This window comes from Saccopteryx bilineata, chromosome 1 (genome assembly GCF_036850765.1).
Source record: "Saccopteryx bilineata isolate mSacBil1 chromosome 1, mSacBil1_pri_phased_curated, whole genome shotgun sequence".
Taxonomy (NCBI): domain Eukaryota; kingdom Metazoa; phylum Chordata; class Mammalia; order Chiroptera; family Emballonuridae; genus Saccopteryx; species Saccopteryx bilineata.
In genome coordinates, this window is record NC_089490.1 from 326,702,876 (window position 1) to 326,847,054 (window position 144,179).

A 144,179-nucleotide genomic window follows, 5' to 3' on the forward strand; every position below is an offset into this window, starting at 1 on the left:
GCAGCCCTGGGCCCCAACTTCTGAAGAGCCCTGCAAACCCCCAACTTTACACTTTTTTCTAATGACACCAAGTTTAGTTTCATATGTGCAATTTTAACATTAATAGTACATAATATTTTTTATTTATTTAAAAATATGGTTAACATGTATTTTTATTTTTCTTCTCTCTCTCTCTCTCTCTTTTTCTTGTGGCAGAGACAGAGGGAGTCAGAGAGAGGAACAGATAGGGACAGACAGATAGGAAGGGAGAGAGATGAGAAACATCAATTCTTTGTTGCGGCTCCTTAGTTGTTCATTGATTGATTTCTCATATGTGCCTTGACCAGGGGACTACAGCATACCTAGTAACCCCTTGCTCGAGCCAGTGACCTTGGGCTCAAGCTGGTGAGCCTTACTCAAATCAGATGAGCCCGCGCTCAAGCTGGCAACCTCAGGGTCTCGAACCTGGGTCCTCCACATCCCAGTCAGATGCTCTATCCACTGCGCCACCGCCTGGTCAGGCTCTCTCTTTTTTTTTAAGGGGTCCAATATTATCTTCTGGGTTCAGGGCCTCAACCGACCTTAATCCGCCTCTGTGTCCAATGGACTCATGTTAAGGTGGGAAAAATATCAAAAATATCAAAAGCTTTGGAGTAAAGTTTCTACTACATTTAAATTTTATTGATAAGGAATATTTCATTTGTGGCAAAGCCAGAAAAACACTGTTTTCTTTTTCTTTATTATTTCCCCTCAATCATTTACTTGTTCATTACTTTTACACATCCAACAAAATCTGATGTAGCTAAAGGGTTATGATATTAAGATAATAAGGAAATACTATAGTGTCAGGTGGCCTGATTTACAATTAACCTGAAATCACTTATACAGGTCTAGAAAAACTCAAGATCCAAATACAATGTGAGGAAATGTTTCTCTGATGAAAGAGAAATGATTAATTTTGAAGTGTTAAAGAGAACCAAACTACAACCTAAGGCAGTGGTTTTGAGAAGTCTGTAAGTGAATGAAGGCTTCTTGTCATTAGTGTACATCTTGTGTATATAAATAGAGAAAAATCTTCGAGGCAAAGTTATATAGTCAAAAGAATGAAAGGAAAAAGAAACGGGAGACACAAAGAAGAGAAAATGGAAGAAAATACTAAAACAGGAGATGAGGCCACCACTCAAAAGCAATGCAAGTACTTATCGAGCTACTTGTAAGCTCAGGATAAAATGAACTCTTCAACTGTGTCAAAATAATGCGCCAGCCTAAAGAAGTGCAGAAGACCAGCTTGAACTATGTTGTAGGGAAAGTTTAATTTTGCTTGAACACTCTTTTTTAAAGTTCAGTTCTACTATGCATTCAGTTTTGTTCAGCTAATTTATCAGACATTTATTGAGCCTTACAATATGGCAGACCACTTAGTCTATACAGCCCATTAAAACTGTACCTTAATAATTAGTTCCAAAAACCCTTGGAAGCACACACTCATACACACACACATGCACACATTTTTTTTTTTTTGTATTTTTCTGAAGCTGGAAACGGGGAGAGACAGTCAGACAGACTCCCGCATGCGCCCGACCAGGATCCACCCAACACGCCCACCAGGGGGCGACACTCTGCGTCGCTTTGCTGCGACCAGAGCTACTCTAGCGCCTGGGGTAGAGGCCAAGGAGCCATCCCCAGCGCCTGGGCCATCTTTGCTCCAATGGAGCCTCGCTGCTGGAGGGGAAGAGAGAGACAGAGAGGAAGGAGAGGGGGAGGGGTGGAGAAGCAGATGGGCGCTTCTCCTGTGTGCCCTGGCTGGGAATCGAACCCGGGACCTCTGCACACCAGGCCGACGCTCTACCACTGAGCCAACCGGCCAGGGCCCATGCACACACTTTAATTACTCTTTCTTTTCCTAAATACTGAAAGCCAGAGAAGGCAAGAGCAATGATAATAAAACTGGTTCAACAAAATCATGAAATTGGCTAACCTGTTCTTCTTTGCCTTTATGAAGTACCCTTCCTGTAACACCATTTAATATCCACATTTATTGAGCACTTATTATATGTTGGACTCTTGGAAACGTGTTTTCAGACATTTTTGATATCAGTTATTCATTTATGAATGAAAATATACATTGATTTAAGTGCCAGACTGGATGCTGGTATTTTATTAAATAAACAAGATAGATATATTTACAGTTCAAGGGTATAGTTTTTCAGTGATTTTTTAAATTTATTCATTTCAGAGAGGAGAGAGAGTGAGAGAGAGAGAGAGAAAGGAAGAGGGAAGGAGCAGGAAGCATCAACTCCCATATGTGTCTTGACCGGACAAGTGCAGTGTTTTGAACGGGCGACCTCAGCGTTCCAGGTCCATGCTTTATCCACTGCACCACCACAGGTCAGGCCCAAGGGTATATAGTCTTTAAGTCAAATGTATTGCTTTTTGCAGGAGATTTGCTTTTAAATTTTCTTGAATTGCACAACAAAATGCTTTGAACTATTTCTCTATTCTCTTCTGTTATGTAACTAGGGAATTAAACTGACAAAAGATAAATTAACAAGGAATATACATATTTGATTGATTGATTGAGAGAGAAAGAGAGAAAGACAGGAAGGGAGAGAGAGAGAATGAGAAGCATCAACTCATAGTTGCTTTCACTGTTAGTTGTGCATTGAGTTTCTCATACATGCCTTAATTGGGGCCATGCCTTTGTCCCCTTGCTTAAGTCAGCGACTTGGGCTTTTCATGCCAGCAACTTTGGGGTTTAAGCTGATGACTTTTGGGATCATGAAGACAATTCCCCAGTTTAAGCAAGTGACCCCACACTTACCAGTCCATACTCAGAGCCAGCGATCTTGAGCTTTCCAACTGGTGACCTCAGCATTCTTGGTCTATGCTTTATCCATTGTGCCACCACCGGTCAGACCACATTTTATTTGATATTAATATATAAATTTTTACATGCACAGAAACATTCATAGAAAATAAATTAAGGCCCAAAGAGGCAGTTAGATCTGGGGGCTTATACCATTTTAACAAAGGATAATAAATTTAAAGAGAAGTGATAAGACAACAGAAAAGAGTTTGGGGCTTCCATAGCAGTAAATTGAGGGAAGGTCAATATATGAAGAAAACTAATAGAAGATAAGGGTTATACTAGTGAGTTTTGTTTGTGCTGACCCATCTTGGTGGTGACTTCCTGTCTCCAGTGATATGGCTGTTCTCTTATTGGTACAGTAGAAAAGAGAGGAACACCTTCACAAAGGGAAAATTTTAACCTGCTTATAGGCCAAAGGGGTAGAGGGGGAGAAAACTCTTTCTGTGTTTGCTACTTCTTAATTGCCTTCAAAATAATCCTTATGCTAAAGTAGCATATTTGGGGTGATTCTTTTTTTTTTATTTAAGTGAGAGGAAGGGAGATAGAGAGACAGACTCCTGCATGCACCCTGACTGGGATCCATCCAGTAACCCCCATCTGCGGCCCTGCTCACAACTGAGCTATTTTTAGCACCTGAGGCTGAGGCTCCACATAGCCATCCTCAATGCAGGGGTCAATGTGCTCAAATCAATTGAGCCATGCCTGCGGGAGGGGAAGAGAGGTGGTAGGTGGAGAGGCAAATGGTTGCTTCTCCTGTGTGCCCTGACTGGGAATAGAACCCGGGACACCCATATGCTGGGTCAATGCTCTACCACTGAGCCAAACAGCCAGGGCCATTTGGGGGCAATTCCGATCCCCCATATTAAGTACTCTTGGACAGCAAGTACTATAGTTGGGGTCAGGATACTTGGGGCATGGAGACTGGATAGATGTAAACTACTTCCTCATCTGGATGATGAAGGAGTTAGGGAGGTAGAGGCTTGGAGGGATTTCCTCCTGGAACAAATTACTGGTCATCTGCACAGCACCCTTCAGGTTTGCTGCTGGTTTCACCTAGGCCAATGAACATGTCTTCTTATTTTAATCAGGTTTTAATTTGAGCTTCTATTCACTGAACTCTCTGCTTCCATTCAGTGTTACACTCTTTCTTTTTGTCTCCCCTGTCTTCTCCATAACCAGCCCCCAGGCCTGATGGAATGGATTTCCCTGGGCTGTGGGCTGACCTGATGACTGGTGGAGGTGAAAAGTGGACCTTGGAGACATCGAACCTGTACTCCTTGGTCTTATAATTCGGTGACCCTGGGCAAGTTACCTAGTTTCCTAAACTTCCATTTCTTCAGCTATAAAGTGGCTCTAGTAACATCTCTAAATGTCTCTGGAAGAATTACATGTATGTGCAACTTTCAAATAATAACTAATATTTATTGAGCACTTGTGGAATGCCAGGAACTTTTCTAAATACATGACATATATTTATCTTAGTAAATCTTAAAAAAACACCCACAAATGTATAGAACAGAAACCATTCTTATCATCTATTTTTATAGAGATGGAAGATGAGAGCAGGGGAGGCAGAGATGCTTGAGGTCAATGGTTACTTAGGTGTTAGAGCTGGGTTTGGCATCCAGTCTGTTAGTTCCCAGAGTGCTGGTGTCTAACCACTATCTCTTTGGCAGCCAGCACAGATGAATTTCTCTTTTTTTCTTTGAGAGTTCTCTAATGCTTGCCTCCTGGCTTCTGTCCCCCTCACAGTCAACAGTCCTTTCTGCCGGCCCTAACTGAACACTTAATTAAAGCTTGTGGCTGTGGCAGATGAAACCTGCCAAAAATCACCTCCTCAGGGTTGCCTCCTCTCTCTGCTCTATTGCACCACAGTAAAACTCCCAAGTGTTTAGAAAGCAAAAGCTAAAGTGCACAGTGGCCTGATAGTCAGACCCTCTGTCCCAGTTCTGACCCAACCCACACGCAACGAAACTGGTTTGATGGGTTTCCAGGCTCTGGGTTTGTTATCTCCAGATAGCTGTTCTGAAGTGTTTGAAGGCCTGTGGAGGGCAAGCCCAAGTTATTTTCTCTGGTAGCAAAGTGCAAAGAAACCACAAGAGGCAAATTTTGGTTCAATATAAAGAAGACTTTTTAAAAGCAATTAAGATTGTTTCTATCTATGGAATGGTTGACTCTCTTAGAGGGATGTGTTCGGGAAGGGGGACTTCTATTCAAGGGCACTGAGTGTCATGGTAAGAGCAGCATGGACTTTGACATTGAACAGAGTCTGAAGCCCCACAACACTGTACTGATGGTGTGCATCAGGTGAGTTCCTTAATCTTGCTGCATTTCCTCACATATGAAATGGAGAAGGGCTGGGGAGAGGGTTAAATGATATGACATGTGTATAGCATTTTGATTGGTGCCCACACAGGGCATTTGACAAATAGTGTTTATTTATTCAACTCACACTAATAAAGACCCTCTCATGTATCAGACACTACTCCAAGTGCTTTGCAAATATTAACCCATTAATTCTCGTGGCAATCTTTTGAGGCAGTACTGTTACTGTAGCTGGGTAGAATACTGGATGCAGTGATTTCTAGAGCCCTTTCCAACTCCGTAATTCTATGACCCAGCTCCTGTGATGGCAATGCTAATAACAGATCCAGACAGCAGCCCTTGGTGAAAAGAACAGATGCTTGATGGGCTGTTTGATTACATTAGCTACCAGCTTTCCTGATCCCAAGGGCTAAGCATTTAGATGAATGCATTCTCAAGTTTCATACAGCTCAGGGCCCATCAAAACACCCCCTAATCAAGCGTTTTTCTCCCTTACAGACATGTCCATTAACAAATTCTTCCATTATCCTTGAAAGCATGCTCTGGCTGCCTGGAAAATGCTCTTCTCTTCCTCTTCCTCCTTCTCTGCCTCCTCCTCCTCCTCCTCCTCCTCCACCTTCTCCTTCTTCTCACAGTTAATTGCTACCATGTATCTAATACTTATTTATGCCAAGATCCATGTTAAATTACACATGTATATGTGTATATACACGTAAAGATAGATGCATACACGCATACATATATACACACAGATTTGAGCAGCAGAGTGACAGGATCCAGTTATGTTTTGGTAAATTATTAAATATAGGTCTGGCATGGTCTCCTTTAGGCCCTTGCTGATTTACAGAGCTTCTTTACTGTGCCTGCGGTCTATGTCTGAGAGCTCCTGCCACAGCTAAGGAAGTAGCAGACTGAGCTTTTCCATGACAACAACGTCTCATTATTGAAAAGTAAAAAATGCTTCAAAATGAAAGGTGAAAAAAACAAGATTGAGGTAAAAGACAAGGCAGTCGGAGCATAGACAATGAACATGGCATCTAAAGGCCCAAAGAAGCCACGAGAGACCAGGTCAGTGCAGGCAGGTAATTGTGTTTTAGGACAAATGGACAGAGCTACACTTCTCCTAAGCTAACATTTTGGTTGGTGGATTTGCTGTGAGTAAACACGTAAGTTTTTTTCTGTTTTGTTTTGTTGTTGTTCTTATAGGTATATTTTAAAAACCACAGTGTTGGTGGTGGCGAGAATGAAAATGGTACCAGGTGTTAGACTGGGGCAGGGTCAGGCTGGATCTTTGTTCAGCAACCTCCATACCTGAGAAAAGAATTCAGAGCCAAGACTCAAAACACAAGAGAAAGTTTATTTAGAAAGTCACAGAGGTAGAAGAAATAGGCTTTAGGAAACAAGTTACAGAGGCAAAAGAAGGGGGGTCTTAGGGAGAAAGAGAAACACACCTGGGAGGGTAGGCGAAGGGAAAGGCACAGGTGTGCTCCTAGAAGAGAGAATGCCACTGGGCCCTCCATCCTCAGGGCTTGTAAGGCTAGAGACTTTAGGGGAGGTCCTACGGGAAGATCTCATTAGAATACTCATCAGCTCTCTAAGTATGTCCTTTCGGGGTTGTGGTCTCCACTAATTGGTTGGTTCCAGGGCAGGGGGTCCTTAATCAGTGCAGCTGGTCCTGAGGTCAGCTGTAGGGCCCCTTGTCTTGTTTTGCTGCTTTTCTGTTCCTGGAGCTGAAACACGACTGAGGTCTTGTCCTTGCGTCAGCGGCCTTGTATACCTGCCCACTGACCTTGCTTTGCTCATGTCTGTCTAACTCCTGCCGCAACAGGGACTCACAGCCCAGAAGGAACGAAGGAATGCAAAGAGAATCATTCCTTCTTTTATTCATATAATTATTCAATAATTATGCATTAATTTTTATTATGCTAGTTTGGGGTCCTATAATATAAGAGATTTGGAAAACTATAAAAACAAACAACTTGACAAAAGGATAAAGAAATGGACTTTGCTAAAGGCTAAAGAAGGTTGTTTGCTTAAGAAGAGAACTGGAAATTCATTAGCCAATACCTTTAATTATATGAGGGGTTATTATAAATAATAGTGGTCAATTATTTCTTTTCTCTTTTATTTGTGGCCAGGCAGAAAAAAAATAAGAAAAAATTGGTTTCACCAACAGCAAGAATAGTTTAGAGGCTATACTAGAACCTCATTATAGAATTAGGAGTCCACATGACTGGGCTGTGTTAGCAAAAGGCCTGGCCTAGTCATGGCTATGAGATAAGACACTCCTCAGCTTATTTTCCGTTGATCTCCATTACCTACCACATCACATACCCTCAATCTGAGTTCCAGCAAGACAGGTTAATGGAGCTACCATTGCCAACTGCCTAATCAGCATTGCTGGACACACTGCTGAGTCTAGATCTGACTCTTAACAGCCTACTTCCCAGGCTTCTGGGGGCCTGGATAGAGCAGCAAGCTCGAAGTGAGGAGACCTGGCTGGCAGGTCCTGCTGCACATGTTGCTTTCCTTCTCTGGACCCCAGTCTTTTTATCTGTAGTATGAGCACGTTGGTCTTAATGCTAGTGGCTCTCAATCTTCAGTGTTGATGACAGTCTTTACAGTGAATGGTTTTTTAGGGGAGAGGGTGCACATTTAAAATGAAGATTTTTACCCTCTTCCCCACATAATTTTTATTTAGTCTGGAGTGGGGTACAGGATCCAAGATTCTGTTTATTATTAAGTATCTGATATAAGTGATCCTGGGATAGTGCTCTAATCTGCTATGGCTGCCATAACAAAATAACCCAGACCGGGTGGCTTAAACAATAGACATTTATTTTCCCACAGTTCTGCAGGGAGAAGTCCAAGACTAAGGTGTTGGCAGGTTTGGTTTCTCCTGAGACCTCTTTCCCTGGCTTGCAGATGACCGCCTTCTTGCCATGTCCTCACAAGGCCTTTTTCCTGGGTTCATCTCTGGTGTCTCTGTGTGTCCTAGTCCCCTCTTCTTGGAAGGACACCAGCCAGATTGGAGTAGGGCCCAGTGTATGAACCTCATTTTAATTTAATCACATCTTTAAAGGCCCTAGCTCTAAATACAGTAACATTCTGATGTACTAAGGGTTAGGACTTCAACATGTACATTTTGGGGGCACAATTCAGTCCCTAACAACCAGGCAATCTTTAAAATTTTACAACCAATCAGAGCTAGATCATATCTGTTCCCAGGCTCAGCCTCCTTTTTGAGTCTTTTAATAAAACTGTTGTGGGAATGCTAAATTCTTATTTTTCTAGTCTATTCACTTCGCTAGCCACAGTTCCCAACCCTGGTCTGGTGACATCTGGCTTTCATCTCCTGGCTCTGATTTGTATTACCACCTTAGCTACGGCACCTGCCACCTGCCACCCCACCTCCAACACTGATTTCTGATTTTTATTTCCTTATTTATTTATCTGTTTCCTTATTTCCCATCTTACAGCCTTGCTAGACTGTAAATTTCATAGATTAGTCAGCCTACAGAGTATATTTTGTTCCCAGCAGCATAGTGCCTGGCACAGTATAGGTACCCACCAAATATTGATGCACGAATAAATGACTAAGCAAGTGAGATGAATTGAAATGACCTTTAATGTCCTTTCCAATTGTAGAATTCAATCACCTTTTCCCTCCTTATTCTTCCAGTGGGAAAGTGTTTAAGAAACTTCTTCCCAGCCAGAGAAGAATAAATAAAACATGTGGAATACCTAACCATAATGATATCTCCCTAGAGACCTGACAGAGGTGAAAATTATGCTCACTTATCATCCTACTAATGTCTTAATACTGCTCTGGACCTAAAATACCTGGACTGTACTTTTCAGATATAGGTCAGAAATAGAGTTACTCAATCAAGAATAAATGTCACACTTCACCCATGATGACTTAAGTCCTGCAGATGAATATGCGTGGCCCCACTACCGAGTCTGAGGATGAACATCAGGTTTCTTGATCTTCAAGATAAGAAGGACAAAAATCTCTTATTCATAAACTTAGAGTCTGAGACTTGCTAGGATGACATAAGCAGTTAAGCTTTTTAACTTATGTAATTCTTTTAGGTTGGTGGGAAAATGTTGGCATATGTCAATAAAAGCAGCAATAATAATGCAGAACACTAATAATACTAAGTGAAAATTAAAATATCAATAATAGTTTAAACAGAGAGAAATTGAAGTACCCAGGTGAATGATAATCTCTGATTGGATTGGCTTGGGTCGACACACAAGAAAGCTAGGTTGTATCTTAAGGCTACAGAGGCAATATTCTGAGATAGCTCTCATGTATGTCTTCATTGAAGTACTGACCCCAGCCTCAGATGACTACTTTTTCCTTTTATCTATTAAATTTGAGAGTAAATATTTGTTTCTATGTTGTTCCCTCTACTACATCGATGGTTCTTTGAGAACAATGGTCGCATCTTGTTTATTTCTGCATCTTCTGCACCTGCTACACAGTCCTCAAAAATCCTTTACTGAATGATTAACTAACAGGGATATTTAAATACTATTAACTAGATATAACCAAAATGTTTTATGGCAGATTAGACTGAGACTCACAAATTCTCCCATGATCATTCAAACATATCCTGAGCTCAATGTCTTTATTTATAGAATTCTCAAAATTTTGCTTTTAGTCTAAGGCCAAAATTTCTTTGACTACAGAAGGCCAAGCATGTTTGGGAGCAAAAAGAAGCCCAGAGTAGGACATATTCCTGACCCACCTATGAGAATGCAAAATGGTTTTCAAATTATCCCAAGTCAGATATAATCAGGAAAGTAAACATATCGAAGGGAAGTAAAATACCTGTAACACAATGTAAAGCATTTAAAAAAAATCAAATCCTAATCCAAATTATACACATTGTTGCCCCACTCAATAGTGTACATAATAGTAAATTGACTCTAGTTATTAATTCCAATAGTCCCATTCACTGAGAAATTGGTTTATAATAAAGAGTTATTCAGCTTCCAAGCTCCTGGGGCTATAGCCAAGAACCTGCCAGAGAGGCAGTCATGGGGAATCATTATTAACTATTCGTCCAATTATTCCTCTCTCCCTTAGGCACCGCAATAATATATGCTCCAAAATTAATGAGGGCAAGAAGGATTTACTCATGTCTACCTCACTACTTCAGGTCCTTCTAACAGAGAGATTGTCCTGGCTTGGTAGCACAGCTCTTTAAGACACCTTTAGAGCTGCACAGAAATGTGTGCCAGAGCAGGAAACTGACACAAGTTTTCTACACAGGAGAAATGTCCTCTTTTTCCTAAGTCTCTTTTTCTTCTTCTGGCTCTCCTCTTCCCAACTACCCAGAAAAACCTTCCCTCAGCACTACCAAGATCTTGGTCTAATCTTCCTTATTGTGGCTTTCAACCAAATAGATTTTCTTTTTCTTTGAACCAGCTTGGTGGAGATGGTAAAAGGACTATGAAGGATCCTTGAGTCGATCAAGGCTTTTATTTATTATTTATTTTAATTTTTATTTATTTACTTATTTATTTTTGTGTGTGTGACAGAGACAGAGAGAGGGACAGATAGGGACAGACAGATAGGAAGGGAGAGATATGAGAAGCATCTATTCTTTGTTGCAGCTCCTTAGTTGTTCATTGATTGCTTTCTCATGTATGCCTTGACTAGGGAGCTATAGCAGACCGTTGACCCCTTGCTCAAGCCAGCAACATTGGCCTCAAGCTGGTTCAAACCAGATGAGCCTGCACTCAAGTTGGCGACATTGGGGTTTTGAACCTAGGTCCTCTGTGTCTCAGTCTGATGCTGTATCCACTGCGCCACCGCTTGGTCAGGCTCTGTTATTTATTTTTAAAGTGAGACAATGGCACCTGCCCTAACAAGAATAGCAACCAATAGTGACAAGAGCCAGTGGTTATGGAGGCTTGCCCTGTCCCAGGAACTGGGCACATGGTCTACAAGCATAACCCTATCTAGTCCTCCTGGGGCAAAGACTTGGGAAGGTTGGTTTAACAGCAGGCAGCCCAGTGAAGGGCCCTGAGGCTGGACACACCCCAGACTCCACTGGCTGTGTCTGTCCTGAGAGAGAGGCACTAGGTTCCAGTGTGCACAAGCACAACCCTGTCACCAGCACTTGGAGGTAAATGTTATCATTGTCCCAATCTATACTTAAGGGTGGTGAGAAGTAGAATCGTAATTTATTCAAGAGTATATATCTAGCAAAGAGGAAGAGACCAGGGCTTGAACCAAGATCCAACTGAATCCATATCCTCAACCACTACCCTCCCCTGTCCTAGGATAGCACTGGAAAATACATCGTGGCTTCCTTTCTTCTTTCAAGATTATTTTTACACCATAATGTAAAGGATACATTTTACACTGTGACCCAGAACATAGTGCACATCTATAACAAGTTTCATGAAACCACCTTTAACCTTAGTACCTGCAATATACTTTTTCCTTCTATTTCATTTTTTAGGAAACACTGGTAAAGCTCCACAAAATTGATTTCTAACTGGTTATCACCCACAGTTTGAAAACCATGGCTGACATCCATTTTTTTTTCAGCCTTTATGTTACTTAACCTTTTTGGGACATTTGACACACTGCTGGATGGCTCTTTACTTCTTGAAACTCAATGTGTTTTCAGATCAGTTTCTCTTAGGCTCCAGAACACTGTTTCTGGCTTTCTTCCTGCGTCTCAGCCTAAATGTCTTACACATGCTTCAAACGTCCAGGGGCTCAAAGCTGAACTCACTGTTCCAACCTTCCTCTTCACTCTTTCAAAGCTTCTCTTTCTCTACTTCTCCCTGTCTCAGGTAATGCCCTCTCTACCTCTCTAATCTCTCAAGATATGTAAAAAATTTTACCACCAAAAGATAAAAAGGACATATGTAAATGGACAAGCACCTGAAAAGATGCTCAACACCATGTATCACCAAGTAAACAAAAATTAAAAGTACAATAAAATATTATTATATACCCATAAGAATGTCTAAAATAAAAAAGACTGACAGGCTGTGGCTGGTTAGCTCAGTTGATTAAGAGCATCAGCCCGAAACAACAAGGTTGTGGGTTTGATCCGCAGTCAAGACACACGCAGGAAGCAACCAATGAATGCAGAACTGAGTGGAACAACAAATGAATGCTTCCCTTCTCCCTCTCCTCTCTCTAACTTACTATTTCCATCTCTCTAAAAAAAAAAAAAAAAAAAAAAAATTAAGCCCTGGCTGGATAGCTCAGTTGGTTGGAACTTTGTCCCAGAGCACAGACATTATGCTGAGTGAAAGAAGCCAGACACAGAGAGTGTATATTGTATGAGTGTATTTATATAAAAATCTAGAAAATGGAAAACCAATTCATAGAAATCTGATCTGTGTTGGGGACCACAGGGGAGTTGTTTACTGACTGTAGGAGGTATAAGAGAACTGTTTGAAAAATGGTAATGTTCTAGATTTTGGTTGTGCTTACATGGTATAGATGTTTGTCAAAACTTATCAAACCGAATACTAATAGATACACTTTTATTTTATGTAAAGTTTATATTTGTAAAGTTAATTTAGCTTATTAGAATTTCTAAAAAGTATTTATCTAATTCCTTTCTTTCTTTCTGTTATTTCCTACAACTAATCAACTGTTCAATTCTCTTGACCCAACTTCAAACATGTCTCTAATGACACTTTCCTATCTCGGTCTCTATTGCCCAATTTTAGTTCAGGTCCTCAGTATCTCTTCCCTGCACCAAGGTGAGAGCCTCCTGTTTCCCCCACTGCACTCCCCTTAACTGCAGCCAGTGTTTTCCTTCTCACCGGCTCCTAATCATATCCTGTCATTCCATGGGTGAGTAATCCCACTGGCTGCTCTCTGTCTATAGGTTGAGGTACAGATTCATTCTTCTCTCCCTCACTCACTCAAATCCTCCTTCCCTCCCTCCTTCTCTCCCTCCCTCCCTCCCTGCCTCCTTCCCTCCCTCTCTCCCTCCCTCCCTGCCTCCTTCCCTCCCTCCCTCTCTCCTTGCCTCCTTCCCTTTCTCCTTTCCTACCTTCCTTCTTTCCTTCCACAAATATTTATTGGGAAGAGGCAGGCATTTAGCACACATGCAGAGCTATTCACAAACTGATCTCTCTCAAGGCTCATCATTAGTCACTTTAAACTTTCACAAACTCTACACCATTATATATTTTTTACCTGAACCTGTTTTGTCCTTCATGCTCTCTCTTCCTGTTTATTTCTGTTTCTTAAAGATTGTCTCCTCTCTGAAGCTTTTCCCCACTTATCCAGGCAGACATAGGTGTCCAAAACCTTTTACTTAACCCTTACAAGTTATCACTTCATTGTGTCTGTGAAGTCTGTTCCCCTTTCTAGACCGTGTATGATTTGATGGTATTGACTCTGCCAGTCATACTTGTGTCTCGAACAGCCAATGTCATGGGGCTTGATAAATGTTTATTGAATTAAAAGAAACAGACACATATATTGGCCATGTTTCTGTTGATGATAAAGTTAACATAAATTTTCCTATTAGAATTAAGTTTTTCCTCTCCCATCCTCCCGTAATCTTTTATCAATGTTTTTTTTTTTGTTTTTTTTTTGTTTTTTAGACAGTCAGATAGACTCCCGCATGCGCCCGACTGGGATCCACCCGGCACGCCCACTAGGGACGAGCTCTGACCACCAGGGGGCGATGCTCTGCCCCTCCGGGGCGTCGCTCTGCCGCGACCAGAGCCACTCTAGCGCCTGGGGCAGAGGCCAAGGAGCCATCCCCAGCGCCCGGGCCATCTTTGCTCCAATGGAGCCTTGGCTGCGGGAGGGGAAGAGAGAGACAGAGAGGAAGGGGGGGGGGTGGAGAAGCAGATGGGTGCTTCTCCTATGTGCCCTGGCCGGGAATCGAACCTGGGTCCCCGGCACGCCAGGCCGACGCTCTACCGCTGAGCCAACCGGCCAGGGCCTATCAATGTTTCTTTTGTAATCACTTATTCTGCAACTAGATTGTGAACATTAAAACTTTTTTGAAATATTTAAAGCACCTAGAAAAGTATAGAGAATAATAAAATAAATCCCCAGGTACCCATATCTTGGTCAAATCTTAGCATTTTTGCTCTATTAACTTCAAATATTTTTAAAGTTAAATATAGCATTTATAGATACAGCTGAAAGCTCCTGAATGCCGCTCCCCAATGCCATTCTATTTCCTCCCTTTCCAAGGCAGTAGTAACTCTCTCAAATTTCATGTTTATTTGTGTATGTGTGAATTCATAAATGAATTCCAACCAATTTATGGTATTGTTTTACACATATTTAAACTTTATACAAACTACATAATACAGCAGATATTCTTATTCAAGTTGTCTTTTGTTTTGCTCAACATATTTTTAGCTTTCTCTGTGTTGACACACTACTCTAAATGAGCAAGTTAAAGAATAGATGCCTACATAAATCTCCACTGGGTGTGGGCCAACTCTGTGTGAATGGAGATGTTATATTGTGCAATCATGGTTCTTATAACTTCCCTGCCAAAATACATGACATCCCATGATTTGCTTTCTTTTTTTTGTCTAATTACAGGATCCCGTACCATAACACAGGACAGATATCTCTAAAGGGACAGTGCATTATGAAATCAGGACCAGACATCTTTCATAAGTTACAGAGATGGACTAAGTCTACAAATATGACACTTAACAAGGACAAATACAAATTGCTGCATTGGGGTAAAAAATAAAATCCAGTGGCATGAATATAGGATATGGAGACATGGCCTAGAAGCAGAACACAAATAGAAAATAGGGTGGTTTAGTTGACAAGTAAGCGAAACTGTGGAAGGAAATGCCGGGGAGAGCTACCACGACGGAGTCTGGGATGAGGAAGTTTGGTGATGGAGTGTGCTTCCCGCGCTGCTTGGACTCTGCCTGGAGCACAGTCTTCAGTTTCTGAATGTGGAGCTTTTCAAAAGAGAGTAGTGAGAACAGTTGAATGAAAAGGTACAGTTTTCACTTCAAGAAAAGAAGTACCATCAGGTCTTGGCTGGACCACCACAATAGTCTCCTACACACTATCCAACAATCTCCTCAACCCCTTCTCTTTTCTACGCAGGTATTAGGTTATCTTTGCCAAAGGCATATCTGATCACACCAGATAGAAACCTTATCTTAGAAGCCCTGAAGGCCCCTATTATTCTTGGGATAAGGATAAATCCCTCACGAGGCCTTGAAAGCCCTGCCTGGTCTGGTCTTGTCCAGAGAGCTTCCCTCTCGTGGCGGGAGCAGTGTCTGCTCTGCAGTCCCTCCTGCATGCCAGCCTGTGCCTGGCATCTCCTCCTGCCCTCCTCACTCCTGCATGCCAGCCTGTGCCTGGCATCTCCTCCTGCCCTCCTCACTCCTGCATGCCAGCCTCTGCCTGGCATCTCTTCCTGCCCTCCTCACTCCTGCATGCCAGCCTGTGCCTGGGCATCTCCTCCTGCCCTCCTCACTCCTGCATGCCAGCCTGTGCCTGGCATCTCCTCCTGCCCTCCTCACTCCTGCATGCCAGCCTGTGCCTGGCATCTCCTCCTGCCCTCCTCACTCCTGCATGCCAGCCTGTGCCTGGCATCTCTTCCTGCCCTCCTCACTCCTCAGTCTGCTCTGCAGTCCCTCCTGCATGCCAGCCTCTGCCTGGGCATCTCTTCCTGCCCTCCTCACTCCTCAGTCTGCTCTGCAGTCCCTCCTGCATGCCAGCCTCTGCCTGGGCATCTCTTCCTGCCCTCCTCACTCCTCAGTCTGCTCTGCAGTCCCTCCCGCATGCTAGCCTGTGCCTGGCATCTCTTCCTGCCCCTCCTCACTCCTCAGTCTGTGTCAGGTGTCCTTACTATTCATTCTTTTTTTTTTTTAGATTTTATTTATTCATTTTTAGAGAAGGGGAGGAGCAGGAAGCATCAACTCCCATATGTGCCTTGACCAGGCAAGCCCTGGGGTTCGAACCAGTGACTTCAGCATTCCAGGTCAACACTTTATCCACTGCACCACCACAGATCAAAGATATTCACTCTTAAAGAACCTTATTTTCCTCTGAGTCTATTGATCCCCATTCCATATTAGACATTCATTCGTGTGATTGATTTGACTGATTTATTTATGGCTGTCAGCTGGACACTAACTTCATGCAGGCATGGAGCATGTGAGTCTGTATTTGCTTTTCCACATATATGCACCTTGCTCATAGCCATTCCTTCAAAAATTATGTGTTAAAGCATAAATGGACCCCTGGAAAATGGGTTAAAAAAATAGATCTAAAGGATGATGCCAGCCTAGCCTCTAAGTCTTCAGTGAGAGAATCATTTTCTTTGAATGAACAGGACTCAAGAACATTACATTGTAGAGGCATGCGCCTGGTTAGGCCAGGAAGCATATTACTCCCCAAAGGTTAGGACTTGGCACTTTCCGAACGCTATGCAAGAAGCCAGGTGTCTGCCCACACTTTTGAAAACATGGTAATACATTAACTCTCAAAGGCAAAGTCCAAGGACACGACCTCACTGTCAGGGCTGTCTGCCTGACTGCGGCTTTAATAGCCTCTTCTCTAAATGTGCACTGACGTCAGTGGGAGTTCCTGGTGCTCAGCATGTCTGACTCAGCCTCCACAGTGCAATCTGGAGAGGATTCAGCCTGAGGCCATTGCACCTGCTACCTGCTTGGGGCTTTAACGTGACATTTAGCCTTTATACTTTCTTTCTTTTTTTTGCTCTGATGTAATTTAACCTTCATTTACTATTGTATTTGTATGTTCTTCTATTTTATTATTTACAAACTATTAAATAAAAATCTGAATGTGCGGCTGGGGCTGGGGGAGGGGAACCGAATCAAGTTCTTCTTAGTCTTTTGACAAAGTTCCAAACGAGCACAGTTTAAAGGTACGAAGAGAAATGTTTTATCACTTTAGAATATAAAAGAGGCTGCAGTATTTAAAGTTTTTAATGCTTTTTTTATTATTAAAAATTTTCTCAACCTTAATAGTAAAATGTGTGACCTTATAAGATCCCAGAGAATTCTTACCAAATGATTACTCAGCTCATTGTATTTTAATATGCTGTTTACAGAAAAGATGTCCTACCAGGTGTTCACAAAAAGTAGTCACATGAAACCCCAACCTTCCTATAGAGTTCTTTAAAGTACAGCATAGCAAGATATTACAGTGTTGTCTGCAGTGTTTGCAAGGCCTCAGGATGGAGTTCTCCCACCTTAGTGCTCTCAGTGTATGCACACCTCAGTGTAGTGCTTACCAGGGCATCGTGATACATTGTTTGAGCATCTCTTTGCTGAGATTGTGAGCCTTGAGGCTGGACCGCATCTCTTATCTATTTTTGACACATCTGGCTCCTGTCAGGGTGTCTGGCAAATGGTTGGTGCAGAGAGAACAGAAATTGGAATCAGAGAACTCTGTGCACCAATCTTACTCTCCTGTTTTCAGACTCTAGGATTTAGATAATCCCATCATCCTGCAAGATGGGAGTCACACATCCACACAGAACAACTGTGAGATGAAAATGAGATGTGTGGCCTCCATGGTAATAACTTCTTATAAAGGATTTAAGAGCTCGGAAGCTGGGCTCTGCCTTGTGCTAGCTGTGTGACCTTGGGGAAGTCGTATAACCTCTTTGAGCCTTTCTCTCCCCCCCCTTCTTTTCCAAGTGAGAGGAAGGGAGATAAAGAGACAGACTCCTGCATGTGACCTGACTGGGGTACACCCAGCAACCCCCATCTTGGGCCGATGCTCTGATACCATCTAGGGCCATGCTTGCAACCGAGCTATTTTTAGTGCTTGAGGCAGAGACTCCACTGAGCCATCCTCAGTGCCTGGGGCTGATAAGCTTGAACCAATCAAGCCATAGCTGTGGGAAGGGAAAGGAAGAGAGAGAGAGAGAGAGCAAGGAGAGGGGGAAGGGTGAAGAATCAGATGGTCGCTTCTCCTGTGTGCCCTGACCAGTAATTGAACCCAGGACATCCATACACCGGGCTGATGCTACACTGAGCCAACCAGCCAGAACCAGCTTCTCATTTGTAAAACGGAAATTATAATATCACACCATCAGAGTGTGGTGAGGAACAGATTTTAGACTGTTGGAGTTAATGGATCAAAACCTAAACAAAGTCTAGTGGCTCATACAGAATTGCCAATCTTTTATTTTTCCAAATAAGAATGCTCCAAAAAAGAAACTATCATCTACTGTCACTACCGAAAGTGTACTTCAACACACCCAAAGTAAGAAGAATTAATTTATTTAAATGAACATATCTTTTTAAAAAAATGCTTTCTAATGTTTTTATTTTATACTGATAGAAAGTTTATTTTGCTCCAGCACTAGTCCATGTCTAGCCTCTGGAAACTGTTAATTATGAGGATTAAAAGAGATGATGTGTGTAAACAATGGAGCATAGAGCTTGGCACACAGGAAACTCCAAATAAATATTAACTGCTGCCTCTTTAACATTATTTTTATCACTGTCATAAATTAAAATACTTAACTTTCATTGAAAGGTTTGATGAATGAACTCAGTGACCATTATGTTTGTAATTGGTGAAGCTGAAGAAGGAAAAGTGGTCATCATATGAGTAACTGACTAGCGGCTTTGGACTAAGAATACGATTGGCCAACATTCACGGAGGGCTTCCTACGTTTCAGTTGCTCCTCTAAGTATTTTACATGGGTGATCTCATTTGTGTTCCATGAAAGACATTTTTATAGATAAGGCAAGTGGCTCACAGAGAGGTAATGAAACTTCCTCCAGGTCACCTGTTAGTATGTAGTGAGGCTGGGATTCCATCATCATGATCACCTGCCTTTCCATAATCAAGATAAAACATAATGAATTCCAATGTAAGTGAAGATACTGTGTAAATAGAAGTACAAGACAATGGAAAGAAAGGACAACAGACTGTGTTGTTGAACTAGAGATGAGACAGTGAAGAGCCTCAGAGTCTCATAATCATATCTGGCTTTATGTAAAGATGTCATGTTCTAGAAATGTGTCAGATATCATTTCAAGTGCAGCTGATGAATTTGATGTGTCAAAGGCTCGGCACATCCCCTTTATTTTCTGCTGGGCTTCTCCGGTTGGGTTTTCTGAAGTATGACTTACGTTTCATGGTGATGGCTGGAAGGAGTGAGGGGGAAGAATGATTCTGAGTCTTGTTGCCAATCCATGGCATTGCCAGGGCAGCAAGGGGAAAGTGCTGGGAGGGCACCACGTTCCAGCTGGGCTAGAGGGGAGACACCAGGCAGATGGGATAGCCTGCCTGCCACTGAATCACCTGCATGGAACCCAGCTTAATGATTCAGTCTCCCCACGAAGCTGCCGCCGCTTTATTGCTTGGCATCAGCTCCATGACAGGGGCCAAAAGCCAGCTTGGACATGGGCCTGTGCAGAACATAATGAAACAAGAGGTCACATTTTCCCAGAGCTTCACTGCCAACACCTGGCCAGCAACCAGCTGAAGTTGGCAGGAGTGGCCACCCAAACTTCCCTCCAGCCAAAAGCAGAGTAGCTGGCTTCTTGGAGGTGATTCGGCATCAGCCATGCTTGGATTGTTCCTAAGCTGATACTCCACAACAGGGACCCGCGGAGGGTGCAGCCAAGGTCCCAGTGTTGTGGAAGGGGCTGCCAAATCAAGTTGTTCTTTTGAAGACCGGAGACCTCTCTGCTGGGTTGAGGTTAAGCCTCCAAGGTTCACCAGATGCCAACTCACACAGGCTTTCCATCATCTCATTATTAATCTTGTTTCTTATTAACCCAAATGAACACTTTGCCTTGACTCCAGTGCCACTTGGCACAAAACTACATGCTATCAATTTGGGATTCAAATTGATAGCATTTTCTGTGTTTCGGGCATTACTCTAAGCGCTTTCTGTGGATTATCTACTTCTCACAACCACCCTTTTGCAGCAATGACAGGCAGACAGAGGGAGGTGGAGTAACTCGTTAAGAGGCCACACAGGGAGTGTGTTGATAGCCCAGGTTAAATCCAAGGGCTAAGACTTCTAACCACACATATCAATACCTCTTTCCCACGAGAGTGCTAAAAATAATTATTATTTAAGTGATAATGTCTCTGTTTTCTTCCCAAATGGATTACAAGCTCCTGGAGGGAAAGGACCATTCCTTACTAAGGTGTTCCCACAGTGTCTCAGTCAGCTCGGGCTGCTACAACAAACACCACAGATTTGGGAGTTTAAAGAACGAGCCTTTATTTCTCCTGGTTCTGGAGGCTGAAGTCCCAGATCAGGATGCCACATGGTCAGGTTCTTGATGAGGGTCCTCATGTACTCACATGGCCTTCTGTAGTGGGTACATAGAGCGAGGAATGTCATCCTCTTCTTTAAGGGCACTCTTTAATCCCACCCATGAGGGCTCCATCTTCAGGACCGAAGACCCCACCTCTTAATAACTGCTACCACATTGGGGGTTCAGATTCCTACATAGGAATTGGGGAGGGGACACAAACATTCAGTCTATAACACATAGTATTCCTTCATACATTTGGGAAACATTTATTGAGCACTTATTATGTGCCAGGGACTCTGCAAAGCATCTGCTAATACAAAGACAAAGAATCATCAGGCCTGTTCTTTGGGAGGTAATAGTCTTATGAGGATAATACCCAGGGAAGTACATGAGTTATTACCAAATAATTAAGTCTGCTTGGCATGACATATGCCATTCTAGCAGGGCTTAGCAGTTATGTATAGACTATTAACATTTTATTTTAGATGTAACAAATGAGAATGTTATTCTCAGATAAAATACTTTACTGAGTCCAATGAGTGTGGCATAATCAGAAATATCTATTTGGTCTTTGTCCCCGGTTCCTGACACAGAGCTCCAGCATCCTTTGGAATTTCCTGAGTGATAGGAATGCTTGGAATGTTTTTGTCTCTATGAGATACTCTGGGTGGGCCCCCAGATAGCTCCAGGATGGGGCGTATTGCCAGCAAGACCAAATCTTGATTAGAAGTCTGGAACTTTAAGCCCCTCCATCTCCTCTCCCAACCTCTGTGGGGAGGGGCTGGAAATTCAGTTAATAACTAATCATGCTTACATGAGGAAACCTCCATAAAACCCCCCCAAGCAACAGGGTTTGGAGAACTTCTGGTTTGGCACACACATCGAAGCACCCAGAGGGTGGCATGCCCACACAGGGCATGGGCACTCCACGCATCCTCCCTGACCCCACCACTCTCTTGTTCTAGGCATCTTTTCCATGTGGCTGTTCCTGAGTTCTATCCTTTATAATAAACCGATGAAAGTATGTAAATGTCTTCTTGAGTTCTGTGAGTCATTCTAGCAACTTATTAAACCTGAGGAGGAGGTTGTGGGAACTCCCAATTACTAGCAGTCAGTCAGACGTACAGGGGCATTGGGACTTGCATATGAAGTGGGGCAGTCTTCTGGAACTGAGCCCTTTAACTCCTGGGGTCTGACTCTCCAGGTAGTCAGTGTCCGAATTGAATTGAACTGGAGGACATCCAGTTGGTGCCTAGGGAATCAGAGAACTTGTCAGTAGTTTTGGAAAACACCCCTGTTGCTTTCTTAAGAGAGTAACATAAATTTTGTCCATTATTAAACCTGGACCTCAGATGATACAAACATCTTCTGAGAAAAGTGTGTACCAGACTCAAAAGTGCATACAATTCTATTTGTATGAATTGTATTAATGTCAATGTAAGAGATGGGTGCTTAAACATTTTAGGTTGTTAAGTTCCTGCCCAGATTATTAGAAAGGCCTCCTAACTCATCTCCCTGCTTCCACTCTTGTTCTGCTTGAACCATTCATGTTTTGAGCATTCACTAAGCATTCGACGTGCTTTCTCTCACTTAACCATTATGAAAAAAACCAGCTCTCCTGCTCTCTAACTTATACAGCAGCCGCTCTGCTCCTTTCTGTTCCACTTACTCACCAAGCCCTTTCCCACCTCTGGACCTTTTGCACATGCTGTGTCCTTGGCCCAGGATGCTCTTGTTCCAGCTCCTCTCATGACTGGCTCACATGAGTCCATCAGGTGTCAGTGCAAATGGTCACCACTTTGGAGAGAGTCTGTCTTTGACGATCCAATCTAAGCTTCTCTCTCCAGCTAGAATAGCTTTTCCTGCTCATGAGTCCTTATGCTCACATTTGTCTGTTTCCTCTCCTCAAACGTTCTGTGAGCTCTGTATGGCGGTTTGCTCACCAGTCTTGCTTATGAGTCTATCCCCAGTGCCTCGTGTTTGCAAGGAACAGAGGAGGTGATCAACATGCATTTGGTTAATGAATTAATAAATATGTCTTAAGAATATCAAGTTAATTAAGACTATCAAGTAATGTACGCCAAATAATTCCTATATATATTTTTTGGAAGTAGTGACCACCAAATCATATCAACATTTTCAAATTAACAGGCCTGGTTTCCACACATGACAACTAGAAGGGTGTGCATTTATTGGCTGAGTGATCATATGTAAAGCAGGTCAGGTGCACCATGGGGAAATACACCTAAGTGTTTCAGATGTAACTGAATAATTAGATGTGTACTTTCACATAGCTAGGAACAGAGAACTATGGGAAGAAGGAGTGACTAGTGGTCTGGGGCTGCACAGAGGGCATCAGGTATGTGCTCTTTGGATTGGGGAGTGGTAAGATGTGGGCTGGAGCCTGAGGCAGATGGAGAGAGGCTGGAGGGGTAAGGAGTGGCAGGAGATGAGTTTGAATGTTAGACCATAAACGATGGAGGAAGGTGCTAACTCCCATATTAAAGAGGACAGACTTTGTGCTGGAAGCCATTGCCAGCTCTGAAAATGGGAGAGATCATAGGAAATCAGAGTGATTAGATTAATGCCACACAGTAGAGGGTACAGAGCTGCAGGTAAGACACGAAGCCCTCCCTCTACTCCAGCGGTGCAACAACGAAGAGGATGCTGTGCACTGGGTTAATAATGGTCAACATCTCTGCTTGGTAATTAGCAGATATTCAGAACATACACAGAGAAATACACAGCACACCATGTGAACTGGTTAAAGGGAATTTAAGTGATGGGATAGCGAGTTATCCTCAACATTGACATCCCCAGTGTGATTATAAGTGGACAGACAAGCATTGTATGTCCTTACGTGAAGGACTGTAGATATGATGTACTGGTCGGTCACAAGACTCAGGACTAGAAGGGCCTTCACCAGTATGGCCCAGCTCTTCTCGTCAGGGGCTCCTTCACATTCCCTGACTGTGCACACACTCTCTCACCTCCAGAGTTTTGCTCTTTCTGGTCCTCAGCTCTCTGTTTCTCTCTCCCATCCCTCCTCAGTGAAATTATACTCATTTTTCTTAGCCAAGATACATAGTCATGTCTGATGCCTTACTTAACTTGGTTCAGATAAAATCAGTTGCTCTACTCTGTACTCCTGTGTTATTTTCATGAGGTCTATTATGTAAATATGTATCGGGGCACAATTGTGTGAAGATTAATAGGGGAGACTCTAAAACCAGACTGCCTGGGTTTGTTCTAGACTGGCCACATAAGTTACTGAACCACCTTGGGCTTTAGTTTTCTCATCTATAAAATGAAGATATTACTAGTAGCTCTGATAATACACTCCATCTCACAGGGTTGTTGGAAAGATCTGATGAGCTGATACATGTGAAATGCAAGAACAATCCCTGGCATGTACTAAGAAATTCAGGGTATTAGCTATTTTCCTGCTCAATTGTGGGTTTCTGAGGGTAAAAAATATAGCTCTCATCCCTCTCTGTAAGCCCAGAGCCTGGCCTAGAGCCTGATCCACTGGGATCCACAGAGAATGCTGAATTGAATGAATGACTAGATTACACAAATGAGGAAATGGAGGCTTAGGGTAGTTAAGGGGCATGTCCATGTGCTCACTGGAGCGTGAACCCAGGACCTTGTGAGTTCCAGCCAGTACTCTTGGGGTGGCCATTGAATTGCTCACCCCCGCCTGTGGAGGAAGCTGTTCTATGTATGCCTTTAACAAGGAAGACCCAGTGCATTTAAACTCCCTTTTCAGGTTGTCTTTTATGACATCTATTGTACAAGTGACATTTACGGTTACAGAACATAAAAAAAAAAATGTAAGTGTAAACTTCTGAAATTACTGTGATTTAGGGAATGATAGGTGTTATTTTTTCGCAAATTTTATGTAATGTGAGTGCATGCTGTGGAATAATGTGAACAAAAGTTGTAAATAAACCTGACGAGTATGTATTTCAAAGATGAGGCATGATGGCAGAGTATGCCTTATCTTTCAAACATTTACAAAATGTGTGGTATTTCTAACAGTTCAAATGTGAAATATTTCCTCACAATATTTCTTGGCCAAAGACACTGTGAAACAGAGACATACTCATGACTTGGGGCCCTGATTTACAACCTCAGTTCCCCAAATGGATGTAAGGAAAGGCAGAAGGGCAAGGTAAGCTGGCTCCAATTTTTCTTTCTCAGAATTTAGGGTCTTGTCCTCCACCTGCAGGAGTCTACCCTGCCCTGACTCTGGGCCAAGTTCTGACTTGGGGTCGGGGTGGGGTGGATTTAAAGGGCCCACATACATTGCAAGTTTGCTCTGCTTTTGGGTCCACTCTGATCTGCGCTGCACTTCCTGTTACGGGAACCAGCTTGTTGATTTCCCTCTCTCTGTCAGGCTCTTGCATGCTTTATCTCGTTTAATCCTCCCTCATAAGACTCTCATATGTGATGAAGCAGATCACCATAGAGGTTAAGTGACTTGACTAACTAGGATTCAAAACCCAGTGCATGATGGAAACAAACCAAATGCCCATTGAATGGTGCATAGATAAATAAAATATGTTATATCCACGCAATGAAATATTATTCAGTCATTAAAAAGAAGAAATTACTAAAAAAAAAAAAGAAGAAGAAATTACTGATATATGTTATGAGTTAGTCAGAATTCTCCAGGCAAAAAAAAAAAAAAAAAGAATTCTCCAGAGACCCAGAACCAATAGGATATATATAATATATTAATATTTAAATATTATATATAAAAATAAGAAATTAGCTCACATGATTATGAAGACTGAGAAGTTCCAAGATCTTTATTCTGTGAGCTGGAGACTCAGGAGAGCCAATGGTATATTCCCAGTTCAAGTTCAAAAGCCTGAGAACCAGAAGAACCAATAGTGTAAGTTCTGGTCTAAGTCTGAGTCCAAAGACAGTAACAGACTGATGCCCCAGCTTGAAAACTGCCAGAGAGAGTCAGAACAAATTCTCCCTTACTCATTCTCTCTGTTCTATTCAGCCCTTCGACAGATTAGGTGAGACCCACCGACACTGGGGAGGGCAATAAACTTTATTCAGTCTGTCAACTCAAATATTAATGTCATCCAGAAACGCTCTCACAGAAATACTCATAAATGATGTTTGACCAGATATCTGGGCACTGCATGGCTGAGTCAAGTTGACACATAACATCAACCATTACATGCTATCCCAGGGATGAACTTCAAAAACATGATAAGTGACAGAAACCAGACACAAAAGGTAATGTGTTTCATGGTTCCCTTTGTATAAATACTGTATCCAGAATAGGCAAATCTGTAGAAACAGAAAGCAGATTAGTGGTTGCCAGGGACTGGTGGAAATGAGGCTTAATGGTTATGGGATCTCCATTTGGGATGGTGAAAATATTCTGAATCTGGATGGTGGTGATGGTTGTATAGCACTGTGAGTATACTTAATGCTACTGAGTAGTAACTTCTGAATTGGTTATAGTAAATTTTATGTTATGTGTATTTTTCCACACACACAAAAAACAACGTGGTGAATCTGTCTTTGAAGATCTTGTTTTTCTTGTACAACAGGATATGCTTCCACCTTGTCTGTGATTCTCAGTCCCTATCTCATAGCTGGATCTCTGTGTGGAGAAAGCTCTGTCACTCAATCCCCCCCCCCCCCTTGCAGGGGCTGCTTGCTTTTCAAGCCCCGCCCCGCCCCTCCACTTCTCTTCCCTTCCTGCAAAAGCTGATTGGAGATTTTTCTTAGGGTTACAACCTATGGTATCACTTATTCTGATTTCTGGCTGTTTGTAGCTCTTGGGTGGCTGTTCCATCTCTCTGTGGCTCCACTGATACAAGCTGCTTGTCTCAACTCTCATCTTCGGTGTGTCACTGGATTTCCCTGGCCTGAGGCTGGGCAGCTTGTGCTTGCCATCTCAGGGAGCTGGTTAAGCTGACCAGTGTAGAGTTCTTGCCATGTCCTCTTCCCCACTCACCTTTAATCCTTTCCCCACATGGGCACTTCTTTACTCTTCTACCCTACTGAGTTACTTGTCCTGCTCTTTTGACTCCCTGTACCTGTCAAAGTGTTCCCAGAGTAACAATTAGTCTTCTGCAAAAATTGATTGAAAGCTATTCATTCTAGCCTTCTTTGCCCTTTCCCAGCTGAGCCATCTTCCCAGAAAACATGTGGACAGTACCCACCCACCTTTAACTAATCTTCCCAGCCTGCACATCTAGGAGAGCTGTCCCCCATCCCAAGTCCTCGTCCTCTCTTGTGGGTGCTTAATGCCACTGAACCCCTTTTTCCTGCCAACATACCACCTGCTCCCCCAGGGGCCTTCAGACACCTGGAGACAGGGCAGAACCTGTTCATTTCCTGAATAAGCAGCCATATTTCATTTGCCATGACTTCTCCCAAAGTCTCAGCCTGAAAACGATGATGTCATTTGACATGTAAAGGGAGGAAAAAAGAGCCTTTTTTTTTTCTTCCAGCTACAAAGAAAGCAAACTGAATCCAGGAGAGGTGGTATAGGAGGGAGGAAGCCCTGGGTGAGGCGGGCTCTCCAGTGCAGGGCAGGCTGGGAAGGCTGAGTCAGAGCCCCTTTGGGCTGCTCCAGGGAGAAAGAGAAGGGCAGAAGTGGGGAAATAGGCTCAATGCTTTGGTTTGAAAAAAAAAAATCAATCCCTTGCTGATGAGCAGGGGTATAATGAATGGGGAGCCAGAGGAAGGGGAGGACTGGGGTCAGAGAAGGCTTCCTGGAAAAGGGAGAACTTGAGCAGAAGTTGAATGGATGGGATTCAGAACTGGAGGGGAAAGGCACTCCAGGTGGAGGCCCCTAGTGACAAGTCAGGAGATGGAGAGCGGAGAAGCTTGGCTGAAGAAGAGTACAGAGATGTCAGAAAAGGTTGGAAATGACGGAGAGCCGGAGACATGGTGAAGGCTTGACTAGCTGCTGGACTTTGTATGACCCTGCGCCTAGGTTCTTAAATTCCACGACGGCTGTTATAAGACCTTGTAGTGCTGTTTGTTCACAAAGTTCAGTGAGATACTTGATCTGCAGCCCTAACCAGTTCTGGGCACTCACTGGGCCTCAGAAAGCGTCAATCCTGCTTCTCCCTCCTCGGGCTGAGCTGACTGGGCACCATCACACCGCAGGCTGTGTGGAGCCGCAGGGGTGGGTGAGCAGGAAAGGAATTTCAAAGCCCTGGCAGAGGAGGGATATGAAGGTGTGAGAGGGGCTTGTGGAAGATCATCTAAGCCTCCTCTGATGGGGGCTGAATAGGACACACTGAGGTCCTGGGTACTGGGAATGGTACTGGAATGGGAAGCTTTCAGAGATGCCTCAGACCCTGCTTGAGGCATTCAGATCTTTCTGGAAGTCGTTTCCGGAAAGCTGTCCAGGGCTCCCAGGCAGTAGGGGCTGCCAGTTCCTAGTACCCCAGGGGGAAGCACAAGATGTGGGGGCAGAACGTGAGGGACTCTACCTTCCCCTATCAATCATCATTTCTCACTCCGCCAAAGTTTAGTGGGTTTATTAAAATGCATCCAGGCAGAATAAAACCTAGTTTCAGGTTTAAAATACAGCTTGTCAGATGAGTATTTAGTGCTGTGTTTTAATATGTGTAAGTGCAAACCAAATTTAATGTGTAGGCTAAAGTACACATTAGCGATTTCATAAGTGAGCTAAAATTGCAGTGTACGTGAGCAACTTGAGGGGAGGGAAGGGTGATGGGGAGAGAGAGAATCAAAATATCACAAAACCTCAAGATATATATTTTTTATTCCCAGTTGAATTTATAATGAAGTTTCCTCTTACTTATTTACTATTTTTGTTAGGGTTTTTTTTGAGATAGAATTCACATAACATAAAATTAAGCATTTTACAGGGTATAATTCAGTGACGTTTAGTGCATTCACAGTGCTGTGCAACCATCAGCTCTACCTCCTTCCAAAACCTTTCCTCACCCCAAAAGGAAACCTGCATCCATTAAGCAATCATTCCCACTATTAAGCAGTCACTCCTCGTCTCCCCTCCCTCCAGCCCCTGGCAACCACTGATTTATCTGCTTTCCCTGTCTCCATGGTGCTACCTATTCTGAATCTTTGTCTCTCACTTTGTTTTTTAAAATTTATTTATTGCTATTGTTTCTTTCCTGTGATTCAGAGACACGTGTGCGTTCCTCTGGACCACAGGCAATGTCTGCCCCTTTGGAGGAATTCAGAGGTTGCAGGGCTGGGAGGCAGCATGTCAAGCTGATGAAAGGAGGGTTACTACCGGATCAACCCTAGCTTCGCAGAACCAGTATAGGAAAGCCGAGTGTTTCCCAAAGGGGCTAGGAACTTTTTTGTGTTATAGGCCCTTTGGCAGCCTGACAAAGCTCTTCAACCTCTTCTCAGGATAATGATTTGCATAAAATAAAGCATGCAGGATTACAAAGGGAGCCGAAAACATTGAGATGCAGTTGTAAAATATTAAGTTACTTGATGGTCAAGTAATATATACACTTCTTTATTCATACATCGAATAGCAAGATGTAGCTGTGGGTCTGATAACACTGTAATTTTATAGCAGTGAGAGGAGTAAATTGTATTTTGAGATGTCTACCACACTGTATTATGGTATGAAGCTATCTGATTTTTATTGATGGCAAAGGCACGGGTATGGCTAATAATACTGATTGTTGATTATATTAATAATGGAAAGGAACATGAATGGAAGTTAGCCAAACAAAGATAATTTTCCTTCAGCCTAGTTTACCTGCACACCTTGATTAAGAACCCTTGCTCTGGGATCCATGGTTTCTAACCTATTTTTAGTCACAAATTCCTATGAGAATCTAATAAAAGCTCTTTGTAGACCATCTTGTAAATAATAAAAAAAGCATTTACCTACAGATACAAAAATTATATCATGTTTGTGGATGCCCTGTTGCTCATCCATGAACCATTTCCAAGTCCACAGACCCCAGGTTAAGAACTCCAGTTCAAGATGTACCAACAGTCAAAGGCACTGTACTATTTAGCATTTTTGGCTATAAATAACAAAAACTAACTCAGGAACCAGGCAGTTTTAGAGGGTCTTTGCAGCAGAATTTTCTGAACAGTCTTACCTGTATCCTATATCTAGAATGAGTAACTCCACCTGGTGCAGCCTTATTCCCCTCTGATTATTGTCTAATATCTGAATGGCTTAGCTTGGGTCAGGTGCCCAGCCCTTCACTGGGGGAAAGCTCGGTATCTTGATTGGATTCCACAATAGGCTGTGTCTGATGGGAAAGAATAACTTCACAGAAGGAATTTGAGTTCCTAGTGCAATAAAAAAAAATTAGTGTGGACATGAGACAGACAAAAGAGAAAATAAAGTTTAGTTTAAGTCCTATGAAAAGTGATAATGAGAACTGATTGATTTTTAAATTATTGTTATAGGACACCTTTTTTTTTTTTTTTTTTTTTTTTTTTTTTTTTTTTTTAGCGCGAGTGAGGGACAGACAGACAGAGGGGAAGAGATGAGAAGCATCAATTCTGTGTCGCAGCACCTTAGTTGTTCATTGATTATAGGACATACTTTCTGGGAACATTTTAGTATTTCCAAAATCAGGATATGGCTCTCAGGATACATATGTGTACATCAAAAGCAGCCTTTGCCTCTCTCCCCACTCCCAGGAAAGTAAACAGTTGCTATAGCTGCTGTATCCTACAAGCTGAGGAGTCTTCCACTGAGGAACTGTGGCCTTACAGAGTCCATCAAAGCTGTGCAAGCTTGAGGCTTGAGGAAGTGCTTCCACACCTGTGCTCTTCACGGCATTCTCTTTTCATCCCTGCACTTCTAAAACATACTTACTTTGTCTAATTTGGCTCTTATTTCACATCAGATATTTGACACATTACTAAATGCTGTGGTGAAATTCAATTCCATTGAGCAGGTGTTCACTGAACAGTATCTACAAGTCAAGCTCTTTTCTAGGCACTGTAAGCCTTACCAAAGCAGAATAAGACAGAGCCAGCTGCTCTCCAGGAGCTTACAGCTTAGTTGTAGTGACTACCTACACCCAGGAACCAGGGACAATGCTCCCCTGCAGGACTAATCTAAGTGCTGTAGCCAACGGGAGTCAGGCATTCTGAGAGTAGAGTATGAGTTGAGTGGTGAGGGAAGAACCTGGGGAACCCTTGTCCTGTGTCTGTACCTGTTGAGGGACAGGACTCCCAGGACCTCTCTCTGAAAGTAATGAGACACTGAGAAGTTGCACTTCTGGTCATTATTGAAGAGACACAGAAGCCTGGTGTGAGGAGGGACACGTGCCAGTGGGCTCCTCACTGGGTCAACTTCCATTCATCTGTCTGGTCTCTGCTTTCAAGTCACTTCCAGAAAGTTCTACTTCCTAATAGCACCTTGTGTTTCTTTCTTTTCTTCAAAATACTTAATGGAATTTAAGTATTATATGTTTTATATGTAGTTATATATATAAACATAAATATAAATCAGTTTATTTTTCTCTCCACTGGTCTGTGAGCTTCTCCAGGGAGAGAAAGAACTGTGTCCTTTTTGCTTGCTTCTGTATCCACAAAACCCAATACAGTGCCCGCACACATGAGGCACTCAGTAAATATGGGTGGAGTGATTGAAGAGTCAAGTTCAAGCTAGAAGCCATATCAATGTTTTCTGATAATGACGCTCAGTTGCGGACAAGGACGCAGTTGATAGGAAACACCTCTTGATGTTAAAAACATGCCAGACAGAAAGGGACAGCTAGTACATGAGTCACCGATGAAGATCTTGAGGGTATGGATCTGAGAGATAAGATAATTAATGTGCTGCTTTTGGTTTGGATTTTAAAACCTATAGAGGACTATTTGCAGCCCATGGGATAAAGGTGAAGATCCCCTGCTCTGTTCCATGCATGCCGACTGGTCCGCATTTAATGGGACCCAGGGGAATTTTAGTGTTAGTGTGGTTTTATTTCCTCAAGCAAACAACAACAACAACAAAAACACCTCCAGAACTCTGAAAGGAGTTAGAGAAGCATGGAGACAGGTAAGTTAATGAAGCTCTGATTCCTCCTAAAATAGAAACTTAACATTTGCCAACCGGGGGAAAGATGGGAAGAAATTAAGAATCCACTGGTGTTCTTGGCTTGAGAGTTTGCCTTGGTGCTGGCAGTGGGGTGGAACAGGACTTCCTTCCCATTCTTTCACTGAAGATTTAAATTTCACCAAACCAGAGGCAGCGAGCATAAAGATCTTGGTTGAATTTTTTATTAGAGCTCCAGTTTCATTATGCAAATGAAAGCAGAGATCTTAAAACATCTTCTTATATGAAATTTTACAGCTTAAAGAAATTGGGCAAGGCTACTTATACTGTAGCATTGAGTAGTATCATTTGGTTCAGAGTCTTTTTGTTTAAAATATTTTATCTATATATATAATACTACTACCAGTGAGAAAAAAACATTTGTATTATAATAGTTGATACTTAGGCAGTTTTCTCTGAGGAATTCACATCCCAGCTAAGTGTAGGCAATGGTCAGGCTAGCTTGTGGTAGGAATGTAAGTGGATGGGACTTAATACTATACTACTTTCTCGAATGCAAGACATTGGATATTTTCCGTTCAGTTTAGGGAAAGTGAATTTCACCCTTTTCTTAGTTCCAGAAGGATCCTTCCACAATGTCAAGTTCTGGAACTCATTTCAGGTTTATTTACGATTAATACCAGTTGAGCACCTGTCGAGAGAAGATTGCCAAAGGAGTTCATTGTTTGACCACTGCATTCAGCCAGGCATTGGGTAAATCACTTACACATTCTAGGTCTCAGTGTCCTTGCTGTGAAACAGGGATTAAAAACAATTCTCTTCTTAGGGAGAAGTAGCCCTCCACCTCATACCCTCATAGCGGAACAGTGTTGGTGACTTAAGAAGGATCTGCCCTGCCAGAATAAAACACACACACATACACACACACACACACACACACACGGTCATTGACCAGACCTCAAGCACAGCACAGAACTTGTTTTTTATTTGGGGACATCTCTAGAGCCATGGCCAGCTCTCTCCTGACTCACCATCACAGATGCAGTCCTAGGAGAAGCCCCTTCAGCCCCACTTCTAACCAGGGGAGCTAATATGACTGCTGAGTAGGTGTGAGGCAGAAAAGGAAACAGAGGCAGAGGTGGGCAGGTCTATATACCCATGTAACTAAGACCAGCAACAGGTCTGCTGAGTCTGAAGAGCCCTAGCAGGGATTCCCCAGGTAATTCCCCAGGCTTTCAGATCGCACAGACCAGTAACCTTACAAAAACATTTAGGGGTAAAACTGAGGTTGCCAGTTTTTAATTTTGCTAAAAAATGACCAAAAACAAAACACCCAAGCTATAATATAATATTTACTGATTCAAAAATGAAATACATTGCTTCACACTGCTCTAATAACCTCCCATTTTGGCTATGACTGGCAAAACCCTCTCCAGGAACCTGTGGCCATTGGCAGATGAGCCTGGGACCTCTGCACGGCTAGGTACAGACAGGCCGAGGGAGCAGGTTTGTGAATATCGTTGGGGACCTCTGCTCCTGGCATCTGCAGCCAGGCCATGACCCCAGCTTCAGTTTTGAGGGTTCCTGCTTCAGCAAATGCCCCGAGGCATGCAGCCCTCACCATTCTAGACCTCCCTCCCTTTGCTCCACTGTTTATATAATCTCCCTCAAAACCAGCCCAGCGCAGCACGGCACAACTTCATCTCTGATGCACAAGGTAGTGTTTCTCTGTTTATCCTGAGTTGAGAGTCCTTGTCCTCTTCATAGAATCACACAGGGTCTCATAGTGGTGTGTCTTCCACAAACCTGTATTCAACATACTCTTTTATTTTTTCTTGTCCATTTCTACAAAGCTAATATCGTATGGATGAGTTAGAACCACCAAGCCTATATTATTCATTCATTCATTCATTCATTCAATAAATATTTATTGAGAGCTAATTACACACTAGTCTCTATGCCAAGTGATAAGGGCATAGAAGTGGGCAAGCAAACACTCTACCTTCTCTCACAGAAGAACAACAATGAGAGAAACAAATAAATAAACATGTAATTATAAAATGTGATAAGAACAGGGGAAATCAGGAGTATCATGACAGAGTGGAACAGATGGAGTGGTTAAGAAACGTTTGGTTAAGAAAAGTTGGGGAAACTGAGGCCTGAGGGATAATGTAGTGGACATTCAGTGATTTTGTCACCTTCGATCCACTTTCTCTTCTGGGAACAATGCTCTGATAATTACTTTTGTGGGCTTGTATTCAAGGAGTCTTATTCTTCATAGGTTGGGGCATGTGACCAGCTAAGTCAAGCCAACTTTCTTTCAGGACTGGGAATCTTGGGTGGAGTGATGCAAGAACAGAAAAAACTGGAGTGGGCAGTGTGCTGAGTGAGGGGTAGGGGGAGACCAATGCTTCTGGAGGGGCCAGTTACACCAGACCTCCTGGGACCAGATTGAGTATGGATTTACCTTAAATGCAAAGGAAAGTTGTAAAGATATTTTGAGCATGAGGATACTTTTAGCAGCAACAAAAGTCATAAAGGAAAAGTAGAACAACTCAATGAACAGGAGGATGAAGAACCTTAAATTGGTCATCCCAGCTGTGCTCTGAGCTGGCTCCAGGGCCCTAGGAACTTGTTAGGCTCTTCTAATCTTAGTATCAGTTTCCTCATCCACAAAATGATTAGCTGATCATTTTGATAAGCAAGGGAAGTGGAGAATTAGCTGATCTCTAACTTCCCTTGCTTATCTGATGTTTCATATTTGTGGTGAAACACTGTCAAACTGGACAAGATATTCATCATTAAGGAGTTCATGAAAAAGTGGGAGAGATAAACACAACCAACTTCCCTAACACCTGTTGTGTTTCAAGAAGTTATAATATTTAAAGCACTCACAAGCCGATTTTGCTCACTCTTTGTCATGCTGGCTGGCAAAGGACTTTTAACAGTACTAGGCTCAGCAACCAATTCAGTGAAATACATTGAAAGAAGGCATTCTATAAAGTGGGATAATCTGCTAAGCTGTGACATAGTGACTTTAATTGAATCTTTCTTGACAGAAAACACAAATGAGTGTATTGACTCTTGGGTGAATTTCATTAAAATCTTATAACTGCAGTGTCTTTGTGTGATGTGTGTTTCAGTTATCTATTGCTATGTAACAAACCACTCAACACTATGGCTTAACACAACAACCATTTTATTGCACACAATTCTTAGGTTGGCTGGGTCTCTTTCGGCTGTTCTTGCCTGGGCTCACTCAAGTGGCCACATTCAACAGTGTGTTGGCTGGGGGCGGCCGCATCAGGGTTGCAAACCTCTCTCTGCCTGGTGTCTTTCATCTTCAAGGAGGTTGGACCAAGTTGTCTTATTTTCTTTGCAGAGTTCCAGGAGAGCAAGGAGGACTGCACAAGTGCTCATCAACTGTTCCTGCTTTTGCCATATTTGCTAATGTCCCAGTGGCCAAAGTATGTCACATGGACGAGCCCAGGGTCAATATGGAAGACTGTAACTAACACTAAGGGCATCTATACAGAGGTATAATTCATTCAAGGCCATTAGTGTAACAATGTTTGAACTTTCCTTATGAGGTAGGGGTTGCATGTATGCAACTTTAACTTATAAATGATAGTGCTTTCACAAAGACACAATATACTTGTTACTTCTAGTATAAGAAATCACGTGAAGTCACCTTATTAAGGGATTGAATCCTACATCAAATGGTTCTGCTTGCTTCCTAAAATTGTCCATTAATTTTTAGCAGTGGCCTGATGAAGTTACGTACATAATAGTTAGAGGAAAAAAGCATTTACAATTATAATGAATTAAAGCGATGCATACTGCAATACTGCCCCAATTTAGAATCTGAGGCTTGTTAATTTCATATTTAGCAGCTTCCACGCACCCCCCTCATCCCTCTGCCCTAGTATGTGCATGCCTATCTTCCCCTACTGGACCTCAAACTCCTTTGAAGGTAGGAGTCTTACTCAGGTTTGCTTTCCTCATTCTCACAGTGCCTACGACACTCAGATGTGCCCTAAGCGCTTGTTATATAAACTGATTAGTAGTTGCCTTTTATTAAACACATATATGTTCCAGGGACTTCACTCACAGACTGGATCACTGCTTTTTTTTTTATTTTTATCAATGCCACAGATAAATGTTATTCTCCACAGTTTACAACTGAGGGGAGTTAGGTACAGAAAGCTGAAGGTGGATGGGCTGGGCTTCCTACCAAGCCCACCTGATACCACTTTGCTGCTATTTTACGTGTGAAGCAGGAAGGAGACTGGCAGAATTGAAAGGATGGTCTGGCCTGACCAGGCGGTGGTGCAGTGGATAGAGCGTAGGCCTGAGATGCTGAGGACTCAGGTTTGAAACCCCCAGTTCACCAGCTTGAACCTGGGATCATAGATATGTTCTCTGGTTTGAGCCCAAGGTTGCTGGAGCCCCCAGTCAAGGCACATATAAGAAAGCAATCAATGAACAACTAAGGTGTCACAACAAAGAATGGATGCTTTTCATCTCTCTCCCTTTCTTCCTGTCTCTCTCTCTCTCTCTCTCTCTCTCTCACACACACACACACACAAAAGATAACCTCTAGGTGTTGAGAGAAAGGCAAGAAGAAAACAGAGGCAGCAGCCTGCAGAGGCCTCAAACTGTTCATTGCCTTTTCAATAAAATAAACACTTGTTAATTGAGAGGTTGGTCACTGAAACCCAGGAGAAAAACCTGCAGAAGAGCCAGTTCTATAACTCTTACAAAAACCAAAACCAGCTGATTCTTGGGGGTGGGGAGAGGAAGAACTAGAGAGGCCTTGCACCTAGGGCTGGCTCTGTTGGGGGGGGGTGACAATCCCACACACACCAGGTTGTCCTCAGGTGAAACCGTAGGTAGCCATTATTTTACATTTTTGCCTACAGTTATTATCTACTAGATCAGTAATATACGAAGAATAGCTACCATGCTACAGTATACATGTGTGTGTAAAGCGCTTTACATTCAATGCCCGATCTCAATTAATCCTCCCAACAATTCTATGAAGTAGATTTTATTAGTTTTAATTTACATATGAGGTATCAGTACCTAGGGAGATAAGCTTTCCCGAAATTTCCAGCTTTTAAGTGGTGGGTCTAAAATCTAAATCTATTTGACTAAAACCTCTGGATAACATTTAGCTGTGGGCCTCTTGTGGCTTTGGTGTTGGTTTGAGGTGGGTAATTGTGAATCTCATTTATTCATGCTCAACTGTGCGCGCGCGCGCACGCGCGCGTGTGTGTGTTATTTACAAAAATACAAATCCAGGTCGGGATATTTTGAGGTTTAAAAGCCTACGTGGGTGAAGACGGGCAAAAAAATCTCTACTCATTCATTCACTCTTGCTTCCTCAAGAAGTATTTGTTGCGCACTTCGGTATTCCCGGCAGAGCGCTAGGAGAGAGAATGGTGAACAAGTATGCTCCTCTAACCATCAGCCCCTCCCGATTTTACTGCTTCGGGCCCGAGGCATTCAGAGAAGCAGGAAACGTATCGACCGGGGGATGACTTCTGCCCCGGCAGTGCGGGAGCCAGGGGAAGTGCTCCCAGCAGCTGGCTGATCAGGGCGGGCTCCCCGGAGGCAGAGGCACAACGAATCTCCCGGCCCTACGACTCCTGCTCAAAGGCGAGAGATGGGACCGGGCAGGGCCAGGGCTGGCGAGGGATGGGGGTAAGGAAAGACCCGCGTGGCAGGGGCCGAGGCCCGGTGAGGGCGCCGGGAGAATTAGGGTTAGGGCGAGAAAATTCGGCTTCCCGGCGGCAGAGGGCGCCTGGCGCTGCGGACCTGCGCTCCGGAGCCACAGGCGCGGACGCCGAGAGGAGAGGCGAGGCGAGGCGCGGGGCGCGAGCGGCGGCGGCCACTGCCACGTATTCCGGGCAGTGGCGGCGGCGGCGCGGGAGGAGGTGAGCGGCGCGCGGCGGAGCGGGCGAGCTGGCGAGCGGGCGGGCGCGGGGACCCGCACTGGACCGGAGTGCCGGCGCCGGGACAGCACGGTTCCCGCCACGCCGGCTCCGCCTCCGCGCCGGGCTGAGCGCCGAGGCCCGAAAGCCGAGCGGGTCCCGAGCGCAACTCGTGTGGGCTGGGCGGGCAGGGGCCGAGGAGACGCGAGCCCGCCCGGCCGTTGCGGCTCCGGACTCGGAATCCCCGCCGTCGCGGGGCCCCGGCCGCTGCCGGGAAAAAGTTGGGGCGCACCGTGAGCCTGCGTGGGCCGGGCGGGAAGTGCGGGTGCCGGTGGACTCGGGGTCGGGAGGACGCGGTGAGAAGGAGTCCCGGGCCGGAGGCGGGTGCGGGAGCGCCCGGGAGGGAAAAGCTGGAGACGCGGTCCCCTGAGAGCGGCGAGAAAGGGGTGCGTGCGTTCAGGGTCTCGGGCGTGAGTAGACAAGTGTCCGGCCCGGGGCGCTGCGGTGAGAGGGAGGGAGGGAGGCCCCTCGGGGTGCAGCCCTGGGCCGCGGGGTGGAGCGCTGGGGAGTGGGCTTTGCCTCTCCCCTGCCTTTTCCGGGGCAGACCTGAGAGGGTCAGGCTCAGAGTTGGGGACACCTCTGGCGTCTGAAGACCCGATGGGGAGTTCCTGTAAGGGGTGGGGGAGGGAACGAAGCATTGCTTCCTCCACTGCTTAGGTTGAGTACCGCCCCTCCCCATCTGCCACATTTACCTCCCAGACTGCAGTGCTTTTGTCCTGGTTAAGTTGAGGAGGGCCCCCTGCGTGGGTGAGATATTTAGGGGTTCCAAGGTGAATAGGAATAGGCTCCAGAAAATCATAACCGTTGCCGGTATCTGTCTGAAAACACAACTCTGACCACCGCCACCCTCTCACCCCCATCCCCAATTCCCTCTTCAGTACCACCAAGGTCCTATTCCCTGTGTCCCAAAACCTAGCAAGCACATCTGCTCACAGGGGTGTGAGTATCCTGAAGGGCGTATAAAACATGGCCTTTTATTCTGTCGGAGGTCGGTTATTTTAGAAACAAGTAGTTCTGGAGATGCTGGCTGCTTAATTAGAACAACCTGTGTGGTGCCCCTGGACAGTGGAGATGATTCATGTTGGCTTAATTTTTTCTTTCCCACATAAATTTTGTATTCAAGACATAAGTATAGCAGGTCATTTGCAACAGTGATAGAGCTGGAGACCCACACTGTAGGCCTTTTGAGCTCTAGTTGTAGTCCTGGATATATTAGCAGGGACTGTGACCTTGAATGAGTCACTCACCCTCTTTGGACCTCTGTTTCCTTATCTGTGAAATGGGATACAAAGAGAGAGTACTATCCAGTCTGATGGAGGTAGGAGTAGGTTTCTGAGGGAGACAGGTCTTTTTTCCATGTGAGACTTAACCACACAAAATCAACCTCAGCCTATTCTTATAAAGAAATTAGGATGGACTTAAAACAGATAGGAAGCAAGAATGATTGCAAAAAGTAAGACAAAAACTAATAATTGGTTCTAGATTAAGTATGAATACTGTTCTCATGCAGGCTGTTGGTACATATGGCTGTCCAGCTATCTTTACTATAAAGTTTGTTTGCTGAAAAATAATAATGTATATCTCACTTGTGGATCTGAATTTTTTGTTTGTTTGTTTTAACCCTCAAGCCTGGAGTGGTGCAGCCTTCCTGGAAGAACATCCCCTGGATCTCTCTTTGCTATAGTACTGTAGATTTCCTTCTGTCTGGCTGATGCTGGGATCCTAGGACCACCACGCTTCTGTCATCTTTTTTCATTCTGGCTTGAGAAGTGGTGAGCTGATTCCTGTTGCATATGACATTTCTGAGTGCCCAGATTTCTTTGAAAGCGAGTAATTAATAGGCACACAGTGCTTTAGATGTAGGACATTAAAAACAGTTTAAGGTAATAACTGTCTACTCCACCCCTACTCCTAGACCTGGATAGCCTCTCTCTAGAACTTATGGGTGACCTCCTGGGTCAGATTTGGATGCTAAGGGTCATCACAGAGTTGAAATGACATGGCCAGGTCAAACAGCATATTAATGATCAAGCCATGATGGAGAGGAGGATTTTTTGTATTTTATAACTGAGTGCTCCTAACCTTCTGTTTCTTCCATTAGTAGTTTTTAAAATCTATATTGGGTTTGACCACATCATTTTCAGTGATCCTTTTTTGTCAGTTTCCTGGAAGCTGCAGTTAGTGGTCATCTGTGGGTTTGAGGTAGTGGTAAAATTATACCCTCTCCAACAAGTAAGGGCTTGACTAATTAGGTTGAATCTTTAAAATATACGTAGTGTGTGTGTACATGTGTGTGTCTGGTGTGTAGTGTAAATATATTTGTGTGTGTGTGTATGTGTTTAAATTTTGCTTTAAGGGCTATTAAGTTAATAAAAGTCATGATGCTAATAATAGCTACCATTTGAGCCCCTACCATTTATCAGGCAGTGCGAGGTGAGAAAACAGTTCAGAAAGGGCCAAGTCTGTTATAGCAGGCTTGTACAAGTTACTGTTGATCTTTGAAACCAAATAGCCTTTTATAATAGTGAAAAAGGATTCTCAGCTATCCTACAGGGTTGTTGTATTATAGGGGGCAATGTGTATTATGAAGGCAACGTGTAACTGTAAAGAGTCTTTCATACCAGGGCAGTATTTTAACATAAGCACTTGGGGACATCGGAAGCTATGAGTCCATGAGTCTTAGTGTCTGGTGCACATCCTGAGTCGATCGCCTGACCGCTGTGAGCCTGGGTTCTGCATATGTAAAATTAGGTCATTATTTGCCTTATATTAAATGAAATATACCTGTGAAGTGCAGTAGGTGCTCAGTAATGGATGATGTCGACCCCTTACTCTCCCTTTGCCCACAGGCCTTGGGGATAATGACATTGATTAAGTCTTCCAGTAGGAATTGTCCTCAAGGGAAAAAGGCTTTTAAAGTATACTTTTGTACTTATGAATAATTCTTCCCGCTTTTGCCTCCCCATTCCGTCCCCTAACACACAGTGAGTGACAATTCTAGGTCCAGCCGTCATCTAAAAGGAGAGAAGTGAACAAAACCAGAAGCCGGAAAGAACAGGCCTTTGATAGGAAGGTGAAGATGGATGTAGCTAGTTGCCCTTGGCCCTTTTTAATTCATTTTATGAACAAGGAAAAGATACTGAATTTGGGGGTTTCTAGCTGGAAAGTAGTATTGAAAGAGCTAAAGCGTAGGTGGGCGCGGCGGGGCGGGGCAGATACGGACTGGGAAGGAGATGGAGTTGAATCTGACAGGAAAAGCTGGAAAATTTGGCGCAAGAGAAATCTGATGGGTGTACGATTTGGCTAAATATGAGGTCAGTTTCACTCTAGTTCTGTCAGTTTCTCTTGTGGGGCTGTGAGGTTCTTGTGTTCTAGGAGATTTTGACTAGTCGTGATGGTGCCATAAATGAATTTCTGTAGTAAGATGTATGCTGAAAAGGAAATTAAATTCCAAGAGGGTGTTTGTTGTGACTGATGCCAACATTTCTGAGAATTTTATTAAAGATACAGTCAGTCTATAAAAGCACTTTTTAGTTCTCTGGAGATATTAATTAAAAATAGTTTTAAAAGATAGAAATATGTTCTTTGTGAGCTTTTGAAATGTAATCTTCCTAAATCTTTGGAACAAAGGAAGTCCAAAAATAATCATAGAGCTCTGTATTTTAAAATATTTCTTTCCAAAGTAATGTTTTCCCTCTCTTCCCCTTCCCTTCCTCTTCTTGCACCATCTTGATAATTAGTATTGGTTTCTTTCACATTTTGGAAACCTAATTTTTATGTTTATGACCCTTAATTTTTAGATCTTGAGTGTGCCTTTTTTTCTCTTGAATTAATTCATACACATCATTAGGAAGCAGTAGTCCTAGTGCCACCAGGTGGCCGGGAGCACAGACTCCAGAACCAGGTTAGGGGTAGGGTAGAGATTGCTCTCGGAGAGCTAGGCTTTCTGCAACTCAGGTTTAACTCCCATGACTCCACAGGCTGATTGTGTTATTCCCAGAGCACAGAGAAGGAAATGGGCACATAAACACACGTGTGCCCACATAGCGAGCAAGTAGTTAGTGATTGGGTTGCCACCTGAATCTCTGAATTCCTCCTCCCCTGCATACTCTGACCAACGGGATGTTCCAGATCACACCGTTGGAGTGCGGGTTGACTAACCCAGATGCAGTGCTTTCCCGGAACTTCCCTGCGGGTAAACTGACGTCAAGGGCCAAAATCACTCTTCCCCTTTCCCTTAATGGCTGCCCAGCTCCCACCCAGAGGCTCCCTATTTAACCCTGCCTGTTGGAAAGGCGGGCGCCGGCCCTGGCCAGTTGTCTCAGTGGTAGAGCGTTGGCCTGGCGTGCAGAAGTCCCGGGTTCGATTCCCGGCCAGGGCACACAGGAGAAGCACCCATCTGCTTCTCCACCCCTCCCCCTCTCCTTCCTCTCTGTCTCTCTCTTCCCCTCCCGCAGCCCAGGCTCCATTGGAGCAAAGATGGCCCGGGCGCTGGGGATGGCTCCTTGGCCTCTGCCCCAGGCGCTGGAGTGGCTCTGGTCGCAACAGAGGGACGCCCCGGAGGGGCAGAGCATCGCCCCCTGGTGGGCGTGCCGGGTGGATCCCGGTCCGGCGCATGCGGGAGTCTGTCTGACTGTCTCTCCCCATTTCCAGCTTCAGAAAAATACAAAGCAAACAAACAAACAAACAAACAAACAAAAAAAGAAAGAAAGGCGGATGCTGACCTCTGCCTTAGGAGTCAGCCTGGCAGATAAACCCCAATAGAGTTTTCTTGCCTGAACTTGGATGTATTCCTCCTTCGGCCAACCTTTCAGTTTGTCTGAGGGTCAGCTGAGTTCTGTGTGACTCTGGAACCTGTGCAGGCAGAGGCCTCGCATGTCCTGCCAGGGTTGAACTCTGTCCTGTAGGCTGGGGCTTTGGTTAATGTATAGAGGTCAAGTCTGTATTTTAGAATTGGTAGCTCCATGGGACTTGTGGAGTGTGAAATTGGGATTCGAGAAATGAGTCCATTAGAGTAATTGACATGACAGATGGAGAGGACTTGAACTCAAGACTAAAACAGTGGCCATGGTGATGAAGAAAAGAGGGTGTGAGAGGGTGGAAGGCTTTCAGTGTCCCAGCTACCTCCTGGTATTGCAGATGCTAACTGTATGGACTGAGAGCTATATCTGCAGAAACCAAAATTGCCTCCTTTGGTTTCTTCTGACAGGTAGAAAAGTAAAACCTGAAAGAGCCTTCCGCTCTCCTTGCCCATTCCCTGGCCTTATTTCTGCCTTTCTGGGAGCATCTCCGAGGAAATTCAGATTCCTCAGCCCCCAAGTAGGACATGCTGCTTTGAGCATTTGTTGGTCGAATAAGTTTGTAAATAATGATATATATATTTGCTCGCTTATAGTTTGCATTGGATGGGGGAGACAGGCTGTAAGCAGTCAGTGTTGTTATAGTCTAATGCTTAGTTTTAAGACTAAGCTTTTCCCTACATCCTGTTGCGTGATGTAGGTGGTGCACTCTCATGAGGAATCCCATTATGCCTCAGATAAGTGACTTTGTATCAGAGACTTCTTTGTTTGTATATTGGATTAAAGGTTTTGATTTCTACACTGTAAAATGGGGCAGAGGAGCCCATGCTGGAGAAGAGCGAAGGCCATGTGGAGGAGAGGAGAAGCAGCCAAGATGGCAGAGTGCTAAAGGAGAAGCCAGTTAGTGCAGAGTTTGTGCAGAGAGAAGGAGATGGGGAACAGGGGTGAATAAGGCTGGTGAGGTACAAACCTTTGATTCTAGGAAACTTGGATAAGTCAGTGGCTTTGGGAGCCCTGAATGGAAAGGGAAATGTTTTCCCACTGTGTGTATTTTTTGCCTGTCGGGTGCAAGCTAGTATTAAAGCTAATGGTCCACCAGTTCTTGGCTCCGTTGTTTCATTGTTGTTTCATTACAGTCTGTCCGAATCAAATTCGAACCAGCATGGGCCAGGCGGCTGTGATGGTGGCTGTGGCTACTGACTTTATAGCATTCAAGCAAAACAAAAAGCACTGAGGAAAAAAGGCCCCCCAAAAGAAAGATCTTTTGAGGTGTAGTTTCTACCCTATTGTTTTCTGGTGGGCCCAGTGGAACCTCTCAGGGGTGTGATCCTGAGTTTTGCCTGTTCCCCAAGAGTGAATCTTCCTCTAGGCAGGGTTGACTTGTCCTCACAAGCATGCAGGGGCTAGCTGGGAGAGGGGAGGAATGTTGGGGGAGTTCACGGTGGTGGCCCCCCTGTGAGGAGGAGGTGGGACCACCCTTTCCTGAGGAATGCAGTCTTTGTGGGGAGCCAGGCCATACTTGGGTGAACTAGATTCAGAGCAAGGGGAAATAACTGGTCCTGGTGGCTAATGTCTGAGTGTCCCCATCAGGATGTACGGTTGCCATGTCAGTAATATGCTGGGCTCATGTGCCCTCTACTCTATTCAAGGCCAGACTTTGTAACAAACTTGCTGGTGCTTCTGTTTTCCAGATTGCATGATGCCCATGCCTGTCAGATGGCTTGTTCAGGTTTCAGCTTTATTTGGGCTGCGTTGCCATTTCAAGGAGGATCACCTTTATTCCCAGGGTTACCTTTATTGGATTGCTTTTTTCCTGGCATCGCAGTCGTGAGCGGTCTCTGCGGTGTCACTGCGGAAGGCTCAGCTACCCCACTCTCTGCTTGGTGGTGCCTCTTTCCCTCCAAGATCTGGCACCTCTTGGCAGCCCGTAGCAGACTGTTAAAATGCCCGGTGAGATTGGCACTAACGGTACCTGATTTAATGGGAAGAGAGCATTTTTGACTGGAGATATTGGCTGTCATGCCTGCCTCTTAAGTGAAGCCCCTTTTGTTGTTGGTTTTTTCCTTTTTGCTCATGTTTAGCTGCATGAGTGTGTGTGTGTATATGTGGGTGTGTGTTTGTTTTAATTATTAATGGGAAGCAAAAAAGATACATATTTGAGCCACAGAAGTGGTTCTGCTGGCAAGCAGAAAGAATAGATATATATTTAGCCAGGATACCATTGATTTCTCTCTCTTTTTTCCACATTGTTGCTGTTTTGTTGGCAGAACCATCTGATTTGTAGACTGTTTCAGTTCGGATTGCAGTAGTGAGTGAGAAGCGATGCCCCGGCTGTCTGCCGAAATGGTGGGGGGACTCTGAGTGGGCTTGGGCTGCCAGACTTGGCTGCCCCCACCACCCGAGGAGCCTGGCACCCATGCCTTTGTCAGCAGGGTGGAGTTTGGCCAGGCCTTTCCATTGATTGCTGGGAGCAGCTCTGCTGGGGACACCAGGTGGCTTTCCTTCTGCTGTGGGAAAGGAACTTCTCTCTTAATCCTGGTTATTTCCCCACCCCATTCTATCAGGGTGAGAGGTAGAAAGTCTCAGAATAATGAGTTTTGGAGCTGTGCAGATTCAGGGTAGGACAGGTTTGCAACTTCTACAGAGCTTTTCCAAAAGTTTTCTTTGCATCCCACATTTTCCTTTTTCCCTGCTGATCCCTCGCCTGGCTGTCATCAGTGGCTTAGAAATTGGACTTGAACTTTATCAGTAACTCTGGGAAGACTTGGGAGTGTGGCACCAAACTTTTTCAGAGTGCTATGGTACTTTTACACCAGAACAAGACCCCTATTTTGGTGATGGTGGTGGTGGTGTTTTTAACCAGTTTACTTGCTTTTAAAAAAAATGATATGGCCCTGGCCGGTTGGCTCAGTGGTAGAGCGTCGGCCTGGCGTGCAGAAGTCCTGGGTTCGATTCCTGGCTAGGGCACACAGGAGAAGCGCCCATCTGCTTCTCCACCCCTCCCCCTCTCCTTCCTCTCTGTCTCTCTCTTCCCCTCCTGCAGTGAGGCTCCATTGGAGCAAAGATGGCTCAGGCGCTGGGGATGGCTCCTTGGCCTCTGCCTCAGGCACTAGAGTGGCTCTGGTCACAACAGAGCGATGCCCCGGAGAGGCAGAGCATCGCCCCCTGGTGAGCAGAACGTCGCCCCCTGGTGGGCATGCCGGGTGGATCCCGGTCGGGCGCATGTGGGAGTCTGTCTGACTGTCTCTCCCCATTTCCAGCTTCAGAAAAATACAAAAAAAAAAAAAATGATATAGGTGGTGCATGAATATGTTATGCTCTTAAGCCCCACACCTCTGTTTAAAGAGTGCGTAGTTGTACATAGCACAGCATGTGAGGGCCCCTTTCATCCAGCTCCCCTCTCCACACACTGCCTCCTGCTGGGCTCTCAGAGGTAACCCTTTTTAGCAGTTTGGTGCTTATCCTGAAATTGTCCACTAGCCTTGATGTAGACACAGTACATCAAGTTTTGTTTTGTTTGTCTCTTTCCCATAGTATGTCTTATAGACATTTCCATACATGTAGCTCTTCTTCCTTCATTTGTCTTTTGTCTACAAAATATTTTATAGTATAGATAGATCATAATGTGTGAGGCAGTCGCCATTGATAGACATCTGAGCTAACTCATTGGCTTTGCATTATGACTTACGTGCACAGTGTTATGCACATAGGCACGTGTTTCTCAGGAGTGGAACTGGTGTGTCACAGGCTTACACATTTAAGCTGTTATAACAATGCCCACACTGTGCTCTCAGGGGCTGTACTGGTTCAAACGACCAGGACTGTAGGAGGCAGCTCATTTCCTCGTGGGCTGCCGTTCTTTTAGGTGAAAGCAAAGGATTGGATTGAGTAGGAGATTTCACCCATTACTGCTGAGACTGTGAAACTCTTTAGTTGACCTCTGGGTTGTAGTGGGCATGTCCATAGTAACCGTGGAAAATGGGGGAGCTGAGCTCGCGAGGACCAAGGTGCAAGTGTCATGTTGCCAGGGGTGGCCATGTGGCTCTGGTTTCATATTCTCTTCGTTTTTCCCAGAGGCTGGGCACTCTGATAGAGCACTTTGATTTTGGAATAAGTTGCCAGAGTATTTCTGCCAGCCTCCACCCTGAGGAAGCAAGCACATGCGAACACATTGAGACCAGTTTGTTCCACGTTGCGGAGGCAGGGATCAGAGACCGGGGAGCTGAGGTGGGAGAATGCTTGAAAACGGCCTGCCCGAAAATCAGACGCCCACGTTTCTGGTACAGCTTCCGTGGATGGGGTGAAGCAGGATTCGGTACAGTACGCCTTCCTTCCAGTGATGTGGTGATCGGCCCCCCTCTCTCCTGGTTTGTTAGAATGTTGTGATGGTTTGTCCCTTAGCCAGGGTGCTTTTGGAGAAGCCATGGTTTCTCAGAAGGTGTTCCAAGGGTCTGCCCTGGTAGAGAAGGCATCTGGAGGCCCTCATGAATAGATGCCCTCTTTCCCCGGCCCCAGCTGTCCCTGCAGGCTGAGCTGCCTAATGGGTTTGGGGAAGCTCTGACCGACTGGCCAGCACTGTCCTTTGCCTGCCATTCAAAGGAAATTAGAAGAAGGGTGCAGGAGGCAGCCCGGGGTGCTGAGGAGACTCCAGGGTCAGGCCAAGGGGGCTCCAGCTTCCACTGAGCACCTCGGGGCTATGGGACTTACGCAGTTATTTTCTCCCTGTGCCCCAGCTTACTCATCTGTAAACCGGGAATAGTATCAGGACCTACCTTCCAGGGCTGTGGTGAGGATTCAGGATGTGATATTCATGAAGCTCTCAGCATGTTACCTCGTAAGACTCAGTAATTATAAGTAACGACTACTCTTATTTGTGTTCCTTTTTTCCTTAATAAATGTTGTTAAATGTACAAGTACACATTACGTTTGCTAAATATGAAACCGCCTGTAATCTAGTGACTTTAAAGAGAGGAGCCAGGAGCTGAGGAAAGGCTGCTGGAATGGGTCAGGCCTGGGGGAGTGAAGGCGGAGGGCAGGGAGCCTTTGAGGGGAGGAAGGAGGGCAGGTTTGATGTTCCCTTCTCACACCAGTCCTCCTGCTGTGAGACACCAAGGCCCCAAAGGCAGAGGCCTTTTTCCTCTTTGAAGACAGACTGACAGCTAGAGGCCCCCAGCACGTGCCTCTCCCTTTTGTTTTTGTGGAGGCTGAGCCGGCCCTGAGAGGTGAAGCGCGCAGTAGGATGGGTCTGGCACCCTGCCTCTGTCCTCAGCTTGGCTTCATTCGCTCAGAATTCATTCCGCATGTACTTAGTAAGTGGCTACTTGGTATCAGATGCAGTTCTATGTGTTGGGCATTTTGAATTGTATAGAAGAAGCATACATCTTGTTTATTCTGGGGTTTATTTTCTGTAAGGGGTGACAGTAAGTGAAAGTCATGGTGTGTGTATTCATTTCCTAGGGGTCCTGTAACAAAGAGCCACAAAATGAATGGCTTAAAACATTGGTTTTCAACCGCCGCCGGTCTGTGAAAGAGTTAACCACTCTGATGGTGTGTGAAGATTGTAGAGTGATTATTGGGTCTGTAATCTTCATACATCATCAGGTGGTTAACTCTTTTGTGGACCAGTGGTTGAAAACCACTGGCTTGAACAACACATTTGTTCTCTCACAGTTCTGGAGGCTGTGAGAGAGTGTGCTCCCGGCCTGTCTCTTGGCCTCTGGTGGCCATGGCCTCCTTGGCATTCTCAGCTTATGGCAGCCAGCTCTGGTCTCCGCCTGTGTCATCGCACCGCCTTTTCCCTGTGTTTCTCTCTCCTGTCTTCTCATAAGGACCCCAGTCCATGGATTATGGCCCATTCTATTCTAGTGGGTCCTCATCTTAAGTAATTATATCTGCAAAGACTATTTCTAAATGAGGTCACATTCCTAGGTTTCAGGTGGACGTAGCTCTTTAGGGGACACGGTTCAGCCCTTCAGCCCAGCACAGTGGTGATTGCTGAGAAGCAGGGGTGTGCTGGAGCAGAGGTGGGGGGAGGTGTTGGAGGGTGAACTTCCGTCTGAGGGAGGAGAGTGGGGTCAGAGCCGACGTGTGGGGGAGAGCACTGTAGGCAGAGGGAACAGCAGATGCAGAGGCCTGGAAGTGGGCGTGTGCAACTCCTGTGTGTGTGTGTGTGTGTGTGTGTGTGTGTAAGAGAGAGAGAGAGAGAGAGAGAGGGAGGGAGGGAGGGAGGAAGAGAAAGGAGTCACGAGGTCCCAGAGCTGTGCAGGGGTCAGGGATCAGGTAGGGCTCTGCTAGTCCTTGAGAGGATGTGGGGAACACAGACCTAGAAGATGACGTAGAAAAAACTAGAAGAACTAGGAAAAGACTACAAAGGCAGTGTCTGCCGTTTAATGCGCCAACACTGCAGTGACTTTTCTTCAGTTTTATCGGAGGTAAGGCTTATACTAAAAGTCCTTCAACTGTAAATAACGTTTACTAGTAAAAGAAAAAAAATACCCTCCTAGGTATTTTGCAACAACTGTTTCTCTGCAGTTTTTTAAAAAAATGTTAGTGCTCTGTTGGCCCTGGCTCCATCGCCTTCTCCTGCCTTCTCTCTCCTTCTAGTTGCCTTTCCACTGCCCCCTCCCACTCCCCACTCCTGAACCATAAGCGTGAAGGAGGGAAAGTAGGCAGGCAGGTGCGAGGAGGCTGGGCCTGTGGCAGCCCTGCGGGAAGCAGCGTGGTCTCCCCCAGCCCCCGCCCTGCCTGGTGGGCACTGCGCCTCTGGTTAAGGAGCTTAAGGAAATTCCTGTGTTCGAGCTCGGTGCGTTCAGCTCTCCGGGTCCTCCTGTGCATCACGTTCCTGTGCTATGAAGGGAGCCGAGTCAGCTCCCTTGGGCAGCAGGCTGCGTTTGGTCTCGAAACTACAGGGCGGGCAGGGGTGTCCAAAGGGCCTGTGCAGAGAGAGCAGGCAGCGCTGACCGGAGCCCTCCTGCTCCTGCTCCTGCTCCTGCTCCTGCTCCTGCTCCTGCTCCTGCTCCTGCTCCTGCTCGCTTTGACCCACAGGGTTTTAGGCAGTGTTGTTCTCTTGCCATCAAAACAGGCCTGCGATCAGAGTAGTCACTGAACACAAGAAGAAGCTCCAGGCAGGAGCTTGCCCTTAGCATGCCTGCTGACGGCCTGAGGCCTGTGCCAGTTTGCTTTGTGTGGTTGCTGTGGAAATCATAATTTCTGATTCCTTGGCGTCAGAGCTGAAGGGAAATCTTATCTGGCTGACATTTAATTTCCTTTTTGGGCCTCACAGGAAAAGGGCCTGACACGTTTGTGATGAGAGCCGTGAGAAGTGGGCCGTGGGTGGGCCTGCTTTCAGGCCCTCGTCCCTGCCTGCCGCCTGCCCCATGCCAGGAGCAGCCCGCCAGGGGAGGCTGTCTGGGAGGCCACTGGCACCATCGCCCCTCTGGGAGCACTGCTGTAGAAGATAATTATGTGTAAGCGGAGATGGAAATAGAATTCCCCAGAGCTGGGAGCCGGGAGCAGCTGCTCTTCTGAAGAATTTCAGGAACAGCCTTTGGGCGCCACTCACCGATTCCCCACCCTCCCCAAACAACACACACATCCATACAAAGTGAAAGTTGTGAAGACTGTGCCCAGCTAGAAAATGAGCATTAAAATGTATTTCGTGAGCTTGTAATTCCTTCTCCAGAGTTATTTCTGGGTGTGCTTCCCCCAACATTCAGAAGCACTTCCTGAGAAGCTGCCTTTGAAACTGCAGCCTGTGCAGTCTTCCCTGCCAGCTGACGCGGGAAGTTTTGACATACGGAGCGTCCCCAGAAGCCCAGGAGTCGGGTCTCGTTAGAGCCAGCCGGAGCGCCACGTGTTCCCATTAAACAGCCTCCATTCCTGTGCCCAGGGTGGCCTTTGTTTCTGTGCTAACACATCCCAAGTGCTAAATGAATAAATACTTGTTGATGGGCAGGATCTACTGGATGCAGGCCCTCGCAGTTTCTTTTTGCTGGGTTCCCTGCAGGCTGAGCTGGCTCAGAGCCCTGAGAGCTCAGTCTTCCAGCACCATGTGGGGACTGGTCACATTGCCATGGCCTTGGGGAAGTCATTTGGCTCCCTGGGCTTCAGTTGTCATCTCATATTTAACCTGGGAGTTAAATGACATGGCCCCTGTCTCCCCCTGCACCCTCTTTCCTGGTCACAGTGGAAACTCCTTGAGGGCAGTGGGTCCGTGAGCTCTTTGTCCTGCAGAGCCTGACACATGCAGACCTCCACAACCCCCGCCCCCCCGTGGCCTTTGTCCTGCTTGGCCTGACCGCCCAGGGTGCCTGCTTTCTGGGTGAACACTGGCGGGCACAGGAATGCCAGGTGCCAGGGATTTGGCATAAATCTCCGTCCTGGCTCTGGGGGCAGGCGCCTCCACTTGGTCAGCATGAGCTCCTTGTTCCTGCCTCAACTTTCATGCAACTTTTTATTCTTGCCTTAACAGAGTCTTTTATTTCTGGATGTTATTGTGAGAATAGTCTTTGCAGTCACTGGGAAGGCAAAAAGAATGGATCATGACTGCAAAATTGTGTAATAATCACGTTCCAAATTTAAGAAATGTCTATGCATGGGGAAAATACTAAAGAATTTAATACCCGTGGTTTCCTCTGGATATTTATATCACAGGAGATTTTTTATCTTGATCATTTTCAGCATTTTCTACATTGATCATGTATTATCTTTATATTAAAAACAAACTTATTTTAAATAAATAACTACTTATCAGGATTTAATATGTGCTAGATGATGTTGAAAACTTGTCATTACAATAGCTTATTTAATCCTCACTATGACTGAGATTTTTTTAAAAAAATATAAATGTTAACTTATTTTTTATTGTGTTAAAATAAGCAAACATAAAAGTTACCATTTTTAACCATTACATTCACTGGGAAATTATTTTTTAAAACTCCTTAATTTATAAATGAGGAAGCTGAGACTTAGAAAAACAAAGTTTGCCTCAGGTCATAGAGAGTAAGTAAGTAGTTCCAGAGACAGGATTTGAACCCAGGATGTAGAGACTCGGAGATCTGGGTTCATTGGTTTGTCCACGCCTCATGCTCACCACTTGCTTGCAGAAAGCCAGTTGCTAGTATGTGACTGTCCTTTGAAAGTTCTAGGATTGGGCTTTGTGTATTTGTCAGGGAGGTAGGTGGCTCAGGGTACATGCGACTGACACCAGGGTCAAGGATTTATGTGCTCCTGTTTTTGTTAAGAAGGTTCAAGTGTGTGGGCTGCTGTGTTGGGAAGGGTTGTGTGTTAGAATTCTCTCTCTAGAAGGTGCTCAGTAGTGTGGTGCAGTGGGAAGAGCAGTGGCCTAGAACTTGAATACCCTGGCTACATCAGGTCTGGGTGCACCCGGCTGGGTGATTTTAGAGCAAGGACATGAGTGAGGTCTGTGCTTCAGTCCTGATTTTTACCACCTGGTCAACATGTTTTGGCCTCAATTTCTTTCATTCTTTTTTTTTTATTTGTATTTTTTTTTTCTGAAGCTGGAAACGGGGATAGACAGTCAGTCAGACTCCCGCATACGCCCGACCAGGATCCACCCAGCACGCCCACCAGGGGGCGATGCTCTGCCCCTCCAGGGCGTCGCTCTGCCGCGACCAGAGCCACTCTAGCGCCTGGTGCAGAGGCCAAGGAGCCATCCCCAGCGCCTGGGCCATCTTTGCTCCAATGGAGCCTCGGCTGCGGTAGGGGAAGAGAGAGACAGAGAGGAAGGAGAGAGGGAGGGGTGGAGAAGCAGATGGGCGCCTCTCCTGTGTGCCCTGGCCGGGAATCGAACCCGGGACCTCTGCATGCCAGGCCGATGCTCTACCACTGAGCCAACCGGCCAGGGCCTGGCCTCAATTTCTACATTTGTAAGTGGGTGATAAAAATGCTTTCTGTACTTGGCCTTGCAGAACTGTAGATGGTTACATGTCACAAGGTGGGAGAAAAGTGCTAAGTAAACTAAAGGGCTGTCAGGTAAATCTCTGTGATGGGGACTCTGAGTGTACCGTAGTGAGGGGTGGGTGGAGCATCTGGGGCTGGCCCCAGGCCTGAGGAGGATGGACGAGGGTATGAAGAGCAGCAGGTTTGCCTGGCTGTGGTTTCACCCTCAGCTTGCTCCCTCCACCATCGCCTCGTTGCTAAAGTAGTGTCCACTGTCTACCTATTGGAATGCTCTGGGATTTACTGGAATGGGTCCCTGACAAGGTCCTTGGATTCACCTCCCTAAGACCTGCATCTCCCCGGTGAAATGAATTGTAATGTTGGGGATCGTTTTGTAGCTATGTAGTGGTGGAAAGTATACCGCCTTTCCCCCTGGTCTTGTCTTTCTTCCTTGTCTTTACGGCAGATATCACTGTTTCCTTTCTCTAATCTGAGTAGCCAGGGGTGCAAATGGCTGGGAGCTGGAGGATTCACTGGTGAGGGCACAGCCCACCTCGTCACAGTAGACATTGTGTTTGCTTCTCGTTGCACCAAGACACTGGAATATCAAAATCAAAGGCAGGGTCTCAGCTCTCAACTCACTGTACTGTTACATGGGGAAGACACACAGACTCAGGAAACAGTTATGTGGTTAGGGATAGTTAGCTTGACAAGTTACTGTCATGAGAGGTGTGGCCTTCAATTTAAGTGAATGAAAATGCATCTTGGTGCTAGGCTGAGGTAATGAATTGTTAGCGTGGCTTCTGTGACTCATTGCTTTTAAAAAACACCACTTGAATCAGCTGTTTTAAAGCCAAGATTGTTTTTGTCATCAGTGTTTTAGTGCACGCTTCATCTGAGAAAGGACGCCAGGGGTTCTGTGCAGGGCCCTGCTGACAGCAGCGGCCCCGTCTCACCATCCCCTTGTTTCTGGCTTTTTTTTTTTTTTTTTTTTTTTATAATTTTATTTTTTTAATGGGGTGACATCAATAAATCAGGATACATATATTCAAAGATAACAAGTCCAGGTTATCTTGTCGTTCAATTATGTTGCATACCCACCACCCAAAGTCAGATTGTCCTCTGTCACCTTCTATCTTGTTCTCTTTGTGCCCCTCCCCCTCCCCCTTTCCCTCTCCCATTCCCCCCTCCCCCCCGTAACCACCACACTCTTATCAATGTCTCTTAGTTTCACTATTATGTCCCACCTACGTATGGAATAATACAGTTCCTGTTTTTTTCTGATTTACTTATTTCGCTTCGTATCATGTTATCAAGATCCCACCATTTTGCTGTAAATGTTCCGATGTCATCATTTCTTATGGCTGAGTAGTATTCCATAGTGTATATGTGCCACATCTTCTTTATCCAGTCATCTATTGATGGGCTTTTTGGTTGTTTCCATGTCCTGGCCACTGTGAACAATGCTGCAATAAACATGGGGCTGCATGTGTCTTTACGTATCAATGTTTCTGAGTTTTGGGGATATATACCCAGTAGAGGGATTGCTGGGTCATAAGGTAGTTCTATTTTCAGTTTTTTGAGAAACCACCATACTTTCTTCCATAATGGTTGTACTACTTTACATTCCCACCAACAGTGAATGAGGGTTCCTTTTACTCCACAGCCTCTCCAACATTTGCTATTACCTGACTTGCTAATAACAGCTAATCGAACAGGTGTGAGGTGGTATCTCATTGCCGTTTTGATTTGCATTTCTCTAATAGCTAAAGAAGATGAGCATCTTTTCATATATCTGTTGGCCATTTGTATTTCTTCCTGGGAGAAGTGTCTATTCATATCCTCTTCCCATTTTTTTATTGGATTGTTTGTTTGTTTGTTGTTGAGTTTTATGAGTTCTTTGTATATTTTGGATATTAGGCCCTTATCTGAGCTGTTGTTTGAAAATATCATTTCCCATTTAGTTGGCTTTCTGTTTGTTATCAGTTTCTCTTGCTGAGCAAAAACTTCTTAGTCTGATGTAGTCCCATTCATTAATTTTTGCCTTCACTTCTCTTGCCATTGGAGTCAAATTCATAAAATGCTCTTTAAAACTCTGGCTTTTTTTTTTTTTTGTACTTTTTCTGAAGCTGGAAACGGGGAGAGACAGTCAGACAGACTCCCGCATGTGCCCGACCGGGATCCACCCGGCACACCCACCAGGGGCGATGCTCTGCCCCTCCGGGGCGTCGCTCTGCCGTGTCCAGAGCCACTCTAGCGCCTGGGGCAGAGGCCAAGGAGCCATCCCTAGCGCCCAGGCCATCTTTGCTCCAATGGAGCCTTGGCTGCGGGAGGGGAAGAGAGAGACAGAGAGGAAGGAGGGGGGGTGGAGAAGCAAATGGGCGCTTCTCCTATGTGCCCTGGCCGGGAATCGAACCCGGGTCCCCCGCACGCCAGGCCAATGCTCTACTGCTGAGCCAACCGGCCAGGGCCTGTTTCTGGCTTTGAGAACAGTACTCGAAGACTAAGTAGGTCATGGATGTCTCTTCTGAACCGAGTGTGGCTGGGCTGCATGGACACTTAATTTCTGGATCAAATCCTGTTGGACTTGTTTGCCCAGAGGGTTGGCAGCAGTGCTCTCTCCTGGGTCGTGTGGTGTATTTATAAAGTGTGAGGAGTGTGGGGGTAACGGGGCAGGCCACCCCCGTTCTCTGTCTGTAGGAGAGCTGGTGGTGGCGTGCTCTCAGGAGCCATCGGCAAGTGGGGACTCTAGTTTGTTTACCTTGCTTCCTTGAATTTTCTGAAAATGGTTCATCCTCACTAACTTCATGAAACCTTTTTCTTTTAAGGAACCAAATTTGATTTTTACCCATCAGTAGTTGGCTTCTGCTTTCATTAATAATAGCTGCCAGTTGCTGAATTACTGTGAGTTTTACATCCATTTTCTCATTTAAAACTCACGACCTTGGAAATGGGGATTATGGTTGGCATTTTATAGGTGAAGAAACAGAGTCAGAATGGTGCAGTAATTTGCCCACAGACCAAGTGTGCCAGGGGCAGAGATTTGAACCCAGATCCTTATGACCGGACTGCCTGTGCACCACATCATGCGGGTCTTAGGACCCCTCGGAGTGGAAGACGTTCCTGGCTGGCTGCTCCTGGCCCTGGTCTGAGGTGACATGTGACCTTCCTCTCTGAGGGGCCCTGTGTGGGTGTTGGCGATGCAGGTCCCCAACTCACAGGGGCCTCTCTGTAGAACTGGAGTTGTGCTTTAGGCTCCGACCCTGATATAACTGGGTCACAGAATTCTCAGTTTTCACCCGTTGTTGGATTTTCCCGTTTTGCTGTTTTTCTGTAGGTGTTCTTGCCTACGTCCTTGGGTGAGTGCGGTGAGATGGTGAGATACACACTAGTGGATGGTGAGTCATTTTAGCCACCTCCTCTGTTTACACCAGCTATTGACCCGAATGTCCCCCCTGTAGTACGCCATGCTTGCCCCACATTTTTGAGGAGTAAACACAGCTTTAGGTGGATGTTTGCTGTGTCTTTCTCTGCAGTCCTCCCCTCAGCTCCTTCCAGAGCACTGGCGGCAGTGCTGCTGCCACGGTCCTGTGGTCGCTGCTGTGCCTCTCTCAGGCGCTTCGTACGGGCGCATCTCACCCAGCCCTCCCAGCAGCCACGGGCACCCGTCTTCCAGGTTGGGCTTCTTAAGGAACATCACAGACCTGAGACTTCGGTTCCTCTGAAAGTTTCATAAAAAACACTGGAGGAGGTGTTTCTTTAAAATCAGTTGTATTCTGAAAGTGAAAGAACGCCCTCGCCGGTCGCTGTCTTTTCCGGCTGCTCCGCAGTGGGGTTTGTGGTCAGGCGTGCCGGGCCCAGCCTGGGCTCCCTCCCAGCTGTTTCCTCTCTGAGTCTGCATCTATAAAGCAGGGGATAACCATAATATCTAAAAGAGCTGTGGTAAGATGTGAATGAGACAATGTATATGGGTTATTACTTTGTCTTTATTTTAAAACACTATGACTTGGAGGTCAAGGGTCCCAGCTGCAGAAGCAGAGGCCTGAGAAACTCCTTCCTCCCCATGGGTCATAGCAACTGACCTCTCCTGCAAATGCCCCCACCAAAGCAAGAGGAGAGGACTAGGGCAACGCACAAAGCCCCGGAAAGAACCCTTACGTTAGTTAGAGCCTTCCCAAGGGTTCCCACTCTTTTTGGTTTGGGGGTGGAGCAGCATGTATTTGCTTCCTTTGCTGGGAACCAGAGCTCTGAAAAGTCTTGTGTTAACCATGTGGCTACTCTCAAGTGTCCAGGCCCAGTACTTTTTAAAAAATGAGGAAATACTAAAACAGAATTTGAGAAACAAAGATTATTTTAAATGTGCATATTGGACACATGTGGACAAGTCGTGCTGGGGGTGAGGATGACAGAGACGCAAAGACCTGACTCTGGGGACCAGGTTCAGTGACGCAGATCCACTTTATTCAGGAAGTAAGCTAGCTTATATACATAGGTTCAGCCTATAGGGTGTTACAGCATGTCCTTCATAGCTAATGGCTGAAAAGATCAGGGAGCTGTGTGGTTGGTGCTAAGTTACTTCCTTATAGCAGGCGAGCTTCCTTCCTGGGTGTGCCCAGGAGGCTTCTGGGAGCTGGAGTATTCTCACAGCACTGCATCAGCCACAGCTGCTGGGAATGTGCTCTGCACTCCACCCACATCTCCCCCTTCTCTTTTAATTAAGGCCAATTGGACTTAATGAATGACAGCTTGCTGTTGCAGCCTCTGAATGCTACGCATTATGCAACGGAACCCTAGTAGAACTAAAACAACTGTAATACCTATTATACTATATGCTAATAGGTTAGCAGCTTCATTAAACAATGAGGCAAGCTTCTGTAATGTTTGACTAGTTAGGAAATAAAACGGGGGTCTTAAACAAGGGATTCCTCCTAGGGGTCAGGATGTCATTTCCCTTCCATTGTATTAGAGACCTTCAAGATGCTGTTAAACACAGTTCCATTTTGATTGTAAAAAATGGACGTAGGTCCATGCACGCCCCCTTCCCACAAAGGTTCCAGCATCCAAACACAGAACAATGACTTGCTGTGGGCTGCATACTGCATATGGTTGCAAGGCACATTACACAAATTACAACATGACAAATTATACAATTTCAACAATTACAAAGGTACATTTCAACAGTCTCTGAGCACTTTGCCAAAAGCACAAAATGTCCTCGGCCTTCTTTCTAGCCATGGGGAAAGCTTCCCAGGGCAGAGGAAGGGCCTCCAGCAAAACCACCCCCCATCCCCATCAGGGTATTTCATATTGTCCAAAATCCCTAAGTCCATCCCACAAAAGAGCCAGTGCTCACTCAGGTCATAGTCCAGGAAATCAGTCCATGCACATGAGGCCTCAGCCACCCTCCCCCGTTCCTGCTGCCCTGGCAGGTCTTACACTGTCCCAAAGAGGAGCACGTGGCAATGGCAGTCAGCATTTCCATCTCTGCTCTGGAGAGCATGATGGCACCCACCCCATGTCCTAAAATTTCAGCAAATCCACCAGCGGCTTAGCAGGCACTCCCTGCCATTCCAGCAGCCACTCGGAGATACAAGTCTGGCTTCCGGTCATCCTCCCGGTGCCGCTGCCGTTGTTTTTCTGGAGTCTGTAAATCGCAACTCCAGCCCAATTCTCCTCATCCTCCAAAGATGAACTGAAAACACCAGCTCGCGCTGCCGGGCTCCAGCCCTGGGCTGTCGCCTGTGTCTGGGAGTCAGCGGTGACTAGCACACACAAGCAAGAACAGAGCACCAGGGCCTGGGGGCCTATCAGGGGCAATTCTCTGGGCCCGCCCCACCAAGCTGCGAGAGGTCTTCTTCTGGAGCGCTGAGGACCTCCTCCCCTCAGGCGTAGTTGGTGTGGAGGAGGCCAGGGCTGTAGCTTTGGGCGGGTGAAGACTGAACCATTTAGTGGGTGCCCAAGAAACCCTGTCAAGCAGGTTGGGGGGTTCCTGGGATCTAAATTGGCTGAAAAACACAAGCATAACCTCTTCCTGCGTTAGAAGAGGGTGTGATCCCCGCCACTGTGCCGTGGCTGGGTCCTTCCAGCGTCATTTCAGAGAGAGGGGCAAGGGAGAGAGACAGAGTGAGAGATACAAGACAGAAAAAAGACACATGGGGGCATATAGGCTGGCCCGTGGGTCTGCAGCAGGAACAAGTGTTGGAGTTAAAGCTGGGGTAGAAAATGGCATCTGAGAGGCTGGGGTGGGGCATTGAGCCCCGGCAGGGAATGTGGAAGTAGTGATTTCCGCTTCTTCGGGTGGCGGAGCTGATGGCGCGGTTTCTAATGTATCTAGTTTCGTTTCTGCTCGCTTGGCTGCAAGTCCATCAAACTCGGTGGCCCAACCCTTTTCTTCCTCTACAGGGGGAGGCGAATACGGAGGTAGGGGCTCCTCTGAAAGAGGAGTAGCCTTAGGACCCCAGGGACTGGTGGAGGGTCCCCAGCAGGAGCACCGGTCAAGCAGGTGGGTATCGCTAGCAGGGCAGGAATGAGGCTGAGAGGGAAGGTTTGCCCCCCCCCCCATGTACTTTGGCCAAACGGACGTGCCGGAAAGCTCGGGCCCAAGTATCCGGGTCTCAGAGCAGCGCGTCCTTAGTCCGGGGATTGAGACCAGAGAGGATCTTCCAGTAAGTACAGAGATCCTCTTCACAAACTTCAACTCACCTACTCTGCAATAGGGTGTGCGGGGCTCGAGAGTGGGGGAGGTTTCCCATTGCAGAGGGTCACTCACCCGTCCCTTGGGTGCCGGTTAGGTCCCTGCTGGACGTTGGGTGCCAGTTGTGGACAAGTCCTGCCAGGGGTGAGGACGACGGAGACGCAAAGACCTGACTCCAGGGACCAGGTTCAGTGACACAGATCCACTTTATTCAGGAAGTAAGCTAGCTTATATACATGGGTTCAGCCTATAGGGTGTTACAGCGTGTCCTTCATAGCCAATGGCTGAAAAGATCAGGGAGCTGCGTGATTGGCGCTAAGTCACTTCCTTGTAGCGGGCGAGCTTCCTTCCTGTGTGTGCCCAGGAGGGTTCTGGGAGCTGGAGTATTCTCACAGCATTGCATCAGCCACAGCTGCTAGGAATGCGCTCTGCACTCCATCCACAGACACATCAATACATTTATTAGCACATGCGTGTACAGTTACTATAGAATTATCTTGAGAGAACTTTAAAGTCTAAATTTCAGGCCTTTTGGCATTGCCTCTCAGAGGGCTACTTAAGCATGCAGCAGATTCCATCTTACGTTTCTGACTACCTAATAGCCTTCCATCCCACCCTGCCTCCTGCCTTGCAAGTTTGAGACTAGACATGGGACAACTTCCACAAGAACCAGGAAAGTAACCAGTGATTTAGGGGTTCCGGATTTGTGTGTATTTGCTATGTGATCTCGAGCAATTAGCTTTTCTTCTGGCCTCAGGGAACATGCCGTCCTGTCAGGGAGGTCGGCCTGGAGTCACGAGAGTCCTCATATTGATGTGGGTGCAGACAAGGACGCTTTTCTCCTGGGCTTGAGGCCTGGCCCGGGGGTGATCTCTAAACCTTAATGCATTAGGAATTAGAAAGTGGCAAGCTGTGCTTTCTCCTATTAAAAGGATTGCAAATAGGATTAAGGACTAGACTTTCCAGCGTGAGCTGCTCTGCCCTTGGGCTCCCAGCATTCATTATACTGTCGGGTACAGTGAGTTACAGGTACCTGTTTGCCTGTCCATCTGCCCAGCTCTGCAGGCCAGGGGCTTGGCCTTTGCCCTGTTATAGAATAGGCATCTCATTTGTTCTTGTATGTGGAACACAGCTGATTCCTACATCAAAAATTTGAAGGCATCGGTATCACTTACATGGTAGAAAGAAGGCTGTGGGGTGGATTGTAATGCCAACTGTAGCTTTTTGTCTTTATTATTTTTATTATTATTAAAGAATTGGCTTTCAACTACCATGGGGTGTTAGTTGGGAGTTGTGTGTGGCCAAGTGGGGCTGACAGTCCCCTCCCTGCAGGCCTGTTCCACACACCAGGCCTCGTTCCCTTTCCTGCCCCATGCCCATAGTGCCTCTGTTGAAGAAAACAAACAGGTACCAGGTAGGTGCTCTATAACTAGCACAGGGGTTGAGTGGTATTACTCCTGTTTTATAGGCCAGGACCTGGAAATGTCACCAGCTAACCTGCAGGTGAGCCAGTCAGCCCTGGAACACGGGTGTGCGGATTCCAGGTCCTGGGGCCTCTGCCCTGACACATACCCAGCCATACAAATTTAATTAACCTGATAGCCCAAGAAACTTAAATTAGATATAAGGATGAACTTCCTGACATTTTCTTTAAAAATTAAAGCTAAAACTGGGTATTCTAGAGTAGGGCTCTTCAAGCTGCCATTCATAGTCTGTAGTTACAGAATTTATTTAATGGGTTGACACATTAAAAAAAAGAAAAAAGGGACAGAACAAAAAATACTAGTATATCACACATGGTAAGTGTGTGTGTGTGTATGACTGTGTCCTCATCATGATGGATATATATTTCTGACTGTGGGTCATGGTAAAAAGTCTTAGAGAGAAAGAGATCATGGTTTAGCTCAATATAGGTTAGATTATAAAGTCCTTGGAGGCAGGGATCTGCTTTCTCTCCCTTTTTATATTCCTTCCATCCTTAATCTAGTGCTGAGTGTTATAGTTGGTCTGTGGGTCTGGGAGAACTTCAGTCTGGAAGAAGTCAGAATGCATCCTGCATTCTGAAGAAGTGACAGTGGCAGTCTTTCCCATGTTTCGTGAGGAAAGCAGAGAGACAGCCAGTCTGTGATTGTTAGGAGTTTGGTCTTTGAAGTCTGAGGCACCCGGGTTTGAATTCTCTGTGCAATATCCAGGTGTGTAACTGCCTTAACCCTACTAAACTTCACTTTCTCCACCTTTAAGCTGGGAGTAAGGAGGGCACTTGCCTCAGGGCTACTGTGAGGATTAGAAGAGATAATTCCAGTGAAGTGTGTTTAGCACAGTGCCTGGCAACTGATAAGCAGCCAGGAAGCCTTAGCTGCTGCTCTTGTTTTTACTGTTAAGAGCAATCAAGTGACTCATGGCAGGTCCACTGTGGGAGGCATCTTCTAGAGCTCCAGTGCTGTGATGGTGGTAGCTCTTGCTGAACTAGAAGCATGACCATGTGGTTAGGCTGTGCAGTGAAAGGAAGTGGATGCTGCAGTGGAGCAGGTGTTGGTGTGCTCAGGAAGACGATCTGGTTCTGTAGGTTAGACAAACAGCGTCTCCCACATACACGGAGAGGTAGGACTGTCGTGGTGGAATCTGGAATATGCACATCATTTCTTAGAAAAGCCAGGGGCTTTTTATTTAATCAGAAAACAGTTTCAATTTAATGTGAAGGTTTTGTGGTGGTGTTTTTTTAACCACCATTTTAAAAAAAAAAAGCACAACTGTTTCCTGAATCAGAACATAACTAGGAATATGATTAAACTGGTGATTTTTTTTTTCTTTTTTTGGTCCAGCACAGTAATATTTTCAGTGGAAGCTCCAAGATCTGGCCAATACTGAGCTTTGAAATCACCAGCTGGGCCTAGCAGCACCACTGTCCAGTCAGTGAGTTATATGAAAATAAGTATGTGACACTTGAAGGTGCGAGGCCCTGGACACTAGACACTGGACAGGATCTGAGGGACTGGCTGTGGCCTTAGCGCCTCATGTTTTCAAGTCTGAGTGAGTCTGCTCAGTCCTGTTGTCTCCACTCAGGGGTTTTGAGCCTTCTTTTTCCCCAGTAAACAAAAGTTTTTTTGTGTGTGTTATTTATATACCTTAGTGCTGATTGTTTTCTGTATCTTGGGAAGGAAAGGTTGTAGACACTAAAAATGATCTCATGATAGAGTTTCTGGTTTATACTTCAGTTGAACCTGTGACTTTCTTTCTTGTTTGGAAGTGGGCAACTATGATGGTTCAGAGCACAGACCAAGGCTTCCTTCTGCCCATGCTGCGTGTTTCCTCCTTTTGTTTATTTTCTCAGCTTTATTGCTGTATAATTATCAAATAAAAATTGTATGTATTTAAAGACTACAACATGATGATTTGTACAGGTATACATTATGAAATGATTACCACAATCAAGTTAATTAACACGTGCATCACAGCACTTAGTTACCACTTGGTGTACGTGTGTGTGTGGTAAGTACATTTAAGATCTACTGTGCTAGAAAATTCCAAGTGTACAATGCAGTCTTATTAATTATAGTCACCATGTTGTACAGTACCTCCCAGAGCTTACTCATCTTATAACTGAGAACTTATTCACCTTATATCTGGAAGTTTGTACTTTTTTCCATCATCTTACTGTTCTCTACCCCGAGCCCCTGGCAAAACCTATCATGAGATAATTTTATTCTCTGCTTCTGTGGATTAGACTTTTGTAGATTCCATCTATTATGGAGATCATACAGCTTTTTTTTTTCTGTATCTGGCTTATTTCACTTAGCATAGTGCTCTCTAGGTCCATCCGTGTTGCAAATCTGTCTGTGCTTATAACAAGTTGTGTTTCTCTGGGCAAGTCGCTTAACCTTCCTGCACCCCATTCTGTGAAATGGGCTAATAGTAGTACTACTACCTTATAGTTTATTGAGGCTTAAATAGAATAATACATGTAAAGCCCTCATTGTCGTGTCTGCTCATAAGCTCTTCAGCACATGGAGGCTATCATCATCATCATCAATGTTATTAGTGGAAGGCTTTCCAGGAGACCAGGATTATAGACCTGGCTTTGCCATTAACAGTTGGTCCTGGATATATTGCTGACCCCCTCTGAACCTCAGTATTATTTCTCCACAACACAGACGTCTCCCCGACGCTTCAGCCTCCTGGTTTGAACACTGCTTCGTGTGCTGAGCGTTAGGTTTCTTGCCAGGCCCAGGGATGCGGTGCTGGCTGCCAGGAGGGGGCGTCTGCTTTCTGTTCAGGAGCTGTAGCCCTCTGCTGGATGTTGATCCTGATAACCTTTGTTTTCCTTTCCTTGATTTTATATTCTCAGCATTTCTCCCTTTATCTAGCTTCTTCCAAATGACTCTTCATGCTTCTGTGTGTTTTTCTAGTGTATTCAAGCCACAGGTGTGCCTGGTGGGCTGGCTGTCTCAGTTTGACAGAGCCTTGCACCTGGGGGATGTTACTTAGGGAGACCACATCGCTTTGCTGTTGGTTTTTAAGTCATGTCTGTGTTTGTCCTTAGCACATTCAGCCCAAGCACAGAGGGCTGCCTGTATCTGAGACTGGCCAGGGACAGTCACTCAGGAGAAGGGAATGACTTCTTTGATTCATAACATGCTACCTTCTCACTTTGTTTCCTTTCTGGCCTTCGGCTTCAGTTTGAACTTTGAAGGGCACGCCAGAGTTCACCTCAGTGTAGTTCTGTGTTTTGCGTGTGCATCTTGAGTAGCCGCCACTTTCGAAAGAGTGAGGTACGAGCTCATCTCAGGCCTGCTGCTGATATTTCAGGTTATCATCTTGTTCACTGGGACAGGCATGCGGGATGAATTAATTGAGTTGTTTTCAGCCCACTTCCTGCCTCAGTGAACACCTGCCCAGTGAGTGCTGCCAGCGCACCTGTCTGTTACCTGATTTGCCAGCCGTCCCTGTCATGTTGGTGTCTCGCTTGTATCGGAAGAGTCAGTTTTGTCATTGTAGTTGGCTTACTGTGTCTTTCAGAGACCTGTTTTATTCCTCACTTAATTTAAAGGTGCTGATGTGTCCTATTTTGGTTCAGTCCCTCTGCGTTTCCATCTTGTCAGTGTCCTCCCAGTCCATCGCCGGTGCTTGGCAGCCTCCTAAACGCTGCGGAAACGCCAGGTGCAGAGAGAGGGGGTGTGTGCACCCTGGATCGGTTCTCATGCTTGCCTCACTCTCCCTTGGGCCAGACTGAGTTTCTGGCAACTCATTCTAAAAGTAATACTCATGGTTTAGAGCTGAGTAGAAATATTCTTTTAAGGGATGGGACATAAAATTGTCTGTTTGTTTTAGTAAGACCTTGCTTATTCCAAATAATTTTAGGTTCAGAGCAATACTGAGTGAAAGGGTACGGAGATTTTCTACATATCCCTTGTCGCCTCCCTCCCACCACCACATGCATAGCCTTCCCCGTTATCAACATCCCCCACCCCAATGGTACAGTTGTGAAAATTGATGAACCTGTTGATGATGGTTGATACATCATAATCATCCAGAGTCCATAGTTTACATTAGGGTTCCTATAGGTTTGGACAAATGTGACATGTATCCATCAGCACACTATCATACAGAGTACTTTCACTGCCCTGAGCATCCTCTGTGCTCTGCCCATTTATCCCTCCCACCCCCAGTGCCTGGCAACCTCAGATATTTTACTGTCTCCATAGTTTTGTCTTCCCCACAGTGTCTTGTAGTTAGAATCATACAGTATGTAGCCTTCTGAGATTGGCTTCTTTCACATATTATATGTTTAAGGTTCCTCCATGTATTTTTATGGCTTGATAGCTTATTTCTATTTAGTGCAGAATAATACTCCACTGTCTAGATGTACCACTCACCTTTCTTTATCCACTCACCTACTGAAGGACATCTTAATTGCTTCCAAGTTTTGGCAGTTATGAAAAAAGCTGCTATAAACATCCATGTGCGGTTTTTTGTGTGGACATAAGCTTTTAGATCTTTTGGGTGCATACCAAGAAGCACAATTGGTGGGTCATGTGGTAAGAGTATGCTTTGTTTTGTAAGAAACAGTCTGATTGTCTTCCAAAGTGGTTGTACCATTCTGCAATCCCCCAGTGAAGAATGAGAGTTCCTGTTGTTCCACATCCTCACCGGCATTTGGTGTTGTCAGGGTTCTGGATTGTGGCAATTCTCATAGGTGTGGAGTGGTATTTCCTTTTAATTTGCATTTTTCTGATGACATATGACATGTGGCAAGATTCAAGATTGTTTTTTAGAGAGTACTAGCTTATTTTTGAAGCTGGGGACGTATGTATTTCCAGAGAGAAAAATGGTTTTACTAGAAATGAGAGCCAGAACAGAGAATGCAGCCTTCTCTGATAACAGCTGTATTGGTTCAGGACCTTTGTTGGGACTTCTCAGCTGTTTTCTTTGGTTTACAAGTCTCGTAGACAATCATGCGGTTTTTAGTAGAGCCCTGTTTTGTTATTAAAAATGTTGTAGAGACACAAAGCCCCTTGTTAGTTATTTGGTAGAATTGTATATCTTAATTTTCTTTTCCAAGGGTTCTTGGCCTTTCAAAAAGAACTATCCTGTTTGGGTTTTTTCTGCCTAGATTTGAATTTATTCAAAAATTAGCTGTGACTAGAAAAGAATTTTTTTTAATTATTTATTTATTTATTTATTTATTTATTGGCAGAGTCAGAGAGAGGGACAGACAAACAGGAAGGGAGAGAGATGAGAAACATCAATTCTTTGTGGTTCCTTAGTTGTTCATTGATTGATTTTTCATATGTGCCTTGACCAGGGGGCTATAGCAGACTGAGTGACCCTTTGCTCAAGCCAACGACCTTGGGCTCAAGCTGGTGAGCCTTGCTCAATCCAGATGAGCCTGCACTCAAGCTAGTGACCTCCAGGTCTCGAACCTGGGTCCTCCACATCCCAGTCTGACACTCTATCCACTGTGCTACCGCCTGGTCAGGCGAAAAAATTTTTTTAACTTCTTTGAGCTTACTTTGGTTTTATATTTTGCTATCAGTTTCCTTCTGGATTTTCTTTATAGACTCTCATATTTTAAAAGTATTTTAAAGGGTTTGTCAAAAAGTGAAACACAGAACTACCATAGGAGCTAGTGGTTGTGCCCTAGGTGTATTTGTGAAGGAGTTGAAAACAAGGACTCTGGTCTCTGTGTACAGATGCTCATAGCAGCACTGTTCATAGTTCTAAATGGAAACAACCCAAACTGCCCATCAGTGGATGAATGGATACACAAAACATGATATACTCGTGCGATAAAATATTGTTCAGTCATAAAAAGAAATGAAGTACGGAAATATGCTGCAAGCTGGATAAACCTGGAAAACACTACACAACAGGTGAAAGCCAAACACAAAAGGGCACATAGATGATTGCACTTATATGAAATATCCCGTGTAGGTTAATCTGTAGAGACAGAAAACAAATGAGCAGCTGTTTCCTATAGAGGCCGGGGGCGGGGAGCACAGCGGTGGACCACTTAATGGTATGAGTTTTTTGGGGGGTGATGAAAATATTTTGGAACTAGATAGAGGCAGTATTTGTACAACGTTGTGAATATCCCAAGTGCCACTGATCTGAATACTTGACAAATGGTTAACTTACGTTATGTGAACTTGACCTCAGTTACAAACATGTTTGGAAGAGGTAGCGCCACTGTGTTTTTGCCAGGGAAACAGTATGAGAGTTACTCTCCAGAGTGGCACTTGAATGTGGGTGCATCAGGGAGCGTGGAAAGCCCTTGCGGGGCTGGGAGCCGGCCGGCCACCCAGCCCTCCCAGCCACCCAGCCCTCCCAGGCCCCGACGGAGGCCACACCTCTGCCCCAGAGGACTGCCCTCGCTCAGCTGTTCTTTCTTCTGTGTGGGGGTTTAAGTAAGCCTTACTGGGTTTCTCCGAGTGTGAGGTGGGCTCCTCGTCAGAAAGTGCTTGCACACTGTAAGTGTTAAATAAATATTAACCTTTATCTCTGGTCTCTGGAAGGAGAGAATGAAACGGGCTCTGAGAGAGAAGCAGAATACTAAAATAGAGAAATGGGGTTGATTTCAGCCACCCAGGTTTAGGTTGGACCTTTGAGAAAAGGATTAAAAGATCCTGTTTCCTAGATTCCTTTCAGAAGTAACCATAAGCATGTGTAGCCCTTGCAGCTAGTAGAAGCCAGCTCCCGCCAGCTGAGGCCAGCAGTATTTATGGAGCACCCAGAGCAGTGCCCGGCCGGGAGGCCTGTGTGCTGTGAGGCAGTGATGGGCAGGTGTCCTGCCCGCGTCCCTTCTCGCCCTCTGCGGCCTGTCTTCGCCTGTCCTCATGCCTGAGGTGTGCCTGTGTCTCGTCAGCCCTCCAGTCTTTGCAGGGAACAGAGCTGCTGGTTTGTCTTTTTAGACTGGTTTTGTGCTTCTGATCCTGCTGTCCTCGGAGGAAGGGACTTTAGTCCTCACCTGGGCCCGGATAAGCCCTCTGGCAGAGTAGAGGAATAAGCAGACTGGGGCCTAAGGAGAGGCCCCTCACTCAGCTGTGAGGGCAGAGGGGGTGTGGGGAGGCAGGGGGGCTGAAAACGCTTTCATTGATGAGGAAATAACCGTTTTTATTTCTTAGCACAGAATCGTAGTGTGAAGAGATCTAATTTTAGGATATCACTGGGATGAAAATGGGTACATTGATCTCTCCCTTTTCTAATTCTATTTTGCACTCAACATCTTTACTGCATAGTTAGCACCTTATTACATACTGGCAGTTCTTTACTATTGTTACTTCACAATGTAGTGTCCGAGTAATGTCGGCTGTGCTGTGAGATGAAGAGCAGTGGCTTAGCACTAGTGGGTACACAATTTCTACTTACTTTTGCTACTTATCTGCCTGCCCTCTTCCTTTCGGAGCTGCCCCCCAACCCCCTTGTGGGGAACTGCTCCTCCGACCAGTCTTGGGCCCTGCCAGGTGTGCTTCCTGACTGGCCCCCTGCGCCAAAGGTGACCTGACTGGTAGCCAGGGCCCTCCCTGATTTTTTTTTTTTTTTTTTTTAGTGAAAGGGAAGAATTCATTGAGGCCCCAGTCTCTCAGATGCCGCGGCAGTAATTGCCGCCCTGTAATAGGGTGTCAGGTGGGGCTTTTCCCGCCTCTGTTTCTGCAGAGCCACAGGCGCAGGGCATCCTGTCTGTGCCAACGCGGATGTGAGGCAGCCTCCTATGTGGAAATTAAGAGCAAGAGCCCAGACCTGCTTTACCACTTTTGGACCCCCTCAGCCATATTAGAGATATTAAAGGGGGTCCGGGAGGGGTTAGACTGTGGAGGGAGGAGAGCACTTAATGAGGACATGTCCTTGGAGAAGCTGCTTCTGTCCCCATGTTACCACCATCCTCTTACTCAGCATAGAGCTGGGGGTGGGAGAGAGCACAGTCGACCTCATTTCCAGCCCATCTCCCTGAAGTTTTGAACTTCAAGCCCAGGAGCCTTTTCCTCTGAGGCGGTGGAGCTGAGGAAATGGGGGTCTGGATCTCAGGTGGCCCTGGTTTCCTTTCTGGAGGGGGGAGCTGGGCTGCCCTGAGGTCAGAGGAAGCGCAGGCAGAGAGGAGCTCAGAATGTGATCATCGGGGGGTCCTCCGCTACCCGCTGCCCTTCCTTGTGGTGGTTTCTCTTTGCCTAGGCTAATCCGGGGTGCTTTGTTTGGTCCCTTAGAGCCGAGGGTCCTAAATAATCCATGTGTGACCTTCAGAGACTCACTGACTTCTCTTAGTCTTGTTTGTTTTTCCCATGTGTACAATGGGGTACCACTATTCCCTTCACAGTACTGAGATGTTCAGATGAAGTAATCCTACGTGAAAGTTTTCAGGGGACTGGAACGTAGGAGATGGGGAGCTGTTACCAGCTTGGTTATTTTGCTAACTACCTGACCTGATATGATTGTTCTGAGCATTGTTGGTTTCTTAGTTTTAGTTAAACGTTCTTACAGAAACAGATGATATTTTTAGCACATTCCATTTTTTAAGAGTTAAAATAAGTTGGACCCGATCTAAGTATTTGTAGGAAATGAATGAATGGGATTTGATAAATTATGGCTTTTTTCAAGCCTAAAAAAGGTTTTCTCTGAGTTGAACTCTGATTATGTCTTGCTGAACATCGAATGCAGATTTCATATCAGATGGGCTGTTCTCCAGGCCTCTGTGCCAGGGAAAATGGTGTTAAAATTCTAGAGTGATTGCACATTTATTTGGATTTGGAGTTAATTAGCCTTAGGTTTGAGTAGTCCTCATGTTGTGGCTTATTATCCTGTGTCATCTTTGAGCTGTTGTTTTCTTATCTGAAAAGTGGGAATAATAGCCTTACCCCTGCAGATTGAGGATTATATGATGTATTTTAAGTCCCAACTATGTCTTGTATATGGTATGTGCTAAATAAATGTGGCTGCTACTATTAAAGATGATAGTTTCGGTGCAAGATACAGATCATGTATCCTAGAAACGTGCCCTTGAAACCTATATGATCTTATCAACCAATGACACCCCAATAAATTTAACAAAAAAGTGATAGCTTTAGTAACAGTTGCAACTAAAGGGAGTAAGAGTAGAAAATATGAATCTGGACTTGGTATCTAATGTCAAAATCAAGTAACCTGTATAAAAATCAGTTAATTCACTACTACTGGGTTCCTTCTCTGTGTAAGGGGGTGGGGTAGAATGGATAAGGAGGTGTATAACACCATTTCTGACTAATGGAGGAAGAAGTCATATGTACATAGAAAAAGCAAGTAACATAGAAGGAGCTGGGCTTTGGATGATGGCAGAGGGTTGGAAAGGAGGAGGCGTCCCAGAGTCCCAGAGAAGGCCTCAGTGATGGAAAATGTAACAAGGGAAGGAGAAAGGTGTAGAGAATGAAACATTTGGAAGAGGCCAAATGATATATACACATTATGCCTCATTTTCCTGTTTTCTTTTCCCTCTGTCTTTCTGATTTCATCCTAGACCTGCTTAGTGCTTCTGATCATTATGGTGATGGTGGAGACTCATATCCTTCATGTATTTCAGAGTTTAACACTGTTTTGCAGACTTATTTTTTCCTGTGAATAGTTGGCTTTTGTGGGCCCACACCCTTAAATCACCAGAATTCTCCTAGCAGATTTAACCTCTCGTCCCATTTGCTCTGTCTTGTCTTGGTTTCCTGCACTGTAAGTGGCCTTTTTGAAGTTTTATCATGTTGAATGTTGGCTGTCAATGTAGCAGATGTTTGTTGAGCACCTACTACAGACAGCTGGTAGGGCAGTGGGCTCAGGAGGCCCAAGGAGTAGGATTAATAAGATGGGTGCTCCCTGCCTTGAAGCCACTTGCTTAGTAGAGGAAACAGATGGGCAGACAGACTCTAATTAAATGTGTCTAGTGCTTTATTTTAGTTCGACAAAGAAAGACATTTGGCGGGAGCCCCAAATCCTCGAGCCCGCCATCAGCCTTGCTGCTGTGTTTGGTTCCCAGAAGCTGTCCGCCTCCCTGAGTCGTCTGCAAACACACATTCTTTATCAGTCGCTACTGTTCTGATGTGATGGTTCCCTGATGGTGAAGTGCTTAAGTTTCTTTTGTCACCCCCCACCCAAATCCTCCTCCCGGCAAAAAGTCTGGGTGGAAAGTCTAGATCTCAAAGTTTGATCTGTTCCTGTCTTCTCACAGACTTAAACCTGCTCTTCCCCTAGGTTATCCATCTCATCAACCACGAGGCTGGCGTGTACCTCCACACCACCCCCTCACCCCACCATCATTACGTGTACCTCCACACCACCCCCTCACCCCCTCATCATTACGTGTACCTCCACACCACCCCTCACCCCACCATCATTACGTGTACCTCCACACCACCCCTCACCCCACCATCATTACGTGTACCTCCACACCACCCCCTCACCCCATCATCATTACGTGTACCTCCACACCACCCCCTCACCCCATCATCATTACGTGTACCTCCACACCACCCCCTCACCCCATCATCATTACGTGTACCTCCACACCACCCCTCACCCCACCATCATTACGTGTACCTCCACACCACCCCCTCACCCCATCATTACGTGTACCTCCACACCACCCCCTCACCCCCTCATCATTACGTGTACCTCCACACCACCCCCTCACCCCATCATCATTACGTGTACCTCCACACCACCCCCTCACCCCATCATCATTACGTGTACCTCCACACCCCACCATCATTACGTGTACCTCCACACCACCCCCTCACCCCATCATCATTACGTGTACCTCCACACCACCCCCTCACCCCGTCGTCATTACGTGTACCTCCACACCACACCCTCTCCCCATCATCATTACGTGTACCTCCACACCACCCCCTCACCCCATCATCATTACGTGTACCTCCACACCACCCCCTCACCCCACCATCATTACGTGTACCTCCACACCACCCCCTCACCCCATCATCATTACGTGTACCTCCACACCACCCCCTCACCCCGTCATCATTACGTGTACCTCCACACCACCCCCTCACCCCATCATCATTACGTGTACCTCCACACCACACCTCACCCCATCATCATTACGTGTACCTCCACACCACCCCCTCACCCCGTCATCATTACATGTACCTCCACACCACACCCTCTCCCCATCATCATTACGTGTACCTCCACACCACCCCCTCACCCCACCATCATTACGTGTACCTCCACACCACCCCCTCACCCCGTCATCATTACGTGTACCTCCACACCACCCCCTCACCCCGTTATCATTACGTGTACCTCCACACCACCCCCTCACCCCGTTATTATTACGTGTACCTCCACACCACCCCCTCACCCCGTTATCATTACGTGTACCTCCACACCACCCCCTCACCCCATCATCATTACGTGTACCTCCACACCACCCCCTCACCCCCTCATCATCATTACGTGTACCTCCACGCCACCCCCTCACCCCGTCATCAGTATTCACCACGTCCTGTCAGTTCTGTCTCCTCATTGCCCTCTCCCAGGTCTAAGTCGTCATCTCCAGCTGTAGGTCATGACCCAGGTTACTGGGTTCTGAAATTAATTTAGAGGATTTTTACCAGCGTTAAAAAAGAAAAAAAAGAAATAACTAGAATAAAAAACAGAGTGGAATACATGTAGTAAGGTTGAATTTTATTTGATGAAATTTGTATTTGTGTATACTAATAGTTGTACAGAAAAAGGTTATTGCTAAGGGTTTTACATATGTTGACTTTTTTATCTCCCACAAGAACCTAGGCAGTAGGATCATTAGTTATCCCTACTTTACTGATGAGGAAACTGAGGCTCAGGGTAGTTGAGAAACTGGCCCAAGGTCACAGAGAATGCCAGTGCTCCAGCCCATCACCAGCCCAGGCTGGTAGCCTGCCTCTCATAGACTGTGTGTGTGTGTGTGTGTGTGTGTGAATATATGTACTGGGTTGCAAGGTAAAATGTTTCTTATTCTGCAAGTTGTGGTAAAAAAAGTTGGAAAGTTTCTTTGACAGACATCTGTACCTGTACTCTTACCCCTCCAAAGCTCTGAGCTGCAGCCACAGTAACCTTTCACAATGCCAATTAGATGGTGCTTCTCTGTAGCAGGAGCACTCTCAGGAGAGTGTGCAGTCTATGTGGTCACAGGCTTGTGGAGCCTGGTCCCTGCTGGCCCCTTGAGCCTCGCAGCTCACCCTGTCTCACAGGCTCTGAGACCCCTCGAGTCCTCTGAATGTGCTTCCGTGACCTCAGACTCAGGCCCTTCGTGACCTGCTCCCATGGTGCCCTGGACTACATTTCACAGCATGCCCTATGTCCATAAAGTAGTAGTTCCTTGTTCAGTTATGTCTGTCGGGTAGGAGCATACAGGCTAGCTTAAACCCCAGCCCCGAGGGCAGTGTCTGGCGTGTCAGTCAGTGAATGCTTACTGGGTATTCCATTAGCTATTGCTGCTGGACTAAAGGGGTCCATTTGCCTGTGCACATCAAAGCCCAATAAGACATGAATAAGAGCTTACAGGAAAGAAAGGGTTTATTTTTAGGCAGTGGCTCACACCCAGAGTCACAGGTGAGCTAATGCTCAAAGACCTAGCTCTTAGATGGCTTTCAGGGGATGGGTTATATAGGGAAAAAAGCCAATCATGGTGACTAAAGGGAGTTAGGGATCGTGCTCTGTACTGATTGGTCGGTGCTAGGGTAGGGCGTTATTGCTCTTTGCATCTGGTCCGATGGCAGCCGTGGCATCTCTCCATCTGGTTTTGCTGCTTTTCTAGGTCTGGAGTTGAATCTCAGCGGAGGCCTAGATGTTATCTTTAGTTTGAAATTCTGTCTCTGTGGTCCACAAACCCGAGGCTTTCTTTGTAAGATTATTTGATGTGGATCAGAACCTCATTGTCCTGAGGGTTTAATGAGAAGGGAGTGAGGGAACATGCAAGGGAGAGGGGGAGGCAAGTGAGTCAGGTGCTAGATGAGGCCAGTCTGAATGAAAAGGAAAGAAAAGAGAAAATTACATTAAAGAAATGAAGTTTCTTTGTGAATATACTATGGATGGTGAAAAAAGGCAGGAGTCTCATTTTTGGCCAAATTGATTATATCAGAATATTTCTTACTCTTCTTTTCTTCCTATCTGACCTTTCTAGAAAGCAGTTCTTTAATTAGCCATGTTTATTTTTATAAATGAGTCAAAATCCTTTTGAGTGTGTTTATGTGAGTGTGGTTATCTTTTAATCTCTTGGGTTCCCAAGGTACTGTTCTAACTGATGAAGAGCTGCTGGCCTACATCTGTTGGGCGGGCCCTCAACTCCCTGTGGGGGGCACTGTGGTCTAGTGAGAACCCTTGACCCCAGGTCGAGAGATAAAGGCCCTGACTATACCACTTCTTTGCAATTTAACCATGAGACAGCTTCCTGGTTCTTAAAATGAGGGTGATGATTGTGTACCCACCTACCTCCAGGCTGATCACTATAGTCGAGATAAATTATGTGAAAAGTATATGACATAGCAGTTGGGTATTCAGAAAGGTAGTGGTTTTGTGTTTTCTTTTTCTCTTTTTTTGGGTCTCCTTGTGCATGACAAGGTCCCCATAGATCCCGTGCTATCAGGCCCAACCAAAGTCAAGGGCACTTCTCTCATCTGTTGTGTGTCTGTAGTCCTGGGGCAAAGCCATGTGAATTCCTTATCTAAGTTCACATGTTGGTAATTTTCAAAACCTTGATATTTGACCTTGGGGAACTTTCTGGTGACAACTCTGTATTGTACTTTGGCCCTGAAATTATGAGTACACTGATAATACTTACAGCTTTTGTTTTTTTGGCATCTGCCATTTGCCAGACACGTGTTCAGAGTGTCTGTGATACACGATCTCTTCTCCCGCCAACTTTGTGAAGTAGGTAGTGCACTCCACGTTTTATAGAAGAGGAGACAGGCCGGGAAAACTTGCCATGGTCTTTTAGTTGGTGATCTTTGTAGGACACCTTTGTCATTTTAATTACACTTACCCTTACTGTCCTGTCTTTTTGTTTGTTTTTTACTTAGAAAATTACTGTAAGCTCCTTGAGAACAAGTTGTAATAGTTGTCCTTTTGTCTGTGCTGTGTGGTCTGTGTTCTTGATTGGTGTAATCCAGTTCTCCTGGGTGAGATACTTGCTGAGTAGGTCTGTGTGCCCAGGTCAAGAGTTCCTGTTCCCATACTGGACTCGATAGGGGCCTCCAGAAGCACTTCCTGCCCACCTGTTCCCACCCCCAGTGGTGGAGTGCAGACTGATTGGATGGAGTGCACGCTTTAGAAATAGGAGCTGATTTCCTCTCCTCTACTTCTGTTACTTCTAAATGCTCCTGTTTGTCTTCTCTGGGCTACATTGGGTTTTTCTCTGTGCTGCTGCAGTTTATTGCTCTTTGCTGGCTCCTTCTATTTTTGTGTACCACACTTGCCTGATATGCATCTTGATTTTGGCATCTTTAGATGTTTAAAGCCCCATACTTTGTTACTGATGACTTCCCTGATTTTGTAGAATTCCATTTGGTTGCGAGTCTATTTTGCAAGACCCTGCTTTTTTCCCTTCCATCATTAAATTTTAATATTTTTCTGGCCCTGCTCTTATTTAGTTATTTATTTTTATTTTTAAATTTATATATATTTTAAATATATATATATTTTGTGAGAGACAGACAAACAGGAAGGGAGAGAGAGGAGAAGCATTAACTCATAGTTGCGTTCACTGATTGTTTCTCATTCATGCATTGACTGAGGGGCTTCAGCTGAGCCAGTGACCCCTTGCTCAAGCCAGCAACCTTGGGCTTCAAGCCATTGATATTTGGGCTCAGCCAGTGACCATGGGAGCATATCTCTGGTTCCAAGCTCAAGCCGGCAACTCCACGTTCAAGCCATATGAACCCAGGCTCAAGCTGCTGACCTCACGGTTTTGAACCTGGTTCCTCAGCATTCCAGTTCTGTACTCTATCCACTGCGCCACCACTGGTCAGGCTGGCCCTGCTCTTTTATAGAAATTTATATTTCATTTTTGAATTGTAATAGTGGACCTTCAGTACCCGACAGTTTGATTTCCAACTGTGTTCATGGAGTAGAGGGTGCCTTTATGTGTCCATGCTCTTTCTAAAAGGCAAGGCTGTACCATTTTGATGCTCCACACCCTCTGTTGGCTCTTGTAAGGTTGGGTTTGAGCATCTCGTCACAGTGTGGGAGACACTGGTGCCCTCTCCCTACTGCCTCATCAACTCACTTCTGCCACGACTCCCGGTCCTCATATACTTAGACCAGCAGTTCTCACACTTTTCATTTCAAGACTCCTTTAAAATTGATAAGGTCTCCAAGGACTTGTGATTGTGTGGATATCTAGCAATATTTACTATATTAGAAGTTGAGATTGAAAAGATTAAAAAATATTCAATTAGATAAAAATTATCAAAACCCATTATACAAAATAACAAATAACATTTTAAATAAAAATAACTATATATTTCCAAAACAAAAACATCTAATGAGAAGAGTGACATTGTTCTACTATTTTCCAGATCTCTTTAATGTCTGCCTTAATGAAGACAGCTGGATTCTCCTAAATCCTTTGGCATTCATTTTGTTGCAGTATGTTGTGTTGGTCGAACTATACTGCTCACAAAAATTAGGGGCTATTTTATAGCTTCATATTCATTTTGAAATATTCCCTAATTTCTGTGAGCAATATATATGAAGAAAATACAGCCTTATAGAGACATGTAATTGGAAAAGGGTAGTATTTTGCTAACCTTTCAATTCATTATGGGCAGTCTTTGAAACTGCTACATCAGAGCCTAACAAGTAGCAGTTTCCTAAAGGTTTGTTGTAGCATAGAATCCGAAATCACATCAACAAACTTTTGATGCTTTGTCACATTAAAATCTGTAGACTCTCTTGCACTTTGAAAGGCTCTTGTACACATTTTGTATCATCATGCATTAGTCATTTGGGAAATATCACATTTATTAATGTCACTATCATGCTCATCAGAAGTTGTTAAGTATTAGGAAGCTCACAGTGGCCAATCTAAGTTTTTCAAAATTTTAACTTTTGCTTGAAAGCTCAGTTTTTTTCTTTAGCAGCAAATACCATCAATTTTCCTTGAAATAACAAGCTTTCATTATTAATTTTTGAGAAACTATCTATGAATACCCAGATCTGAACAGCCATAGCTTTTCTGTCTGTCGTCTCTCCAGTGAAAGTTGCGTTCTGTGAAGAAGAGTGGCCGAGTCCGCTCGCAGCCCCATCGCGCACGTGTCCTTTCTCCCAGCAACCCTCAGGCTCCGCTTGCAGCAGAAGCCCTCAGAGCGCTTCCCGTTCTTCCATGGGGGACATGAAAAAGATGTCTACTCAGGTGTCGGCATTTAATAAAATTAATAATTTTTATTGCTTCATCAAAGACATTCTTAGGTGAAGTCGACTTTTTAAAAATATTGTTTCATTACGTATTGGTTTTAGCGAGAGATGAAAGGGCGGGGCGGGGGGGGGATGACGACATTGATCTGTTCCTGTATGTGCCCTGGCCACGGATCGAGCCTCCCACCTCTGCACTCCAGGACAACACTCTAGCCATTTAAGGTATCCGGCCAGAGTGACTTTCTTTTTAACTGTGATGTGCGACGATGGAGAACACAGTGACTACTAATACAATCAGATGCCTTGGTTCTTGCTAAGGTGCCAGCAGTTTACCCACTGTTGCCTCTGCACCATCAGTGCAAATCTCAACACAGTTGAGGATAGTTTTGACCCCCAGAGAGGGTCTTGGACCCTACCCTGGAAACCACTGGATAAGACCAAACTGTCTTTGTTCATCGGTATACACTTGATTCCCTTGACTCCCATCTGCCAAACACTCATCTTCACCACCTCTCCATCCTTGTGTGCGAGTGTCCGTGTATACACATACATGTATAGGCATGCATGCATGCGTCTGTGTATATACACAAGTATATTGTGTATTTGTGTCTGTCACTTCAGTTAATGCCAGTTGTGCTGATCACAGGGGTCTCTTCTGGCAGACTGGGCTGTAAGCCAGGTTTCACATTTATCTTGGTGTCATAGTCCTAAATATCATGCCTACTAAATGTTAACTTGTTAAATGTTGGTTATCTTCATCATCATTATATCACTATTGGAAGGGCTTAATTAATGTTTTTTGAACAAATGAAGAATTTGGGTTAGTATTTTCCTGGGTTTCCTTAGAACATTTGTTCTCTATGATGCTCGTAAGCATTGAGCATGAAAGGGTGCCTGTGCTTCACTGGATTGGGGATGTTCAAACAGCTTTTTAACTGAAGTGCTTCCCAGCTCCTTTATTGTATAATATATACTGTGAATCTTTATGGAAGGCTACAGAATGTAGTATGTACAGTATGTCTGTAAAGTCATGGTGCACTTTTGACAGGTCACAGGAAAGCAACAAAAGACGATAGAAATGTGAAATCTGCACCAAATACAAGGAAAACTCCCAGTTTCATACCTATTCAGTGCAGTTTGATGTGGGCTCACGCACAGATTTTTTTTTTTTTTTCTGAAGCTGGAAACGGGGAGAGACAGACAGACTCCCGCATGCGCCCGACCGGGATCTACTCGGCACGCCCACCAGGGGCGACGCTCTGCCCACCAGGGGGCGATGCTCTGCCCCTCCGGGGCGTCGCTCTATTGCGACCAGAGCCACCCCAGCACCTGGGGCAGAGGCCAAGGAGCCATCCCCAGCTCCCGGGCCATTCTTGCTCCAATGGAGCCTTAGCTGCGGGAGGGGAAGAGAGAGACAGAGAGGAAGGAGAGGGGTTGGGGGTGGAGAAGCAGATGGGCGCCTCTCCTGTGTGCCCTGGCCGGGAATCGAACCCGGGATCCGCGCACGCCGGGCCGACACTCTACCACTGAGCCAACTGGCCAGGGCCTCACACACAGATTTTTTAGGGCTCCTTAGGTAGCTATCCTGTATAGCCTCTACAGACTCGTCACTGACTGATGGCCTACCAGAACGGGGTTTCTCCACCAAACTGCCGGTTTCCTTCAACTGCTTATCCCACCGAGTAATGTTATTCCTGTGTGGTGGCACTTCGTTATAAATGCACCGATATTCACGTTGCACTTTGGTCACAGATTCGAATTTAGTGAGCTACAGAACACGCTGAACTTTCCTCTGTACTGTCCACACCTCGACTGGCATGGCTGTGGGTTGCTTCACTGTATAAACGGTGTTACATCATCATCTGCGCATGCGCACGTGCTGCCACATCATCCTACAGAAACTGAGAGGGTTTTCCTTGTATTTGGTGCAGATTTCACATTTCTATCGTCTTTTGTTGCTTTCCTGTGACCTGTCAAAAGTGCACCATGACTTTATGGACACACTGTATTTCCCAAATTGACATACACGTGAACCTTCTTTTCTTGGTATGGCTCATAGGTTCCTTGGAATTTTCTTTGAGAAAAAAATCATTTAGCCTGGCTTCTTCATTCTTGTAGGTGAGAAAATTGATTACCTGTGTTCATTCATGCATTAATTTATTCCTCAAATATTTAATGAGTACCTTTTAAATTTAGACTCTGGTAGATTTAAGCACACAATGATAGAATGGTGAGGAAAAGAAATATAATTTTGTAGGGAGTAGATGGCTAAAATGGGAGATGCAAATATTCATAAACTGCTCACCTGAAATAACAGGTGTTGTGTCAGTGGGATGTGGGAAAGAACACCGTGCTAATGCACTTACTTTTTGTTTCTTTCATTTCAAAGCTCTACCAAGTGTTTAGGTATTCTTCTCAGTACTTGGCCACTGCTGGCATTCCTGTGGTCCAAACAGCTAACAAAGATCAGTGAAGATGTGGGCCATCTTCCTATTGACATTGTCCAAGAGTATTTTATATTAGAGATAGGACCTTCCAAAATCTGAGCCAACCTCTCAGTGCCTGGCACATAGTAGGTGCTTTGTATATGTTGATTGGCTGAACAAAGAATAAATAAACCTGCTCAGAAAAATCTGAGATTGAAGGACAAACGCCACACTGTGGTCTTACCACCCCAGTGTCCAAATTCACACTGTATAGAGTGAGCTGAATAAAACCATGTAACATGATTTCATGCTCTACTACTCTGACCTGGCTGGTTTTGGAGGGAACCATTGATTTCTTTTCCTCCATACAACACAAAACACAAAATACACACTACTTTCTGTTTTGATCCAGTGCTGCCCATACATTGGGGGAAAATGTTAATGCACTTTTCACATGCATATGCTTCATCAAAGGACATGATGGGGACACAATTGGCCTTTGGTCTTCTGCCTGCCCGGATAGATAGATGATGGTCGAAGGGTTTTGCAGCAGAATAGCTTTGGAGTCAGGACTCGGTAAGAAGATTAGTCAGTGTTTATTTTGATGTTTCATTCTGTGAAGTCACCTACAGAGAAATGAAACATTTTCATAAACCAGGGCTCTGGTTCTTGGCTTGTGGCCTGCACCACTAACCCTGGGCTGGAGGAGCTCTGGGAAGAAACACCTGCCCTTGCTCCTTTCCCCACCACCACGCAGAGAGACAGGGACAGGAAAACAGTTACCGGCCCAGATTACCCTCTTGTTTCAGAGCCTGAAAATTCTTCAGCCACATCATGTTCCTGCCAGAGTCTGAAAACTAACAGTCTTGATAGAGGCCAGGGGTTGAGTGGAGTCGCTTAGAGAACAGCACGCATCTGGGTTGCTGATTTTTCAGGTGTTGCTCTGAGATTGAATTAAGGAAATTCTCAGGGAGTTTTGGTCCCCTTGATTTCTAATTTTTTGTGATTGAGTTAGAGTCACAGAAATATCATGAGTTGCTAATTTAAATAAATAATTTTCTTTTCTTTGTATAAGTAATTCACACTGATTGTAGACATTTGGAAAAATATCAAAAGCCATAATGTTGAAAATTACTCATAATTCTAGTATTCAGAGATAATCACTTATAAAACATTTTGTTGTATTTGCATGTATTTTATATGCATAATTAAGATCACTGTGTATAAGTTTTGATTTCTACTTTTTCTCCATTTAACACATGAATATTTTCTCTTGCATTGAGAACAGTGCACTGTTAGAGCTTGTATTAGTTTTTTTTGTGGCTGCTGTAATAAATTTCCCAAATTGGGTGACTTAAAACAACAGAAATTGATTCTCTCACAGGTCTGAAAGGCCAGGAATCTGAATCAAGGTGCAGGCAAGACTGTGCTCCTTCTGGAGGCCCTCGGGGGGGGATCCATTCTTGGCCCCTCCTAGCTTCTGGTGGCTGCTGGCATTCCTTGGCACGTAGCCTCATCTCGAATATTTGCCTCTGTTTTCACATGCCCTTCTAGTGTGTATGCCTGTGCGCGCACGCATGCAGTCGCCCTCTCCCTCTATTGTGAGGACACTTATGGTGGCATCTAGTGCCCATTCAGAAAAAGATACCTCTTCATCTTAAGATTGTGAGTCACATCTGCCATGATCCTGTAACATTTTCAGGTTCCAGGAGTTAGGGCCTGATATCTCTGTGACTATTCAGCTAGTAGTAGGGTCCAAGAGCTTGGGCTTTGGGTGGGCTTAAATCCCAGTGCTATCTCTTAGTAGCAGAATGGCCTTGCACAAGTGTCTTAACACTTGGTGGGTTCCTCCATTTTCTAATCTGTGAAGTGGGGGTAATAACAATACCTACCACCTTGTTGATACAAGGATTAAGGGTTAATAACATGCAAAGCATCTAATAAGCTTAGGATAGTACCTGGCCCATGTCAAGATTAGCTGTTATTATTATAGTTGTTATTTTAATTAAAAAAAATTTTTTTTAAATGTCATTTTAATGGCTGCATAAAACTTTATGGGTCTACCATAATTTATGTAATTATGTCTTTTACGTTTATTTCCAGTTTTATTTTTTTAATCTCAGAACACTGCTGCGGATGTGTTTGAGCGTTCTGTCTTGTCTCCATGTCAGATTATTCCCTAGGGAAGAGTTCTGAAGATGGAATTACACGTCAGAGGGGGTGTACAGTGTTAAGCCACTTAAAAGGATTTGCCAAATTGCTTTCCAGAAAGATTGTGCCTATTTTACTCCTACAAGTAGTTGAATGATGAGAATGCCCATTTCACTGTGGCTACTCCTGTATCAAGTGTTATCATTTTAAACATTCCTCAGGTATTTGACATGATTTGCCCTTTAAGGCTGCAATGTAACAGCAGAGGAACTCAGCATAGTGGTTCTTTTTTTTTTTTTTTTTTTTTTTTTTTTTTTTTATTTTTCTGAAGCTGGAAACAGGGAGAGACAGTCTGACAGACTCCCGCATGCGCCCGACCGGGATCCACCCGGCACGCCCACCAGGGGCACGCTCTGCCCACCAGGGGGCGATGCTCTGCCCATCCTGGGCGTCGCCATGTTGCGACCAGAGCCACTCTAGCGCCTGGGGCAGAGGCCACAGAGCCATCCCCAGCGCCCGGGCCATCTTTGCTCCAATGGAGCCTTGGCTGCGGGAGGGGAAGAGAGAGACAGAGAGGAAAGCGCGGCGGAGGGGTGGAGAAGCAAATGGGCGCTTCTCCTATGTGCCCTGGCCGGGAATCGAACCCGGGTCCTCCGCACGCTAGGCCGACGCTCTACCGCTGAGCCAACCGGCCAGGGCAGCATAGTGGTTCTTTAGGCAAGGACGATTCATGCCAGGCAAGAAAACTTCTCATGAGAAATTAAATCCTTGCTTTGTTAAGTCTCCAAGTGTTTCCTCCATTCTGTTATGAAGCCTGGAAACTCCTGAATGTTCTTGAGGATACAAGGAGGGATGTTGGGGGAGAGGATATGTTAGTAGGGGGACAGTGCTAGGTGGTACCCAGTGATTTTAATTAAAAAGTTTTGTGTCTGTTTTTGAACTTGAACATTGGAAACTCTGAGCATTTTGAGGGATGAAGGAGACACACTTGACCAGAAAACAGAAATTCAATCACAACTAAATGCCATGTGAGGGACAGGAATAAGGGGTCGGTGTGGGGACAGCTCGGCACTGCCTGCCAGATAGGGTGGGAAAGCAGCCTTGGGAAGGGCTGAGGGAACAGTCTGTGCCTGCTCTTTGTGCCCCTGCATCTGTTAGCCTCCTCTCCTTTCCTGCCATTGCCATGTGGCCTTGCCCAGCCCTGGCCTCTGAGTTGCAGAGTTAGAGCAGGGTGCAAGCTGAGTGGAAGACAGGATGGTGTTTTTTTCCTCAGTGGTGACCTGATATAAGTGTATGAGGTGCACCACATACAACTGGTCACACGCGAGTTCAACAGTATCCAAACCAGATATGATGGACTAAATGGTAGGTCTAAAGATGTGTCCAGATAATGTTAACTTAGTCGATAAAAGGGTCTTTGTAGATGTAATCAAGATAAGGATTTTGAGATGAGATCAACGTGGATTGTCTAGGTAGGCCCAAATGTCATCACAAGTGTCCTTACAAGAAAGAGAAAGAGGGAGATCTCTCTCTCTCTCTCTCTCTCTCACACACACACACACGCACACACGCACGCATGCTCTCACACTGCAGTGATGAAGAAGCAATGGGGCTACAAGCCAAGAAGTGCACCAGCCACCTGAAGCTGGAAGAGACCAGGAACAGCTCCTCCCCAGAGCCTCTGTAGGGAGTGTGACCCTGCCGATACCTTGATTTTGGGCTTCTGGCCCCAGAACCAGAACTGTGAGAGAATATGTTTCTAATGTTTTGCACCTCCCAGTTTGTGGTAAGTTTCTACATCAGCTGCAGTGAACTCATACCAGTCTGTGCTCCATTTAATAAGACAGTTCCGTGATCGTGTTCTGGCTGGGTGGCAATATCATATATGTAAAAGCTTCAAAGGTTCTCAGTTTCTATACTTATCATAAACCGGCAGTAGAGTTGGTATATGATGCTGGTTTGCAGACCACCGTTTGAGTACCACTGGTCTCCCTCCCTTGTTTTGTAAATGAGGAGACTGAGGCCCAGAGAGGAAGTGATAGGGCTACGATGGGAGCATGAGCGCCTCTGCAGCTTGGGATGGACGGACAGGATGTGGTGCCAGCCTCCCGGGGGCCAAGTCTGAGGTGAGCAGGCAGGAGCCACCCTTCAGCCTGTGCTGTAGGCCAGCTGATGTCCCCATCACTATTCTGCACCCACTGAGCGCAAGGTGAAGCTCCTGTGAGCCCCCAGAGCACTGAGCTCTTAGAAGGCCCAGAAACCGGGGGAAACTTGCAGAGCCTTTGCCGCAGCGGATGAGCCAGCAGCAGCAGGCAAAGGACCCTGTCAAGGGTAAAGGTCAGCTTGCCATCAACTTCATTTTCATCTGACTGCTTCAGTCCTTGTGGTTTGGGTGTTATTTTTTCTGTCTGCAACTCAATTTTAACTTTCTACATTTCTGAATGGTAATTATCTTAGAGAATATGGGATTAGACTACAATCATCTTGACCAGGGGTCCCCAAACTTTTTACACAGGGGGCCAGTTCACTGGCCATCAGACCATTGGAGGGCTGGACTAAAAAAACTATGAAAATCTCTATGCACACCACACACATCTTATTTTAAAGTAAAATAACAAAACAGGAACAAATACAATATTTAAAATAAAGAACAAGTAAATTTTAATCAACAAACTTACCAACATTTCAATGGGAACTATGGATCTGCTTTTGGCTAATCAAATAGTCAATGTCCGGTTCCATATTTGTCACTGCTAGCCGCAACAAATGATGCAAGTGTTCATCGGTTAGTCTAGATCGGGTTGGACATTTTAAATTTTTCATCCTAGAAAATGTCTGTTCGCAGACATAAGTGCTGCCAAAAATTGTTGACATTTTAAGAGCATGGTTCCTGATATTAGGATATGTCTCTGATGAGAGAGAGGCATAGAAATTAGGCAAGTTGTTTGACTTGAATGCGTCTTTCAGAGAGTCACAATTCTGCAGTTCAGCCAGTTCCATTTGGTAAATTGAATCCACATTTTCAATGTCAATAGAAAATGGGTTACGGAAAAGCTGAATGTCCTGTTCATGGAGATGAAGCTCTTTAAATCTAAATTGGAACTCCTTTTGCAACTTTTCCAGTGAATCCACACATACTTCTTTTGGGAATGCAATCAAGGGTTTTTCTGCTAACAGATTTTGAGTTAAGGGGAGATGGCAGAAATTTTCCTCCTTCACTTGTTTAATAAGGAGGCCTAATTTTACTTCAAATGCTTTTACATGTGATTGCATATCACAGATGAGCTTCCCTTTTCCTTGAAGTTGCACATTGAAACTGTTGAGTAGCTCTGTTACATCTGTCAGAAAGGCGAGGTACCATTTCCATTCTGCATCATTGAGCTCTGGTACTTCTTTGTTTTTTGAAAGCATAAAAGCTGTAATCTGTGGAAATAAGTCATAGAAATGTCTCAAAACGCTTCCTCGACTCAGCCAATGGACTTCGGTGTAGTACAGAACATCTTCATAGGCCACATTTAGCTCAGACAGAAATTCCTGAAATTGCCTGTGGTTTAGTGCATTAGTTCTAATGAAGTTAACACAACGTACCACAATTTTCATAACAGAGTCCCACTTCAGTGGTTTACTACATAACGCTTGTTGGTGGATGAAGCAGTGTATGGCTATTGGATGAGAATGGTTAAGTTTGTCCATCTCTAGGTTAATGCGAGCAATTAATCCTTTCTTAGGCCCCACCATACTAGGCGCACCATCAGTTGTCACACTGAATAGTTTAGCCCAGTCCAGCTCCAAATCCTTCACAGTTTGGGAAACCTTTTCATAGATATCCTCTCCTGTAGTTGTTCCTTTGATGCTTTGCAGTGCAGCAAGCTCTTCTGTGACTTCGAAATTGTCATTCATCCCACGAATAAAAATTAGAAGTTGTGCAGAATCACGAACATCATTGCTCTCGTCGAGTGCCAAGGAAAAATAAGAAAGTTTTTTCGCAGAGTTTTGCAAATGCTGATGCAAATTGTCCCCCATTTCTTCAATCCTTCGTGTTATTGTAGATCCTGAAAGACTAACTGTACTAAATAAGTCTGCCTTTTCTGGACACATCTCTTTGGCAACAGAAAGAAGGCACTCTTTAACAAATTCTCCCTCCACGAATGGTCTGCCAGCGCATGCTATTAGGTCGGCAACTTGAAAACTTGCTCGCAGTGATGAAATATTTAGCTGCTTCTGCTTCACAAAAGTATTTTGCTGAGTTATAAATGAATTTTTCAGTTTTAATATTTTATCTTTTCTCACATCTCCAACCAAACAATCATATTTATCTTTATGTTGAGTTTGATAGTGTTGATGCAAATTATACTCTTTGAACACAGACACTATATTCTGACATATCAAACACACAGCTCTTTCCTTGTACTGCATGAAAAAGTAATCATAAGTCCACTGTTCTTTGAATATCCTACACTCTGAATCAATTTTTCTCTTTCTTGACGTCATTGTTTCCTAGGGATTCCAAATTGATAATAGTTAAATACCAATATATATATGCTCTCTGCCCCTCCATATAGGTCCCATGCTCTCTGCCCTTCATGTAGGTCCAGGCCTCAGCCTCCCATGTAGGTCCAGGTTTCTGCCCACAATGTAGGTCCATGCCCTCTGCCCCCCATGTAGGTCCAGGTCTCTGCCCTCATGTAGATCCAGGTCTCTGCCTCCCATGTAGGTCCATGCCCTCTGCCCCTCATGTAGATCCATGCCCTCTGCCCCTCATGTAGGTCCATGCCCTCTGCCCCTCATGTAGGTCCATGCCCTCTGTCCCCATATAGGTCCAGGTCTCTGCCTCCCATGTAGATCTAGGTCTCTGCCCCTCATGTAGGTCCAGTTCTCTGCCTCCCATGTAGGTCCAGGACTCTGCCTCCCATGTAGGTCCAGGTCTCTGCCCCCCATGTAGGTCCAGGTTTCTGCCCCCCATGTAGATCCAGGTCTCTGCCTCCCATGTAGGTTCAGGTCTCTGCCCACAATGTAGGTCCATTTTTAAAATCCAATTAAAAAATAAATAAAAAATATACTTACCTAGTGCGGCAGCTGCTGCCGCGCTGTGGACCCGGCGCCTCGGTCTTCAGTCTGTCAGGCCTAGATACGCACATCGCTCGCTACAACGTCGCGACGTGATCATCTAGGTAGGACAGCGAGCACCGAGCGCAATACAGGAAAGAGAGTTCCTGAATAGCGCCAGAGCGCTTACAATTGAAATGAATCAGGGAACCAGCTGAATCCCCGTAAGTGCGATGGGGGGGCCGGGTAAAAGGCCGTCGCAGGCCATAGTTTGGGGACCCCTGATCTTAACTCTTATGTTGCTTGAATAAAGTTCATCCAACTTACTTGGTTATTTTGGCCCCGGAAGAACCTTCCCCTTTCCAGCCCTGCCTCCCACTCCTCCCTTTCACACACCTTCACCTCTGAACTTGACCAGAATCATCACTCCCTGGAAGAGGGGACTAGAAGTGGTCAGTTTCTCGAAGCTCTACAGTAGGGCAGTTCCTGATTGACCAACTCAAGCACCAGTGAAAACGTGGCAAGGTGATAGTGGGCCTAAATCTTTGAAGAGCGAAGGAAAGAAACCAAAATAGTCTATAAAGACAACACAAACAGCTAGTACAAGACATGAGCATCTGGCCTACTATCCAGCTCAGCTGAACCACTAGGTCTAGCCAGGCAAGACCAAAATAAAAACCAACCAGCTGAGCCCAGCACTGATTGCCAAACCACTTAACCACTTAACCATGAGGAAATAAAATATACATTGTTTAAAACCAAAAAAGGCAGTACAATGCATCAAGACTGAGTTATTACACTTCTTATTTTAGTAACAATGCTCATTGTACAGTTGATTACGTCTTCCTTGCTGTAGGTACTTTTCAGTCTCTCACCTTTGTATTTTAAGTGAAATTCTTATTTATTTTTGTTTTGTTATGCTCATATTAGGAGCCCCTTTTCTTCAGTATCTGGGCTTCCATCTTAATATTTAATACCACTGGAATTTTATGAGTTATTTATTTACTGGGTCTGTTCTTCGGGTCTCACACATCTCAGATATTATGAGGCAGTAGTTCAGAGGCCCAGGTCATGTTTTCTCATCTTTTATTTTTTGCAAGGCTTTGTTTCAGAAATCTCTTTCTTCCCCCTCTACCTTTTTATTTCTTAGTCCCAACCCTGCATCTCTTATTCTTAAATCAGTGATTTTCAGTTGCAGGAAACAGAAATGCCCTCATGCCAACTGAAGTTAATAGACAATTTGTGGTAGGAATCTCAGGAATTTCAGTGAGCAAAGTTTGACCAACCTACTGGGAACTGGAGCAGGGAGGCCTTCTTACTCAGGGCTGAGCAGTCCTGCGTGTGTGTGTGTGTGTGTGTGTGTGTGTGTGTGTGTGTGTGTTTGTGTTTGTTTGAGTTAGTGCTCACCACTCTCTGCCTAAGTTTGCACGTCTTTATTCTCAAATGAGGGGAGAAGGGAGGGCAGCAGTGCGGCTGGTGATGGTCAGTGTCCCTCCCCAAAGCAGTCAGTTGGGGGAGGGGTCCCATGTGAGGCCTTCTCAGCATGGAGTTGGGGAGTGCCCCCAAAAGGGATGTGTTGAGGGTTAGCCCCTCAAACCTATTATACTTCTGATTTCTCAACAGGAATAACTCAAGTCACCTCTTCTGGAAATTGGTTTGCTGAAACTATTGAAACAGCAGCTCTTGAAGTGAAAAAAAGGTAAGTACTGTAGAAGTAACTTTGTATCTACTGAAGTTCTCTTATAAGGGACCCCACTGTGGGGAGAGATTACTATCCCTGGTTCCCTAGACCCGCCTAGTTCTGTGTGTAATAGTTTGCCCTTCCCTCCGCCTAACCATGGTCCTCCTCAGCCTTCAGGGCCTCTCTCCAATGCTGCCACCCTGGAAATGAAGCCTTTTTGATTCCCTCCAGCTGCTACTGATTTCTCCTTTTTTGAAACCCCACAATACTGTCTCTGTCTTACTGACGTGTATTGTAATGGGCTTACATTTCATTTGCCCCCCAACCCCCGCCTCTGACTGCTCTTCTCCCATGGCTGCACTGAGTCTGGGGGCTCCCCTTCTGTGACTCTCCATCCTGGCATCTCCATGCTTGATTATAGTTGCCTGTTTGTGTGCTTTCCCCATAAGCTCCTCGAGGGTGCACCTGAACTGTGCCTGGGACACAGTAGATGCTCCATAAACGAGTATGGAGTGAGTAGTGAGTCAGCCTCCCCGATGGACCATCAGCTCCTGTGCGGGTTCCCTTTGCACCTCCGCCACTCCCTCATTCTCAGAGTGGCTTTGTTCTTTGAGCATTCATCAGAAGTTGCTGATCTTCTCTAGTTGTCCTTCTGTTTTGACTGTTGGTGAAATGAAGCTAATGGCAAAGCTTTTGTATCTGATTTTTCTTTCTCGTGGTCAGTTTGGGCCCATGTCAAGAGCGATAGTCCAGAAGTCAGAAGGGAACGGAGGTGACAGGCAGGTCAGGAAACCAGTGACCATGGGAGCATGGCTTCCAGCCAGCCTCCACCTCCCTGTGGCTGGTGTTGAATGGGGATTACACAAGGTCCAGTTTTGGTCATGCTGGGTTGTGGCCCCTCCTATCTCCTGGCATCCGTTCGTATGACCTTTCAAGTTGCTTCAATCAATGGACAGTTGCATGTTAACCCACCTCCTTGCTCTAAACCATTTTGTTTAGAATGAGTCTGTAGTTTTCTTTTTTCAAACTGTCTACTTGTTACGTATCCCAAAGACATTCCTTCCTAATTCTACCAGTTTTCTTGGCCCTTACCCTCTTAGAGGACTTGTCCCAGCCTTTCCTACCTAGCAGGAACCAGCAGTTTTCTTGTTTGGCTGTGGAGTTCTTTCCGTTCACAGGGCGCCCCTACACCCCCCACCAGACAGTCTTCTCCTGCCGGTCCTGGCAGACAGGCAGGGCAAATGGCAGCTGCTCGTTTTCAGTCAAGAAACGGTCAGCAGCTAGGTGTCCTGCGTGAGGTCATGTCGTCAGTGTGCATGGAGCTGGGGTTTTCTCTCCCCTGCAACCATCTTGGTCTTTGCCCTGGAACGTCACTGCTGCCGTCGCAAAACCTGGGGACTCTGTCTCTCACCTGTTTCTTACAGGTCCCTTTTAGGTAGGGGAGTCTGTCTTCTGTTGGGAGATGCAGTCTGACCCTGGTGTTTCCCCCACCCTCAGCCACGATGCTTTCTTGAAAAAGTAGCTATCTGCAGATAGCTTCCTTCTAGTCAGTTCTGTAAGTTTTATTTTTGTTAGGGCTTATTTAAACGCAGGAAATAGAATTAATTTATAATAATGCTGCCCTGTCTTATTCTATGAGTAAATGGAAATACACTCACAGAGGTTTGATCAGCTTAATCTAGCTGTATGCAATGATGCTCTTTCCTTCCCTTCTTTAAATAATTGCTAATGGTTCTATCAAGCAAGGCAGCGGTGCACAGTGCTTTATTGCTATGTGGAATTGTTTAGTTAACTGTGATTTTTTTTAATAGCTCAACTTTTAATTAGAAAGCAGATTGTCGAATGACATTTTGATTTGTCCTTTGATGGGGGAATTGGAAAATAGACTCATCATGATAGGAAAGCAAGTTCTAGTACAGAAGGAGGCATTAGCTTAAGAGCAGGATGCGATTTCAGTGAGTCATTGTTTTCTTAAAACAGGCCATCTTCTCTGGTCTTTTTGTTTAAAGAGAGGGGACCCTCTTCTGCAGGTCTAGATACCAAGAGCCTTCTACTGATACTGCTTGCAAATGTCAGCATCAAGACATCAGCACACCTGTTATGATGCTTGTAATTGAGAGAATTGGCTGCATTTATTATTTCCCTTTGTGGTGTGATGCAAATACCATTTTCCTATAAAAGTCACTGTTTTCTTAGCCCCAAAGCTGGTATTTGTGTTGTTTCTGAGGGTCATAATACAGGCAGCCTGCATATGTCCTGGCCAAGTTTGGCACCTTGGCTGGACATCGGAGCATCCTGAGAGGAGGTCAGGAAGGGTCACCAGTGAGAATGGCCCCGGGCATTCAGCACTTCACGTGTTGTCTCTGGGCGTTACAGCACTTTTACAGCAGTCAGCAAACTTGCACACCTCAAACTTAGTGAGCCCAAATGCTAACTCTTGGTCTCCTGCCACAGCCCCTTTCCAGACCTCCCTTCTCTCATCTCATGAAGGTGCATGGCTATTAACATGCTTTTTCAAACCAGAAGCGGGAACCTTTCTATTCCTTCAAATTGTCGAATCCTAGCAATGCTTCTTAAATTCATCTGCCACCCTCCACATCTACCTCCCAAGTCCAGTGACATTGTCATTTGCCTCAGTTACTGCAGAGGCCTTTGAACTGGCTGCCCTTTCCACTTTCACTCCATTCTGTTCCTTGTTTTGGACGCAGAGAGATCTTTAAAAATACTTGGTGTAGCATATCATTTCCTCTATTAAACCTGTTAATTGCCACCTCCTGTGCTCGGATGAGCCCTGTACCGCCAGCATGGCCCGTGGAGAGACTGCACGATCTGGGCCCCGGACCTGGCTAGAGCTCCCACAGCACTGTTGACATGACATGGAAGTGGCTTATAAGACAGTTCTCCCTTTCACCGTTGACTTCCTTGGCAGATTGCAATAACTTTGATTTTCCAAATGTAGCAAAAGAACTGTTCAGCTCACAAAGATATACTTAGAATGGATATTATGTTCTCAGAAATCATACAAGCCCCAGAATATCAACTCTTACAACACAGAGATGGATCACTGCTTCATTTAGAACACGAATAAGTTAATAACCAATATGATATAAAAGTGTGTGCAACATTTTAGCTTAGTAAATCATGAATGAAACTTGGTTCCAGATGGGTGGAAGAAAAGACTGACTTTCTACAGAGGAAGAAAGAAAAACACTAAATATTAGTACACAGCTTTCCTTTTTAAACACATATCTCCTATCCTGAAACCTTCTTGCTTGCCTTACCTTATCCTGGAGCTATGCTTTCGTGGGTTTGTTTGTGGAACCATGTATACACAAACACATACCTGCAACAGAAATCCTGACTTAGTTGAGTGATACTCTCCATTCTCTTCAGGCCATTTATTTAAGGTAATGAATGAATAGGAAAACTGAAATTTCAGATGCACTCTGGTCTCACATTAAGACAAACTTTTCTATGATCTTGAATTTGAAATTTTTTATGTTACCCAGAGGCGATTTAAGGACAGGCTCACTGGACATGTGCCCTGGGCCCCAACTTCTGAAGGGCCCCACAAAACTCCAACTTTACACTTTTTTCTAATGACACCAAGTTTGGTTTCATGTGTGCAATTTTAACATTAATAGTACATAATATTTTTTATTTATTTAAACATATGGTTAACATGTATTTTTATTTTACCTGTCTCTCTCTTTTTTTCAAGGGGCCCAATATTTTCTTCTGCTTCCAGGGCCTCAACGGACCTTAATCCGCCTCTGATGGTACCTGTTTGGTGGGTCACTGACAAGTTACAAGCAAAGATTGTAGTGGGAATACCAGGCACTACACCTTAACACAGTATGGTGCGCACCATGGTAGAATTAACCAATTCAGCATGGTGTGCACCATGGTAGAGTGGTTAGCAGGAGTCAGGGAGCATGGTGTGCACCGTGGTGGAGTGGTTAGCAGGAGTCAGGGAGCATGGTGTGCACCGTGGTGCAGTGGTTAGCAGGAATTAGGGAGCATGGTGTGCACCGTGGTGCAGTGGTTAGCAGGAATTAGGGAGCATGGTGTGCACCGTGGTGCAGTGGTTAGCAGGAATTAGGGAGCATGGTGTGCACCGTGGTGCAGTGGTTAGCAGGAATTAGGGAGCATGATGCGCACCGTGGTGGAGTTGGTTAGGAGTCAGGGAGCATGATGCGCACCGTGGTGGAGTTGGTTAGGAGTCAGGGAGCATGGTGTGCACTGTGGTGCAGTGGTTAGCAGGAATCAGGGAGCATGATGCGCACTGTGGTGCAGTGGTTAGCAGGTGTCATGGAGCACAAGAGGGGGGCCTCACTCACTTTGGGGACTAGAAAGTCATGAAATGCTTTCAAGAGTATGTGACCTTTGAGATAGATCTTGAAAGAAGTGTTTGCCAAGTAGAAGGAGAAAGAGGTGGCGAAAGGCATTTTAGACGGCTGCATGGATAGAGGCTGGGGGTCAGCAGGAGGATGACGTGCCCAGGTCACCGCCTGGAGGACTGCTACGGCTGCATCATGGAGGGCCTGGGGTAGGGTGAGGCTGAAAGGCAGGCGGGGCCAGCTTGTGCAGTGAGACACCCCTCAGGATTTTACCCTGGGTCCTCACTGGCTCCATCATCTTTACAGCAGCGTTTCTGTTGGCTCGGTCTCCACTTCCAAGGCTTCTCCCTAGGACCAGGAGAATGGTGGTCTGATTCAGACACACAAGTCCTTTTATCAGTCTGCAGGGGTAGGACTCAAAATTCCATAGACTTCCAAGTTTAAGGTGTGACAACAGACCACCTACCAGTAATCACAAAGACGTTACTAAAAGTCTATGAAATGTGATGGCTGTTAAATGGCTGCCCTCCTGGAGTGTACAGATGACTCTATTTCATATTTCACTAGGAGTTCAGCTACCTCACCACAGCCCAGGGTGTGTTCAGGCTCCTGTGGAGCATGGACTTACAGGCCATTGTAGTTCCTGGGATCTTGGAAATGGTACTACAGTGCCATCTTGAATTGGTGACATTTTTTTGGATAGGATTCTGGATATTTAATTATCCATAGTATGGCTTTCTAATTGTTAGTTTAGCATGATTTGATCGGTTGGTAACCTTGAAGTGTGAAATGATGCATAGTATAGCAGGGATGTGTTTTGGGTGAAGAATTTCTATCAACTAGGCTTTAAACATGTCTGAGATTTAAATGAGTCACTCCTCTGTTAAAGAAGAAGTGTACCTCTCCTACGTTCTCTCCTACAGTGACTCTTCATGATCATTACTACGTTCTATTTTGCTGGTAAGGGGAAAGGGTGTGAGATGGGGAGGTTGTGGCATCCTTTGTCCTACTATCATGGGCAGTGATTTTAGAAGGATTTAGAATATTTGTACCTTTTAGGGCACAAGAAAGCGGTAAGGTAAGGTGGTGCAGCACAAGTTAGGAGGTTGTTACATAATCCTCTTGAATGAAGATGAGGGCCTGACCTAGTAGTGGTGGGGATGGGGCTGGGGGGATATGTTTGGGAGATATTTAGGATAAGGGACTGGGAGGACTTGAGGAACCGTTTGATGTAGGAAATAGGGGAGAGGGGAGGTGTCCAGGAAACCCCCAGACATTAGTAAGAGTAACAGACTTTTCTCATTCAGTAAATACTGAACCCCTGGTAGGGGAGGTGGACAAAAGATGATTCACTCTTTAAACAGGAAGAACTGAAGAAGGGCTATTTTAGAGGCATAAGTGTTGGCAAAAAACAATTCATTTTGACTAAGGAGATCAGGGGAGTTTTCTCAGTGGCCAGAGTGTATAAGGCCAGCCGAGATGAAAAGAGATGGTCACAGACTCTCACTGTCTTGTACTGCTACATGCAGATGGACAGAGTACGACTGCTTGATGTGACTCAGGGACAGGGAAGGGCTTGGCACACAGGGCTTGGGAGGCCAGCCCAAGTTTGCACTGTATTTGTGGGCTCTGGGGCTACTGAAGGTGTTTGGTTAGAGGACTAAGATCAAAGCTTGGTTTAAGTGAAGCCATTCTGTCTGAAGACTGAGGAATCCAGAGGCTGGAGATACGTGGGTGAGAGAAATTGAGGACCTCAGTGACAGCAGGCAGAACACGCAGGCTTGGCTTTGGGGTGTGTGTATGTCTTTAGCATTTATTTCATTTGTAAGTGGGGTGGGATATGGACTCTGGAGTCAGTTGGAGGGAGATTAATCAGCCCCTAGAAGCTATTACATGGGAATGTGGTGAGGGAGTGAGGGAAGGTGGAGTTGAAGGTGACTTGGAGACCCACCTCGCTTAGGTGACCTGGTTTGCCTTAGCAGCAGTGGTCTTTGGGGACCTCTGGGCACTCCATGAGCCTGCAGAACGGACTACTGGCAAACTCAGTAAATCTCATCTTCAGTGGTTGAAAGCCTTCTTGTTTTGTGCCCTTTGCCCAAACCATTTGTATTCGCATTTGGTAAACCAGCTTAAGATTTGGCAAAAAAAAAAAAAAAAAAAGTGGCATTTAAATTAAAGCTCACATATTTATCACTTAGTGACAGACTCAACTTCAATAGCTGACTTCATTGTCTGATGGGGTCATTCTCCTCCCCTCCCCCAAGTCCCACCCTGTGGAGACTCTTGAGAGCATAGACAAGCTGCTCTGTAAATGTTCGATGGCAGCTCAGTTTACTGCCGGCTTTTTGCAGAGTATTTTAATTTTGGCAGCAATCAAGGCCTACAGTGAAGCACAGGTGAGAGGCTCTGAGACGCCCACCTGCATGGCTATAGAGTCATTTTTGGATTGATCTTCTGGCCTCCTCTGCTTTTCCGCTCACACACCAGACACTCGCTGGAAACCTTTCCTGCCCGCTCCTGCTGCAGGGCCCTGCCCTCCCCTTCCCTGCCAGGGCCACCTTCCCCCAGTCAGCGCCAGGCTGGCTCCTGCTTTTCCTTCAGGCCTCTGATGCGGTTCCTTGTGACAGTTTTCTGTATTAGCGCATGTCCCCTATCTCTGCCACCTTGTGCTGCTTTGTCTTTCTTCATAGCGCTTGACTGCTTGACACAGTACATATGTGTTCGTCTGTCTGTCTCCCTCCCTCTACTAGCCTGGTTGTTCCTTTGGAGCAGGAACTTGGTATTGTTCATTCATTACTCCGTCCCCACTGCCAGGACTGTGCCTAGCACGCTGCGGTTATCCTGCATTTGGTGAACTAGTGACTGACAGATGGCGCCTCTGTTAATCAGCCTGCATACTCACAGCAGCTCCTCTGTGCCTGGCATGTGGTAGGCGCCTGCTCAGCCCCTGACAGAATGGATGAATTGGTGAGTGAAGGACTGCGATTCGCTAGTCAGTCTGCAGCGCTGGAGAATAAAGGAGTGGCTGAGCGAGCTTGCCCACCTCTGTCTGAGAGTGACCCTCTCCATGGAGAGCCCCCAGCATCCTTGTTTGAGAAGGCCCAGATGTACCTTCCTGGGTGAGTGAGGTTGCGTGTATTTGATAATTCAGTCAATCCCTCACTCTTTCTATCTCAGTGTGACTGCCATCAGCCAGGCTCTGTAATTAACTTGCTGTAATTTAGCTTAGAGATGAATTTTTCATTTTAAAGGTGCCACAAACAACCGCTGCTTGTGATATTCTGGAGAGCATGCCAAACAGAACATGAGAACTGTGTTATGTGTGGAGGAGAGAAAGGGTGGTTAGCTTGCGCCAGGCCGCAGAAGCTCGCCTGGCCGCGGAAGCTCGCCAGGCCGCGGAAGCTCGCCTGGCCGCGGAAGCTCGCCTGGCCGCAGAAGCTCACAAGGCCGCAGAAGCTCGCCTGACCGCAGAAGCTCGCCTGGCCGCAGAAGCTCACCTGGCCGCAGAAGCTCACCTGGCCGCGGAAGTGCGTGGATAGGCTGAGGAGTCTGCAGGGCTGTGGTCCTCTGCTCCCCGGTGCTCCCCAGTGTGCAGGCAGATCCTCGGGGCACCCTCCTTGGGGGTCACGTTTCACCCAGAGATCAGGGCAGTGGGGGGAAGATAACATTTAGAGAATATTAAAACAATTTGGATGTTTGTTAGAGAAGAATTAAACAGAGCTTAGTGGCTAAGAGCAGGGCTCTGGAACCAGACTGTCTGGGTTTGAATCTGTCCCACCGCTTTCTTGTTTCGTGGTCCTGGGCAAGTTACACAGCCTCTCGACGCCTCGTTTCTTGCTTTTTTGCGTCTAAGAGGGGAGTCTGCCTTGGGGCCTGCGGCATGGGGATGTTGTCAGCTTTCACTGGGAGTCGCTGCAGCCTTTATCACAGTGCCAGTCATATCAGAAGTAAACAGGGGCTAATGTTATATACCATGGCTTGACATTTTAAGATAAAAGAGGAAGCAAATGAAATTGTATTCTTGCAGTGAATCTGCCTCAGACCTGGCCTCCGGGAATGAATGTTCACTCACTTCTGCCATATTTGAGATGGAAAAATGAGCAAAGCACCGCTGTAAAAACAACCAACACATACGATTGGCTAGTGTGCATGTTTTTACAGAATTTCCCCCCAGCCTTGGCTTGAGCTGTCACAGAGTTGAGCTGTTACTAACAATGTGATACATTAAAGATGCTTACTTTCAGTCCTGCTGTCTTAAAGTATCTAACTGAATTGCAGGCGGCACTGAGGGAGCCTACAGTGTGGGCAAAGAATTGCCAGTTAAGGAATAACAGTCTTTCCTGAGGGAAAGTCACACACAGCCTTTCCTTTTCATTCTCACAATCACCTGTTAATTATCAAGGCAGAAAGGACTGTCCGAGTGGAAGGAGACCTCAATGACTCTGTGTCCGTCTCTGTCATCTGATTCCAGAATCCCTTTTACAGCATCCCATTAGTCTCTTGGGTTCTCCTGGAGATAGAAAGCTTCCTACCCCAAAGCAGTCCAGTCTGGCTCCCTGGAACTTCTACCCGCTGGTTCAGGTTCTGTCTTGCAGAGCATAACTAATCCTGGCACTTCTTCAACATGTAATTTATGTTCTTTTTTTTTCTGAAGCTGGAAACGGGGAGAGACAGTCAGACAGACTCCCGCATGCACCTGACCGGGATCCACCCGGCGGCACGCCCACCAGGGGCGACACTCTGCCCACCAGGGGGCGATGCTCTGCCCCTCTGGGGCGTCGCTCTGCTGTGACCAGAGCCACTCTAGCGCCTGGGGCAGAGGCCAAGGAGCCATCCCCAGTGCCCGGGCCATCTTTGCTCCAATGGAGCCTTGGCTGAGGGAAGAGAAGAGAGAGACAGAGAGGAAGGAGGGGGGGGGGGTGGAGAAGCAAATGGGCGCTTCTCCTGTGTGCCCTGGCTGGGAATCGAACCCGGGTCCCCCGCACGCCAGGCCGACGCTCTACCGCTGAGCCAACTGGCCAGGGCTTAATTTATGTTCTTTAGGGTATACAGACCTCTCCACCTAGTTTTTCCACTGCTTTTCCTGGGAACATAATTTAACCACTTAGTAACCCATGGAAGTTCTTCTTAATCTACTGTGTTTGTCAACTACAGGCCAAGCCCATGAACTGATTGTGAAATCTCCAAGTGGATTGCCACTGGCAGTTTTATCCCAATGAAATAAAATAGAAAAGATTATCAGAGTGTATTGCACGTAGTAAGCTACATATTACCTTGTAAAACTTTGGTTTCAGTTTGTGTGGTATGTGCTGCTGTTAACCATATCTGCGTTATAACCATTTTTAAAGCCATTGTTCTGGACCTTCTTACAGGAATTTCAAGTTACTTCATTTCTATTTAGTCATCATCTTGGTACTTTCTGTGGTTGAATTTGCTTTAGGTCAGCTAGTTAAAAAGTAAAGTAGCTGTGCTGGAGGTTGGATCACTATTAATTTTTAAAATATTTATTGATTTTAGAGAGGAAGGGGGAGAGAGAGAGAGAGAGAGAGAGAGAGAGATCAGTTTGTTGTTTCACTTATTTATGCATTCACTGATTGATTCTTGTATGTGCCCTGACTGGGATCAAACCTGCAACCTTAGCCTATTGGGACAATGCTCCAACAAGCTGAGCTACTTGACCAGGGTGGCTCACTATTAATTTAACTCTAAAAAAAATCCTCTACAAGGAATGGCAGTGGGCTGTTGGGGTTAAATAACAAGATCCATCAAAGGCCCTGCTTCTGCCTCTTTCTCCACTATTCTTTTATGAGCAGAGTGGGTGTTGAGCACCCCAGGAGCTTTATGTAATTAATTGTAGGGCGGGTCCTGGAAAGCCAGTATTTCCTCAAGGCTGGAAGAGCCTCCTTGACCCTGGTTCTAGGAAGGAGCGAGGTGTGGGCACCAACCTGCTCTCACACGGGTTTCTTTGTTCTCTGAGGCAAGCAGCAGAGGTATCATCTTGGTCTGACAAATGTGACAGTAACTGGAACTTTGAAAAGGGAGAGGTGTGTCTTGGTGGAAAGAGCAGACTTGAGAGTCTGGCTGAGTTTGTGGATCCTGAAGTCTGTGTGTGCGCTGTGGGTGGGAGGGGGTGCCTGTGGGGCTGGGCCCCCTGGGCAGGTCGCCTGCGCTCTGGCCTCCCCCAGTCCACCTCTGCACCTCTTACATCCAGCGTCCCCCAGTCCGCCTCTGCACCTCTTACGTCCAGTGTCCCCCAGTCCACCCCTGCACCTCTTACATCCAGCTGTGCTTCAGGGCCAGGTCCTGTGTCCAGCACTTTATCTGTCATCTCATGGAGTCCTCACATCGTCTTTCTCCCACTTGTCATACAGGCCTGAAAAAACCCCTGCACCACTTACATCCAATGTCCCCCAGTCCGCCCCTGCACCACTTACATCCAGCGTCCCCCAGTCTTACATCCAGCGTCCCCCAGTCCGCCCCTGCGCCTCTTACATCCAGCTGTGCTTCAGAGCCAGGTCCTGTGTCCAGCACTTTATCTGTCATCTCATGGAGTCCTCACATCGTCTTTCTCCCACTTGTCATACAGGCCTGAAAAAACCCCTGCACCACTTACATCCAATGTCCCCCAGTCCGCCCCTGCACCACTTACATCCAGCGTCCCCCAGTCTTACATCCAGCGTCCCCCAGTCCGCCCCTGCGCCTCTTAAATCCAGCGTCCCCCAGTCCGCCCCTGCGCCTCTTACATCCAGCGTCCCTCAGTCTTACATCCAGCGTCCCCCAGTCCGCCCCTGCGCCTCTTACATCCAGCGTCCCCCAGTCCACCCCTGCACCTCTTACATCAGCATCCCCCAGTCCACCCCTGCACCTCTTACATCCAGCGTCCCCCAGTCGCCCCTGCACCTCTTACATCAGCATCCCCCAGTCCACCCCTGCACCTGCATGACTCACCTCCCTGTGAGATCTGTGACCTCTTGAGACAGGGGCCCTGTGCTGCTGTGGTGACACAGCAGTCCTCTGATGAATTTGTTCTCCCTTCCTGGACAGCTATGTCATAGCTTCTCTCTGTTGACTTCCAGCATCTCCCTTGTTCTGCCTCCTTAGCTGGTGACTTTCTTTCCATTTCACTGACAACTTGCACAAACTCCTACCTCCACATTGGGACCCAGTCCAGGGCCAGCCCCTGCCTTCTCCCTATCAGTTCCTCTCCCTTTCTTCTCCTGGCCCATTTTCCCTGATAATGCACATAGTCTGTGACCACCTAAACAAAGAAAACACTTGTCCTCATTTTAATTATGATCCTATTTTTATTTTTAAAAATTTTTTTTAAATTAATTTTAATGGGGTGACATTAATAAATTAGGGTACATATGTTCAAAGAAAACATCTCCAGGTTATCTTGTCATTTAATTATGTTGCATACCCGTCACACAAAGTCAAATTGTCCTGTCACCTTCTATCTCGTTTTCTTTGTGCCCCTCCCCTCCCCCCTCTCCCTCCCTCCTTCCCTCCCCTCCCCCCATAACCACCACACTCTTGTCCATGACTCTTAGTCTCCTCTTTATGTCCCACCTAAGTATGGAATCATGCAGTTCTTAGTTTTTTCTGATTTACTTATTTCACTCCGTATAATGTTATCAAGATCCATCTATTTTGTTGTAAATGATCCGATGTCATCATTTCTTATGGCTGAGTAGTATTCCATAGTATATACATACCACTCTTCTTTATCCAGTCTTCTATTGAAGGACTTTTTGGTTGTTTCCATGTCCTGGCCACTGTGAACAATGCTGCAGTGAACATAGGGCTGCATGTGTCTTTACCTACCAGTGTTTTTGAGTTATGTGGGTATATTCCCAATAGAGGGATTGCTGGGTCATATGGTAGTTCTATTTTCAGTTTTTTGAGGAACTACCATAACTTTCCTCTGTAATGGTTGTATTACTTTACATTCCCACCAACAGTGGATGAGAGTTCCCTTTTACTCCACAGCCTCTCCAACACTTGTTATTACTTGTCTTGTTGATAATAGCTAATCTAACAGGTGTGAGGTGGTATCTCATTGTAGGTTTGATTTGCATTTCTCTAATAGCTAATGAAGATGAGCATCTTTTCATATATCTGTTGGCCATTTGTATTTCTTCCTGGGAGAAGTGTCTGTTCATGTCCTCTTCCCATTTTTTATTGGATTGTTTGTTTGTTGTTGAGTTTTATGAGTTCTTTGTATATTTTGTATATTAGGCCCTTATCTGAGCTGTTGTTTGAAAATAGCGTCTCCCATTTAGTTGGCTGTCTGTTTATTTTGTTGTCAGTTTCTCTTGCTGTGCAAAAACTTCTTAGTCTGATGTGGTCCCATTCATTTATCTTTGCCTTCACTTCCCTTGCCTTTGGAGTCAAATTCATAAAATGCTCTTTAAAACCCAGGTCCATGAGTTTAGTACCTATGTCTTATTCTATGTACTTTATTGTTTCAGGTCTTATATTTAGGTCTTTGATCCATTTTGACTTAATTTTAGTACAAGGGGACAAATTGTATTCGAGGTTCATTCTTTTGCATGTGGCTTTCCAGTTTTCCCATTTATTGAAGAGCACCATTTATTGAAGAGACTTTCTTTTCTCCATTGTGTGTTGTTGGCCCCTTTATTGAAAATTATTTGACCATATGTATATGGTTTTATTTCTGGACTTTCTATTCTGTTCCATTGGTCTGAGTGTCTGTTTTTCTGCCAATACCATGCTGTTTTGATTGTTGTGGCTCTATAATATATTATAGTTTGAAGTCAGGTATTGTAATGCCCCCAGCTTTGTTCTTTTTCCTTAGGATTGCTTTGGCTATTCGGGGTTTTTCATAGTTCCATATAAATCTGATGATTTTTTGTTCCATTTCTTTAAAAAATGTCATTGGAATTTTGATGGGAATTGCATTAAATCTGTATATTGCTTTGGGTAATATGGCCATTTTGATTATATTTATTCTTCCTATCCAAGAACAAGGAATATTTTTTCATTTCATTGTATCTTTTTCAGTTTCCCTTAAAATGCTTTGTAGTTTTCATTATATAAGTCTTTTACATTCTTTGTTACGTTTATTCCTAGGTATTTTTTTGTTGTTGTTGCAACCGTGAAAGGGATTATTTTTTTGAGTTTGTTTTCTAATGTTTCGTTGTTGGCATATAGAAAGGCTATGGACTTTTGTATGTTAATATTGTATCCTGCGACCTTACTATATTGGCTTATTGTTTCTAGTAGTCTTTTTGTGGAGTCTTTGGGGATTTCGATGTATAGGATCATATCATCTGCAAAAAATGAAACCTTTACTTCTTCTTTTCCAATATGAATGCCTTTTCTTTATCTTGTTTGATTGCTCTGGCTAGAACTTCTAGCACTACATTAAATAAGAGTGGAGAGAGGGGACAACCCTGTCTTGTTCCTCATTTAAGAGGGAAAGTCCTCAGTTTTATGCCATTTAATATGATGTTAGCTGATGGTTTATCATAAATGGCCTTTATCATGTTGAGATATTTTCCTTCTATACCCATTTTGATGAGTGTTTTCACATAAAATTGTGTTGTTTTTTATCGAATGCCTTTTCTGCATCTATTGATAAGATCATGTGGTTTTTGTTCTTTGTTTTGTTGATATGGTGTATTATGTTAACCGTTTTACATATGTTGAACCATCCTTGAGATTCTGGGATGAATCCCACTTGATCATGATGTATTATTTTTTAATTATGTTGTTGTATTCGATTTGCTAGTATTTTGTTTAGTATTTTAGCATCTGTATTCATTAGAGATATTGGTCTGTAGTTTTCTTTTTTTGTGCCATCCTTGCCTGGTTTTGGTATGAGGGTTATGTTGGCCTCATAAAATGTGTTTGGAAGTATTGCTTCTTCTTCAATTTTTTGGAAGACTTCGAGTAGAATAGGAACCAAGTCTTTTTTGAATGTTTGATAGAATTCAGTAGTATAGCTGTCTGGGCCTGGACTTTTATTTTAGGGGAAGTTTTTTGTTTGTTTGTTTGTTTTTGTATTTTTCTGAAGCTAGAAACGGGGAGAGACAGTCAGACAGACTCCCGCATGTGCCCAACCAGGATCCACCCGGCATGCCCACCAGGGGGCGATGCTCTGCCCCTCCGGGGCGTCGCTCTGTTGCGACCAGAGCCATTCTAGCTCCTGGAGCAGAGGCCAAGGAGCCATCCCCAGCGCCCGGGCCATCTTTGCTCCAATGGAGCCTCAGCTGCGGGAGGGGAAGAGAGAGACAGAGAGGAAGGAGAGGGGGAGGGGTGGAGAAGCAGATGGACGCTTCTCCTATGTGCCCTGGCCGGGAATCGAACCCGGGACCCCTGCATGCCAGGCCGACACTCTACCACTGAGCCAACCGGCCAGGGCCTTGGGGAGGTTTTTAATAGTTTTTCCTATTTCCTCCCTGCTTATTGGTCTGTTTAGGCTTTCTGGTTCTTCATGACTCAGTCTAGAAAGATTGTATTGTTCTAGGAATTTATCCATTTCCTCTATATTGTGAATTTGGTGGCATATAGTTTTTCATAGTATTCTACAATAATTCTTTGTATATGATGTCTGTGATGATTTCTCCTCTTTCATTTTGGATTTTCTTTATATGAGTCCTTTCTCTTTTTTCTTTGGTTAGTCTTGCTAAGCATTTGTCAATTTTGTTGATCTTTTCAAAGAACCAGCTCCTTGTTTTATTAATTTTTTCTATAGTTTTTCTGTTCTCTATTTCATTTATTTCTGCTCTGATTTTTATTATTTCCTTTCCTCGGCTGGTTTTGGTTTGTCTTTGTTCTTCTTTTTCTAGTTCCTTAAGGTGTGAAGTTAAGTGGTTTACTTGGGCTCTCTCTTGTTTGTTCATATAGGCCTGAAGTGATATGAACTTCCCTCTTATTACTGCTTTTGCTGCATCCCAGAGATTCTGATATGTAGTATTGTTATTTTCATTTGTCTGTATGTATCTTTTCATCTCTGCACTTATTTCTCCTTTGACCCACTCATTTTTGAAAAGTATGTTATTTAGTTTCCATATTTTTGTGGGTTTTTTTTTTACCTCTTTTTTGCAGTTGAATTCTAGTTTCAAGGCTTTATGGTCAGAAAATATGCTTGGTCCAATTTCAGTTTTTCTGAATTTGCTGATGTTATTTTTGTGGCCCAACATATGGTCAATTCTTGAGAATGTTCCATGTACACCAGAGAAAAATGTGTACTCTGTCATTTTGGGATGAAATTTCCTGTAGATGTCTGTCATATCCAATTGCTCTAGTGTTTCGTTTAAGGCCAATATTTCTTTATTGATTTTCTGTTTGTATGAATGATCTAGAGCCATCAGCAGTGTATTGAGGTCTCCAAGTATGATTGTATTTTTGTCAGTTTTTGTTTTTAGGTCAGTCAGTAGCTGTCTTATATATTTTGGTGCTCCTTGGTTTGGTGCATATATACTAGGAAATCTTATGTCTTCTTGATTCAGTGTCCCCTTAATCATTATGAAATGACCATTTTTGTCTCTGATTACTTTTGCTGTCTTATAGTCAACATTGTTAGATATGAGTATTGCTACACCTGCTTTTTTTTGTATGTTATTTGCTTCGAGTATTGTTTTACAGCCTTTCACTTTGAATTTGTTTTTATCCTTGTTGCTTAGATGTGTTTCTTTTAGGCAGCATACAGTTGGATTTTCTTTTTTAATCCATTCTGCTACTCTGTGTCTTTTTATTGGTGAGTTCAATCCATTTACATTTAGTGTAATTATTGACACTTGAGGGTTTCCTATTGCCATTTTATATATTGCTTTCTGTTAGTTTTGTATCTTGTTTGATTCTTCTCTTTTGTTTTTCTATCATTTGTTTTTGTTTGGTTGTAATCCATACTTCTTTCCTCTGTTACTTCCTTTTTCAAGTCATGTGCTTCTGTAGTGTTTTTTTCAGGGATGGTTACCATTAAGTAATGAAAAGGGTACCTACCATGTTCATTGTAGTACACTATCTTATGAGTGCTTCTGCACTCCATTGTCCTTTGCTATACTGTTAATCTTCGTCCTCTCCCCTTTTTTGTTTTTGTTGTAACAGTTTAAATTTGGTTTTATTGTGTTCTTGGTGGAGCTTTTACTTGTGGTTTGGTTTGGTTTTGTTCTTTGTATCTGGTTGAAAAACCCCCTTTAGTATTTCCCAAAGTGGGGGTTTTCTTATGATAAATTCCCTCATCTTTTCTGTATCTGTGAATGTTTCTATTTCTCCTTCGTATTTGAAGGATAGCTTTGATGGGTATAGTATTCTTGGCTGGAAGTTCCTCTCTTTCAGAACTTTAAATATTGGGGTCCACTCTCTTCTTGCTTGTAGAGTTTCTGCTGAGAAATCTGATGATAATCTAATAGGCCTTCCTTTATATATTGTATTCTACTTTTCCCTGGCTGACTTGAGATTTTTTTCTTTGTTGTTGGTTTGTGCCAATTTCATTATGATGTGCCTTGGAGTAGGTTTGTTGGGGTTAAGATAACTCGGTGTTCCGTTTGCTTCTTGAATTTGAAGCTTTAGTTCTTTCCACAGGCTTGGGAAGTTCTCGTTTATTATTTGTTTGAATATATTCTCCATTCCATTTTCTCTCTCTTCTCCTTCTGATATACTTGTTATTCTTATGTTACTCTTTTTGATGGAGTGAGACAATTCCTGTAGGGCTCCTTATTTGTTTTAATTCGTGACTCTCTCTCTCCTTCTCTCTGTTGTGCCTCAAGTTGCCTGTCTTCTGTGTCACTAATCCTCTCTTCTATCTGGCCTGTTCTATTAGCTAAGCTTGTTACCTCGTTTTTCAGTTCATGAATTGAGTCTTTCATCTCTTTTTATTTTCATAGTTTCAATTTCCTTGGTAATATATTGTGTTTTTTGAGTTGTTTTTTGAGCTCCCTAAATTGCCTTTCTGTGTTTTCTTGTATATCTCTGAGTATTTTTAGGATTTGTATTTTAAATTCTCTGTCAATTAACTCCAAGGTTTTTAATCCATTAAAATTTTTTTCTATAGATTTTTTTTCATCTAGCTGTGCTACATCTCTGTCTTTTGTATGCATGATATTTGATTTCCTTTTCCTTAATGGCATCTGAGGGTGATTTTTTAATAACACTAATGAGAATTAATATAGAATAAAAAGTTAAAAAATAGACAATAAAAAATAACTAAAAAAATTATTATTTTTCTTTGAGAAAATACCATGAAAAACTGAGAATTATATTGTGCCAAATGGAACAAAAACTACCTATAATGGAGGCCTGAGTTAGGGAGAAGTAACAAAGGGGCAAAAAATGAGATAGGGACCCACAAAATGCAAAAAAAGAAAAAATTTGGATCAAGAATAAAATAATTTGCTTGTAAATGATGGTCGAATGAGAGATATAGTGAAAGAGATAGGAAGGAAACAAGAAAAAGAAAAAAAATACTATTGTATTATATGGAACAAAAACTACATAGAATGGAGAGCTGGGGTTGGGGAGAATGCTAATGAGTTAAAAAGTGAAGTAAAAAGCACACAAAATGCCACAAAGAAAAAATTTGAATCCAAAATAATTTGTTCTTGAGTGAGGATCGAATGAGAGGAAAAGTCAAAGAGAAAAGAAGAAACTGAGAGGGAGGGAGAAAAAAGATAAAGAAAAAGAAAGAGAAGAAAAAAGAGAGAATTAAGGGTTTTGGAGTGTAACCCTCATAGAGAGAAAGAAAAAAGAAAAAATGAATGGGAAATGAAACACTTATAGGTAATGTAGTTCAAGATGAAGAGAAAAGAATAAGACGAGCAGAGGATAAAAGGACCAAGGTGGAAGAATAAAAAAAAAAAAACAAAGAAAATGAAAGAAACAAAAAAAAAAGTGGAAAAAGTTATAAAGACTGGATTATTCTTGATTTTGAGAGATTATTTTCCTTTTTCTTTCTTCTCCCTGTTCCTAGTCGGTGGCACTGTACCCCAGGTTCTACCCCTGTGTCACGCTTAGGTAGTGATTTGCAGTTGATGTGTTGCTACAGCGATGTCATATACTAGGCCTCAGTCTCGTTGATAGTCAGGGCTTGTTAGCATTTGCAGGCTCCAACAATGGGAGAGTCCATTTTCCCGGAGCCTCTCTCCAAGTCTCTCCTTCCTGAACCAGCAACCTGATGATCCAGCTATGAGATTGCCGCTGCCACTGCCTGGAGATTAAGAGGCTCAAAGAGCTGGAAAATCCCCACTCTATCCCTACTCAGCACAGGGTTCTGGGTAAGGCTCTGTCAGTCAGAGCTTCCAACGTAATCAGGCAGGGCTGGGAGCCAGTTGTTCTCAAGGTGTCTTTCTATGAGCCTCCAGGCATGTCCAGTATGCCTCAGCACTCTGTGGGACCACTCTCCCCAGGCTTTTTGCACTTTGTAACCTGTTTTGGCTGGGAAGAATCTGCCCTAGTCGCTGCCTGCAAGAACAGGAGGTCTTAAAAGCTGCCAAGTCTCTCTTTTTAGAGGGACTCTAAAAGCGCACAGCCCTGAGTATGAAAGCTCTGCCAATCAGAGCCACCAGCTTAAGCAGGTAGGGGGGGGGCGTGTTGATTTCTGTTCAGTTCCCCAGGTATGTCTAGTTAAATCTGCCTTAGCGTTCCATAGGATTGCTTTCTGCAGGCTTCTTCCTTGTTAAAAAGCCTACAGCCTAGCCTGTCTAACTTCTGCAGTATTCTCTGAGGTCTGTTCCATAGGAATGTGTTTTTCACCCTGTATTGGCTGGCAGGAAGTTGCCCCCGCCACTACGTGCAGAGCAAGAGGCTCTAAAAATACCACGTCTCTTGTCTTAGATTGCTGACCTGAGAAAGAAGACCTTGTCAGCCAGAACCCCGTAAGCCAGTTGGGCATTGAGCAGACTATGGGTTAAGTTAATTTCAGCGATTGGATCCATGGATCTGCTCCAGAGACTGTCTGCAAGCTTCCTGCATGCCCCTCCCCCTAGTACTTCTGTATTTTTTCTTCCCTGGGAATGTTCTTTTTTAGCCTGAATGGCTGGTGGAGGTGCCCCGCCCGCCCGTTCGGGGCGTTCCGGGTGTAGGGAAGTTTGCTTTCATGCACTCCCTGCGCAGCTGTTGTTTGGGGAGCAGGGATTACACTGAGACTCTGGTCGCAGCCCACGCAGAAGTCTCTGACCCTGCCCCTCTGTTCCGAACGCAAGTGCCCTTGCCTGGGGCGCTAGGAGGAACCACTCGCACACTGTCCACACTTGCGGACCAGGATATCGGGGGTAATGGAGGCCACCGCTCTCCTGCCTATGCCGGTCTGGCGCCAGAGTTAGCTCGCGTGGGCTGAGTCGCCGTGAGCACGCTCTTTCTTCGGCTTAAATGTCTGTGCCCCAGCCCAGCTCTTTCCATGCCCCCAGCCCCCACTCTCTCTCAGTTCCAAGTGAAAGCAGCCTTTGCTCAGGTCAGTGAGGAAGGCGGAGTGTTCCGTTCTCTATCTTATTTCCTTCAGGGTTGATTATATATTTAGCCACCTTTTCACCCAATCATACCTTTTTGTTCAGCGTGTGGGACTTACACACTGGGATCGTTTTTTTCTGTCTCTGGTTGAAGAACTTGTTGGAATTTTGGGGAGATGTATCGGGAGCGCTCCTCACGGCGCCATTTCTCTGATGTGACTGATCCTATTTTTATTACAGTCATGTGCTAGCTAACAGTGTTTTCTGTCTTTGGCAGACTACATATACAATAGTGGCCCCATAAGATTATAATGGAGCTGAAAAATTTCTATTGCCTAGTGATGTCATAGCCATTGTTATGTTGTAGTGCAGTACATTACAATTGCCGGCAGTGTTCAGCGCAGTAACATGCTGCACAGGTTTGTAGCCTCGGAGCAATGGGCTACAGTATATACCGTCTGGGTGTGTGTAAGTGCACTCTGTAGTATTCTCACAATGACAAGATCACTTAATGACACATATCTCAGAACATACTCCCATCGTTAAGTGACACATACAGTAATGATGATAATGACGGATGGTGATGCCAGCTAGCACTCACATGGTATTTAGTATGTACCAGGCATTATTCTCATGTTCGTTAGGTATGATTATTGTCCCCATTTTTCAGATGAGAAATCTGAGGCACAGAAAGATGAAGTGACTTGCCCAAGGTCACAGGCTGGTAGATGGCAGAAGTGGGATTTTGGCATGGACTGTTGGCCCTCGAGTCCTGCCTTGAGAGGAGCTGCCTGCTTGTGGTCTCGTCTCTGCTCCTTTCCACCCCAAGACCAGTTCAGATCTCTGCCCCTCCTCCCTCTTCACCAAAACTGTTCTCTAAGCCACCGATCACCCACACGCGGTCGGCTCCTTCCTTACAATACTTTCTGCACTTGCCTTCTAAGACAGTGAGTGTACTCTCCCTGGTTTTCTTCCTTTCATATCTTTTTAGTCTCTTTGCTGACTCCTCTTTGCTTCCCAAGATCTGAACATGAGATTGCACCAGGCTCAGCCCCTGCTCTGTCTGTGCTCACTGCCCAGCCTCAAGGCTCGTGTTGTGCACAATGCCTGCGTTCCATCCACAGCCCAGCTCTCCCCCTGAACCAGACGCATTCCCCTGCTGCCTGCTCAGTGTTGGCTGCTCTGCTATGGATGTCCAGCAGCATCTCAAACTTGGTGTGTCCAAGCTCCCCCTCTCCCAACCCTGCACCTTCCCCACCTTCCTGTATGGCACCTCCTGCTTCCACTTGCTCAGGACACAGAGCCTTTAGTCTGTTTTCTTTTTTCACACTCCAGTTCCAGTCTGCTGGTGAATTGTTGACCCTACTCCCTCAAAGTGCACTCAGTGTCTGACCACTCTTCACCACATCTGCCCCCACCCTGGACCAAGGTCCCGTGTCTCACCTGAATAATTGATTAGCATCTTCACTGATTTCTTGCCTCAGCCCTTGCCCCTTGCCCTCTCTTGTGTGGCAGTGCTCTTTTTAAACACAAGCAGAGACCCCTGGTGGCCACCATCTTACCCTCTGCCTCCTCCCACCTTGATTTACCCTCTAACTGCTCCCTTCTGCCCCCTGCCCTCTGCCCTCTGTCTGCCCTCTGCAGTGCTGCTTCTCAGATGGCTACCTCAGGGCCTTTGCGTATGCCATGCCTTCCTGGAAATTCTTTCCAGGAATCTGTACCTGTCAATTCTTCAAGTCTCTGGTCCAATGTCACTTTCTCATGAAGCCTTCCTTAATTGATTACTCTAAATTGACAGCCTCTGTAACCCCCTCCCTTTATTTTCTCTATAGTACATAGTTTCATCTGACACGTGTCCTATTCATTTGTTAGTTGTCTGTCTCCCCCATTCCCCATAAACTGCATGAAGGCAGCATTTTGCCTGTCTTGCTCAGAGCTGTGTCCCCAGTGTATGTCCCCTGATATTCAGTAGATGCTCACACAGTATGTGAAGGATAGGTATTTTTACAGAGAGTATTTAAAGGTGTGACAGGTTAAGTAACTTGCTTAGTCCCACAGATTCTAGTAGTGCCAGGAGGGGACTGAAGCCCGGACTTGGGCTTAATTGCTCTGTCTTCTCCTTTTTCCTGTTAAATAAGGACAGTAGCGCGTAACATGCAGAGTTGCTGTGAAGACGAAATGGGTGCCCAGGAAAGCACTTGATAAACCCCGTGTGCCCAAGGAGTGGTGTCTAATCTATTGAGAGCCCTGGCTTTTTAAGTGTTACTCAGCAGCCCCCCAAAGGCTCTTTCATGTTCTTGGGCTTTTAGTTAGGAATAGCTGATACTGCTGCCAGCAAATCACCTGTTTTCCTCTTCATTCTGCCCTTGGTGAGAGAAGGGAGTGCATGTGTATTTATTTGTCTGTTGGCTTCTGTCTCTCCGGAGCTCTGATCCCCCTGCTAGCTAGCCGTCAGGTCGAGAGCTCTCCCGACCTCTGTGGCCAGTCAGCAGCAGCGGGAGCTCTGGAGCTCATGTGTGTGGCTGTCAGTGTTTGTTCATGTCTGTGTTCCCGGGAGGATGCTCCTGTTATCAGTAGGTGCTTAGCGGGTGTCAGGAGTCCCATCCTATACAATTCTCCTGGCAGCCTGCCGGCCCCCCGCCCCCACTCTCTGCGGCAGGCTGGAGCGAAGCGATCCCAGGCCCATTACGGCTCTATACCAGGGACATAAAATGAAGCCAGCACACTGATGCACCATAGAGCTGCTGCTCGCTCTCTACCACACGATTTATGTGCCTGGACCCAGGGCAGCTTCCTGGGCTCATGGCACGGGGTGTGGAGCAGTTCAGCCCTTCTGATGCTCAGGTGAAAATAATGACACAGCTACAAGAAGAGAGGGTAAATGTCCTCCCACACAGTTGTGTGTGTTATTTGTTTGAGTTGCTGATTTTGAGGTAGAGAAATGCAGCCATTTTCTTGGAGCACCTTAAACTGCCTTTTCTGAAGACAGGAGAGCTGGGGCACTTCCGGAGAAGTGGGTGGCAGTGAGAGTCTGAGGGCAGCCTTTGGCCTTCATCCCTGGGGTGGTCTTCCAGCGGAGCTGCCACCCGAGCTCCGTATCTGTACTCAGACTGATTGTGTGGATGCAGTTGACACAGTCCACAGCCGCTTAACAGTGTCACCAGGTCAGGTCGCACTCTGCTCAGTGGGCATTTCGTCAACAGCCTGTGACATCCTGGTGCCTCTGGCGGCAGCCTGGCCCCCCTGTGGACTCAAGCTGGATGTGGGGGCATCTTCAAGCCAGGGCAAATGCACAGCCTGGAGTGGGCATGCAGAGATACCTCCCAGGAGCCTGGGAAGCTGTGGATGTGAGGGCCAGGCTTAATCTGCTGCAAGGGGAGACCAGCTCAGGAGGTCCCTGCTTCCTCTCACACAACCCTGTGTCCTCTGCTTCCAGAGCTGATGGGCTGGAACCAGCATGGACTCTTGATTCTGCACTCCATTTCCAGGGGATGTGTTTCCATGGGCCTGCCCGGCCACCAGGAGACACTGTCTGGGGTGGGAGCAGCAGTTTCTGAGCTAGATTGGAATCCCAGCTGCACTGCTGACTTGCCACCTGAGGCATTCTGTAAGCCTCAGTCCCCTTGTCTGCGAAATAGGATAAAGGCTGCGGTCAGGTTTCCGTGTTTGTAGAGTGCTTTGCACGGAAGCCTGATAAGTAGTGAGCCTGCAGGAAGTGACAGCTGCTGTTCTTAATTGTAGGGTGACTGGGAGGTACAGTGGGGTCACACAGGAATGCTGGGCTTTGGAAGTGGGTTTGAGCTCAAATCCTCATCCTGTTCATTCGTTAAATACTTAATGAGTGCTTATTAAGGATTTTACATAGGGGTTGGTACTGGGCTGGTTTCCTACTAGTCTTTGTTCACAGGCAAGTCACCATACTTTTTTGAATCTCAGTTTCTTTATGCAAAATACAGGTGAAAATACTGTTCTTGCACGACTGTGTTGAGAGTGAAATGAGCATTTATAAGTGGTAGCTGGCTAGTTTATTTTTTCTACTATAACTACCTACTCTATTATAGAATTTTTACTAACTCTATGGTTAATATATAAGATGAATTGCTTTCCTTAAACTATAAGGAAAGGTAAGTGCAGCTCTGTGTTTATTGCAGCATAACTAGTAATAGCCAAGATATTGAAGTAGCCTAAGTGTCCATCAGCAGATGAATGGATGGAGAAGATATGGTGCATATTTTATATACAATGGAATATTATTCAGCAGTAAAAAGGATGAAACCTTGTCATTTGTGACACATGCATGGACCTGGAGGGCATTATGCTGAGTGATACAAGTCAGACAGAAAGTCAAATGCCATATGATCTAACTTATGTGTGGAATCTAAATAAACAAAATAAATGAATAAACAAAACGAAACAGAAACAGGTCTACAGCTACAGAGAACAAGGTGATGTTACCAAAGGGAGGAGCTCGGAGGATGAGAATTTTAAAAAATTAGAATTACCTAGTGATCCAGCAACTTCACTTTTGGGTCTATACCCCAAAGAGGAGGAAGCAGGGTTTCCATAAGACGTGCACCCATTTTAAAAAGTGGGGAACAAGTTTTGGAATGAGATTTTCTAGATTTTCATCTCACCTCCATTATTTGCTAGCCTGGTGGCTTTGGAAGTTACCTAGACTTGATTGTGCCTCAATTTCCCTTGTGCACAAAGTGGGGAAATAAAGTAAAAATAAAACAGGTGAAATTTTATATGTTATTTTCTCTCACTCAGTATAAATCTAAAATATTATTTTAACATGTAATCAGTATAAAAAAATCTAATGAGACATTTTACATTCTTTCTTTTGCACTAAGTCTTCAAAATCTGGTGTGTATTTTACCCTGAGAAACAGCTGAGCGTGGACCATGGCCACATGATAAATGCCACACGTGGCTTATGGCTGGTGGCTGCCGGGCTGTGCTGGTCTAGCAGGTCTGGGGTATGGAATCCGGTGTGATTTTTCTAATCCTAAACCCTTCCTCCATAGCTGCAGCCAACCTCCTTTTCCCATCAGACCCTTGAACAAACCCGCCCAGCAGCAGGTTGGTGACTCTGGTGGTTCTCCGCAGGGAAGAGAGAGAGCAGGGACTTCATCACCTGCATCTCCACTGGATGGGCCTGCCTGGACAGCAAGGGGCTGTGTGCCATTTATTTGTTTATTATTTTAAAAAGTTAGGAATTGTTTTTCAATTACCATTGGCATACAATATTGTATTAGTTTCAGGTGTGCAAAATGATTAGACATTTATGTAGCTTACGGAGTGATCACACTGGTAAGTCGGACACCGTCTATATGCTGTCCACTGAGCGCCTGGTGTGGCCTGTTCCACCAATGTCCTAGATACTTCAGAGCATACACTTTTTCTAATTTTTTTTTCAGTTAGTCTACAAAGTAGGTTTTCTTATCCCATTTTACAAAGGAGAAAAGTCAGGACATGAGAATTAAGTGCCTTGCCCAAGGTCGTACAACTAGACCTGGCAGAGCTGCCACTCAGACCTGATTTCACACCTTGTTCTTACCTCTGCTCCTGCTGCTTCCCTGGAGTCCAACACTGCATGTACATAATGGTTTCCAAGTTGGAAAAAATACACATAAAGAATTTAATATTTGTGTGTATATATGTATGTACATCTATATAGAAAAAGACTGGAAAGCTATCATCAGAGAAAAATTATAAATTTAAAATGGTTCTGTCTGAAAGGATGTGTTTCCACCTCCCTTTCTGTCTGCCCCTGCCCCCTGCCCACACATGCGGGGGTCCGTTGGACTGTCCCAGTGCTGTCTGTTTCTGTGAGTGTTGATGGAGGAGGGGCAGAGCCCTGGAGTTGCATTAGAATCGTGTGGAACTCCAGTGTTTGTGAAGTCTTCTGTTCTTCTAGTTGGGAGGCTAGAGGCAGTGAGGTGGCCGAACAGCAGTGGCCGCTGTGAAGCTGGGCCTCATCTAGCGTTTCCTCCAACCTGTCTGGGCCGCTCGCAGGGTGGGGCTGGGGTGGCGGGGAAAGAAGCCAGACTGAGCCCTGTGAGCTCCATCTCTGGTTTCCTCTCGGCCGGGGCTGGTTTGCAGTGATGTGGCCCCAGCGTGGGTGAAGGGCTGGGAAGATGAGTGGGTAGACACAGAAGGAGGGGGCTATTTAGGCTTTGGGATCAGGCAGACGTGGGCTGGACCTTTGCCTCTGTACGCCCTAATTGTGGGACAGTGACAGGGCTTCGGATCTCCCGTCTGTAGAACTGGAGTTCACCTTAGCCTGGGCTCCTTCCATTGGAAGACACGGAGACCCACTGGAGCCAGCACCAGTTAAACGTGGCGTTTATCATAAGATACAGAAACACATCAGCGTAACGTGGGCCTTAGGGGTTGCACTAGAAAGACCCCTCTCAGTCTGAGGGGTCCTGCCCTCTGCTCCTGTCTCCTCCCCTCCGAGGCTTCCTTTAATGCACATGGCATCAGGTGGCTTCCACGGTGCCTCCATCTGCGTGACTGTCCAACTCCAGTGTCCCTTCATGTTTCTTAGTTTAGATTTCTGAGATAGAGACTCTTGGTCCAGCCACACATTTTAAAGGTCCTGGCAGAGCCTGGATGAACCACCCCCAGCCCAGTGGGCTGAGGCCAGACCACTCGGTAGGTGGTCCTCAGCCCCTTTAGGTGGAGGTGGGACCTGGATATTAAGCATCTGAGAACATCAGCCATCAGGGCTGATGTTTTCCCGGCTATGTTTGCTTTCTCACCCTCCAAGATGGCCATTTCAAGACTTCTCTACTCCTGCTTCCCAGCTCCCCAGAGTTGAAGCAGAAGCCCTTTCCTGTGTCCCTGGGAAGACAGAGCCTCTGTCCGGCCTCCCCGTACCCTGCTCCACTCGCCTCCCGTTGGGTGCAGCGTTGTGCCTTGGCTTCTCTCAAAGCCTCGCACTTCTGTGCCCTCAGCTTGCTCCTACGGGTGTCCCCGCTTTCGTTCAGCAGCAGGGTTTTCTTCCATCCCCGGGACCCTCAAACACCCTCTAGTTTCTGTCAGCCCCACCTGCTCTCCCAGGAGAGCTTCAGGCCGGTTGTCGGAGTGCTCGTCCCAGCGTTGGCGTGCGAACCGTTTCCCACAGGCGTTACAGAACCGGGGCGCTGGCCCAGAGTGCAGACCCGCTGTGTACTGTGCTTCGTGGAGTTCAGCTGACATTTTATTTTTTTCATGGCAAAATGTTTTCAGTGGAGGAAGCCGGGTGTTCATTTACATTCTGGCACAGGCTTCTCTCTCCTCAGACAGCGGCTTTCAGCGGCCCGTGTGGGAGCCCGTGGGAGCCCCCACCTCTCCGTGCAGTGACTTGTGGCAGGTCCCCACGAGGCAGAATCCAGCGCTGCTGCTCAGCCTCCCCTTATCTCAGCAGTTTTGAAGCAGTGCTCTTTGTGCCTCTCTGGAGCCCCAGGTCTCCTCATCCTCTTCTCCTTCACTTGGCCCTTCGCCCTGGGCTCCGTTGCTTGCTTTCCTTTGCCTGTCCTCTGCCTGCCCTCTGCCTGTCCTCTGCCTGTCCTCTACCTGTCCTCTGCCTGTCCTCTGCCTGTCCTCTGCCTGTCCTCTACCTGTCCTCTGCCTGTCCTCTACTTGTCCTCTGCCTGTCCTCTGCCTGTCCTCTGCCTGCCCTCTGCCTGCCCTCTGCCTGTCCTCTGCCTGTCCTCTGCCTGTCCTCTACTTGTCCTCTGCCTGTCCTCTGCCTGTCTTTTGCCTGTCCTCTGCCTGTCCTCTACTTGTCCTCTGCCTGTCCTCTATCTGTCCTCTGCCTGTCCTCTGCCTGTCCTCTACCTGCCCTCTGCCTGTCCTCCGCCTGTCCTCCGCCTGTCCTCTGCCTGTCCTCTGCCTGTCCTCTACCTGTCCTCTGCCTGTCCTCTACTTGTCCTCTACTTGTCCTCTGCCTGTCCTCTGCCTGTCCTCTGCCTGTCCTCTACTTGTCCTCTGCCTGTCCTCTATCTGTCCTCTACCTGTCCTCTACCTGCCCTCTGCCTGTCCTCTACCTGCCCTCTACCTGCCCTCTGCCTGCCCTCTGCCTGTCCCCTGCCTGTCCTCTGCCTGTCTTCTGCCTGTCAGTGCTGCAGGGCCCTCATGGGTCCTTTTCTCCATGGCCTTGCCCTTACTGAGGTCACCCCTGCTGACTTCCTAATATAGGTCTTCAGCCCATACTGAGCTCCTGACTCATTTCCTCATCTGCCTCCTTGATATTTCCGTGGCGATGGCTAATAGGCACCCTCACACATGGATAGGTGTGAACAGAGCACTTCATGATCTTTCTCAGGTCCACCCCCCATTCTCCTTCAGCTCATGATCTCTCCCTCCTTCTTCCCCTTCTCTCTCCTCCCCCTCCCGCAGCCAGTGGCTCGGCTAGTTTGAACACTGGTCTCAGGCTCTGTTGATTCAAGCATCAGCCCCAGACAGAGGTTGCCAGGTGGATTCTGGTCAGGGCGCATGTAGGAGTCTGTCTCCCTTCCTCTCACTTAAAAAAAAAAAAAAGACCTGACTGGTGTAGAAACCCCTGGCTTTACCAATTCTCCTTTTTAGACCTTTCAAAAAAATTCAGACAGATCTGGGTTCAAATTTAGGGCATACCCCTTACTGGCTGAATGACTTGGACAAGTCACCTAACTTCTCTAGGCCTCAATGTCATCATCCAAACTATGAGAACAACTTCTCTCACAAAGGATTACATGTATGTGGCGCTCTACCCACCCTCAGCAAAGCAGTCCAGGTTGGCTGACCACACAGCCGGCTTCCCTCCCCACCACTCCTGCTTTGCAACCCTGGGCAGAGCTCGCAGCTTCTCTGAGCCTTTCTTGCCACCTGGAAGGAGGTGATGACAGCGCCCCATGCTCCTCACAGGACCAGGGTGAATATGAGACAAGAATCTGGGCAGCACAGAGAAGCATTTAACCCACAGTGGCTGACGCTACTGGAACTTTCCCCAGAAGCCTGTGAGTCAGAGCGAGCAGGCTCCTTACCCCACTTTAGAGATGAGAAAACCAAGGAGCAAGAGGAAAAATGTCTTGTCAGTGGTCAACCAGTCTGTTAATACTATCAGTGGCTCCTAACAGAGCAATGGACATTATCCCTCATCCATAGCAATAAGCCACGGTCCATTTTCTCCCTGGTACTTCCTCATAAAATTGTTTTAAAAGACACAAACCATTATTAGCAGTACTCTGATTTATAGCCATTTTCCCCTGAAGTTAATGGTTTGTCAGGCCTGTGAAAAAAAAGAGGAGCCCATCATGGCCCCTTCAAAGGGCCCCTCAAAGGACTGGCCGCAGGTGGGCAGCACCGAGGACCCGAGTTAAGAAGGGCCTCGCGCTTTGGCTAACAGCACAGGCCCTGGCTTCCATCCTGCTCCTCTCATGCTGTCTGCATCCTCTCACGTAGGTGCGGCTGACATCCAAAGGCAGCAGCCTCCATGATGACCAGCTCTTGACATCTGTAATATGTCAAGAAGTTCCTGGAGGCTTGGAAAAAAGCCTTGAGTTGTTGGCAACAGTGCAGGTTTGGTCAGGATTTAAAAGACAGACTCCCTGGTCTGAGTGCGGGTTCCTCATTAGGCTAATGTGGGCAGCCTCTCTTGTCTCAGTCACCTGTGATGTGGGCCGCACCCTGGTGCTCTCCCTGGGGCGGAAGTCAGGCAAGGCCACTCTGATGTGACAAGTGAGAGGGAAAGGGACCAGCCAGGACAAAAGTGGAGATGAGCAGCAGGCAGGGGGAGGGAAGGATTCAGGAGAATGACAAGAGGTGAACCCGCAGACAGTAGCAGAGGCCAGGTCAACCAGGGGCTCAAAGACCCTGTAAGGAGCCGGGTTTCATTCCAAGAGCAGCATGAGGCACAGAAGGGCTTCACACTGGAAAGTACGTTCTATCTATCTATCTATCTATCTATCTATCTATCTATCTATCTATCATCTATCTATCTATCTATCTATCTATCATCTATCTATCTATCTATCTATCTATCATCTATCTATCTACCTACTTTTCCAAATGAGATGAGGGGAGATAGAGAAACAGACACCTGTATGCATCCCAACCAGGATCCACCCGGCAACCTGTCTGGGGCTAATGCTCTGCCCATCTAGGGCCAGGCTCACAACCAGGCTATTTTTAGTGTCTGAGGCTCCAAGGAGCCTTCCTCAGAACCCAGGGCCAATGCACTCAAACCAGCTGAGCCATGGCTGCAGTAGGGGAAGAGGGGAAAGTTGGGGAGAAAGGAGGAGAGTAGGGAAGAGAGTGATGAGGGAGAGGGTGAAAGAAGAGGAAGAGGGGGGAAGCAGGGGGAAGAGAGAGAGAAGGGGGAGGGGGAAGTGTGGAGAAGCAGATGGTTGTTTCTTCTGTGTGCCCTGACTGGGAATTGAACCTGGAACATGCATACAGTGGGCCAACAGTCTACCACTGAGCCAGTGGGCCAGTGCCGGAGGTGCATGTTTTAAAAGAGTTCTCTGTGGTTGGACCAGTCCAGTCACTGCCCAGTGGGACATGTGGGATAAAAAGGGAGGCTCTTGGAGCAGGCCAGGGAGGGAGGGGTGGCTGGGGGGTGTTGATGGAGAGGAAGAAGTCAGGTCATATTTTGGGGTATAACTAACAGGATCTCCTGACAAATCAGACATGGCCCATGAGGGAAAGCGGAGCGTTACTGTTGGAGCTAAGGTTCAGAGCGGGAGCAACTGGTGGGCGGTGATCATGTGTGTGTGCCCTGACTGAGGACCGAGCCCAGGACGTCCGCACGCCAGGCCGATGCTCTGTCCACTGAGCCAACTGGCCAGGGCCAGTCAGGTCTTAAAAAAAGTAACAGTGGGTATTTTTAAACCCTAATGGAAATTGTGAAATTGCCGAAATGGGACTGCCTTGAACTTTAATGGTTTTTGGTAAGCATTACATCATCCCAGTGTAATAATATGAGTCATCTTGTATCATAAGAATCTCTGCTCGTGGATAGTACAACAGAAGTTTTGGGGTCCATGTGGGATGAGAGGAGTGGCAAGAGAGTAGGATCTTTCTACCAATAGGAAGGTAACATATAGACCTTTCCCAGTGCAGAATTCACATTCCACATTCTTCTATTTCACATGGTCTCTCAGGCGTAAATGCCACCTTCCTCGTTAGGATGGCACAGGCCACCCACTGCCCTAGGACAAAACTGGGCACACAGTATCTTGTTACAAAAAGCCTCTTTGTTGAGGAATATCGGCACACACTGCTCTTCTGCTTCTGAGAGCACCTAGCTCCACACTACTCTCCCAGGGTATTAACGATAGACACTTGTCTTATTTTCCTGCCCATATCCAAGGCCCACTCCTCACTGTATTTGGAAAACACCCCATCTACTATAGAGGTGGGAAGGCTGGGCTGTGGGCATACTGTGCACCTCAGCTTGGCTGGTCACATGCACACAGGAACTAGAGAATGCATCCTGGAGGCAGTGACAGCATCTGCGTGAAGGGTAGTGGTGGTGGCCTCAGGGCCTGTGCTTCCAGAGGCCAGGTCGTGGTACCACCTGTGGCATCCTGCGGCCTGTGGTGCAAGTTGGGCTCCGATCTTGCTCATTTCCTGAATCTGGTGCTCTAGCATTTCTGGGGATCCCATGATGTGCCAGACACCTTTCAGTAAAATCAGTTTAAATCGGCCAGAGTATAATTTTGCTTTAGAGCTAAGAATCAGGCTTGTTTTGAGCTGCTGCTCTGTAGTTATTCACAGGATTTATTCATCCCTAGGCCCCTGACAGACCGCTTCCCCCACCTGAGCACCCACCCCGGGCCACAGAACTTACGAGAAACCTCGATTGACAGGTGGGGTGGGTGGCAGGGCCGCAGGCTCAGCTGTCTCCATTCATTCTCATCAGATTCCACTCAGCCTGCCATAGTGCACCCCCAGACACTTGGCCCACCATAGTGCACCCCTAGACACTCGGCCTGCCATAGTGCACCCCTAGACACTCGGCCCGCCATAGTGCACCCCTAGACACTCGGCCCGCCATAGTGCACCCCCAGACTGCACCCCCAGACACTCGGCCCGCCATAGTGCACCCCCAGACACTCGGCCCGCCATAGTGCACCCCCAGACACTCGGCCCGCCATAGTGCACCCCCAGACACTCGGCCCGCCATAGTGCACCCCCAGACACTCGGCCCGCCATAGTGCACCCCTAGACACTCGGCCCGCCATAGTGCACCCCTAGACACTCGGCCCGCCATAGTGCACCCCTAGACACTCGGCCCGCCGGGTGCACCCCTAGACACTCGGCCTGCAGAGTGCACCCCTAGACACTCGGCCTGCAGAGTGCACCCCTAGACACTCGGCCCGCCATAGTGCACCCCTAGACACTCGGCCTGCAGAGTGCACCCCTAGACACTCGGCCTGCAGAGTGCACCCCTAGACACTCGGCCTGCAGAGTGCACCCCCAGACACTCGGCCCGCCATAGTGCACCCCTAGACACTCGGCCCGCCATAGTGCACCCCCAGACACTCGGCCTGCCATAGTGCACCCCTAGACTGTGGGTTTGTGAGGACAGAACAGTCTTCCACGTCTTCCTCAGCTCCTCCAGCAGTGCCCCGTGCAGTGGGTGCTCAGGAAGGGTGGCACGGATGGGCAAAGGAACCAACAGAAGACAAGAGAAATGGGTGCCTCTGGGCCTCTTCAGTCCCGGAGAGGCTGCCCTGGCCTGAGATCGGGCATCTGGGCAGGAGGTCAGCCAGATGCCTGAAACCTGCAGGTGTCTACCGCTCAGTACTGGAGTGTGGCTGGGGAGATGATGGAATTTAGAGCAGCAGAGTGAATAAATAGAGCTTTGGAAAGGAGAAATGTGCCCCCTTTCCTCTGAGCAGAGGCAGTAAAGTTAGTGCTTTGGTATCAGGGCCCACGCAGAAAGCAGTCATGCCTATATGGTCTCAGGGCCTTTGCCCAGCTGCCTGTGGAGCTGAGGGTGCTGTCACCGCACAGCAGTGACCTGTCCCTGGTATACCTGTGCATGCCGCTGGGACACGCTGCTGGAGGTGTCACCCTGGGGCATAGCCAGCTTACCCCCTTCCCCGCCCACCACTTAGCAGGACTGAACTCTGCTGTGTGACCTCTACTGTTCTCAACCCCGTATAAGTTGCAGATATTTTTCCTAGTTTAACATTTACCTTTACCTTTATTATTTCTTTTTCTTTTCACTCTATTCATTCTTGATCACGGTTCTCTCTACAGGAGGTTCTTCACCCTGACCAGAGGAGTGTGGCCCCGTCTTCAAAACCCTCTGTGGACGCGCCCTCCTAGCACCCCCTCGGGAAGATGCGGCAGCTCAAAGGGAAGCCCAAGAAGGAGACGTCCAAGGACAAGAAGGAGCGGAAGCAGGCCATGCAGGAGGCCCGGCAGCAGATCACCACCGTGGTGCTGCCCACGCTGGCCGTGGTCGTGCTCCTGATCGTGGTGTTCGTGTACGTGGCCACGCGCCCCGCCATCACCGAGTGAGCGCGGAGGGATAGGAAAGCAGAAGAGAAATGGCTTCCATTGTCAGAGGTTTTCCTGATGCTGAGCTCCACGTAGGAGCACCCATCTTCTCTGGTCTATGACTTGATTAAAGTTTTTCCACTTTTCTTGGGAGGGGATAGGGAGCGTTTTATCAGTGAGTGTGCCATACACCTTACAGTCAGTCCACTTCATGTGCCTTTCAGACTCAAAGCCGTGCGTGTGCGTGTGCGCGTGCGCGTCCGCGTGTACGTGCGTTCCTGTTTCTCCCCGAGGTCCACACGGAGCTCTGCCTGGTGAGAGAAGGCCTCTCGGTCATGAATGAGTTGGAATCAGTGCTCACCCCATCCCCATTGTTTTGAACATGACTCTCTTCCTACATGTGTTCACAATTTCCAAAGGGACTGTATTCTTCTCTGTGCTTAATGTGATTTTAAATATGTCGATTCAAAAGGGAAATATTTATTTTTTGAATAAAGGAGATAATAGCCTTAACTATTGGATGTTTATCTTGTTTTGCCAGCAGGCAGCCTTGCTCTCCAGAAAGGAACTCCCTCTCAGGGCCTGTCCCCCTTCCCTTCACACCTCCCGGGAAGCGTCCTGCACCCTCCTCGCTCCCCCGGGAGAATCACTTCCAGGAAGATGGTGCTTTTTACTGGATCATTTTTAGATTTGAAGAATCTTGAGAGGGGCAGAAAGGGTGTGTTAATTGGTCTGTTTTAGCAAAATAAGAGTTCTAATTGGCATGTGAAAGCAAGCACTTTTTATACCACTGAGCAAACAGCAACAAAGAAGTGGTCCTGGAGGGAGGGGTCAGGTTCGGTTCTGTTCCTGCAGAAAGGATGCAGATTGTTGGCAGTCCAGCTGAGTTTTTGATGCTGATTGTTCATGCCGGCAGGGTTGCTTTATTGTGTTCTAAAGACATTGTTAGCCCTGTTCCTGTTCTGACTGAGCAGCCCTTTTTGAAGTTAGATTTATGATGAGTGCTCTGACTGTGTCCTTCTGTCATTGCTGATTACAGGGAGGTGGGGGGGGGGGAGCTACTCTAACCTCAGAGGCTGGCCAGGCTGTTACTGAGGACTTGGGCCTCTTGGACAGAGTCTCTGAGGAAGACAAGCAGCTGTGGAAAGGAAGGACTCCAGCTGATGCTCGGAGATGCTGGGACCAGAAGGGCTGACAGGGCTCTGGGCCTCTGCTAGCGCCGGCTTGGTGGGAGATAGCATGCCCCCTTACTCTCGCCCAAGGGCCCGTGGCCCAGGAAGAAGATTTCCTAAAATATTTATCAAATGTGGAGGCTCCTCACATAAAGTTTTTCTCAGATGTCTATTTTCCTCCCCTCTACTTGGTTCTCTTAGATACTTTAAGGCCAGGGGCCGCTGCCATCATGGCCATTCACATGCAGGTTCTCATTGAATGTGGGCAGACGGTAAAGAAACAGTGAAGTCAGGATGGTGGACCATTCTGTTTATTGGTGTCTCACCAAGACAGGCAAGCCACAAGAAAAGCCAAGGGGAAAGCAGAAACCTGCTTTTTCTGTGGAGGGCAAGGAATCAGAGAGGAAAAAGGAAATCGTACCGTACCCCTTAGTGGTGGGGGAAGAATCTCTCTACTCCTTCAGCTCTCTCTTTTCAAAACTTTCTGGCATGAAAACCTCTCTTCCAGCAAACATTAGCAAAGCAATAGTTCTTCCCAAGCAGGAAGGTAATTTGCAATTTCACAGACCACATATACCTGGCACTGCCCAGCCCCCAATGCAAACCATAAGCGAGCAAGCATAAAAATCATATTTTTACAAACTTATTTGACCAACAGATACTGTCACGTGCACAGCACACTGGGGTATGCTGTAGTACAACGGGAGATGGGCTTTAACTCCGAACATCGGGCTTCCAAGTTCATGCCCTTGATCAGGGGTCCCCAAACTTTTTACACAGGGGGCCTCAGACCGTTGGAGGGCCGGACTATAAAAAAAACTATGAGCAAATCCCTATGCACACTGCACATATCTATTTTTTTAAAAGATTTTATTCATTTTAGGGAGAGGAGACAGAGAGAGAAGGGAGGGAGGAGCAGAAAGCATCAATTCCCATATGTGCCTTGACCAGGGAAACCTGGGGTTTCGAACCAGCGACCTCAGTGTTCCAGGTCGACGTTTTTACCCACTGCGCCACCGCAGATCAGGCCACATATCTTATTTTAAAGTAAAAAACAAAACGGGAACAAATACAATATTTAAAGAAAAAGGAAATTTAAATCAACAAACTGACCAGTATTTCAATGGGGACTATGGGCCTGCTTTGGCTAATGAGATGGTGAATGTCTGGTTCTATTTTTGTCACTGCTAGCCGTAACAAGTGATATGACGTGCTTCCAGAGCCGTGAGGCATGCATCCCACATCACTGGAAGTAGTACTGTAACATGAGCGACACCGCGCTTAGTGGCACCGCCACATACAGTACTCCTCTCACCACCAATGAAAGAGGTGCCCCTTCCAGAAGGGCGGCAGGGACCGATAAATGTCCTTGGTGCTGCAGTTTGGGGACCCCTGCCCTTGATCATTTAAATCACCTATTGTAAAGCCAGTAGGTACAGCCACCATCACAGCCACCGGGCCCATGCAGATTCGTATTAGATTTGGACAGTAGGTAAAGAAACAACGGAGCCAAGAACTGGTAGGCCATCATCTTTAATCCTAGCTTGCACCCGACGGGCAAGTAAAAGCACACACTGGGCTCCAAAACCCACTCATTCAGTGCTCACAAAGCTACTGACTTATCTGAGTTTTCTTAGAATCAAAGGTTTCTAGCTCACTAGCCTTATTCACCTCTGTTTCCCATCTCCGTCTCTGCACAAACTCGCTTCTCTTTCAGCACTCCGCCATCTTGGCTGCTGCTTCTCTCCTCCACATGGCCTTACTGTGCTCTCCTCTCTCAAGGGCTCCTCCTAGAACCGTGATGACGAACCTATTTATAAAAACCGCCCACTTTTGCAGTGCTGGTCAACCTGGTCCCTCCAGCCCAATAGTGGGCCGTTCCAGCTTTCATGGTGGACCAACCACAAAGCTGTTTGGTTGCTGCCCTAAGGCCCACCATGGGGGTGAGTGAACAGCCCCACCTGCTAACAGTGGATATAAACAACCTTAGACTCCATCTTTTGCCAAACAGACTGTGACTACAGGTTTACCCCTGTCCCCCACTATCTTAACATCCTGCCCAGTCTGATGCTCGCTCTGTAGGAGAGGAGCCACAGCCTTACAGCCATCATGGAGGAGGATCTGTTCCCCCTGGCTCCTGAAGGTAACATTTGGGTATTTTTTTTTTATAAATAAATTTTTATTTTAATGGGGTGACATCAATAAATCAGGGTACATATATTCAAAGAAAACATTTCCAGGTTATCTTGTCATTTAGTTCTGTTGCATACCCATCACCCAAAGAGAGATCGTCCTCCGTCACCCTCCATCCAGTTCTCTCTGTATCCCTCCCCCTCCCCCTCTCCCTCCTTCCCTCCCCCCACCCCCCATAGCCACCACACTCCTGTTCATGCCTCTTAGTCTCGCTTTTATGTCCCACCAATGTATGGAATCCTACAGTTCTTGTTTTTTTCTGATTCACTTATTTCACTCTGCATAATGTTATCAAGATTCCACCATTCTGCTGTAAGTGATCCGATGTCATCATTTCTTCTAGCTGAATAGTATACCATGGTGTATATGTGTCCCATCTTCTTTATCTAGTCTTCTATTTTTTTTACAGTGATTAAGAGCCCTTAAGCAAACTCTTGGCCAATACAGCAAGAATCCATAAAAGAGTAGTGTCCTTAACATGTTCACCAAGTCCAAGTTGGCCCCATCACCATGCCAAATTCCTGAAAAATGCAACCCAACCACAGTTCAGTCTGTTAGGAGCTATCACAGGGAGCAGGAGTCCAGGAAAAGTCCACATCCAGGAAAAGTCCGCATGGCACTGGAATTGTTGTCACAATTCTATACTTTGCAGCTCATGTCCAAGTCCCAACGACCGCTGCTTCTAGCTGGTAATGATTCATGTAGACTGGAAAAGCCATTTGCAGCATGCGTGGATATGGATTTTCTGTTCTCTGTCTGGAGAGATGAGACCAGGTTGCTTTTCCCTGGAGCTCTGCAACTGTGGCATGGTAAAGAGAACCTTGGGATACACTAAGCTGGGTGGCAAAGGTAGATTCATAATAGAAGTTGGCAAAAGGGGGAAAGAGAGCTCTAAATTAGGAGTAGGTCCCAGCCTGAAATATGAGCGGGGCATTGAGGTAGGAGGGATAAAGGAAACACTATATATTAAGCAAAGCAGCAGAAAATAGGACTATCAACACCCACAACAGAGATCTTTGAGGGAAGAATAAAAAACCTGACTATTCAGGCAAAACATAGTTAAGTGGCCCTTGTGCAAATGAGATCAATTTACCTGCTTCTTGGAAGAAATACCCTAGGCTCATCCACAGTGTCATAAATGGGGCCGACGGCCCTGGGCACCTTCAGCCTTCAGTGGCAAACCCCAGCATTCTGGGCAAGGTTAGGTCATAGGTGGCTGGAGCAGGGCTGGAAGAGACTGAACCCTCCCTTAGAGGAGTGAGGGGGAAGCCTACCTTCCAGTGTCCCTGTTTCCTCACAGCAGAGGCATGTAAGTCTGGCAGGCTTTAGCTCAATGACCTTCCTTTCCACTATTGAAGCAGGACCCAGATGGCATCCTATGAGACCCCTTTGGGGCATTGGAGCCTTTAAGGGTGTATCCTAAAAGCTGGTAGTTCCCCTGATCTCCATTGGGCTTTTTCTGCCTCTAGGTATCTTAAAAGCCATGCTCAGAAGATCTCGCTGAGGGGTTTGAGGATCCCCATCCGCCTATATAAATCGTTTCCATATATCTGTAACTATTTGGAAAAAGACAAAACAGTGTTATTAGCTGGATCTAATAAAGAAGGTAGTAGTTTGCAGGCAAAAAAGATTTGGTGTCTCCTGTTCATCAGCATTCCAAAGAAATGTAAAATTATTTTTTAAGTAAAAAACATAATATGGTAGACCCGTAGGAGTTCCAGGATATGACTACCCCCTCTTAAATTTTTTTTTAATTGACCTTAAAATGTTTGCTGAGTACAGTTTAATAATACCTTAACTTTAAAGATTGTAAGCATGACAAAATACAGTAAATGCTTTTGCTCCATATGCAGGAGCATTTTCAGTTTAGCCAGTTTAGGAAATCCAATAATAGAACAATGCATACAGACAATGAGCTATAGCATGCTTAGCAGCCTCTCCTGTTCTGACAGAGGTTACTATAGATCTGGAATATGTATCCACTGTAATGTGAACATATGACTGTTTGCCAAATGAAGGTATATGAGTAACATCCATCTGCCAAAGTTGTCCTGGTAGGGGTCCTTGAGGGTTAACTCCAAATGAAGGGGCAGTACAGGACCCCTTGGACAGGATTTCCCAATCTGCTGTGCTGCTTCCCGAGAAAGTTGAAACTGTTTACACAGGGCTGCAGCATTCTGGTGATGAATAGTATGAGACTGACTTGCTCGGTCTGTCATGGTTGCTCCATATAATTTTCTTTTGGGTAGCTTGATCAACAAGGGCATTCCTAGGCCCCGGCCGGTTGGCTTAGTGGTAGAGCCTTGGCCTGGTGTGCAGGATTCCTGGGTTTGATTCCCAGTCAGAGCACACAGAAGAAGCGCCCATCTACTTCTCCACCCCTCCCCCTCTCCTTCCTCTCTTTCTCTCTCTTCCCCTCCCGCAGCCAAGGCTCCACCGGAGCAAAGCCACCCCGGGCAATAAGGATGGCCCCATGGCCTCTGCCTCAGGCGCTAGAATGGCTCTGGTTGCAACAGAGCAACACCCCAAATGGGCAGAGCATTCCCCTCTGGTAGGCATGCACAGGACATTTTGGGCATGGTGTGAGAAGAGCATGAACTTTGGGAATCAAAGACACAGGGGAATCCTAACTCAGCCACTTTCTAGCCAGATGACCTCAGTCAAGCTCCAGAATCTGAGCAGCAGCTGCCCCACATCTATCAAGTCAAGTTCATTTTATTATGTGGAGGATACGCTGAAATAGGAAGAGTGCAAAGAGTGCACGGCATCATGCCTGGTGCGTTTTAGGTGCTCGATGGGTGGCCATTTCCTTCCCACTTGTCAGTGTTCACATCACAGGGCATACGTCCAGGCCCGCCTCCAGGGCTTGCCTGCGGGCTGACTCCACCCCACACTGTGTGCTGGATCCTTCAGATGTCTCTGGGTCTTATCTCCACCCGCTGTTTTCCTCTCTGTTGTCTGTCGGGAGGCCCAGTGCATTGGAACTGGATTTTCAGAAGGCTGTAACTAGATGAGCTTGGTGAAAGCAGGCTGCACATGGACTTTTAAAAGTGAAGACCACTTTGACCTGAGCCACCTCCTGGGCAGGGAAGAAATGCCAATTTACTGTGGACTTGCTGGGCGGAGTTGAACAATTCTCAGGGTAAACAGTACTCTCATGTGGGTTCACTGGGTAATTTTATAGAGACATCAGCTTCCAAATTATTCCCAGTAATTCAGTGGCTTCAAGGCAAAATTGAATAATATATTAGCAGTTTCACAGAAAGTCATGCTGAGGGTTCTGCTGTAGGATATGGGGCTCTTGGCTTTCAGCGTCCTCATTACCAAACCTAACAATTTCTTGAACAAATTTCAAAAGAGGAATCAGGTTAGCAACAAGAATAGGAAACCACTGTCATTCGTTTAAAAGGTGTCATTTGATTTTTTTTTTTAAAGTTATCATACCAAGATGTCATAGTGTATCCACTGGTTCTGAAGCCACCAGCTTAATTCCCTCCTTGTTAGTTCAAAGACAGGGCAGCATCCTTCATGAGGCAGGAGGAAGAAAAACTGCACCCAGACTCACCTGTAAATTAGAGATGGTAACACCTTCCTCAGGGTTGTGTTAGGCAGGATAGATAGCGACTAGGGTAGGAAACGGGAAAGGGGTCACAGGGGATTTATCTCATTCACTGAATAAAAGACTAGATAGTCTTAAGATCTGCCAAAACAAGATTACCAGATGCTCCAACAGGTCTGCAGTGATGCAAAACGGGGAGCCTTGAAACCCTGAATGTTAGTCCTGATATCCAGGGAGGGGACCCTTGAAACTTACAGCTAAAAGCATATAACCCTTAAAACCCCTAACAAGCAGGGCACTCGGGCTAGCTGTTTCCAGCTTGTGCATTATGCCAAATGTCGTCTTCTGATAAAGTGCTTGCTTTCCCTGCATGCTGCATTTCGTCTCTCACCTGAATTCTTTCTTGTGAGCATGACAAGAACCGAGAAGGGGAAGCCTCCTGGATTTGAGTCTTCCCTGGAGACAGTTGTTAGAAAGATTAAAGAGATCATTGCCCTTCCCTTTTCTCCAAAAGGATCTCACATCATTTGCTCACTAGAGTTAGAAAAAGAAATAAATCTCTTGAAATTTTGGCTTTTCAATACCTTTGTGGAAGTCTACTATCCTATGTGTGTGTATTTGTATATGTGTGTACATACATATATATTTGCCCTTTATAGCTCTGTATTGAAAGTGTCCCCCATGGTCTGTCACCTGAAGATGCTGCCTTTGAATGAAATTCATTTTTTAGAAACCATGTCTAATTCTGTTTCTACAATATTTGCCAAAGACTTGCTTAAGCATTAAAAATGTGATACACAGCCCTGGCTGGATAGCTTGGTTGGTGTAATGCCATTGGCCGAGGCCAGGCAGGTCCACACTGGATTCTGGCAGACTACCGGTAGAAAAACTGCAGAGCTGAAAATCATTGGGCCATTCCTTTAATTGTCTCAAAATGGCGGACAAGCACACAGGCAGGGGAAACCACCTCTGGCAAACAGTAAAATGGGCCCTCACAGTGGTGGGCAGGCAATCCACGCATCCACAATCACCCCTCTCTCATCTCTCTCAAGCGCAAGCACCCATAGCCTTATACAGGCTATGCGCACGTGCCTCTGCACCCACGTGATCATGCACTAATCAAGCAAAGTGCTTGCAGCTGGTACCCCCACGAACAAGCCTAACACAGCTGCCCCACAGTTGGTTACAGCATCGTCCTGAAGTACAGAGATCGCCAGTTCAGTCCCCAGTCAGGGCACATACAGGAACAGATGTTCCTGTCTCTCTCCTGCCCTCTCCCTTTCTTATTCTAAAATCATTTTTTTAAATGTGACACACAATCTTTGGATCAGGGAAATATGTGAGTAGCTTCCTCTCAGTCTTTCCAGAACATATGTGCTAGAACTGGTAAAGGGTTTGCACATCCTCTAGATTCCTCTCATACTCTCCCCCACTCTTCAAAGACCAAAGAAGAGCAGTTGTGCACTAAGTTTTGCCTCACATACTCTATCAGGACTAATTTTTTCTTACATGTCTTTTTTGTTCTTTAGTAGCCAGTCTGCCCTCCTCTATTCTACTTTCTCATTATTCTATAATCACGTTTCTCTGATGTTAGGGTATTTCACTTGGGCCATCTGTATTAGCTCCCTGCCTGCCAGTTCTATGAAAGGGAGCTGGTCTTTTCAAAAAACTTTTAATCTCCTGAGCTGTTGGTTAATAACTCAAGGATTATAGACCAGAGTGAACATGTGGATGCTCATTAATGCTGTGGTTAGGGATCTTTCTGTATCCTTCATTGTTCACTTCCCTGTTATGGTATGAAGGTCATCTGTCTTTGAACCCTCCTAGGACTGAAAGTTTTCTCCAGCCTGTGAATATTCCTTGGCCATTTGATATAAGGCACAGCTGGCCACACACTGATCACTCAGCCTTTCAGAAAGAGTATTAAGCCTTTGGGATTAGACTTCCCTCCCAAGGCATAACTCGTGTGGATTGGAATAAATTAAAGTCTACGATGAACTTCTTTTTCAAGACTCTCCACCTTGAAATACCTCTACCTCCAGCTGCATTACTGGCTCAGTTGAAGGTCTGTCTGTCTACTTCATCCACTCAGATTCTCCAGAGACATTGAAATTCCTTGCCTCATACAATCTTCCTGGGTTGGGTTAAAAATATATAAAAGACATAACAATATCTATAGAAGCTATAGTTAAAGCTAATGTGTACTAAAGATTGAAATTTTAAAAGATGAAAAAAAAATGTCAGGCAAATTGAACAAATGCTATGGTGGCAATTTTAACATTAGCAAAAACAATTATAATATAAAGATGACATCCGGGCAAAGAATAACACATACTAACAACAATAACAAATGATATTATGAGCATGGATATGTATGTTGCTAAAAATATAGCCTCAAAATGTACAAAACAAGTGACTATGGACAGAGTAGAAACAGATCAACTGTTTTAGTTGGAGATTTTTAAGATATACCTTTCATAAATGTATAGATCGAACGCCTGAGAAGAGCAAAGATGTAGAAGATTTTAATGATAAAATCAATGTACTCAATCTAGAAAAGAAATATAGGTCTTTTTACTCAACAGAGAGCACACATGGCCTGTTAATAAAAATTGGCTTACAAATGTTTTAATTTGATGGAAAATATAAACCCACAGATTCAAGAAGTTCAACAACTGCAAGCAAGATAAATACAAAGAAAATCACATCAAGGGACTTCAAGATCCAATTGCTGAAAAACAAAAATAAAATGTAGTGAGGATAGAAATCAGGCCTCAAACTGCTGTAGCATTTAGCACAATGCTGACAAAATTCTCAGGAGGGAAAAGCCTAACCCAAGACTTTGTTTTGTATTTTTCCTTTCTATAATGTTCACTTAAATATTTATAGTGCAACTATGTGTGTATAACTGTTCTTGGCAATGGAGATACACCGATGAGCAAAACAGACACATATTCTTGTCTAGGTAGTAGACATTCTGATGAGGAGATGTATCAAACTACCACTTATGTATGAATGTTTGTTTATGAATACGGAAAAACTAAGAAATATATTTCATGAACATGTTATGAAGAAACTACAAGAGGATAAAGGCTAATCAAGAGATAAATGGAAAGACTACAGCCAAAGGATTTGCTATAGGATGAAGACAGGATAAACTGTGGAAGTTATGGTTTCAAAATGCTATAACAGACATTGGAAGTAAGAGGAGAAAGTAGGAGGTGGCATAAGTATTCTGACTTCTTGCTCTGCTATTATTAGAAGTAAAAATTACTTAAAGTTGCTATTATATGGTTTATAAGGGTAAGTACTGAAGGAAAAAATGGAAATGATATAACCAGCTAATTTAACAGAGGCTGTATGAAGAAGTAAAAGCATACTATTATTTTGTCATTGCTTAAATATGGTGTCAGTAGGTAGAAGCTAAAGTAATAGAGGGTTAGTAAAAGTAACCATTTAAGGTGAGACAAATCTTTAAAAATGATCACAGCACATACAGGAGCAAAGGAAACAAGTCATCTATCTGGAGTTACTTTAAAGCATCAATGGAAGTGAGGGTGTGATATAAAATACGATGACGGAAACAAGACCAAACAGCTGTTGTGTCTGTAAATGTACAAATGGCCTGGATAAACTTAAAGAAAAGACTCAAATTGGGTTATAAAGGAAAACTGAAGGATATACCATATACAAAAAGATGCATGTTAAAGTGATTCCAAACAGCTGACAGTAAAAGGATTGGCAAAAGTCTATCAGTGACATGTGTAGAAAACAACAATGACATTCAAGGAGTGCTGAGAGGAACGTCCACAGCTCTCAGAACTTACATCTGTAAACATAATAAGTGAAATTGGCAGGCAAAAAAAAGGAAGCAGTATTCACAAACCCACAATTAAAGGGGCGCAAAAAGTATAAAAGAGATAAAGGACATAGAATGATGAAGTATATAATTCACAATGAAGATCTAAAAAGTACCAAAACGCACAAAATGATAAAATTTTTATTTTTTTTATTATTAATTGAGAGGCAGGGAGGCAGAGATACAGACTGCCGCATGCTGTGACTGGGATCCACCCAGCAAGCCCACTAGGAGGTGATGTTCTGCTGCTCATCTGGAGCTGTTGCTCCGTTGCTCAGCAAACAAACTATTTTAGCGCCTGAGGCAAGGCTATGGAGTGATCCTCAGTGCCTGGGGCCAGATAAAAAAAATTTATTTTATTTTTTTGTATTTTTCTAAAGCTGGAAATGGGGAGAGACAGTCAGACAGACTTCCACATGCGCTCGACCGGGATCCACCCGGCACGCCCACCAGGGGGCGATGCTCTGCCCATCTGGGGCATCGCTCTGTTGCGACCAGAGCCACTCTAGCGCCTGGGGCAGAGGCCAAGGAGCCATCCCCAGCGCCCGGGCCATCTTTGCTCCAATGGAGCCTCGGCTGTGGGAGGGGAAGAGAGAGACAGAGAGGAAGGAGAGGGGGAGGGGTGGAGAAGCAGATGGGCGCTTCTCCTGTGTGCCCTGGCCGGGAATCGAACCCTGGACTTCCGCACGCCAGGCCGACGCTCTACCACTGAGCCAACCGGCCAGGGCCAGATAAAAAAAATTTTAACAGTAATTATAGGAACTGCAAAGAGTGATACACAAAAACATAGTAAATGGAGACTTTAGTGTACTATTTTCAGACCATTACAGAGCAAGTGAATGAGAGATAAATGTTTAGAAGACCCAAATTGCATCATGAAAGAGATCTTATTCACCTATGTCAAATTATGTCCCTAAAAACAGGCTGTGTTTTTTTCAAGTTCCAGAAACATTCACAAAAATTGTTATTTATTTACTTATTTAATGTTTTCCCACTTCCTTTAAATCATGAGCTTTATGAGATGGGAAGGAACCTTGTGTGTCTTGTTAACCCTGTTTCCCCAGGAACTAACAGAGGTGAACAATAAATATTTTTGAATAAGTGAAAGAAAATAAACGAAAAATACAAATGGCCAGTAAGCCCATGGGTATGGGGTGGAAGCACAACTTTACAAAGATATCTCTGTTCAAATAGAAATAGAATATCTTTTTACCTATCAAATTGGTGAAACTTATGAAGTAACCATGCTCTAAATCCTTCGTTTATATATATAAATGCATAACTAGATAATGTGTCGACTCAAGCAGCACAGATAACACAAATAGTTCTTTCCAGTTTCTAATCCCTTCATGCAAACATTCAAGGTGAGCCATGATCACTGGAAAATGTACTAGTTGTGTATGTCACATCCTAATGTTCTCTTTATTTCATGGGTGGCGTGGCTCCAGGCAGGATGGTGTATCACACTGATAGTCCCATAGCAGGGCTGACCCACTCCTAAACGGCCCCCAGGAGCTGAGGCTTAGCTCTTCTTGCCCAGCACTGAGAGTGGCCCACTCGACTGCTCCTGGTCTAAAGAAAGAACCCAGACATTTTTCCCAACCCTGGCTGAAGGTAGGTGATTCTTAGGAGAAGGGGTCTTGGCTGAGGGCTTCAGGTTTAGTTGGAGGGAGAGGTCTTGTACTAAAAAGATAGGCCTTTGGTGATACACACATCAAATGTGAGATCCCAGCCTTTTCTATACCTAGCCCCTGAAGGAGTACACCCTTCAGACAGAAAGTAAAGCATCTTCTCCAGGTAACTTAATAGACCCAGGAGAAAAGACCTAAAGACACTAACGTTGTGGGCTTCCCAGAGAAACGATCTATGTGGATTAGCCTTCAGTCAAGACCTGGGACAGTAAAACTCACCAAGCCTCACCACAGGCACACAGCTTTACAGTGCCCCACCCATATAGAATCAGTTAAGGATCACAACACATTTTTAAGAGGCTAACATAAAGGAACAGTTTAAAAGCAATGTAAAGGAAACAGAGACTTTATTGAAAGATTGAATAATGATCGGTGTATTGGACTGATGTAGATTTTTCTAATATGAATATGTGAATATAGGTATTTTAAATATGGTTTAAAATTTTTTGTGTGTGCTGCACAGTGGTCAACACTGAGATTGCAGGTGGAAATACTGAGAAAGTTAAAACCAATCTATACAATTCAAACAGAAACCTTGTTCAAGAAACAATCATATTTACGTGGCAGATGCAGAGCTGATTAAACCAGACACCAACTTCCAGGATGCAGTGAGAATCCAGGATGTAGGGAAGTAAGAGCAGTGTGCAGCGGGAGCAGGTGAGCTCACCATGCTGGTGTGAAAGCAGCAAGAGAAAGAGGGCTGTGAGGATTCCAGTGCGGAGGTTACCCCCTCACTGCTCCCGCCCCTTCGTGTTAGGGCTGGGAGTGGACACATGTCTCCTGGAAAATCACTGCAATCCTTACCAGAACTAATGACTGAAAACACCATTTTAAGACCTCTGATTGTGTCTAGTTCTCTGTAAATTTTTAGCTTCTTAAACATCATTGAATGAATTTAGAGTGTTTCTTGGTGTTTGCATTAGACGACAAAGCTTCTACAGCCTGTGGGCCAAATCCAGCTTGCCACCTGTTTTTGAAAGAGTGCTAAGAAAAGATTTTTTTGTTTGTTTTGCTTTGTTTTGTTTTATGTGAGAGGAGGGGAGATAGTGAGGCAGACTTCCACATGCACCCTGACCGGGATCTACCTGGCAACCTCATTTTTGGGGTGATGCTTTGGGTATGGCAACCGGGAATCTGGTCTCTATTTCTGTAATTTTGTCATTTTAAGAAAGTTATACAACAAAAGGTAGCCATTTGAGCTTAACTTTCTCCAATCAGCATAATTCTCTGGAGATTCCTCTAGGTTTTGTATGAATTAATTTGTTTCTTTATTGCTAAATAATATTTCATAGCATGGATGTACCACTTCTTTTTTCTTTAACCTTTTATCTGTTGAAGGACATAGGTTTTATTTCCCATTTGGGGCTATTATGAATAATAATGCTACAAACATTCCTGTATGAGTGTTTGTGTGTGTGATCATGTCTTCACTTCTCTGACATAAATGCCAACCAGTGCGGTTCCTCAGTCAGAGGGTAGAGCTGCCAGGCTTGGCCAGAGCAGTGGCCCCACTTTACAGTCCTACCCGTGAAGTGATCCAATTCTCTGCATGTCGTATTGTCACTGTTTTTCACTTTTAGCTATTCTGATAGGTGTGTGCGATGGTTTCTGATTGTGGTTTTAATTTGCATTTCCCTAACGGCTAATAATGTTGAACATCTTTTTATGTGCTTATTTACAACCTGTATATTCTCTTCAGTGAAATGTGCCTTCATATCTTTTACCCATATTCTAACCGGATTGTTTATTTTTTGCTGTTGTGTTTGGAGAGACTTTTATACACTTAGATACTAGTTCTTTGTTGGGTATGTAGTTCGCAAATATTTTCTCCCCGTATCTTTTATCATTCTGTTAACAGGGTCTTTAGCAGAATAAGAGTTTTTCATTTTGACGACTTCCAATTTATCAAGTTTTCCTTTTAAGAATTGTGCTTTTTCTTTATGTCTAAGAACTCTTTGCCCAGCCCTTGGGTCCAAGCGTTTCTCCTATGTTTTTATCCTAAAGATTTTATAGTTTTATATTTAAGTCCATGATCTAGTTTTGTATAATTGATTTTATAATTTGTTCATTACCAAAACAAGTTAATTTTTGTATAAAGTATATGTTTGGTAAAGAGGCCTTGTATACATACAGAGCAGCCTCCAAATGCCAAAGGAGCAGAGAGGCCAAACAACGAGGCAGACAAGCCTGGAGTTTTAATAGGGAATTTACAGAAACACGTGGATATCCGCACCATTCACGCCCCTCTACCTCGGACCACCTGTTTTTTTACATCCCCCTAAGAAGTAGACATACCTGCTCCTAAAGGAATGCAAGGGTGTTTAAGAGGGAACAAAGGGACAAGATACTGGGGGCTCAGGTGCCAGGGCGAGTTAAAAGATAACACTGAAAGTACCTTTCCCTGAGAAAGGACTGATGGTGAAGGAAGTGTTAATGGTAGTTTTGATTAACCTAGAGTCCCTGTACACATTCCAGGTCTGCCTGTGGAAGTGGGGGAGGGTGTCAACAGTTCAGATAGATTAGTTTTAAAATAGAGTCAACTTTTGAATATGGAGTCATGTCTGTCTGCACGGTATGATACTTCTATGTCTTATGTCTTGTTTGCTTTCCTTATATATTATAAAGTCTTAACATTGCATAGATTGAATCCTTTTTATTCTTTTTCAAACTTGTAGCTATTATAATTCCTTTGCCTTTCAATGCTTTATTATAATCTTGTTTTTCTCTACCAAGAAATCTTGCTGACACTTTGATAGGAAGTGTGTTAACCCTATACATCGATTTGGGGAGGACTATGTTGAGTCTTCCAATCCATGGTATACCTTTCATTTATTTAAATCTTCTTTGATTTGTTTTATCAGCGTTTTAACATAAAATTCTGCACGTTTTTCTTACATTTACACCTTCATATTTCATTTGTTTGGATAATTGTAAATGGCATTGTAGTTTTAACTTCAGTGGCCATGTGTTCATTGCTGGTATATAGAAATATAACTGATTTTTGTATGTTTATCTTGTATCCTGCTAGGTTTCCACACTCATTAATTCTTGGAGTTTTTTTTTTTTAATTTGTTTTGTTTTTATAGATTCATTGGGACTTACTACTGGACAGTCATGTTATCTATAAATAGGGAGTTTTATTTCTTTGTTTCTGATCTATAAACCTTCTGTTTCTTTTTCTCCACTTATCACACTAAAATAGAACTTCCCGTACTGTGTGGAGTAAAAGTGGTAAGAATGGACAGACACCCTTTCCTTATTCCTGATCTTAGGGGGAAAGCAAAGCATTCTGTTTTTCACCATTAACCAAAATGTTATTCATAGGTTCTTTGATAAACGTTCTTTATCAAACTAAGGAAGTTTCCTTCTATTACTATTTTTCTGAGACTGTTTTTATTCATGACAGGGTGTTCAATTATGTCAAATAATTTTTCTTCACTAATTGATATCAGATGATTTTTCTACTTTAGTCATGTCTTCAGGTGAATTACATTGACTTTTGAATATTGAAATATTCTTGTATCTGTTAAGTAAATTTCATTTAATCATGGTGAATGCTTTTTTTTATATATTACAGAATTTGTTAATGTTTTGTTAAGGATTTTTATATCTGTGTTCATGAGGGCTATTGGTCCACATTTTTTTGTGGGTTTTCGTTTTAGATATTGTCTTTGTCTAGTTTTGGTATCATAGTAATTTAGCTTCATAAGATGAATTGGGAAGTATTCTATTTTTTGCAAGAGATTGTATAGACTTTATATTAATTCTTATCTAAACTTTTGTTAAAATTTTCTAGTGAAACCATCAGGGCCTGGGCATTTTTTGTTTTGGTAGTTTTTAATTTATGAGTATAATTTCCTCAGTTTTAGGGCTATCTAAGTGATCTAGTTGATATTGGGTGGGTTAGGGTAATTTGGTCCATTTCAACTATGTTGTCAAATAAATATTTTTGTTCATAGCATTCATAATAGTGTTGTTCATAGCATTCCCTTGTTACCTCTTAGGTTTTTTTTTTTTCCCTGCAGGGTCTGCAGTGATTTCCTCTATTTCATTCCTCATACTGGCAATTTGTATCTTTTTTTTTTTTTTGTCTTTCTTGCTAGAGATTTGTCCATTTTATTAATTTTTTCAAAGAATCAGCTCTTTGTTTTATTGCTGTTCTTCATTGCTTTTCTGCTTTCAATCTCATTGATTTATGCTCTTTTTTATTTATTTTCTTATGCTTGCTTTGGGTTTATTTTTCTCTTTTTTTTCTAGATTCTTGAGAGAAGAGCTTAGATGATTGATTTGAGACTTTTTCTTTTTTTTAGTGAATGCATTTAGTGCTATAACGTTCCCTTTTGTCATTGCTTTAGCTGTTTCCCACAAACATTTATATTTTTATGTTCATTCAGTTCAGTATATATATATATATATATTTTTCATTTTTCTGAAGCTGGAAACAGGGAGAGACAGTCAGACAGACTCCCGCATGCGCCCGACCGGGATCCACCCGGCACGCCCACCAGGGGCGACGCTCTGCCCACCAGGGGGTGATGCTCTGCCCATCCTGGGTGTCGCCATGTTGCGACCAGAGCCACTCTAGCGCCTGAGGCAGAGGCCACAGAGCCATCCCCAGCGCCCGGGCCATCTTTGCTCCAATGGAGCCTTGGCTGAGGGAGGGGAAGAGAGAGACAGAGAGGAAAGCGCGGCGGAGGGGTGGAGAAGCAAATGGGTGCTTCTCCTGTGTGCCCTGGCCGGGAATCGAACCCGGGTCCTCCGCACGCTAGGCCGACGCTCTACCGCTGAGCCAACTGGCCAGGGCTCAGTATATTTTTATACTTCTCTTGAGACTCTTCTTTGAATCATTGATTACTTGGAATGTTATTTAGTTTCCAAGTATTTGGAGATTTTTCTGTTATTCATTTCTAGTTATTTCTTTTCTTATTTTTGATTTTCTAGTTTCATTCTGTTATTAGTATCTAGTTTGATTCAATTGTAGTGATAGAATTCACTCTATATTTTTTTCATTTCTTTTAAATTTGTTGGGGTTTGTTTGAATACTCATGATCTTTATTATATGCGGCTTAAGTGTCTGTTTGTCGCCGATAGCTTATTGGTTGCTTGCATAACTGTACTAGCCAATGGGGTGAAGTTGCCATGGCTGAACGCAAATTGAGCAGGTCGGGGGAAGGTGAATATTTGTTTGCATTGGCAATCATCTGCTTTTGAAACAATTTAAGGCTGAACGCAAATTGAGTGGGTCAGGGGGAAGGTGAACATTTGTTTGCATTGGCAATCATCTGTTTTACATAAAAACTACGTCTTAACGTAATTTCTTTTAAGAATGCCTCCTAGAAAATACAGCACTGAAGAGGAGAGAAAAGGAGCTAAAGCTGCACAAAAACGGCTTTCTCAACAAAAAGAAACCACTGAGCAGAGAAAGACAAGGCTTGCTTCAGTTGCAGAGCAAATGCGTCTTTCTCAGCAAAATGAGACTGATGAGCATAGAGAAACAAGGCTTGCCTCAGATGCAAGACAAAAAAGCCTATCTCGACAAAATGAGTCCCTTGAACAAAGGCAGGAGAGAAATGCAAAAAAATGACAGAGTAATGCTGACGGAAACGCAAAAAGGATTAAAACAGTTTTAAACGGAGAAACTTTAAGAAATGTACCACCAGTGGTTTCCTTCATTGCACTCTACTTTAAGCAATTAAGCAAGTAGAAGGGGGAAACCCCGTGGGGCACTAAGCAAAGGGGCATCCTCGCCGCCTGCCCTGGGTAATTCAGTTTGAATTAGCAGACACCTTTGCACAAATCATTTTAATTACAATTTATAATATCTAGAACAGCGGTCATTTCGTATGACCACCGGGCTTTCTAGTATAATATATCTTGGCATATGTTCTAAGGGCACTTAAAAATGTAAATTCTGCTTTTATTGGGTAGAGTAATCTATACATGTTTGTTAAATTTTGTTGGTTGATGGTATTACTGATGTTTTCCTGATATTCTTGCTGATTTTTGTCTAGTTCAATCAATAGATGAGACAAGGGTGTTGAAGTCTTCAACTATAATTGTAAATTTATTTCCACTTTTGTTCTATTTGTTTTATATATTCTGCAGTTTTGTTTCTGGTATATATGCATTTAGGATTGTTTTCTATTCTTGGTGGATTGACCCTTCTTTTATTGTTGCATAATGTCCTTCCCTGTTCCTGGTAATATCCTTTGCTCTGTGATATTAACATAGCATTCCTTCAACCTGCTGGTATCATTATATTTGAAGTGAGTTTATTGAAGACAGCATATTGTTGGGTGGTTTATTTTTCTTGTGTGTATGTGTGTGGGTGGGTGCTGTTTTTTCATCTCTGCCACTCACTGTTTTTTTAAGTCAGTATATTTAAACCATTTATTTTGAATGTAATTATTGATATATCAGGGTTTAAGTCTGACATTTTATTTATTTTTGTTCTTTTTGTTTTAAATTTTTTAATTTACTTTTTCCTGCCTTCCTCTTGTTTACTTGAACATTTGTAAAGATTCTATTTTGATTTATCTATAACATTTTTGGCTATCTATGTCTATAGCTTTTTCATTGATGGTTCTAGGTTATATTATATATGTATAACTTACCATAACCTTTTAGTATCATTTTTACTATTTAGTCATATTAATATAGTAAGCTTCTCACCTTACTGTCCCTTTACTCTGCCCTGATTATTACATGATTGTAAATTTAAAATATAACATAATTATAAATTATAAATTAAATATTAATTTTACATATACTTAGAATCACATAATAAAGTATATTTTTAACCATCAAACATAATTTAGAAAACAAGAGGAGAAATTTAGTCTACTGTAACCATAGTTTTATTCTTTCTTGTGTTTTTTATTTTTCTCAATATTCCAAGATTCCTTCTTTTATTTATTAATTTTGCTTAGAGAACTCTTTTAGCAACTCCTTTTGAGTCTATCTAATGGTGACAAATTCTCTTAGTTTCCCTTTATCTAAGAATGGCTTGACTTCCTCTTCATTCCCAAAGGTTATTTTCACGGTGCATAAAGCCTAGATTATAGTGCCTTTTGTTCAGCTGTTAAACATATATTGTGCCATATACTTCTGGTCCCCATGGATTCTGATGAGAAATCTGCTTTAATTAAAATAGTTTTCCTTTTATAGGTAAAGTGTTGTTTCTTTTTTGCTCCTTCCAAGATTTTTTTCTTAAAAATTTTTTTTTATTAATTTTTAATTTATTGTGATTACATGGATTCAAGTGTTCCACTGAATATAACTACCTCACCCCTCACCCCTGTGTCCCTTTTTATACCCCCTCTGTCCCCTCTCCCTAACTCCCTCCCCCTTCCCTACAGGATTTACTATCCTGTAATCTATATCTCTGTGTTATGTATATATAGTTTTATTAATCCCTTTACCTTCTCTGATCCCATCCCCTCATCCCCCTTCCCTCTGACAGCTGTCCCTCTGGTCCCTGTGACCCCACCTCTGCCTCTATTCTGTTCCTCAGTTCACTTTGTTCATTAGATTCCACATATATGTGAGATCATGATATTTTTCTTTCTCTGCCTGGCTTATTTCACTTAGCATAATCATCTCCAAGTCCATCCATGCTGTCACAAAAGGTAAGATTTCCTTCTTTTCACAGCCATGTAGTATTACATTGTGTATATGTACCACAGCTTTTTAATCCACTCATTCTCTGACGGACACCCGGGCTGTTTCCAGATCTTGGCTATTGTAAGCAATGCTGCAATAAACATGGGGGTGCATATCTTCTTTTGAACCAGTGATTTGATATTTTTAGGATATATTCCTAAAAGTGGGATAGCTGGATCAAAAGGCAGCACCATTTTTAATTTTTTGAGGAAACCCCATACAGTTCTCCACAGTGGCTGCACAAGTCTGCATTCCCACCAGCAGTACAGGAGGGTTCCGTTTTCTCCACATCCTCACCAGCACTTACTGTGTGTTGATCTGTTAATGAGCGCCATTCTGACAGTTGTGAGGTGATATCTCATTGTGATTTTAAATTGCATTTCTCTGATGATTAACGATGTTGAACATTTTTTTATATGCCTATTGGACATTTGTATGCCCTGTTTGGAGAAGTGTCTATTCAGTTCTTTTGCCAGTTTTTTAATTGGATTGTTTATCTTCCTGGTGTTGAGTTTTAGACGTTCTTTATAAATTTTGGTTATTAACCCCTTATCAGATGTATTGACAAATATGTTCTCCCATTGTGTGGGTTGTCTTTTTATTCTGTTCATGGTGTCTTTTGCTGTGTAAAAGCTTTTTAGTTTGATATAGTCACATTTATTCATCCTGCCCTTTATCTCACTAGCCTATGGAGATAAATCAGCAAAAATATTGCTATGAGAGATATCAGAGAGTTTACTGCCTATGTTTTCTTCCAAGATGTTTATGGTTTCACGACTTACATTTAAGTCTTTTATCCATTTTGAATTTATTTTTGTGAATGGTGTAAGTTGGTGGTCTAGTTGTTTTTTGTTTTTTTTTTGCATGTACTTGTCCAATTTCCCAACACCATTTATTAAAGAAACTGTCTTTACTCCATTGTATGCTCTGACCTCCTTTGTCAAATATCAATTGACATAAAGCCATGGGTTTATTTCTGGGTTCTCTGTTCTGTTCCATTGATCTATATGCCTGTTCTTATGCCAGTACCAAGCTGTTTTGAGTTCAGTGGCCTTGTAGTATAACTTGATATCAAAAAGTTTGATACCTCCCACTTTATTCTTTATTTTCAAGATTGCTGAGGCTATTCGTGTTCTTTTTTGGTTCCATATAAATTTTTGGAATATTTGTTCTATATCTCTGAAGTATGCCATTGGTATTTTAAAAGGGATTGCATTGAAATTATGGATTGCTTTGGGTAATATAGACATTTTAATGATGTTTATTCTTTCTATTTATGAACATGGTATATGCTTCTACTTGTTTGTATCTTCTTTGATTTCTTTTATCAATATTTTATAATTTTCCGAGTACAAGTATTTAATCTCCTTGCTTAAATTTACTCCTAGGTACTTTATTTTTTTGTTGCAATAGTGAAGGGGATTGTTTCTTTTATTTCTCTTTCAGACAGCTTATTGTTGGTGTATAAAAATGCCACTGATTTCTGAATACTAATTTTATATCCTGCCATCTTGCCGAATTCACTTATCAGGTCTAGTATTTTTGACTGTGACTTTAGGGTTTTCCATGTATAGTATCATATCATCTGCAAATAATGATAGTTTTACTTCTTCTTTTCTAATTTGAATGCCTTCTATTTCTTCTTGTTGTCTGATTGGTGTGGCTAGGACTTCCAGAACTATGTTGAATAAAAGTGGTGAAAGGAGGCACCCCTGCCTTGTTCCTGATTTAAGGGGATTACTTTTAATTTTTTTCCATTGAGTATGATGTTGGCTGTGGGTTTGTCATAGATGGCCTTTATCTTGTTGAGGTATGTTTCCTGTATTCCCACTTTGATGAGAGTTTTGATCATAAATGTGTGCTGGATTTTATGAAATGCTCTTTCTATATCTATTGATATTATCATATGATTTTTATCCTTCCTTTTGTTTATGTGATGAATCACATTTATTGATTTATGAATATTATACCAGCCTTGCCTCCCCAGAATAAATCCCACTTGATCATGATGTATGATTTTTTTCATGTATTGCTGGATCCAGTTTGCTAATATTTTGTTGAGAATTTTAGCATCTAAATTCATCATGGATATTGGCCTATTGTTTTCTTTCTTTGTAGTATCTTTGTTTTGGAATTAGGATTATGCTCACCTCATAAAAGGAGCTTGGAAGTCTTCCCTCCTCTTGATCTTTTTGAAATAGCTTGAGAAGGATAGGAGTTAGTTCTTTGAATATTTGGTAAAATTCACCTGTGAACCCATCTGGTCCAGGCCTTTTGTTTGCTGGGAGTTTTTTGATAACTGTTTCAATTTCATTTCATTTGTTGTAATCGGTCTACTTAGGTTTTCTGCCAAGGTTTTTTTCTTAAAGTTTTTAGAAGTTTGACTGTAATATATCATAATGTGTATTTCCTTAAGTTTATGCAATTTGGAATTTGCTTAGCTTCTTGGGAAATTTTCAGGCATTATTTCTTCGAGTACTTTTTTTACCCTTGCTTTTTCTTTCCTTTTCCAAGACTCCAATGACATGATTGTTAGGCTTTTTGTTGTAGTTCATATGATCCTGAGATTCTGTTGTTTTGGTTTTTTTCATTCTATTGTTTCTGCGTTGTTCAGATTGGGCAATTTCTGTTGCCATTAATTGCTTTCTCTGTCTCCTTTAGTTTGTATTGAGCCTATCCACTGAGTTTTTATTTGCTATCAAGTTTAGTTTTTAGTTCTAAGATTTCCATTTGGTTTTGTCCTCTATATCTTCGCTGAAACAGCTCTGTGTTTTCATTTTCCAGGCATGTTTCTAATTGC

General features: G+C 44.8%; 1 protein-coding gene across 1 annotated transcript; it reads left to right on the forward strand.

The window, feature by feature from the left end:
• Nucleotides 1-37,157: 37,157 nt before the first annotated feature.
• On the forward strand, nt 37,158-96,553 carry LOC136319556 (5E5 antigen-like). The gene is made up of 4 exons (XM_066252765.1): nt 37,158-37,317; nt 37,402-37,749; nt 87,955-88,030; nt 95,604-96,553. Exons 1-4 carry the CDS (start codon nt 37,158-37,160, stop codon nt 95,815-95,817), a joined length of 798 nt encoding a protein of 265 aa, XP_066108862.1. The 3' UTR covers nt 95,818-96,553.
• Nucleotides 96,554-144,179: the final 47,626 nt, after the last annotated feature.

Bases quoted from the DNA above. Each gene is read 5' to 3' on its own strand.
- LOC136319556 (XM_066252765.1), top strand. From the start codon at position 37,158: ATGGGGGTAAGGAAAGACCCGCGTGGCAGGGGCCGAGGCCCGGTGAGG. The intron at 37,318-37,401 runs GCGAGGCGAGGC...GGAGGAGGTGAG, and splicing joins CGCGGACGCCGAGAGGAGAG to CGGCGCGCGGCGGAGCGGGC. The intron at 37,750-87,954 runs GTGAGAAGGAGT...ATTTCTCAACAG, and splicing joins CTCGGGGTCGGGAGGACGCG to GAATAACTCAAGTCACCTCT.